This window comes from Lineus longissimus, chromosome 1 (genome assembly GCF_910592395.1).
Source record: "Lineus longissimus chromosome 1, tnLinLong1.2, whole genome shotgun sequence".
In the NCBI taxonomy this organism is placed as follows: Eukaryota; Metazoa; Nemertea; class Pilidiophora; order Heteronemertea; family Lineidae; genus Lineus; species Lineus longissimus.
Genome location: NC_088308.1, coordinates 26,039,674 through 26,174,494, shown reverse-complemented (window position 1 = coordinate 26,174,494; position 134,821 = coordinate 26,039,674). Strand labels below are relative to the sequence as shown.

The window sequence follows — 134,821 nt, the reverse complement described above, 5'->3', positions numbered from 1 at the left end:
GAGACACATTGTTGCTGTCCTCGTGCATGGTGCTTGTATGTCACACCAAACTCTCATGATGGAGAAAACATCCTGAGAGGATTAGATGGTGGATCCTTGTATTGATCGAGATCATCCCGTGTCCACTTGGACACTCATACCTATCTCTACAGCCCATGTACATCCCTTGTTCGTCAGCACCAACAGTAGAAGCGAGGTGTGTTGGCAAGGAAAGAAGGTCGTATCTCTGTCATAGATGGCATTTTCTTTTCGATTGTGACCAAGCTGTTGAGCCCCAGTTTGAGTTGGTGTTGGTCCACTGCGGAAAAAAATGGACTCATAGAATGCCTGGGTGGTCATCATCATCATCTCATTCTTGCCTGCAGTTGATTTTGATGATTTGCCATTTGGTTAACAGTTGCTTCCAATTGGGTTCCATCTGCCAGCCTGTCTTGTCAAGATCTAAGCTCAACTACACTGCTTGTTCCTTCTGAAGTTGTTCCCTTTCCATTTGACATTTACAGATAGCGATTGGCATAATTGAAAATCTCTGAACTACTGGCATTCACCTGCTTTTAATCCCTGAATCGATTAGATGGCAGTTGAAGCAGAAAATGATCTTTTTCAATTTGCGTTCAAGGATTCTCAAGACAGATGTTGCTTGAAAAGAGCCATTCGTTTTATGTTCTTTACCAAAAGAGATATTGTCAAATCTACTGAAGTTAAGTGACTGTTTGAGTATCTTCTAAAATACTGGTATCCTGGTTTGAATTTCAGTCGACCTATTCTTGTTGAAGTTGTCCTTGTTCCATCTCTGAAGTAACTGGAGCAATGGTTTCACTCCAAGACACATTGAAGAGACTGCCATCCTTTCCATGAGGACAAGAAACGTGATTAGAATATTGATTTATCTGTCGTTGATTATGATGATATGAAATGCCGTACACTGAACTGTATGGCGTCAATTTAGAGTCCTACCCTGCGGCTGTTATCGCTCCAATCAGCTTCATGCGTGCTTGGATTTGTCAATCTTGCATCTTTGCTGTCTGTGTAGCTGTGGTGATGCGGGTCTGGTCTTTGTCTTTATCTGTCAAGTAGAAAACCGAAGAGTCGGTCTGGAGTGGACCATTTGAATGGGTGGTGGTGCTACTATCGGTCATGAGTTTGAATCCAAGCAAATTTCTTTCCTTTGCATGCTTTTTGGCTAGAAGACCGTTAGCAATTAGCAAGTCAACATTTGCTGTGGTTGACTTGTCTTTTTATTTCTGAGTCCACGGCAATAGCTTCATCTATAGGTTTACAAGCTACAGCGATAAATCACACTGCTTGTGTACATGTAAATTGTATGTAACTCAAAAGTTTGTGCTGATATTTGTACCAACTGTGTATTTAAAGCTGCTGCAGTCAGATATAAATCAATCTTCTTTGAAATCTACACATTTATTTCATAGTGCAGGGCTTAGTGTTTGGTTTGTGAATTTGAAAATCAATGGTACAGATTGATTGCACCTGCTATAAACTATAGATCCTGACATAGTTTACCAGACATACAGTACATGTACACAAATATGGTCATTAATAGATTACATCGATTCAGTTTGAAACACAATACATGCATTTCAAAATAAATCTGCATTTCTCAGGCAAGAAGCTGCTCTTCAAAAATCATTTGCCAATCATGTTTTCTGAGTATTATTTGCTCAGTTATTGTATTGGAATGCAGTCCACTATGGCGCTAGTTACAATTATTGCCTTTTCTTGCTGTATTGATTACGAGGTAAGGAATTCATCGGAATTCATCACCCAATTCAAAGATATCATGCTTTCCCTATTGTTGGTGTTATGTTCACTTTATCATGAAATCGCTAAATGTCAGTTGTCCAATTATATAATCATAAAAACGTTACTCTGACAACAGTAAGGCTACGTGCTTGTGTTGTGAGTGTAAAATGGTAATCTCAGTCCATCCATCACTCATTTATGGATTTTCATTGATTCATTTGTTTCCTGTGCATTTGATTTGAAGCAAATGGGTGATTTCCTCATGGTGATTGCTTGCCTGTAGCTTGGGTAGGTGAAATCATAAACCCGGGTTCCCAGCTACAAGAACTGGCCCATTCGTAGTTCCCAGTTCTTCGGTTCGTTGCAAAACGGCACTTTAATTATTTGAAAAAACCTGCTTTCCAAAGAGGCAATTGCCTCTGTCACCTCCATGACTTTCTAGCCCTGGTAATGCATTAGCATGTATCACAGCAATTTGAAGGTGGTCCAGTTCTAAACCCCAGGAATTATCTGAAACTTGTGTAACATATGTTTTGTCCGCAATGCAACGACACCCGTCCTTGACAATATCAGCAATTCTCGCTGCCAATACCATCCAGCAGTGGTCGTACATTCGCGCTGTAATGTAAGCAGAAGCTAGTGTAGATTGACTATGATCTTGTACATGTAGCAAATCACCACCGGATCAATATGATTTATATGTAGGAATAAGATCACAAAGAATGCAATCCATTCATAGATTTCTTCTATCACGCGTTGGTACTGGTGAAAATTCCACCATAGAGCAGCATGCCACAAAGCTTTGGTTGACTTTGGCACTTTGACTAAATATCTGAGTTCAGCCATGTCTTGTAGTTGTTGGCTTCCATTGCTGGTTGAGACGAGCATGGCTGTTGGTCAAACCGAGGAGGCTACGTTTCTAGCATTGGCGAAACTTTGGTTCCCTGTACCTTCTCTGACATCCAAAACCCTTGACTCAACTATCTGCTGTCACTGTGCTAGTGTCATGTTTCTTGTCTTGCTACCACAACGATTGAAACGAATCATCATAAAGAAGTAATGTTTATGTATGATAAGCTCATCTTGCTCAGGGCCCATCTTTTTCTCGTTCCAATGATGAGATATAAGGCATTCATAACGCTGCTGGTTCATCATGCAAGCGAATGTCACCACTTTGGTCACTGACAGACATCAAAATAATGTCTTTATATAGATTCTCGTTGCCATGGTTATTCGAGAGGATTTGCTGGCTGAGTGAGAACCTTGAGTGTAAAAGGTGAAATGGCGACCAGGGTAGGTTCGGTGCGATGATGTGGGTGACATATCTGCACATACTGTTTTCTAACATTGCCATTTATATTCATCTCCTGCTCAAGTCGAACATCTTATGTAAATAATGAATTTTGTGTACATGTACGATTTCAATCAAATGTCTCTGATGCCAATGTCGGTATCTTCATATATACTACATGCTAGCTTGATTTTAGAATCCCAAGGCTGAACTTGACATGATGAAGGCAAGATATGAGCTCTCTTGGCAATGCATCCAGTTCCTTCCTCCCTCATCCGGAGTTCTTTAGTCAAGCATTCCTCCCATTGTGACTCAATGTGTTGGTTTATTATAATTAGTCAATACTTGACGGTTGATTTCAACATGGTGGCCTTGAAATCTGCCAGTGTCAATATACTTGGCACACATAGCGTGATGGAATCATCACTTGGGGCTGTCGTTGTAGAACAAGATAGTCGCGCTTGTGTGGAGCTAATATTCATCTCCGCTCATCACATCCTAAACCAAAGCAGTTACAATGCTCATTTGGTGGTCATGATGGTCATTAACTGCGGAAGTGATATTGGACTCTGCTGGAGTGTGGGAACGATATTGTTTCCTATCATCATGCTAGACTTATTGGAGTGTGCCGTTCTCTAGCCTGTAGTGTGGTGATATGATATCTTAGCAATAATGTCGTTTAGTTTGGTTTATAGCTGAATCTGATATACAGCAGCTCACAATCATAAAGGTTGAGCCATTATTGCACAGTCAGGAATATACACCTGTTTCTATCTTATATGGCATCTAATAGCTATTGGATTTATCTTTATGAGGCCTCTCTGATCTTTTCTCATTAGCTTCCATGGCCTGATGCCAAACCTCTCCAAACAGCATCTCCAATACGGCGTATGTTGTGACATCATGCAGAGGACATGAAAATTAGTTTTAGTTAGAACAAGAGACTCGTTTGTTATTTTCTCTTGGAAACGATACACCATCAGGCGGGCTTTACTTACCCAATATTGATAAAATAATTGGAGAAATCTTGTCGACACTACTGAGGTTTCCAGCAAAGGATTTTCTACGCTTTGACGTCATGGGTGGTTATTTTTGATCAACAGTTCCAATGATATCTTGTTGCGACGAATATCACTTAAGTCCCTGTACCTGTATTCCACCTCTTGGGGTTCATTCTTAATGCGAGAAGATGGTGTTTCATTGATTTTGCCTGTGTCGTCTCGTGTTGCAGATGGTGGTATCAGATAAAGTGCCGTGTTTGGCTTCTTTGTGTTGATGCAGGAGAGACATTCAGATGAGAAGGAATACTTTTGGAGCGCTTTGATGATAATCAGAGTTGCATTGGTGGGGTATTGAACCAGGTTCTGTTGTAGAGAAAAGAATGTGTTTAGCTGGTTGGATGTGATGTTGGGTGGCACTCTATCTTTCATCTCAACAGTAGTTTATTAGAACTGCTGATATCCATTATAGTCCAGCTACAGTGATGACGTATGAAATTGCTCAATAAGATAATGAATTCAACTTGTTTCTAACCAACTCTTATGTCTTATCTTTTCAGGCTGGTTTGACTGTCCTTGCCGTCATGCGATATAGACAAGGATCAGCTGCCGCATTTGCCCCCAGCTACGAGCCTGACCCAAATGCTCAGCAGTCAGCCCCCTACTCCTCCTACCCAGGGCCTGACAGTTCTGACCCCTACCAGCAACCACCATTTTCACAGCCTGCCCCGCAGCAAGGAGGGCCGGAATATCAGCCACCTACTTACTAACTGACACCTGATTAGAAATTATTGTCTGATAAATAAATGATGTGTAAGTATACAATGATGTATCAGTAGAAAAAGCCAATTTTGAATATGTCGAAAAAGTTACATTTCACAAGCTTCATTGATGTACAAGATCTCAGGTCCACGATATGTAACTCTAAACCGCCATGGATTGTTTTTTCATTTGATTGGAATCGTACAGATAACCAAAAAAACATAACCTTGTGTTGTACTTCAAAGTTGTCTTTTTGTCCCTTGGTTTTAAAAGCGGGAGTTGGTGCTGAACAAAAGGTTTGACCCTTTGGCAGCACGGCGCTCTTTAGGATATTTTATTAATTAGGAATGACAATACTTTATTCTCATCTTTCAGCCTGAATCAAGTCTGGATAAAACGAACTATGAATGCAACGTGTGGGTCAAATAAGAACAAGAACAAACTGAATGAGGCAACATCTCGTTCAGGGATACAGCGCCGCCTGGTGGCCAGTGACATTTAGCATCACTGGTTAGGACTTGGAAAGACACATTCTTACGGCTTTGCTGTTACAATGAACTGATTGGCTAAATGATGATATCTTTATGGTGTTGTAAATCACTTGGTTTTGCATCAGTTTTATTCTCTGGAAAACTTGCAGAAATGGAACATTTGCCGGTACACTCACCTAGAAAATTGCCGTAATTTAGAGGAGGCAGTCTGACAATGAGGTGGTGAAATAAAAATGATGCATAATGAAGTGATGATGCAGTGCTTTGTTGTAAATAATGATATGCATGGCTAACATCAGGTGTATGATATGCGCAGAACAATTTCATCAAAGAAAACCACTATTGAATCTTTAGGACATCATAGCCAATCGACTTGAGATAATTTATTTTCATTTGTTTCATTTATTGATTGATTTTATCAGTGAAAATAGCAGAAGCTATTTTGAATATTTGACGATGATAAAAAACAGTTCATCTATGCGTTATTTCACCCCAAATGAGTTGTTACACTACGCCACCCTGCCGTTGAACTTGTTGAAGAACCAGTATATGCAAATCAATGCTCATGTCGTTTAAACATGGTGAAGACACTCAGTTATTGAGTCTAACCAAGAAGGCGAGGACAACATTTCAGTTGCCATATTCGTTAATTGGCCTTGTAATGTCTGTGGCTTATTTTTTTGCAACTTGTGATGCTAAGTGCAAGACCTTGGAACGTCTTACAAACTATTCCCCAAAGCTTCACTAACCATAAGTGGTGGGAATAACATTTAGACATAGCATTAGTTCATAAAGTAATATAATTTGCTTCATATATTCTGGGCAGATTTGCTGAATTGAAACAGGGGGATGATGTGTTGGGACTGAGAATAATGGTTTGGTCAGGTCCAATGGTTAGATGACATGAATGCTCGAATGCTTTGTTGAACGTGGACAGAAAGTCAAGCCAAATCTGGATAAATCGCAACTTCCATTATGCATGCTACAGTTAGTGCTTTTGATCATTCTATGGTACTGATTGAGCTTTGGATAAAAGGGCAGCCCATGTTCGCTACTTTCCAAGTGGTGGTTTCTGAATTTGTCCATCATCTGTTTCAGTGAATCAGAAATATGTTGCCATTGCTGTAGCAGCTGTGTCCAAGCTTCAAGTGACGTGAAGTCACTTAGAATATATGGTCACAGTGATACAATCACTCAGACACTTCATCATTACAAATCAACCACCTGTTCTGATGAGGTGGATTTAGCATGTCGGGTGAAATGACTTGTAGGCCTACTGGTACGTTGATAAGTGTTGTTATGATATACAGCTAGACCAGTGATGCATTCAGTTGCCTCTCTGTCTCCAGCAGATATATATTATTCTTGCTGTCTACTTAATGACTTGATCTATTTCTAAAGTTCATCATTCACATTGCCAACCTATGTCAACATTAATTGCAAGATTTTCTGGGTGACTTTAAGTGTAGGAGCTTCTTCTCAAGTTTATCATTGAAACTTGCATTTCAAGAAATGTTATCATCTACTTCACTCTGAACAGAAGATCAGTGATGAGTTCAGCTTTTCGTGATGGGTTCATATTAGCTTGATTACGTTATAGAGTCCTTTTAACAAATCGACCTGTTAACTTGCAACCTGATTGACAACACCAGGTTGAATAATTGGTTTGAGTTACAAGCCACAGTATCACTCTAAGCAACCATATAATAGATGCACGTGTTGAGACAACACGTTAGATGTAGACCTCTCTCTTTTCATTCCTTCCCTCATAAATAAGCTCACAAGCGTATTTTTGAAGAAATCCCAAAGAGCATGGACTCGAGGGAGTCTGAAAAGAGCCTGAATGTCAAAGAGATTACCACGCTCCTTCTGCTTGAGGAACAATGGAAGGGTCAGATTAAGTTCTCTCGCAGAGGTGCTTTGTCCTTTGGAAAATGTTTGTTAGAACTACGTACTAGTATTGTGGCTGTTCAACTTCTTGGCATTCTAAATACATGTAAGAACTGCATGTATTTGTATCACCAGCTGCACCCGCCAGTTAAAGGTTTGGTCATACACCCTCAGCAAGTTAGGACCTTTGGTTTGCGATTCTTTGAATTGTGTAATTTTTGATGATTTCTGTAAGCAAGCTGTTATGAACCCACTTGTTAGATCATGAGTATAGTGTTGACGTTGTATTGTTTGGTCCATTAGTTAACCTATAGTACTCTTTGACATGCTGTTATTTCTTGTTTCTTTTATAACTAAACAATTATTTAAATAAATTATGTTAAGATGATCTGTAGGTGTATGATGCTAGTTTAATTTATGAGCTATTGTCATCCCCTAAAGCACTGTTAAGGCCCAAAATACCAGTGTGCTATAAAATAAACTATTATTTTCCTGGTAAGTTTGAACGTCCAAGACTTGTTGGTCAGAATATTTTGACATTGATTGTCTCAGGTTGCGTGTTTTAGGGTTGACCTTAGCTCTCTTGATGATAGGCATTGTAGCCATTATATTGAAACATAGTAATCATTTTGTGCTAATATTTTTTGAAAACATTCCATAGCAGTGTCCATGCTAAAATACCCTCCGGAGTATGGCAGAACAGAGCTAACATGGTATCTTTAGTCTGTTTCCAGAATTGATTGATAATCAAATGTAAGCTTCAATCCTCTAACCAACACCAAAATTGTCTGAAAGTTAAAATATTTTGAACCGTTTTAGATATCATGTTGTTACATTCGTCGTGTTGTCTGCTGAGCCATTGGAGACAGACATTTACCCTAATTCATCGCAAAAGTAAAGTTACAAATTCGCAAAACTGTGAAATAAAATGGCTGCGACTATTTCCTGGTTTACAGTGTCTGCCTGTGCAGGTTAGTGATTCTTCCCATTAGACTATTGTGGGATTCCATCTTTTGTTTCATTCAGATCTCTTCTTTATCGGGCCTGGTGGGAGGCAAGAAATGAGGATTAGATACCTAGGGGTACTTTTAACAGTGTTCCCTTATCGCCACACAGCCTTCCACTTGTTCCCATCATTAACAAGTAGCTTCATTCTGTATCCGTCTATGTACTACTTAAGTCTTAACTCTATAACCTATCAGAAACGATCCAAATCTCTAGTCTTAGTATCTGTCCCGTACTAAGTTGGTAATGGATCATGTAAACATTACTGGACAGACTTGTATTGTAATGTGTATCATTGACAACTTGGCAGAACCGTCTGGACAGCTCATAGCGTTACCAAAACAGACTTTACTGTCCAGTGGGTAATTCTGAATGCAGAAAGAGAGGGGCTTGGTCACAGATCACACACATTACTTTACAGACATGAAAAGTAATGTACATAACCTTTACCAGCTTGGATGGGACATAGAAATAGCCAACTGAAATGTCTTTAGGCAATATAGTGTGTCATTGTTGGGTGTCATTTTCAACTACCAGTAGTTGGTTCATGTTTTAGAAAGACGAGTGACTCATGCAATACGTGTAGTTGTGGAGAAAGTGTTTCTCATGGTTTGATATAGCTATTGTAGAGTATTTGTACAACTGGCTTGCTTCTTTAGGCCAAGTCTTGCACCAGAACATGGCAATGCAATCTTGAACTTTATAGGGTTATTCAATAACAACTGCAGGGAGAACCTTCTGATAGGTTGCCAATAATGAAAATCAGACAACATCTTAACATTGCTAACCACAGTGTTACGGTCGTGCACAATGTGTCACGAGATTCTCCCTGTCTTTTCAAAGTGAAGAGAGTAAATTCAAGAATATGCCAGTATCCTAGTCAAGGTTTAAGCCTGGATGAGAAGTCTCAACAAGTCAGAGATACTGTAAAGACAGGAGCTCTTGGGGATCGTTCGTTTGTTTGGCAGGATGAGGACAGACGTAGCCTGTGTGTGTAGAGATTGTGTACACTTGAAAGGCATCGAGCCGTTTCATCTCTAGAATATATGTTTGAAGTAAAGCGAAGGGTTCAAGATCTTTGAATTAGGCTATGGAGAACCCAGATCTTCCCATCTGTAGCAATTCATTTTTCGCTGATAGATTCAACGCACTCTTGTATAACGCTGACGAGCTTGATCAAATTAGGGATTTGAGAATTCATTAACCTAAAATGTGTGTTCATTTGCAGATGGCGAATGATTGAAATGCTGTAGGTTTGGGCTATTCATGTGTGTGGTAGGTTCACTTTGGGAGGTGGTCACTGTGAATATCATCACCCTTGGCCCTTCCGTTGTGATGTTGTCTTGCTTTTCTCTCCCATGACATGCACAAGACTACTGCTCAGATATACTGCACGCTGCATGTATATTTTTGTAGCCGTGCTTGTTAAATAATCATGAATTTCTGCAGGTGTTTTGTATTGTTAAGATAATTCCATATGGTATAAGATGACGCCAGCCTAATCCTGCTACTTAAAGGTGTACTTCAATGCACATGGATGTGTGCTATTCTAAGCTTGAAACCAACTCTGTTTCACCATATGGTTCATGTAACTGCTCAAAATATTTTGACATAGGGTGTTAGTGCTGCCATCTTTTTCTGTATTACATAACCATTGACCTTTACTGGTCCCTGAGGCAGCGATCAATAACTCACAATGAAAGCATGTTTTCTTCTTGATCACACTAATAGGATTCAGACAACTGCTGCACTCTATATCTGATGGCTGAACTACAAGTACAGTCTTCTGGGCTGCTACAAGTATGCTGTGATTGATCAGTTCAAAAACACTCAGTCTGGTTCAACCAATCGAATCTCCCGTTACAATGTCAATCCCGTTCCTCAGACTTGCCCTGTCTTTTCCAATCCATCTGCCACATGTGAACGTGTCCATCAGACTCCCTAACGGCTATGCAGAAACTCTCCTGCAACAGATTTCTGGCTATGTACACCCTTCCTTTATAAGGGGGAGTCTTTTGTAACAAAAATGAAGGTGTACATGCATTTGCTGGCCAATTTTCACTGAGGGTATCGGAAGAAATGTTGGAAGCTGAAAACCTGTTGTATGAGTATTTCTAAACAGCCAGGAGCTATATTTAGATGTACATATATATCAATGTTGCTTGCATATTTGTGTATGATATTTGTGAGGTCAGTTAAAGAGAACTTTAAAAAAACTGTAGTAGACATGTTTTGCTAGAAACAGTGTGTGTAAATATACATAAATGTGTGTGGTTGTGTGTAATTTAGTCATCACCAGAGTTGCCAAACCACGTCGCTGTACATTTTTGGTTGAGGTTGTATAATATATAAGACATTGTTAAGATTGAAGTGTTATCATTTGTTTACGACATTAATAGTCAATTTAGTTATGATGCAAAGTTGTCCTGCATCTAGTTGGACCACAGAATGGTGTGCCTGGATTAGGCTCAAAGATGCTACGAACATAGTCATGAAAATGACTGAAACAATACATTGATACCTCCTGCAGTGCAACACTTTGAAACCTGTTTTGCCATCAAGCTGTAATACTTTCACCATCCAGCCTAATTCTTTCAACTGTCCTGTGGTCCCTGGAGAAAGATGCCCGCCTCTCTAGCCTGTAATATATGCAGTTGTAGATAAATGATTTTTAATAGCAAAGCTTTATTAACAGCAACAATGGCTAGCTACTGTGTGGAGTAGTATTTTGGTTGAGCCCTTGTACATTTGATACCACTAGGCTATAGTAAAATTATTAAATTAGATATTGGAGTAATTTGTGTTACAAAATGGAATAAAGAGACATAGATATGTTATTGTTAACACTGGAAAGTCATCTTTTGCTTTATTTCATAGCTTCTGTATGGTTGGTGAACAAAGCTCTTGTCTCTGGCCATTTCACTCTTCCAGCTGGTTATCCATTCCAAATTTGTAACTCGTCCATCTCCTGGCATACTCTTCTCCCCACTAGTTAGTTTTCAAGTCCTCACATCATGTAATTTGACATGTGACTCTTCCAGTTGGTTATCAGTTGTCAGCCATAAGACTCATTTAGCTGGTTATCGATTGAAGCCATTTCAGCTTGCTGTAGTATCAGTAGAAAAAACAAAACTTTAAGAGAAGTAAGTATTTATTTTAAAACAATCTTCTTGTCATTGGTGACTGGATGAATATCCTTTTGAGATGCATTTGGATTGTGTCTGATACCCTCAGCTGAGGATGCTGATCAAACAGACTACAGAAGACCATGAGCAGATACTGAATTCATCACCCAGATCAAATGCAAAAACTGATTGAGACACGTTTCCGGTCTTTGTCTTCAAGTCACAACTGAGGACCAAAAAGTTACGAATGAGACACTTGTCTCATTTGCATCACAACCTGGTTGTTCCGAGAGATTGTCATATTTCTACTTGTTTTTGTCCCTAATGTTTCTACCTCCCACATCAATCAAATAAGTCTGTTTGTGTTGCAACCTTGTTGTCTTGGCCCCAATTGATGGAAACGAGTCCCAACTGTCATGATTGTTTGTATATCTGCTACTATGGTGACCAGATGTCACGAACGCTGGCCTCGGTTTGATAAATACTTCACTAGTGTGGTGACCACGTGGTGATTTTGGAAGAGTCTGTCTTGATCCAATGGGTGCAACACATTCCTGCGGTGTTTGACTGGGAGTCTTGTGTCCATCCTCCACAGACCAGCGTTTGCTTTCAAAAGGATAACTCCCATTCACCATCACAGGTTTGGCATAGTCTGCACCATTTTGATCTTGTTCTCTGAGCATTATCTTTCGTTTTGAGTCCCGTTTCCTGTACATGTCCGTTCTGGTGCCCCCAATCCGAGCAAATCCTGCACTTTTGACTCTGCTCTGCACCGTGGCAGCGCTAAACGGTGATCGCTTGCCATACACCCCATCATCAGTGCAAGCCCCTCTGCTGTGACACGGCAGTAGGTCATTGTCACCAGACGCTTGTGCATTCGTATCGTCTGCTCCTTCCTCTTTCACGGTCTTCAATGCCACGAGACTACCTTCCTCACCTTCCACTACAACTTTCGGGGCAGGTCGATGTCTCAGCGAATCTGTTGATATCTTCCGATGAGCCCTGTCCTCCCCTGGGTCTCCCAGAACGTCTCCACTAACATTAGGGAGGCTGGGTCGATTCCTGTCCCCCACAGACATCCGAATTCCCGTCTCACCAGGTTGGACATCCATCATAACTCGAGTGTCCACAACTAAGCCTTTCTCTGACACAAGGGAAGCTGTCTTGTCCGATGGCGTCTGCGGTCTCTCCCGAGGTGAGTTGACAGTACTGTTTGTAACCTCCGTGTCTGCCATAGCTCCGTCATCCTCCCATAGTAAATCCACAGCCGTGATGGATGAGAGGTCCGAGAGCACCTCATGAGTCGCTCGAAGCTTCTCAAAATCTCGCACCTCCTTTGGCTTCCACAACTTCTTTGTCCTCTCTGTCACCGTGTGCATCACATCCTCTCCTGATTCTAAGTCGATAGCGTCCACCACGTCTTGGAGATTGTTGTCGTATGCTATCTGACGACAGGAGACGGTATACACACGCAGCACTACCTTCTTTGGGTCGTTGGGGTCTTCATACTTTTGCTGAAAGCAAATATTGGCAAAGTCATACAGTCTTGGAGACATAAGATTTCGCCTGTAAATAACGCCCATAGCCGGACGAGGAGTGGTACCTATCTCTAAAGACCAACACAGAAGGTTGACCAACAGCTTCCTTCAGCCATTTGTTACTTTCCTCAGGATACAGTTGCCATTGTTTACAAGGAGGTGGCTTTCGAAATTCCGGCCATCTCAATACTTCTGCTAAAATATCTTAACCCAAACCTCATTCAACTTTGGAAAGCAGGCGCTGAACTTGGATGTGCCAAGATGGAACTTACCAGTCTTGTTGTTTCAAACAGCACATTCACACCATTGTCAATGAGGTACATGGCCATCTCCTCCCGCTTCCATCGAACTGCGGTCATCAGAAGGTTTTCACTAAACTGTAATGGAGACAGATATTGTATGACATCGGGCTTTATAATAAGACCATAAGCTGTCCTTGTCTCCTCCGACCAGGAATTGTGACGAACAGCGACAAATCTGTCCTCTCGGTCATTGTCTCCTCCAACCAAGAGTTGATATGAAGAACAGCAACAAATCTGGCCATGAAGACGGAAGAATGGGCATCCTACTACAGATTTGTTCTTCGAGCACGAATGCAACGAGATCGACCCGAAAACTGTCAGTGGATGGGGCTGGTCATCTGTCGTCAACCTCAGGAGTGTTACTGTTAGCAAGTGATGCTTATCCCCATTTAGTGTGAAGGCATACTTACCCAGACCATGTTGATTTCCGCGCCTGGGATGTCCAGGAGTTCCTCAAACTCTTCGATGTCCCCCCGCCGGACACAGTCGACCATTGCCTGAATTGGAAAAGGACTGATATTGTGACCAACATGTTCGGGTTCAAAACATGGAACACACATTGCGTCTTCAACTCAAACTAGTGGGATGTGCTTCACCTTCTTTCCTTCCAACGCAGACGACAAGGTGTTTTGATTAATATTGGTTGTAATAGGACCTCCGAGTGTTTCCAAGACAGATGATAGAATGTCACAACCACATTAACTCTAGGCAAGACGGCGACGAAAGCGACATGGACAGTAAGAAATGAGATATTTCCGAAACCCACCTGTTTTTCTTCTGGAGTCATCTCTGGTGGCGGGAGATCTTCTGAATCTAGATCATCCTGCAAAGCGAACAAGCGACTAATGTTGATCCAAGTTAGAAACACAAGCATTTAGCCTGCTGATAGTGTCCTCTTGACATCATAGCCTATTTCCACCCAACGAATCAGTTACCAACTTTTTTGATACGAAAATCCATTTGGGTGTTACTTTCGAATTGGGCACTTATGTCAGGAGCACACCGAACGATCGATGCCTCCAGTCGGCACCAATAGTTATACATAGTACGACAGGCCGACATATATTACTTAGTGCGCCTTCCCATTCGCCTTCTGAGGCGGTCTATTCTTCATCTTAAACTAGTCTTCGCCTTCTGAGGCGGTCTATTCTTCATCTTAAACTAGTCTTCCTACCCACATGTATGAGGAAGGGACGAGGCCGGTCCACTAGGCTACATCGGGGTTATGCTTGTCACTAGCTTCCAATATGTACGCATAGGATCGGCCTCGTCCCTCCCCATATGAAGTCTAGTTTAGATCAACGAATGGCCTGTCTCTGGAAACTACCAGTATTAGAATGTCCAACGAAGACCGTTCTTCGTACCAAGGCTTGATTAGCAGACGTCATCTCGAGGAATGTCCGCGTCCCAGTGTCTCGGCACAACCTCGCAATCCTGAATGTTCACAGTAGTCCCAGCAACTAGATTCGTGTGCTTGCTGCTAGTCTTTTTATGCCATTATCACAATGTAATATATCACTGGGAACAATTGCAGAGTCACTTCCCAATAAATCAACCACGATTACGAAAGTTCACTCTACCGAAACGCTCACATAACCTATCCATCTATTAAGGGGACGCACAACACCCGCACTAAGAACGAGACCGGGGTGCGACATCGGTCTGCCTTCCTAATGTCACATCCATGTGATCGATGAGCACTCTATATTAGAGGTATCGATCCGTGATTGACTTCCCTGACCCCGCTGTGAGACTCGACCATTAATTAGAAGTAAAGTCAAGCCCGAGGTGTGGTTATATCAAAGTATTGTTGCTACATTTTGGCTTAGATGAATTATTTGGTTGTATTAATGTGTTTCCTTTGCGATAGGCAAATATGAAGTAATACGTCAATAGGCTGGTAGGGTTGGCAAATTGACTGTATTTGCTCAATGTATTTTCGCAACCGGGGGCGAATATAAAATTCATTGGGAATATATCATGTAGGCCTAATACTTAAGTTAAAGGCCATGGTGCGTCGAGTTATATTGGAGAAACATTCACTGATTGTTCATGTCATTGAGTACATGTCGTCATAAAGAATGGGTAACACTCGATATCAAATTCTTCAAAAAACAAGTAAGTCAACGAAGTTGCCTTTAAGCTGGAGTACTATCGCTTTCGGTCAACGCCTTCCGTGATATTGGAAATGCAACCTGGAATGCTGACGTCGACTGTCTGGAAGAAATCCACATACGAATAGTTGCGGGATGATTTGCCTCATATACGTATATCGAACACTTGATCGGACCCGCGACAAAGTCCCCTGATTATCAAAACACACCGATTTAATAACCAGAACTCGTATGTCACGTTGGCGTCATGGGCATCCCAGTCACCTGGGCAACCGAAGTCAACAGTGAGAATGATGTCAATAAACCGCTCTCTTGGGTCCTCAGGATGGGGTTTGATTTATGACATTGTGGTATTGATCGTTCAGTTAAAGCTGCCGTAAATTTTGAGCAAACATATCGAGTCACCGACAATAAAAATTGATTTTTTACAATTTATGGGCAATGGTGGGTATAGCTGGACTCGAAGGACTCAGTGAATGATATTTGCAGAGGTCTACTCCGAGAACTGTCGCAGTGCTGCGCGCAAAATGGTCGTGTGAGCGGTCCCAACTGTACACTTTCCATGCAAGCTAAACAAATTCGGGTGTGATTTTCCAACAACATTTCAGTGATCAAATATCCATGAAGTTTTACTTACAAGTCGTATGGTGCTACCACCATCAATGGACCCAGACCCCGCAATCCTCCTCGCAGCATCATCGATTTCTCCCCGCGTCACGAATTCATGCCCCAGGCCATTCTCCTTTCCCTCATCCAGAGTATCCAAGTCAAGCTTAAGTTCCTCAGCGGTGTGATTTGGCTTGGTGTCCTTGGAGGTGGCTGGTTGGTCCGTATCCATGCTATCGCGTCTTGGACCTCCTGGATCCACTTGCTCGCCCTGGGCCATCATCAACTCAAAGGGGACCCATCTCTGAAAATACAAAATGAAGCACTCCTAGCTACGACGTGTAAATAGACGGGTGTGGTGGTTATGAGGACACAACCGTAGTAAGCATTTTGTCTTCACTTCTGCGCGATGGTGGTACAGTTCACTTAGCATGGGCAGCTACGATGGCCAAGCGCAACACTGTTTCGCGAATCAAAATTCGCAATTCATCTCGATGTCTTCGATATGATGAACCATGAAGTTATGAAATTATGAATCACTCACGCGAAAGGCCGGCTCACAGAATACTATCCTCGGCATTAAATATTTCATTGCGTTTCGTTGATCCTTGGTATTTATGAGACCTTCTTGAAATTACTACTCCATGAGCCTAGGCCTACTGATTCGAAAACTGTGACCACAACCATAATATAAGAACTTATAAGATTTCGGGTGCAGTTTATTGTGATCTTTTAGCAAACATTTGAATGAAAAACACTCACACTTCTCGATGCAATTTCTTTACTTTAGATGTTTTAAGACAACCGCTGCTCTAAAACCTGAACAACACAGACATTTTCATATGGGCCATTTATGCATTAATAACATAGAGACGATGAAAATCCAATAAACAGTCTGCTTACACAGGCCGTGGCTTCTATAGATCTGACGTCAAAAGAAGGTAAATGTTTGATTTTGCCACCAAACAACAAATTATACTTCGCTAAGGAGAGCTGCAGTATAGGGGGAGAGCGACTTTCGAAACAGGCGTGACTGGTTCAATAAGGGGAATAAGTAAATCTCAAGGCTGGAAACGAGAGTGATAAAAGTGTACATTTCCGAGGCGAGAAGCAAAGATTATTGGCAAAATTCGGGTTTGGACACACTGTCTTTGAAGGTGGTTGTGACTATGTCCTCGAAGTGGTCGTCAACTTTGATGTTAACACAACCGCTCTGAACTCACCGTCTTCTTTCTCGACGGTGCCTGGCATACCTTACATACACGAAGTCCCACCGTGTCTTCAGTGACAACTTCGTGGTTTTACTACATTATTGCACCATTACCGGAAAGACATGTTGTAAAGTGTCACAGTTTTTGTTTTTGGTTTTGGTTTCATAGAAGCAACCAATAGAACATGTCCTTTGCAACATATGACAGTAAACCTTTGTATCTTACGTACGCTTTATTCAGAGTCCAAACCCGTCCTAAAATCATGTCAATGAATTTACATATTTCTTATTCCTTGCACTTAGAGATGATCTTTTCCAAAAGAAAACACTTTCATAATATTGATATTCCGATGAAACACCTCTGATATTATGATGGATTATCAAAACTTGGCCTCGGGCAGCTTTATTTGGATTTTGTACAAACCATGAATTGGACTCTTAGACATAACATCAGCCGCCTGTTCGGCCGTCTGCCCCCCACATCGCTCATTAGCGGTCCAAACGACAACTTTTGCAAACTAACAGATTATCCGCTTTATCCAGTTTTAATCCCATGGCTTACTAAGCCATTAATGACATATCGATATCCAGTGATTATGATAATGACAATCAATCTGCACGTTGCTGTTGGCCCTGGCTCAACCAACTAAATAGGGTGGACGTGGATGCGACATTGTCGTCCTCATTATGTTGTCACGTACTACAGCATCACCATTGTACACAATCCACGCCCCAGAAAGAAGACGAACAGAATTATGTCATACCAAAAACAATACAAAACTTTGAAACTAACTTAGGGAAGGAAAAAGAACATTTAGATGAGACCACGTAGACGTAGACGCAATAACGTATGAGGTCGTCTTTGACCAATGCGTTCGGGCATCGGCATCTATTTGGACATTTACTAACAAACTGACGAATAGGCAATGATAATACACTTACCTCCGACCGGGCTATATTTCTCCCTTAATAGTCCACCCCGTCCGCAATGGACAGGAGACAATGCTGTGAAGGAGGAGACACCGGACAGGGTTGCTAAGTGTCCTTCACCACAGAATCAATTCGTGTTGTTAAATGGGCGTCCAGTATAAACATTGAATTTATCAGCTCGTCTGTCACAGCTAACTAGGCTTATGGATTACCAAGCGGTAGGCCTTTAAAACGTCCTGGTTGTGACTATAAATCCCTTGATTATATACAAACTTAATATAGCCTACATAACCATTGTACCTTACAATATCAAACGACAAATCGCTCTCACTGTATATATTTAAAAGTGATATGCCATTTTTCAATTTGAATAACCTGGTTATCACCTGTCAATCTCTGATTCTCTTCTATTCAATTTGACAAATACAGTTTTGATAAGTTCGCGAATCCAATTGAGGACCAAAGACGGTTCAATATCATCGAATAGTGCAATGAGGAGGTCATCAAATCACTAGCAGACGACAGATGCTCGTAGCCATGGAGTCCCTGCATCGATTTCAGATTATCAAATGGGGACCACTGCATAACTGCTTTACTACAGTAATACCATTATGATATTCATATACATTGTTTAAATGACAGCAACATTCGAAATTGAAACATCAATGAGAAGACAAATAGCCTTTCTGAACTGACTTTTACAATTTAGCCGAAGACATTTTGTCGCTTGCCAAGGCAGTGACTGGGAAAGGATATCTGATATCTAATTTTTTATAATTATGAGAACTATTGAAATGACCAAATCTGTTACAAGGTTTATTATAACAACTTACCTATAATAACTTGAAACACACTGGGGTTAATCCACACTCCTGCCAGTACCACCACTAGCCATATTACACATGCGCTTCACGCAATGTGTCAACATTAGCATTGATTTTATGAAAAAAAGTTGATACATTAGTATATCGATTTGGTATCACGATACTGCATTAGACCCAGAATGTCATTGTATAGGTTGGAAAGGATGCCAGGAGATTTATTTAGTGGTGATATGGGAAAGACAATCTATCCGACAGCCTTCACTATAGTTATGCCACTTTCACGTATAGTAGGTTGTGACAGTGGAAACCGTGGCTGTGACACACAATTGAACTCTTGATCGACGGACAATCTGCCCCGAAGACAATTCGCCCATGGATCATGACGGACATCTTGTCTTCGGACAATGTGATTGTGTCACAAGGACCATTTCTTCTCATGCATTTCGTCTTAAGGACATTTCTCTTCACAGATACGTTGCCTTTGGGAGTCTTTTTCTGACAAGATAATTTGTCACAGGGAGATTTTTAACCCGGGTGATCAATCCCAAAGGTAATGTCTTTGTGGTCCACCCGCCCTTTCCAGAGACAATTCATCTGCAATGTTGTCTTCAAGGCAAGCCATTTCTCGGTTATTGTCTTCCCAGTTGTCTTATCTCTTGGGCAATATCTGCCAAGAGATACGATCTTGAGGACGATGTAGCGTCTACCTTTCCAGTTCATATCTTGTAAAACGTCTTCCTTGGCGATCCATTTCCCAGAAGACCATCTGCCAGGTAATTTCTCTTCAGGACGGTGTCACCATTCATGCCTCGGACAGTGTCTTATATGCCATTTCCCCCTTAAAAACGTCTTCTCAGGCAATTTTCGCCCAGGACACAGTCTTCCCAATTCCTTCCGGGGACAATGTCAGAACTGTATTCTGGTTGTGACATTAGTGAGGTTTCGCAACCGCCCGGTTAGGCCCTTCGATGACGTTTATCTATTGTTCAGGTGAACTCACACAATAGATGAACGTCGTCGTAGGGCCTAAACGGGTGGTTGCGAAACCTCACTATTGTCCTATATTCCGACTAAGACATTTTAGAGTTCCACGCCATTTCTTATTTAAACAGTTTATCTGCTCAAAAATAGATTATTAGTATACTGCTTAGGCAAGTACCGCTAAATTACCAACAAAAATAGAATTAAACTCTTATAAGGCCAAATTCACTAATTACTTATGGAAATACTGAGATCCTGGCTACAATAACAAGAATGTTAGAAGGGCTCAGCAGTCTCATGATCTGAATATTTGTACTGATACACCAATATCATATACCACAGGTTAGCACAGAGATTCTGACACTGTATTCGTAGGCTACTGGGATTTACCTCACCCACCCTGATCATTAAGGACTCATGCTGGCTACGATTGCTCAAGCTCATCTGTAATCAGACAACGCTCTGCATTAATAGCGATTGTAACCTTTAGCGTGGAAGGCTTCAGGGTTCATTAAGTCCAACGGTTTAAATGAAACTTTGTCCTAATAATATGAGCAATTTAAGGGGAATAAACCTCATACACTTAGTGAAGAATTGGCCAAATACTGCTCTAAGCGGCTCAAGTGGAGAAAAACTTGAGAAACTCGACGCGTAAACATTTATTGAGCAGGGGGTCAAATAGAGGAAACAATTACACAAAACTTCTGATTCAATGTCAAAACAAGACAGTTTTCCCTGTTTTTTTGTGTGGCTGTCAAAAATAAATGGCTGCTGTTGGAACTTTTTCATTCGAATTAGGGTATGCATCACATTTTGAAACAGGGCCTACACGATTCAACAACAGAATACATCTTACTTTTCGATACTTTATTGATGCAACAATAAATAACAACAACAACAATGCTACGCAGTGCAGCATCAGCGAAATGGAGGATAAAACCCTACGCAATCTCAGGATGACCCTTCCTTACAATCAAGGTCGCTCTGTAAACATCGATGCCAAAAACAGTAACATGGTCATGGTGTTCTTCTTCGATATTCAAACTGGTCCATACATTGTTATGATAACTGCAACCTCGGTCTATCAATTAAAACTATTTAAGGGTGACAAGTAATTGGAGCTATGGGGGTCAAATTGGTAATCTTACAGGTGAATAGTACACACAGTTGGGGCCTGAATTGTGTTTGATTCAGCAATAAATGTAATACAGCGTGAATAGTTTTGATGTACTGTGATATAGGTGAGACCCCTACAGGCGACTCTGTGTAACCATATTCTGACCTTCTTGGCTCCTGTCCATAGTCTCTTTTTGTAAGGAAGTGGAAATATTTGCCAATATTGTATCCATGATAGTAAATAGCACCATGGTATGCTATGATTACCTGTCCAAGACCAGAATCATCTATCAGTAAAAATTTTTCTTCACAGCCTTTTCATAATTACAAAGCATCGAAGCAACACCAATGTGTGATTTCCCCTTTACCTATAAAGCGTGTAGACTATATTACAATGTCAGGAAAACAACCAGTCAACTGTACAAGCGCAAGAAGTACATCAAACTGTTCATAAGAATGCATGAAACTATGATAGCTTACACGGAAGTTGTCCATGATTACCTACTCAGGTCCATTAAGACAGTTTTTCACTGAAGTGTCCCCGCTCGAAACACGGATTTCTGACTAAACTATAGTACCACATGGGAAACTGTATACCTTTCTCATATCTTCATGCAATCTTAGCGTTTTTACAGATACATCACAAACACATAACTGTGTAAAATTGTATTGAAATTTAGACACACAGATGCTTACAACTCTATCCTAGCACAGCTGCACAACAATGTTCTCAAATGCTCAAAATAATGTTTGATTCTAATTGTTATCTGTCAAAGTGAAACAAATTATTTTTAGCTGAGTAATATTTCATACCCCTGGAGTATTACATCACATAGAAATGTACAAACAACAAAGATATAGTGAAAGTACGTGCAGTGCAGGATTGATAAAAGTCGAGCAAGCATTTCATAATCAGATGTTTGTTTACATCAATTCTACAGACACAACAAGCCAAACAATACTAACATGGTTTTTCAATAATAATACATCTCTTTTGCATTAATCATAAACCTGGTGTATGCATTTCAAGTAAATACAAATACTGTGAATCCAACACAAAAAACATACCATAGCTAAACCCTTGGCAAACTGATGATGCTGTGACAACGAAAATTTCGTTTCATACAAAACATTTTTATAAATTTTGATCGAAAGGCTCAAGTTAAAACCCTCAGACCCAGTAGTTTAAAATTAACATTGCGAAAGCGCTCTATACATGTACTGCACTGGTACTCATATTTTAGTCCATTTGCAAATATTGCCTTATTTCATATGCTTTCAATTCATCTATTATCATGAATATCAGACATCATTGGTTGCTATTAGAGACAAACTGTAATATATATTCAATGAAGGAAAACTTATACATGAATTTGTGCTTTAAATTTATCTATCATTTCATACAAACAATATCATGAACAAGACCTCTGCTAAAAGTTTGTCTCAACTTTGAAGTCTGTCCCACACTAGAACTCACATAAAGACATTCTGATTGAAAAAAAGTATAAATCACTCATAAAAACTGATTTCCATAAAAAAATAGGCAATACAAAGTGCTGTTTTATTTCAGCATAAAGTTGAAGGAGTTTTACCCAAAAAGAAAGAAAGCTCACATTTACCAGTATTATTAGGTCATGGTAGCCAATTCCGCTTGCCTTACTTCACTGCCTTACCATTTATAATTCAATGACTAGCTCTCAAGCACACAATATTTCTTATCACCAAAAGGATACTTTATAATACTGATTATTGATTACATTTGCTCAATAACCAGCATCCATTACGGCGGTTACCCATTCCTCAGACCAATTCGGAATGTTACATGTATTTCACCATCACATTGGTCCATGTTCCACAAATGCAATATCTGGCAAAAAATCAAGATAGATTCAGATGATAAATAACTCGCTTTAAGAACTGAAGGTGTTGTCTATAACTTTTAAATTGTTGGGTCAAAAAGGAGAATTTTGTTTACCTAGCCCCTAATTACTAGAAGAGTTCACGTTAGACATATACTTCCAAGTTGTTCTCCAAACATAATCATATCTGTAACACTTTTTTAGCATCTCTTCAACCCCTCAGTCCTTTTGAGACAAGCAAAACCTATCTAAGTTTAAGCCGTGTTTCCATTCTCATCCTGGGCTCGTTGATTATCCTCAAACATTCCCGTCGATTCAGTACTCGTTAAATTAATCTTCTGCGGCTCACGGTGCATGTCCTTTGTCTCGTTTGCATCATCTGCGTCAGCAATCTCAACCTGTACCAACCCACTCATAAATGCATAACCGACCATGGCGGACATGGCCACCATGCCAGAGACGAGCATATTACGCTTTTTGTTTGGGTATTCTACAGCTTCTTCATGTGTCTTTTCTTCTGCGTCCCTTTTCTTCTGATCAGATTCTGAACAAGAAACACACCAGTGCAAATAAATCAAAAGACGATTGTAGCATGTTGGTTTATGGTCTGATATTAGTGAGCTTTTTCTCTAGCAATAGCTCTGTTCTTGTAACCTTGAGCAAGTCACTTGATAGTCACTGCAGATTTATAAGATTCACAATGGACATGTTTCCTCCCAAGACAAGGTGGTGAAATTGTTAAGGTTTGCAGTCATCTCAAATGTTTTAAAGTAAACGGTTTACTAAACCTCTGATTACCAGAGGTTGCACATTAGTAAGTATGTGCTTCCACCTATTGGTCTTACCTTGGACTTCAGTAGGGAAGTATCTGAGTAAGATCGTTGAACAGAGGGAGGCGAGGTTGTCACATGCCTTCAGATGGTTCACCAAAGCATTATTGGGCAGTGGCGCCTTCAAGAGGGGAGCAATGTAACCAAACACTACTGCATCTAATGAGCTCGGCCTGCAACAGAAATGAACATCTATTGAATTCGATAGAAATTCATCCCTTTGACACACTGGTCTTAATTACACTTTTGGATGGAGCCCAAAGCCATTGTGTAGGAGCGTCATCTAGCATTGTGTGTGTCCCTTATATACCTTGCAAATGCAAGAGATTAATGTGTTGCAACACCGTTCTTAGAGATTAACTCATTAACACAAAGATTGTCTATCCCTAAATTATCTCTCTACAAGTAGACTTACATATTCCCAAAGAAGAATTCACTCTTCCCAAGTTTTGTTGAGAGCACATTAATGCATTCTTTCCCATCTTTGTAAATCTGAAATACAGAGGAAAATCCTTTGGATTATCCATCCGAATATCATGGTTAATCAGGTCTGAAACAGTGAAACATTACCTCATTTCAGATTTTATTGTGAGTACCGTAAACTGAAACCTTGCCCAGAGCAGCTCTGAAATCATGATTCTGAAAGGTGACTTGACAAATACCTTTGCCTCGATTTCCTCCTCGGAGAGATTTTGGTTTGAGGAATGGTAGACTCTCTGTAGATATTCACTCTGTTTCTTGCCGGGGTAGTAGAAGTTGAGGGGGAAGGGCACCGCCTTGGCAAACCATGGTCTGGTGAGGTCAATGTAGGTCTTGTTATCGGCCCACCACAAGTGAAGCTGCAATAGAAACACGACACTTGGAACAGGATCAGAACTAGAGTTTGTGTGTTCAGAAATTTGCAAGTGTCCACCCATCAACAGTTCCCCCTTCAGTTGATTTTGAAGCATTTTAATTGTTAAAACTTGCATTTCATGAAAATGCTCCCTTGTCCACAAGGCACCTGGAAGTTAAAAGGCATCTTCTGATAGTGATATGAGTCATGGAAATCAACCTCGTTCAATCCACTCAATTCAACACTGTTGTCTGTAGTGCGTGAGTGACTTACCACAGCTGGTACTAACTTTTCCTCAATCATTGTAAGATAGGCAAGCATATCACCACTCTGCTTTACTGACAAGTCAAAATCTGTGCCCCATTTCTGAAATGATGTAAGTATAGACAAGTGACTGAAAGAGAATGACAAATAATAACAGATGACAAAAGATCTATACGCACTATAGAACTTGCCTGGGGAAAATCGGCCCAGTAGTTATTGCCCATCGGCCCAAAAGAATGTGTCATTTACTTCTGAAGAAGACTAGGCTTTAGCTTCATTTGAGCACTTCTTACCTGTTCCCTGAGATAACTCAAGATACTAGAGACTCTGGCCTTTGAATGATCATCATGTCGAAGGACTGGGAGATTGCCTGCAAGGATGAAACAAAAATACATTCCGATTTTGCCGAGACGAAGTACAAACTACTAGTAGTAGTTAGTAGTAAGTGTAAACTCCTCTGCTTAAAAACTGATGTAGACTACCTTTTAAATTTGGCATAGCCTTGAAATGAAAACCAAGAAAAACATCTTGATCTTATGCAGATCAGTGACACTACATCTAAAGGTTGACCTAACAAAAAATGTAACAATGATGAAAATGTCAATGCAAAGGGAGTGGAAAGTTTGTCATCAACATACTGTATTTGTACATTTTCAATCTCTGGGAAAAACTTGAGATGCAGTTATCATAGAAACTAACCAGTAGGAGATTTCCAAGGATTGTTGGTTGCCTTGACATCCACTGGAACACTGCCAAATTTACAGTAGGCCTGGAAAGAGAAAACACATTAGTGTGCCTTTTTATGAAGAGACATTTTGTGTTGATGTGTGTGTACTGGTAATGACGATGACGACTGACGCTGTAATAACACCAAGACAATGTTTGCTCTGCAGTCTACTGCCAGTGTAGAACAGTTCATCTGATCCAGCCTCCAGGCCACTACCAGTAGCCGATTAAGGCACTTCAGGATGAACTGATGTCATGAGCTACTCAGCTACTGTTTTCTTTACCTCCTTTAACTAAGTGACCCGGCCCCGCGGTCGTAGGCCTAGTATGTCATTATGTATAGGCTATCTTGAAAACCTGGTAATAGAAATCCGGCGGTAAAGTCTATCCATAGGAAGGAAATAACACTCCTCCAGGGGGACACTGGTTACTGTTACACCGGCTTCATACATGTCATGTGTAATGTATGTGGTACATACATAACAGTGCATTGTTGTATGGATCGGATACACACACACACGACACTGCTGGGAACTTGACAGGTTACTCATTTTACATAATAAATGGGGCTTACCATCACTGCTAAACAGTTTGGTTCGACGGAGGGTAAACCCCAGTCCCCTTTCCATACTTCTAACTCCATGATGGCGAATGGTTATGTTGACTTTAGAGTAAATTTAGGAGGACAAGATGTGGAAAACGTTTTCCGCCATCTACTTCCGGTGGAAGTTTTGGAGCATCCAACATCAGTGCTGACAGAGTCTCACGCAATTCACTTAAAATTTCTTGCATCAATGTACACGTCGGAAATAATTATGTGCGCTCGACTGAAATACCGCAATGTCGGAAATTTTAAAGTTGTATGATGCCACCAAGTCAAACTAAATACCAATGAAAAAGTCGTGAATTTGAAGCTATCAAATTAGTTATGATTTCGAAAACTCTTTTTATTGGTGTAGCAGTCATTGCTCTTGCCTATATTTACAACATCTGTTTTCAACAGTCTGCAGGATCGGTGGAAACTGCCATCATCCAGGCCTGGGAAGATCAGCTGAAAAAACCGGTCAAAACCTTCAGCAAGATTGTCATTGGGTAGCTACAACAACATTTTATTCAGTAAATTCTTATGCATCTACTGTTTCGTGCATCATGTTTTTATCTTCTACAATGAACGAGAAATACCCAAAGGCTGGTTTAGCTTGAAGGATTTTGGAAGGGCATGCCGCCCTGTCTTCATGCACTGATCAGAACAGAGTGCCGGTCAGCCTCGCCCCTCCCCCCAACGGCATCGTTTTGAAAAACTTCTATTCTATTTCTAAAAAATGCACGTCTAAATCAAAGTTCTGGTGCTGTCGATGTTGGATACAGCATCATTCATTCATTCAGTTCATCAAGTGCCCACTATACTAAAATATTTTATCTTTTTTCAGCCTCAACTCCAATGTTGATCTCATAGTGAATGGGCGAGAACTTCTTGAGGCACTTGAAGCCAAGAGCAATGGTGTCTACAATGATCATGAAACCTTAACTTCAATCCAAGATATCCAAGAAACATTTGCCAACTATTTCCGGAAAGGTGCTGCAGTAGAAAGGCCTTTCGTGGATGGCAAAGTTTACCAGCATATTGTGGAAAAGGCTGGCAAGTTGGATGATCACCAGGTGAACATCACTATCCATTCCAATGCCCAAGTTTAATTGTTGCCCATTTCTAAAAGGCCTTTATCCTAATCCTGGTGTTGGACTACAATGCTAAAAGTACTTTCAGCGATGAGGTCAGAAAGCAAAGCATTCCTTTATCAAGAATCTTTGGTAAACTCATGTCTTGGCATCAGGATAGCAACAACTTGCCTTGAATGATAGGCCCTACAAATAAAAGTAATAATAGGCTCTCTTTGAGAACTCCCGTATATTAATTTTGTGTTGTACCATATTATTTCAGTGGTACATAGGTGGCAATGCTGCTTTAATGGCAGAGACGGTCGCCTCCAGTTTCCCATTAACCAAAGTGCAACTGATTGGCCCAGTAGGCCAACGTTTACACAAGTTGCTGAATCCCTCCATAACCGTTCCAAAAGTGAGTCTGACGGAGAGCGATGAGGTCCACCTGATCATGGAGTATCAAATTGGCGAGAAATGGGGCAATGATACAGCAACTGTGGCAAATCGCTTCATCACTTCGTATGACGAGGCAAATGGGAAGATGACAATGCTGGATACCTTTTTTAAAAGTATTCAAGAAGACAACCCAGATCTAGTTGTACTTTCTGGTAAGTTGGTTTGCAGTATCAATGCATCGAGTTGCTTCCTTCTCACTAGTTTCTAAAATGTTCTTAAAAAGTTGAAATGTCGAAGCAATTCATATTTAAATGCTTTACCCATGCATTGGCAAATGGTGTTCAAAAGTAGTTGAAGTTCATAAGCCAATCTTATCATTCTACTGTTAACCTTTGAGTTTTCTAATCGCATTAAAGGTCTTCATATGATGGAAGGACAGAAAGAAGAAGTTTGGAAGAGCAGGGTGGATTATTTAGCTAAGAATCTGCAGGGCTTACCAAGGGACCTTCCTGTCCACCTAGAACTAGCTAGCATGGCTAATGGAAAGTTTATCAAGTACTTGGCTGAAACGGTACGTCTTCATTATCAGCCTTACTATTAAATTGTTAATTGTTGGGTTTCAATACTTGCAGCAGACACAAAACACAATTATATGGTGTCTTTGATGTTCCCATTGATAATTTGCCTGTGTGAGCAAATCATACATGTAAGTGTGAAACCTTTTTTTGGGCACTGTTTTACCATGTTTAGTTTCATTCTGGGAGAAATAGGCATCAAGCAACCTAGTTTCAATTTGACTTGCCTAACATTTCATGCCTCAATTTCAGCTTCTACGTCATGTGACGTCGCTGGGACTCAATGAACAAGAAATAACCTTTGTATTGGAGGTAACAGGAAGTCCAGTTAGGAACATCTTGGACGAAAATGAGAGACCACGTATTGACAAAGTAGGAGATTCTGTACACTTCCTTTTGGAACAATTTGGACATTCAAAGAGTAGAAAGTCATCGAGGTTAACCAGAGTACATCTCCATTCCCTTCAATTCCATGTAGCTGGTGTGATAGGAGATTCTTGGCGAAATATAGAATCGGCGGTTGGTGCAGGCACAAGAATGGCCAGTTTGAGAGCTTGTGATCTTAAATCACTCACAGCTGATAAATTGAATCTAAAATTACCTAGAAATTTTTCTCTTCATGAACAAGATACAGTTCGCCAGCTGAATTCTTCACAGCCGATAATGTCCTGGTCTAAAGGTGACAAGCATTTTGTATTCAGTCCAGTACTAGTGTGTAAAAAACCTTTAAAAACTGTTGGTTTAGGGGATGCTATATCTGCTACAGGGTTATTTTACTCTGAATTCAATCCCTTGTATTATTCTTAATGGTTGCGATGTAAGAGGGTATATTGTATTTGAAAACAATCATGTGTGACGTCTGTCTCTTGACAAGATTGTCGTGTATGCTTCTCAAATTGTTGCTGTTTTGGTCTGCAATGGCTTTACTTAAGTTGATAATTGAACTTATAGGTTAAATTTGCTTAATTTTCTGGTGCAGGAAATGAAACGGGCACGTATTACACTATCATTGGTATTAGATTTACATTATTATTATTCATTTGCCAGATTTCAGCTCTTTGAAAGTTCGTATGAAAAACATTTCCTCAGTGTTACAAATGAATGTAATATTTACATGCTTTGAGACACGTACGCATCCAGACCTCCTTCCTTTTCTTATACACCCATTGATAATTAATAGTATTGGATACGATTGAGTTTGTTGAATTTTAGGAATGACATCAGCATTTTAGTTCTCATGAATCATTTTATTCAGTTTGTTAAGTTCTCTAAACGTTAGCTTGTTTAGCTCTTATCTTGTGTCAACATGTAATGCTTATTTTGTTGAGTTACATGTACTGTTGTATCTATTTTTGAGGTTGTACTGATTTGGCCACATTGAAACAGATGTTAAACTGTAATGTGTGTTTATTTCAGGAAGACTGCTTACATTTAAAATGCATTGTTCATGAGATTAATAAATGGGCTGTGTTTTCTAGAAGAAGAGAGGGAAGAAAATGTGGTGCTATTGTTTATGAAATAAGTATCAGATACTTATTTTCACTGAGAGAACTTTTTAACCATTCTGTCAACCTATATTTAAATCATGTCATTGTTTCTATTGATATTTTGAAATGTTCAGGGCAAAGAGAAAATAGAGTTCCTCTCACTTAAAAGGGATGGTGATGTCCATATTTCAATGTTTTCTAGCTCAATGTGCTTTGAAACAGCTGATTTCAGAAAGTGCACTTCTGTTGTTTAGGTTTTGAAATGATGCAAAATTTACATACATGCAGGGTAGATTGTACTACCAAGTCAGTAAATGTCAGGTTGCCTAAGAAATCTGTCTCATTGCTTTATTCTGGAATAAATGACTTTTTGAAATATGTCTGATTTCTCTTTGATTCACAACTTGAACCAATGTGATATGATGATTGTACAGCCAGCAGCCTCAAGCATTTCTTTTCCTTGTCTTGGAGATGAGACTGAACCCAAGCTAAAATGATGCACTATTGTATTCCAAGACTGGCCGGACTAGAACTGTGACTTAATTATTCCAAAGGACACTAATCATCAACCTAGAACTGCTATTCAAGAAAGCTTTGTCCCCTTGATTGGACTGTTCAAGGAAAACTACACGAAGGAACATCTGTCCTCAAGATTTTGGACTAGTCCTGTCTCAACAAACCATCCCAAGTCTATTCCTGTTCGAGGGCATTGCAGCAAATGAATGTCCCGAAGCTGTTTTCTTGGAATTGTCCTGTCAAAGGACAATATGATTATCCTCAAGGTAGACAGATCATCCTCATGGAAGATTAGTCTGACAGCCAGTCTCAAAGACCAGTCCATGTGGACAATCTTATCAGTTGCCCTGTTGCTCAAGATCAATATTGGTAACAGGAATATCAAGTGGTGTGTTGACACAGTAGTGGTTTAAAGGGTCCTAATCCCTCCTTCAAATATTCCACAGCAGTACGTCTTGGTAGGCTGTGAAAATCTACCCAACTACTTCCTGTTCCTCCAGAAACAGGCTTAGTTGAGCACAGTGATCGTTATTGTAATGAATGAATGAATGAATGAATGAATGTTACACTTATAGGGCGCCTTTCCGTGGTAGCACCACGCTCAAAGCGCCACCTCCCCGAAGAATCGATTAAAAAGCAGAGTTTTTAATGGAAAGTTATGAGAAATCATCTTGATCCACAGGCCTTGTGCTGCGTAGTCATAATCACTATTCATCCCAAATTGGTCTTTTGAAGACAAAGTCACAACCTGAATGCTGGGATTCGCCAAACAATTGTCATGTTTTTTTCATCGCCACAATCTCGGAGACGATCAGAACACCAAGAAGGAAAGTCATTGTATCATTATCATTAGATCATTTATTTACCTCCGTGAAACCACTGGTAGATTGAATTTCTTCAGCGTTGCAAAACAGGAAAGTTCAGATTATCCTCTGCAGAGTCAGAGGAATTTAGGATGGAACAACCAAAAGCACAACCTGTACATTTTAGTTATCATGACACTGTGGTCTCATCTTTATCTTGCATACTGTCTTCAGCTAATTGTTCAGCCTTCGTGGAAGCAACAACTTTTTGATAGAACAAAATACTAAGCAGCAAAGCACGGGATAAACTTTCCTGATTTTGATGTTCGAGTCCAAGAAAATAATCCGCATGTTCATTATTGACGGTCACTTGACCAGCTAAAGTAGATGATCTATTGATAATGTCTCTGACAATATGCTGGCCACTGACTCTTTCACCGCCAATGTTCAAGTTGAAGTGACCTGCTATTGAATGTGGTTTCATCATGTGTACGTTGTGATTCTCAGTCTCTTGGTAATCCTTATTTAATAACGTAATGACAATAGATTCGATAATCCTCAATGCCGTTATGAAGGGGACAACACGTAAACTTGGATATCTGTAGATTCTGTTCTCCAAAAGGTAGATATCAGCTTCAGGCAGCCTGCTCACAGCACTGCTGATCTGAAAAACAAATCAAACAATGATAGAGTTGTGCAAGCAATAATCTCTGAGACTACAATTTTGGATCGATATATAGAGTTGCAGATACTCAAACTTCCGTGGACTGAATTGAAGATGTAAGCAAACAGCTGTAACTTATCATAAGGACACCAAAAGCTTTTTTGGGTTGGAATAAGTCACTGTCACTGGCCAATTGGGGTGATATAAATGTTTCAATGAGACTCTCTCAAGTCTCTGGTGGCCTCTGCCAGTCTGTGGCCACTATGAAGTACTACTCCAAGATTGGTCTCCAGAAAAAACGCTCACTGAAGTAGTCAAACTCACTAAAAGATTGAGCACACAGTGTCATTTACAGTACCAACCTTTTGATGCCAGAGAGCATGATCATACCGAGTAGGGGGATGATCAAATATGACCGTCTGATGCCAGTCCAGTACACACATGTGCTTGTCCATATGCACCCAGGATATCTGGTCTTGCTGGAGGTCCAGCGCCATCACATTAGAAATGCCCTACAAGACAAAGAAATCATCAGCGACCATGGCCACTTATCAAAACAATCCCCTCATGGAGAAAATCCTCATGTTAACAGATTTGTCAACCCACATTTAGTCTCAACATAAATATGACCAAAGTACAGTTTTTTCAGACATCTCTTCAAATGGTGAAGACAATCTCCTCCAAAATGCCAACTCATTTGGACATCCTGGTCTTCGGGGAACTGGAAGACCGTCTTCCTTTCTGAAGAATGAGGGTACGACACAAATTCATCCTTCTAGAGATAGGTACTCACCAGACATTTACTGGCAGGAATTCTAGGATGGCAAATGGAGTTAACTGTAGACTTTGGTCCCGACTTTCTGGTTATTTTTTTCACCTTCATTTCATTAGCAAGGATAGCTTTGCATAGCTTCTTCAAACCAAGGACACCAAATCCAGGGACAGACTGTACATCAGAAATCTTCTCAAACAGACCAAATTGTTCTCTATATCTGAAAGAAAATCCTCTGTTTATTCCAGTTCTCAAATTCTCCAAGAGTAGGAGTCAAGATTTATACAAGCTGAAGGACAAGCATTGAGACATGGAAGTAATAAGTTTGGTTGTGAACACATCTCTCCAGGTAAAAAAGAAGGGGTAAGCCAACTCATCTTACATGAGACAGTGACAAGCTATACCTTATTTATACTTACTCAACCAAAGTGTCGGCTTTGAGTTGACTGAAATATTTGAGATTGCTCAAGCTGTCAGCTGGCCAGATGTTGAAACATTCAAGGATCTTGTCGCTTTGTTCTGGAGTAAAACTGGGGTTGGAAGTGTACTCAAATTCATCAGAGCTGTCATCAGGCATGTTGCAGAATGATCTCTGGCACAATATCTGTGGTAGAGACAAGAGTGAAGATTTTTTATGGGACAACCTGTACAAAAGACGTGAAAGATAAACATAATTTCTTATTAATATGTAACTTAACAGTCAGCAATCAGTTGAAATGTACCTTTAGTTGAACATGTTTATCAGGCATACCAGGAACACATATACTTGAAACCATGTGCCTAAAGGGCCTGGAAAACAAGCGAAAAGGGGCAAAAATTGCACGAGCAGTCGCCGAGGAAGCCATGCCCGCTTATTCCCCGACACTGAGCTTCTCGTAATCGACCTGGCATGCACGGTACTCTCAGAGCTTCGTTGCCGGCGAGTGGTTTTATCTCGGGAATTCCCATCTCGAGCCTCGATTTGAAAGTAAGCAAAAGGGGTTTTCCCAAGTGACAAGTGGGCGGATTTCTATGCTTTTGTTGATTAATTTTCGTGTATTAATGTGGTCTAAGGATGGTTGATCGGGTCAAGTTAGAAGGACATGACATATATCCTGCAAAGGTTGAGGGGAGTCAGGATGTCTTTGGTGTCAGGCGGGTCACTTTTCAGAAATCGAGGTAAAACCTGAGAGAACTTTTCACTTCAGCCTTCAGGGTCAGCATCATAATCGGCATCTCCACTCTAGTCTAATAGAATGAGGGGAGGCTATCCACTCCAGTGACAGACCATCCAGCTCCATTCATCACTTGCAAACTGGCATCACCATGATTACCAAACGATGCATCTGTTGATAAGTGTATGTGTTCAGAAGTTCAGGAATTGGCAATGCAAACAATGGTATCTCTGCGGTACTCTATGGTTAGATCAGTGAGTGGACATACAGCCCAACTGGAACCGGGTCAACTCCATTCAGTCTAGACCATCCAAGTCCTACTGAAACGTTTCAGTATGGACCGGGGTTAGATGGTAAAGTCAGAACTTTCACTTCAAAACTTGAACTTGATAGAGAATGTTCCTCTTCTTCTAACTTTCAGATGGATGCTAGATGATGAAGCCATCATGTGCCCTATGTGTAGAAACAAATTCAACCAACTGCGACGCAAGCATCACTGTCGGCAGTGTGGTAAAATCCTGTGTAGCAAATGCTGCAAGGAAAAAGTGCCTTTACCACAACTAGGATTGGAGGAACCGGAGAGAATTTGTGAAATATGCCGTCCCGTCACAGAAATGGTCACCAAATCATACTCGCCTCTCAAGGTAAACTTCAAGTGATTGTCTTGAATCAGGACAAAGTGTGGTCACTCACACTACCAGGTGAACTGCAGGACAATGAGTATGAGGACAATTTCAGGGAGCAATTGAAAACATGGCCCTCATTAAGCATAAGCAGAAGTCTGTGGTGTCCAAAATGTCAATGAAACATGTTAGAAACAGCAACACTCTTGAAGGATTGCTGTCAACGGTGGGACATGGTACTTTATTGTCTAAAAGTCAAGAATTCCTGAAAACTACTGACATGACCTTACCTTGAAAAGCCCTCACTGAGCACTTTCTGATGGTAAGATGAGTTAATACATTATAATCTCATTTTTACACTGCAGGAATTTCTCCAGGACTCGGCAAAATGTTTATCAGCGGCTGTGAGTGATTCTTTATCTATCAAGGAGGTTGTTGAATTGGGTGGTCTTCATACATTGATATACTTGGCAAAAGAAGAGGACCAAACAATTAGGGTAGGTATGCAGAGTCAATCTAAGTCTAAGCTCTCACAGGTATCATTGGGTCAGTGACTTGAAATAGAACATATCAATAGGGAATGGAGCTGGTTGCTAGAATGTTATGATGCCTCTGTGATCGTACAGTAAGCTTATGTGGTCACAGCTACACTGATTCATAGAATTCTTGAACTCACTCCATTTTCATTTCAGCACCATGTGGTATCAGGATTGCATGTGTTATCAATGCATGAACCATTACATCCTATTTTAGCCGAGGCCGGAGCAATTAAGGCATTATGTAGGTATGTGGAAAACCATTCAATTATTAGTCTTTAACTTTTAAATCAAAGTGGAATCCAGTTTGTGTTCATTCAACATTCAACTGTTCATTCTCAGCTGTGTGATAAACTGAGACAACCACCACCACCTGATGGCATCAAGTTCTAATGGTCCCTGGCAGATTTTAAGGTAAACTCATGTATAAAATGGCTAAAACTAATGAAAATGAGTGAACAGATTTGTACTTTCTAACCAATTTCAGCATTTTGTCATCTGTAACCCCAGCACAACTACAGACTACCATTGATGGAACAAGTGCCTTGATGTTATTTTGTAAATCTGCTGATCTCAAAAAGAAAGGTAAGACCAAGAGGAGGAAAAAATCATGAAGAAAATTGCCTTCAATTAGGAGTGGGTTAACAATTGGTAGAACACTTCCGATTTCAGAATCTCAAGATGAATATGATGCTTAGATGATTCAGATGTTAATTCTTAGTATTAGTTTTCTCACGTTTTAGCCATAGAAGATGGTGCCTTGCAAGTTGTACTGTCCCTGTGTGAATATGAAATGCCCGTCTCACTCCTGTCTGTCAGGATACTCGGTCTCATTGTGGAGCACCCAGGCACACATCAGACAGTCGCCGAAAACAACAGAAATACAATCCCACGAATACTCCAGCTGATAGCATCGGAGGACGAACAGGTAAAAGTCATGACACTGGTACCGGTACTTTTGGCTTTTCCAGAGATAAATGAGGAATTGCGGCTCATTGCCACTCTTGTTAATCTCCCATTGACTTGACTTGACAATTATAGGTTGGTATAGTCATTGAAGACCAGTTCAGTGAGAGCTGTGCAAGACAAAGTTTGATCAACTTTTATTGGTTGCAACTTTCAGATGCAGGAAGTTGCATTAAAAACTCTTGTCCATCTTTCCTCGGGGAAGACCTTACATCGACATAAAATTGTACAGGTAAGTTTTACAGATCCTTTCTCTAATTTGTCTTGATATCTTCGTCTTACCCTCAGTTACAGTGGAGGTTTGCAGCCAATTATTATTTTTGAACAGACTGAAGAATTCAATTAATCTAAAGCCAAGCAGATTATCGTGTTCTACGTGTAGGTTGTACAGAAGTTTTAACTGCCATGTTCTATTTTAGGATGAACTGAGCGCAGGGTGTGTGATCTTGAAAGCAATCAGAAACCAACCTCGTAATCTACAGGTACTCAACAATGCTGTCTGCCTGATTGCAAATCTGGCAATAGGGGAGGAGGACCAAGTAAGTTGCCATGGAGACAAAACTGGAGCCTTTATACATTGTACATGACCAAACTAAAACATTATAACCATCAAAAGAAACATCATTTGTTGGCGTCAATTCTGAATTCCCCTTATTCATCTCTAGTCGGACATAGAAGGAAGATATTGGGAAATTAGGTAGAAAGATTGTATGGCTCTGGTGAACAAGAGGCCAGACGTTAACCAACCATGTTTACATGGACAAGAAAGGTATTTTTAGCTCTTGTTTTTCAGAATGCTCTCCGGGACCACTTAGATTGTGTTTGTGACCTGATAAATTCACAGTCGGCCAACAGAGACCTAATCACTCATGCTACAAGGGCCATAGGAAACTTCGCAAAGTTCAAGCTGAATGCAAACCAAATAGTAGGTGAAAAACTAGAGAAAACATGTCTACTTACCGAGTCCTGGACATCATGGCTTGTCATTTTCTTTGTCATTAGTAGCTGTCTCAATTGAAGATCAGAGTACCTCCATCGGGAATTGATTTGTTAGTCGTTCTGTGTGATATCCATTTTGTGCAAATATTACAACAACTGTATTGCCACTTTCACTTTTTCTCGTACTGATTACCTTGTAGATTTTGTACTTGAGGGGTTGTTGCACCTATTGTTGTGTTTAAAATTTATGATGAAGTGTTGACACATTTTCAGCCTAATCTTATGATAATTTATTTACAACTATTCACAGTGCCCATGCAAGAAGCCCACCACCGAAATATAACACTTTTTTCTTCTTTTGCCATTCACATACGATACCCACAGTGGGTCACAATTTCTGTCACTTCCTTAGCACCAATCAGTTTCTCAAGCAAAAATTAGTCGAGCTTATTACTTTTTGTATTGGTAATTTGGAAGGCCTACCCCAAATCCCATTGCCTGAAGTTCACCCATAACAATGTTTTAGTTATCCGATTACTGTGGTTGCCAGTTGCCTGAAAGAGCCTCTATGCAACAAGAATAACATGTACATCATCAATCTGGATAATATTCTCCATACATTCACTATTTATTTCAGGTTCCACACATCCCTGATATAATCCTTCATTGTCTTAAGTCGAGGTATGATTCTGTCCAATATCAGAGTTTAAGAATCATCATTTACTTATTGGCACATTCCACACAGAAAATGAAGCAGGCACTAGCAAGGTAAGGAGAACTTATAGTGGAGCTCCAACCACCAGCCATGCACAGTTTGGGAATAACTTAACTGAAATACTTGTAATCCTTTTTCAGTCAATCAGTCAAGAGAAAGTATTTGATTGCCCTAATTCAAACCTTTTGGGGGCTGGGGAATTGTTTCTTTTCAACATTGGTCTCAAAAAGTACTCCTAAGTGATAAACAAGTTCATTGTTCATGTCATTCATTTTTCCCCTCCTCACTTTCAGTAAAGATGGCTCCCTGGACGTATTGGAAGGGCTGGTAAACGTCCCTGGTATGATAGACTCCATCCAAACCGCATTACTTCAGAACATCCCGGAGGTGTCGGCCATGCCGTGAGCTATTCAGACCTGCAAGACATTTAAAAACGCTGTGATAAATGACTGTTCATTCAAGTGCAATCAGCAAATAAGATCCAAGTGTTCCCGTAACGATACTGTAGCTGTCATCTGCTTCATTGTGTTGAGACCACCAAATCAACAGAAGTGCTAGTTTTTGTTTTCAGTAAAGACACCCGAGTGCTTCTCTTTACATCTGAAGTCAGTGGATGGATTTCCTGAGGTCAAACATGGCCATCTCCAGGATATCATTGACGGGTTAACAGGAACGATTGAACATGGAAACACTCAAATGGACACTGTACAAAACATCCAGTTATGGCATTGAATACGCAAGTTATCAAACTTTCAAATATGCAAATGTATACAATAGGCAATATTTGTTTAAGTTTTCACACTTCTCATTCTAAAGGCAGCAAGCCATAGAGCTTTTAGCTAAACACTTGGTCAGAGGGATATTGATTTCAACTTACGTGTTTCGATTAATCGTTCCACTTGATCATTAGCATTTTTGAGTTTCTTTGCAGCAGATAAACTAGTTATCGTTTCCTTCAGAAGCGCTGGCAGGTTTTCTCTTGTATTATAATTCTGCAACAAAATAACAAAAAAAACAATTATTGATTGAAGCTTTGAATATCAGTGAATTTGAAGAGTAAGCTTCAAAGTCTTAAAACGAAGAGGTCAGTTCAATCCTTACCTCCTTCACTTGTTTATCAGCTACACTCTCCTTGTACCTGGCCTGCAAGTCTTCCAGTTTGAACAACCACTCGCTTACATCCCTCATAGCTGCCTGCTTCTCCACTGCTTTCTTCTCTCTCTCCAGAGAGGCTTCCTGCTCCAACAAACTGGAAAGAGAGTGGAAGTTTGAAGCTAAACCCAATACATGCATTTACAGTGGTATCTAATAGCACTACTGTAAGATTTAGTGCTTTCATCCTTGTTATTGGCTGTGGGATTCAGGACTCACGAGGCAGTCATTTTTGTATGTACATACATTGAATACGTGAACAATCACATGATAGGTGCTTTGACATTTCTTTAATATGGTGCTTAAAGGAATATATGTTCTATGAAAAAAGGGGCTAAAATTTATACATAAAGATGTCTTTTACAATATAAGGTTACAAAATGAACATAAGAGTATTTGTAAGGTTTAGCTTAAGGTACAAATCTACATTATTGTTCATAGTTAGATAATGTATAGGGGCATGGTGTTACTTATTCTGTGGATATCTACATTGAATGAATAAAAATTTGTATTTCATTATTTAGTTTCTTTATTTCTAGTTCAATGAGCGAAGTTCTGGTCATTAGCAGGATGAGGAATGACAACCATGAAAGACACAACAGCTCCTGAGTGACTTTACAGTATGGCAATTTTATCTGTCTTGGGAAAATAGACCAAAACAGGAGAACTTGACAAGCAAGCTGTCTGTCATCGGTGGAAATTGAACTTTACTCACTTGAAGTATTTGTTTTGTTTTTGGACCAGTTCTTGGTACGCCATCTTCAGTGAATGAGTTGTCTAAAAGAAAGATGGAATATCACAAAGACAACATGAATGAATAGTCTGGCAGACAAGGGCCAGTATGAATAACTTGAGAGCTGTGAGTGGCTCTTAAAGTTTTCAGATTTGAGCCATCTGTTGATCCATCATCGTCACCATAACAGCAGGGACAATATCGTATCTTTTTATTCACTCGCAGTTCAGTGGTTCCAGGTTACGGATAAGATACTTGAAGGGACAGAATTGATAAAGACTATCTGGTTAGATACAAGGCTGTGGAGGAAGGTAACGAATACTTGCCCTGGTCAGTGCAGATTGTGAAGATTTTAATTCCTGAACTGAGTCAATCTAAAAGAGAAAAGTTATTTAGAGTTGTATAGATGTATGAGCTGCCCAGTCAGGTAAGTGTAAGTCAAAAGATGCAGGACGCTCACCACACCATAATGTACATGCATGGAATGAAATCAGTATGTTAATCCAATTACCCTTCATATAAATTTTGTGATAACCATTCTCAAATAAGCTTAAGTCGAATATACATTTTGTACTCACAACATCTGTCACCTCCTTCCTGACTTTTAAGACAAAACCATTCACTGTCTTCTTTTTCATCGGATTGGGGTTCTTCTGCCTGAAATTAGTTGAAAGATTAAGAATATGTTCCTGGTTACAGCTTGTCTGAAATCAATCATGAAGAGCAATCTATCTTGCTGTGGTGTTGGCTCAGCATCAGTTCCTGATTGTGAGATCTTGTAATCGAGTGGGGTGTTGGCCTGGCACCAGAACCTGACTGTGACTTGTAACTGACTGTAGTGAAGGCTGTCCACCAGAACTCCATTGTGACACTGTCTCTGACAGTAGTGTTGGCCATCCAGCAGTTGTCAGCTTCAAAGAAATCAGAGCATTTGGATAAGAATAGGAGAATAACTCACTTGAATTCATAGCTGATATCCTCCACTGCTGTCAAAAGCACATCCAATTCTGTTGTGTCAGAAACCCTGCGCAAGGGACCTGCTCCAACCCACAGCTGCACCTCAGGCACTTGAAATAAACAATGTCAGTGAAAGAAAATGAGTTGAGTAAATAATAAACTAACTTATGTGTCTTCAGTGTTGTTGCAACATCATTTGTAAATGAAATTGGAAAGCTGCACTGATATTACTTGTCATCAGCCTATATCTCTATAGTTCACAAAGACAGCAGTTTGCAAGCAATTGTACAGTTCATAACTTCCTTATGATTTGACATCACACCCATCTCAATGAGTTAGAAAGATACATACTGACATGCTGTTCATTGTCTGAAGCCTGTGATCCTGACTGTTCTTGAGTTGAGACTGGTTTGGAAATAGTTGGTCTCTTACGAGCCGGTACAAAGGTATTGGCAGGCTGTTTCAGTCTCTTGGCAGTGTCGATCACTTCAAAACCTGGTGTCTGTTTAGGGCTTTCTTTCTGTAGATGTGCTGGTGTTGATGTCATCCTACTACTTGGCCTAAAGTGAGAGAAAATGAAGTACAATTATGTACAATATCAGCATGTATTTCAGACTTTTTCATGGCGTTGTTGCATTAGGCCAGTGCATAGTCATGCTGAAAAAGACTAAACTGCCAATAATTGTTATCGCTAGACATACAGTTATTGTTCTATCCTAATGAAATAGCTGACGAAGGCACAACCTGGTTTCTAGTGGGAGGTCGTCCTTGACAACTTTCTGCAGCCCATTGCTGGGAAAGTAGCCCTACTAACAACATTGATACAAGAGTTTCTAGCAACAAAGCTAGATGATTGAGAGATGATACGATTTGATTAGAAATGAAACTGGTGTTTAACTTACCGCTTGATTCCAGCAGATGCTGGAGTTTTATATGCTACAACTCCTACAGCAGCTGGGATAGGCGAAACATCTGGTAGTTCATCTGTGTTGTTCACTGTCGGAGCAGGGGGTGGAGGCATAAGATGAGAAGCAGGCACATTCCTGTCTGATGACTTATCAGATTGGGCTTGACCACCAGAACTGACCTCCATCATTTCTCCTTCTCCACCCTCCTTATTTGCTGCCGCTCCATTGGCAGATTGTTGTGAATGTACCTCTTCCTCATCATCTGCTCTTCCACCATCATCATCTTCATCTTCTTCATCTTCACTAACGTCATCCCCAGCATCATCACCCCTCTCATCATCAGCCCCCCTGTTATCACCACTATGGCCTTTCTCTTGTTCTTCTTCGACCATTTCCTCCTCATTGTCATCATTGTCTGCTGAAATATAAAAAGAACTCTAAAAGCAAAGCATAATCTTTGAAAATTAACCAGTAGGGACACTTTGAGAATCTGTGGACCACTGACTGCTTCAATGTTGAGAACACTGGCTAGCTTATCCAAAAAGCTCCAATTTTATTACAGTTGGTACAAAAGAGCAACACCACAGCTTATCTGAATTCTTTAACTTTGAGAAACGAAGGACGTAGCCTAAAAGCTCCACTCAAAGCAAGAGAGAGCTTATCCCAAGTGTTCGTGAAATGTGAAACAATTGATGCCTACCTTCAGACTGATTAGATGTGGTATGTGAAATGATCACTGGAGTTGGGCTGTTTTCAGCGATTGATGAAAAGCTCGAGTTGTGGCTGATGTGTGGTCTGGGCGATATCAAAACACCAGAGGTAACCACCTGCTCCTGAAAGCAAGTCTCAAGTAATAAGTGGCCCACTAAGATTAATTGGTAGAGAGAACTGTTTTTGAAAATAGGTAACTATTGGTGCCGTTGGCCATTCCACTTTTTCAGCCCAAAATGACCTTAAACTTCTGGTTATCCTATGGTACTACTTTAGAAAGGTCGTATCATCATACAAACTGCCATAACTTCTTCTTATATAAGTAAAAAAGTCTGATCAGATAGAAGTATCTTTGTTTGTAAAATGTAGTACCGGGTGCTTGGTTCAGTGAACCAATGAAGACCAACCTTGCCATTAGTGACTTGTGCTGGAGGTGAAACTACTGTTTCCCAGTTTCTGACAAATGTGAAATTTGGTTTAATGCGATTGCCTGCAACTCTCCTGAAAAAAAAAAGCAGAAAGAATGTCAAAAGAAAATAAGCTACATATACATGAGTTTTACGATGCGCTCTCTAAGTCGTGGTAATTTGTCAAGGCTCAAGCTAATCTGGGCATGCAGGCTCAGTCAAAATGGCTCAGTGCCTGGTTGGTTGGAAGGATGCGTTTATTCAATGCATTTCAAGGTTTTTTAGGCAATTAGTTTAACCTGATGGAACTCGCCCATTGATAAAGCCATCCGAATTCATTAGCCACAGGCTACTAAAAATGAAACAATAAGGAAACCAAATGAATGTCTTTTGTCTTGGCCGGAAACCCGCGAGACATGCATGAATCCGACAATAGAGTTCAACACCATTAACACATGGATTGCAGTGTGTGTAGTTTCTGTGCTCGGACAGCTTACATTCACAACAGTATTAACTTACGAACAAGGCCTAGCTGCGACATTGAATAGGTTATTGATACTCATTTTTCTCTTGAAACTCTTTTAAATCTATTTATCTCGCTATCAAGTATCGAATTCCGACGAAAAAGCGTGTTTTTCAACGTTTGTTATTATTTTTCATATCAAAATTCCCGCGAATGACTAATGTGCGGTCGATGTCATTCTCCAAGCGTCGTCAATGCTGATCATTGCCGTCAAGCCTCTCTCGACCTACTGTCTCTGCCGCAGTTGGCTCGCCACATTCTCCAAGCTTCGCAATGATCACGCGACCTACTATCTCTGCCACAGTTGGCTCGCAACATTCTCCAAGCGTTGGCAATGGACTATGTGACCATTTCAGCGGGTGCCCGGGAGATTGTATTGTGAGAACTTCAGCGGATGCATGTGGCCTGCCTGCCTGAAGCTGATGAGGAAACTCACTAAACTCTACAGGGTGGCCCAGAAAGGTTTTTCCTTGCACAATAGAATTCTATTGTGTATTCAGTGGTTTGGTCTTTCAGTTCCTCCCTTGCCCTGAAGATGGCGATGGCGTATTTCATGAGACTCCGATAACCAGCTCAAAGAGGGGGGGGGAATTAGGGCCACGGTGGTTCGGCGCTGAAGGTGTTAAGATACGGCTGATCTGGGGACTACACTCCGTTACTATGTAACGACCGTCCTTGTGAATGGAATTGTCGTTAATGAGTTCCCGTCAACCCCTGGCAAAATGAATGAACCTTCACCAGCGTTGACGAGAACCAGAGTTTGTGGGGGTGTGCATTGACCGATAAATTATAAGCGCTAGAATATACCCAAAATATGTTTATTATGAACAAACTAGATTCCAGATTTCACTTCACATTCATCCAACCCAATAAACTGCATGGCCAACCAGATATGACCCCAGGTTACCCAAATTCCTTCTCACCACACTTGTTCTACCAACAACCCAGAAGCCTAAATTCCCCTGTCAAAACGACATCTAATTGGAGGAGAAATCACCTATTAATCAAAGTACCAGTCAGATGAACCAAAGCCAATGTAAATCTATACAGGGTGGCCCAAAACAGTTCACCAACCAAGACATGGAACACTCCGAACTAAGATTCCCCAGAACTTGTATCACCTGGAATCACTTTCTGATTATGTAACTCAAAACCTATGCCAAGCAGGGAAGTCAGAACAAGATTAAACACTATCAAAATCCAGTATAAAACAAGTGACATGATCATGACATGTCGGACAGGAATTGTGGGCAACTTTGCCCAGCTTCTTCACACAAAGTTCCAACTCAAACAAACTAAAAGAAACCTCAGGAAAACCCGGTCAGTCTGGCCATAACAGGATATTGACAAACCCAGCCCTAGAGGCACACGAAGGGGGTAAAATTATAGGTCACATGGCAGAAATACGGAACTCGGAATTTGAGGGTTTATACTCACAAGAAAAGCCAAAAGTCAGCAAACGTTCCCATGTACATGACATACATGGTGAAGATTGGGCGTGTCACACCATGCAGCGGTTCAGAGAGATGAGACAAAAATGTAGGCTCTACTCAGCCATAGGAACCAAGCAAAATCACAGAAAGAAAAGGTCTACCCGTCTGGTAGCAAGCGCGCTAGGTATGGACACTGATCAAAGCTAGGGCCCAGTTTTATACAGAAAGATTACCTCATCTCAACGAACCAATGCCTGCCGTAACAGCCAGAATTCACCAACCCTATTACAAAGTAAGCCACACAAAAGAAGCTAAAATCATTAGCCCAGAACACAAAGGAGACCAACGATCATCACTTGAAAATACCTCAGGAGATTACCAAATTATAGGCCCAAGCAACCCAGGTCAAAATTATGACATAACCATTAACCATGCAAGGCCCATAACGACTTCCGTTACAACTACCCCCCTCCCTCTAAAAATGTCATGCCCTCATGACATCAAAAATGCACAAAATATCAAAACATGTTCAAATACAAAGTCACCAAACATCACGACACATCTGGAAAACAAGCAGAAAAATTACTATATGCTCTTCAGTTTCCCATCTCATCTCCTAAACCTGGAAAATGACAGAAATTATCTAAATTACTATGATTCCATCACGTCCCTTCAAGGTTGACCCTGGAAAGGCTGAAATTTCTGCATCTCATTACAAAATCATTTCGAAATCGAAATGGCAGTTCTATTTTCCGACCCCTCCTAGTACGGATTGGCGAGACCGCAGGCACAACAACCACAGGCTCGGTTTCCACTTCCACATCCTCCGGGTCAAAGTCTATCGCATCATCCTGCCACTCCACTTCTCCTGGTACATCTCTCCCAGATTCTGGAACAGTCACAGTCACATCACGCGGTTCAACAGCAGCAGCCGCTTGCTCAGTATTTGACTGAGACAACTGCTCAGGCGCCACTTGATCTGAGTAACACGGTTTTAGCCTATTGAAATGCACTACGTACGATTTGCGTCCGCCCTCCAGCTGAATCTTAAAATTCACGTCTGATAGCACTTTCACTATCACGAATGGTCCAGTCCACGGCTTATGCAACTTCCGACTCAATCCACGCTTGACCGCCGGCGAATGCAACCAAACACGATCTCCTAACTCGAACTTTTTCCCATGCTTCCTCGAATCGTACACCACTTTCTGTCTCTTGTGTGCGGCACCCAAACTCTCCTCAACCATGTCAAAAGCCGACCTCATTCTCTGCTCAACATCCTCTGCGTAAGTACCAACGTCATCACACGGCTCACCAGGTGGTCTACCAGCAACGAACGACAACGGCGTCACCATCTCTCGTCCCAACATCAACCGTGCAGGCGTGAAACCAGTGGACTCCTGGACGCTAGAATTGTAAGCATATTGAATCATTGGCAAGTATTCCACCCAGTCTCTCTGATGATCATCAACAAACTTCGACAAAGCCGTGCAAAGTGTTCTCATATATCGTTCTGCCAAACCATCACCTTGTGGGTGGTAACTCGTAGTTCGGGTTTTCAAGATTCCTAAAATCTTAGCAAGCTCAGACATAAGATTCGACTCAAAATTAGGCCCTTTATCAGAATGCCAGCTCCATGGGATTCCGAACCTAGTGATGAAATTGTCAACTAAAACTCTGGCTACCACAGCAGCCTCCTGACAAGGTAAAGGATACAATTCTACCCACTTTGTCAGATAGTCCTGGACGACCAAAATCACGCGATTGTAATCTTTACCAGCCGGAAACGGTCCAACGATGTCCATTCCAATCCTATCAAGCGGTCTGCAAACCAACATGTCCTGAAGAGGTGCTCGCCTATGAGGTATCGGACTACGACGCCGCTCACATGTCCTGCACTTCTTGATCTGCTCCTTCACAAACGCATCCAAGCCTGTAAAATAGAAAGTCTGACGTATACGCCTTAGGGTTTTATGCACCCCAAGATGACCAGCTGTGTTATCAGAGTGTCCCAATCGGAAAATTTCTAATTTCATACTATCAGGAACCACTACACGAAGTTCACTACTGTTCTCTCTCATTGACTCCCATCTGTAGTAAACCAAATCATTCTTCAGTTCTAACTGACCAAACACCGACCACCAACGACGAAGGGCGAATGAGAACTGGAGCAACTTCGATTTCGGCGGACGTTCTCCAGCTTCCAACCACTTCCGAACAGTCTTTAGGTCACCATCAGCTTTCTGCGCCTCCACTATACCTGCAGGAGCATCAACATCTATTCTCAAAACACGACAAAACTCAGACTCAGGGCTAGCTAAACTACATGTACGAGTGCATTCCTCAGCTTCCACCTGGGTACTCAGATCCTCTATAATTGATTCTTGAATGTCACTTATTGGTTCACTAATGGAATGTTCATGCTCTTCACCCTCCTCCAGGGGATATCTACTTAAACTGTCCGCATTTACATGCTTCTCACCTGGCCTATGCATAATCTTAAACCGGAATGAAGCCAAATACTCCAACCAGCGAGCAACCTGACCTTCTGGGTCTTTAAAATTAAACAGCCAGCGTAAGGAACCATGATCTGTTCTCAGTACGAACTCCTTCCCCACCAGGTAATGTCGGAATTGCTTGATGAAATAAACTACCGCCAGCAGTTCACGGCGTGTGACAGAGTAGTTTCTCTCAGCTTTCGACAAAACCCGGCTGCCATAAGCCACAACTTGTTCACCCCCAGACTCATTCACCTGTCCTAAGATTCCAGAGATACTATGACCACTAGCATCCGTATCCAAAATAACTCTTTCCTTGGATCAGGATAGGCTAACACCGGAGCGGTACACAACTTTTCCTTCAACAATTCAAATGCACGTTCACACTCAGCTGTCCATACCCAATCCACCTGTTTCTTTGTCAATTTATATAACGGGGTAGCAATCTCCCCAAACCGTAGCACAAAACGACGATAATACGCACAAAGGCCCAAGAAACTCTTCAGCTGGGTGACAGTTTTAGGCCTCGGCCATTCTTTTACCTTCTGTATCTTGGACCAAGATGTCTTTACTCCATCCCTACCAACCACATGACCAAGGTACTCCACTTCACGTCTACACAGCAAACACTTCTTACACTTCAGTTTCAACCCGGCAGCTCCCAAACGGTCAAACACCTTCTGGATATCTGCAAGATGCTGAGAATATGTTGACGAAAAAATGACCACATCATCCAAATAAATTATGGCAATCTCCCACTGCAACCCAGCCAAAACCAACTCCATTAAACGCTCAAAAGTACTTGGGGCCCCACAAAGTCCAAATGGCATCCTAGTAAACTGATATAGCCCATGGCGTCCCACTGAGAAGGCAGTCTTAGCAGCCGAATCAGGATCCATTTCACATTGCCAATAAGCGGAAGCTAAATCTAGAGTTGAAAACCACTTGGCCCCTCTCAAAGCGTCTAAGTTATCAGTAATATTGGGCAAAGGGTAACTGTCAAACTTGGTGACCGAATTCAGTTTCTTGTAATTAATACAAAACCTAGTGCTGCCATCTTTTTTCTTCACCAATACTACCCCACTTCTCCAAGGAGAGCTTGAAGGCTCAATCACCCCCTGCTTCAACATATCCTGTACACATTTCTCAGCCTCAGCATACTTATGAATAGGTAACCGGCGCACTGGTTCTCGCAAAGGAGGAGAATCCCCAGTATCTATACTATGTCTGACTACATCTGTACGACCCAAGTCCATGTCACCCTTAGAAAACACATGTTCATTCTTCAGCAACAGCTTGTACAAATCAGCGGCCTGTGCCTCATCAAGTTCACCAAGACTCTCTTCATACAACTTCTGCAAAGGTTCTGACAACTTATCTTCAGTTTCACCAACCTTGAGATCAGTCTCCTGCTGCGACTCAAAAGGTTGTAATATAGCAATACACTGACCTTTTTGCAAAATGTATGGTTCCTTGTGAACATTCATCAGTCGTACTGGTACAGCGTTCTTGTCGACGGAGACCACCGACCTGGCCACCAATGGTCTGTTTCCGGACAACGAAAAACCATGATGCACACCTTCCATCATTCCCTCCTGCAACCGCAGCGCGCCCCTTCTTCTAATTCTCCCAGTCAACACAACTTCCGACGATGGTGGTATGGTGGTAGTCTCCCCGACAAAAACCCTGTAACAAGAAAATGCCAAGTCAGGTTGGTTATAATGAATGGGCACACACCCACAAAACAATCGCAACAATCTATGTCCTAAATCCAGGGAAGCTTTCATTGGTGAAAGAAAATCCATCCCCAAGACACACAACCCAGGCACAGCGGCAACTACCACTGGCCCTACAAAAGTATGCTGTCTACCAGGACGAGGACTTGGCAAATCTGGAAACTCCAACTTAGCATTAATTTCTCCTAAGACTGGCAAGGTACCCCCAGATGCATTCAAAATTTCCATATCATATGGCATCAAAGGCGCCCCACCAGACACATTCATTTTCTGATGTAAATCTTCTGAAATAATTGTACAAGTTGAACCTGTATCCAGCAAAGCCATGAACTCTACCCCATGCATCAAAATTCTAACATGTGCAGATTGCCCCCGCACATAATCAAAAGCCTCAGGCTGACCCCTCTCAGGGTTCAGTTCAGAAGAGCCAGCCCCATCTAAAAATGTGGATTTCCCGTACCAGGTCCAGGATTAGGTCCAGGATTAGGACCAGGATGAAAACCAGGGCCCAGAGGCCCCTGAGAAGGTCCTGACTGAGGATTTGTGTTACCTTGGGTGGGCAGTCCCTGCTGTTGCTGAGCTTCAAGTTCTTGGTCACGTCTCCTTTTAAAACAGAAACCCATCTCATGACCATCACAACCACAATACGTACAATGCCGAGCCCTCCTACCAGGGGCTGTACTAATCTGACCGAGAGCAACCAGCGCGTCATTTAGCTTTTTCGAAAGCGCGTCTATCTGCTTCTGCATACCAGGTCCCGACGGTCCGTCTGCGACACCCGGCCTCGTCATGTTCACCTTCTGGGGACCCTTCCTAGCCTCTCCAGGTTTCTCGGCCCTTTGGAAACTTTCCTCAGCCAGCGCCCTAGACAAAGCATCGTCCAAGGTGTCGCAGTCGGCCCGCCTGACCTGGAGCCGAACTTCCCTATCGGTTAGTGCCTGAGTAAAGTAGTCCACCGCCATCTCTTCCCGTATCGCCACTCCTGCCGATGGAAAGGCCTTCAAGACCAGACGACGGATGTCTGCGGCCAATTGGACGTAAGTCTCTGTTTCAAGCTTACGCCGCGCCGCCAGTCTGGCCTTGAATACCTTCACATCAGCAGGGCAACCCCGCAGCCTGAAAGTTTCACAAAAGGTATCGAAATTACATTTCTCAAAATCATGCATGTCTTTGTAAACACGAAAAGCATCGTCCTTAAGTCGCAAGGGCACAAAACTCATTAGCTGCTCCTCTGACCAATGGTTCACCCTCTGCACAATTCGCACTCTTTCCACCCAATCTTCGAAATCTGTCTTACCATCGTTATTATACCAATCCGGTAACACCACCGGTTTCTTATGGAACAGCTCGTCATCGGACTCAGCTGTTGCCCCATAAGGAGTCGAATAACGCATCCGACCAGAAGAACCCGGAGTTGCGGGCGGTGGTGGCCCAACCATCACATTCGTCATCTCCTCCTGCATCCCCTGCAGGGCTGTGCCAATCTGCGACAGGAATTCGTCTACCCGTCCAGATGGGTCCATGTTCAAGCTAACACAAATATCAAAATAAAAATAAAAAATTGGCCACTCACCGAGCTTTCCTGATGATCCACACCTAGCGTGCAATAAACTAAATCTAAACTTCAAATGAATAACATTGTCTCATCCACTCATCTCCACCGCATAGCATGACACACCAGACTGACCAGAAATTCCAAAAAGTTTCCCATGATACATTTAAACCAGCAATATTACCTTGACAAAAAAAAAACACACGTCAGCCAAAAACAGGCTACCTCCCCCCTCCAACAAGTGTCACGACCCAGTGACAACTCACAGGAAGCAGAAAAAGTGAAATATAGATAGCAATTAGTAAGTATTACCGGCCAATGAAAACCACGCGGGTGCCAATTGTAACGACCGTCCTTGTGAATGGAATTGTCGTTAATGAGTTCCCGTCAACCCCTGGCAAAATGAATGAACCTTCACCAGCGTTGACGAGAACCAGAGTTTGTGGGGGTGTGCATTGACCGATAAATTATAAGCGCTAGAATATACCCAAAATATGTTTATTATGAACAAACTAGATTCCAGATTTCACTTCACATTCATCCAACCCAATAAACTGCATGGCCAACCAGATATGACCCCAGGTTACCCAAATTCCTTCTCACCACACTTGTTCTACCAACAACCCAGAAGCCTAAATTCCCCTGTCAAAACGACATCTAATTGGAGGAGAAATCACCTATTAATCAAAGTACCAGTCAGATGAACCAAAGCCAATGTAAATCTATACAGGGTGGCCCAAAACAGTTCACCAACCAAGACATGGAACACTCCGAACTAAGATTCCCCAGAACTTGTATCACCTGGAATCACTTTCTGATTATGTAACTCAAAACCTATGCCAAGCAGGGAAGTCAGAACAAGATTAAACACTATCAAAATCCAGTATAAAACAAGTGACATGATCATGACATGTCGGACAGGAATTGTGGGCAACTTTGCCCAGCTTCTTCACACAAAGTTCCAACTCAAACAAACTAAAAGAAACCTCAGGAAAACCCGGTCAGTCTGGCCATAACAGGATATTGACAAACCCAGCCCTAGAGGCACACGAAGGGGGTAAAATTATAGGTCACATGGCAGAAATACGGAACTCGGAATTTGAGGGTTTATACTCACAAGAAAAGCCAAAAGTCAGCAAACGTTCCCATGTACATGACATACATGGTGAAGATTGGGCGTGTCACACCATGCAGCGGTTCAGAGAGATGAGACAAAAATGTAGGCTCTACTCAGCCATAGGAACCAAGCAAAATCACAGAAAGAAAAGGTCTACCCGTCTGGTAGCAAGCGCGCTAGGTATGGACACTGATCAAAGCTAGGGCCCAGTTTTATACAGAAAGATTACCTCATCTCAACGAACCAATGCCTGCCGTAACAGCCAGAATTCACCAACCCTATTACAAAGTAAGCCACACAAAAGAAGCTAAAATCATTAGCCCAGAACACAAAGGAGACCAACGATCATCACTTGAAAATACCTCAGGAGATTACCAAATTATAGGCCCAAGCAACCCAGGTCAAAATTATGACATAACCATTAACCATGCAAGGCCCATAACGACTTCCGTTACACTATATTTCATTTTTTGGTTGAAAAATGCCCAAAATGCCCAAAATGACTCGCTTTTCCAACACCCCTAAAAATTCCTGGTGTCGGAAGAGCTTTATTTTGTTATTCAGTGGTTTGGTCTTTTCAGTTCCTCCCTTGCCCTGAAGATGGCGATGGCGTTGTTCTTTCATGAGACTCCGATAACAAGCTCAAAGAGGGGGGATTTGGGCCACGGTGGTTCGGCGCTGAAGGTGTTAAGATACGGCTGATCTTGGGACTACACTCCTTTACTATATTTTATTTTTTAGTTGAAAAATGCCCAAAATGCCCCCCTTTTCCAACACCCCGACCCCCTAAAAATTCCCGGTGTCAGAACAGCTTTATTTTGTTATTCAGTGGTTTGGTCTTTTCAGTTCCTCCCTTGCCCTGAAGATGGCGATGGCGTAGTTCTTTCATGAGACTCCGATAACCAGCTCTTTTCAGTCCCTACCTTGCCCTGAAGATGGCGATGGCGTTGTTCTTTCGTGAGACTCCGATAACCAGCTCAAAGAGGGGGGATTTGGGCCACGGTGGTTCGACGCTGAAGGTGTTAAGATATGGCTGATCTGGGGACGAGACAAAGCCGATTGTCCTGGCTGGGGCACATGTCACTGTTCTGCTAGTTGCTTCTATGTACATGTAACATCTCATTTCTACTCAACTACACTTTGATAATAAGGGATTGCGACAATTCAGGCTCATGTGACGTCTTACATGTATTCAATCTGCCCAGACTTCCAAGAAGCCAGACAGCACCACCCTCCATGGAGAGGGGGGGAGGGGGGGACTGGAAAACCTTGAGCATGACTTCTCAGCTAGGCCAAGCTCTCCAGAGTGTAACCGGGGAAGACTGACGCATCACCAAATTAGGGAGAGGGGGAGAATAAGTTGAATATGTGGCTTATTCGGCCCCCAAGTTCTTCAATACTTGGGTTGCCTGTAGCAATTTTACCAGCAAGAAATAACTGAAAAAATCCTATTTAACCAATATATATAATATATTTTCTTCTGATAACAAATATTACAATGCTTTTTACACTTATGTGGACTAACAAACATTTACACATACTCCATGAATCCTCAACTACAAAACTCGACTAAACGTTATTTCTTCTTTGTTACTGCATGAAAGAGGATTCACAATTGACACCTTGTAATTTCACTGAGATCATCATGAAAACATGTAACAAAAGAATTTAAAGAAGAGTTTTTGAAAATATTATGTCATATTTAGGGGGAGGGGGCAAGACATGCCAGTAGCAAACAACATTTAAGATGGATGAAAATAAGTGGAGAATCAAATGATCAATTTAAAACCTAAGTAAAATCATCTGGAAAATTTCTTCGTTTCAATGTATTTCTAGGTCTGTACAGTAACGAAATTGACATTTCAAAGGTTTTAAATGTTGACAACAAATTGTGTAAGTTCAGTATGAACAATCTTTACACTGCTATTATCCTAATTGATTAGTTAAGTAGTCAATCTCAACCCTATTAGCACGGATGACAGTACATTTGAGATTTTTATGGACATTTGTTCACCAAAACACAACATTTTCCAAGGTATAATATTTGACTCTTATTTTAGATACAGACTTTTGTGCTATTGTACCAGTAATGCATTCGATAAATTTGAAAAATATGTGAGAAAATTTACAACATTAGGAACCCAGTGCAAATTCATATACATAAAACACAGTAGGGTGATAGTATCATAGTCATGTTTGTAACAGAAGTGCATCAATGATTAGGAGGATACTTATTAAAACTTTCCAACAACACCCATTTGATAATTCCATTATTGTCTCCTTTGCATTTTTTTAACTTCAGCAAGCACTTTTGTGATATGGCATTATTGCATCAAGCTATTGTGAATCTATACAGCTAAAAGTCATATTTGTGATTCCACAAGGGATCTTACTATTTGGAGTAAAATACTTCACAAATTTTCAATAAAAAGTGTAAACAAAACACCAGTAATCTAAACCCGGTCAACATTAAAACAGAACAAGGAAGAAAATAACTGAATACTACTTGAAACTGTACAGGACTTCGTCCGAAAAAAAGAAGAAAAATTTGAAGGTACACTGGCAGCGCCAAATCAAGTCCATTCACTCTTATAAACAAAATCAGGAGCAGTGTGACATTCAAGGCAGCAGTACCTGCCTTGTCGGACTCGTTACATCCAGAAAGACAGTACTGTACAGAAAGCCAACTTTACAGTAGCACTCACTGACAACAACAAATACCATTTGCAACCTTAAGTACAATACCGTTGTAACTAAAACATCACCTTTTGACTATCATATTATTTACATTAACTCACTGTCACAATATTGAGTGATCTAACATACACAAGGAAAATTCAATGGAACGCTGAAGTTTCTGTTCTACTTCACTTTAGCCAACCAAAACTGGGTCAACCAGGAACTGTCTAGGACAGCCAAAAACTGCATCATTCATCAAACTTGTATACACAAGTACATGTAGTAACTATTACTATACTGCCACAGTCTTCCCTGCCAAAACAGCTTATCAGACAAAACCTAAAACAAAATACCCAACTAATTAACCATCGTCCTGAGAGCTAAAATCTAATAAGAATCACAAATAATCAACAAAATAATACAAATGTGAACTGAGGGATCATGATAAAAGAAAACATGTTGATATTTCAGAAGACATCTGATCAGGAATTGGGACGAAAATCAGAAATATTTGATTTTTTTTCTTCACAAAACTAGTTAACTTTTCGAATGTAACCTATAATACTTCTGATTATGGTCCCGATAGAATGATAAAGACTATAGTGCTGTTTTTGAAGGGGGTGGGGGTCTTATGACTTTCAGACATTTCTGATATTTTTTTCCGTATTTTTTGCATATGACCCCAAAAGACAATCATTTACAAGGGACATGACCACCGTTGATCTATTCTAAATCTCATCTTTTCATTAAGGCTAATCAGATATTGAACATCTCCATGGTACCTAAGTTCATACTCAATGTTGAATGGAGCAGTATAAAAATCTCTTTTCTTTACATGACTGTCAGTTGTGCAGTAAGACAAAGGCGATTAGAATTAATATGGAATACATAAAGGACTGAATATATTCACACCAGAGTGAAATGTTCAACAATAATGACACAAATATCTACGTTCATAAAAACCTATCAACTACATGTATTTACACAACATTCTGTCAACTCTCGGCGAAAAGTAAATGAACACCAGTTAATCCTTTCCTACTCTTTAAGTAAGGAATTTTGTATTTATATACTTTTTTTCATCTGGACAGTTGAATGAGATGTTGGAGGATGACTTACTGAAATTTAAGCTATTATCAAAGCATACTTTAAAAGGAGCAAGGATTTACAGGTGTTCATTTACTTCTGACTCAGACTGTACAACAATAAAATATTATGATGATACATCTTTCTTGAGATCAGACTTATGGCTATTTATATTGTCACCAAAACGGTCAATTCTATGCTAAATTTCCATTCAATGGTGGGCAATAATTTCAGTTTTCCAGTATAAAAATATAAATGATGTGTTATGACTTTTTGCAAGTTGAAAATTCATCAGCCTTCAAACTGGTCACAATATATTATTTTTATAGCCTATTGTAAACAGCTCACATCTTCTTCCAAAGGTTTTGACTTGATGGTCTGATGTTCGCATCGCCATAACTGTGACTAGACAACAGTTATATTACTAACATTCCTGCAAAACATTGGTTATTGCACAACCAGTCGATTAAGTAGAAAATATATGAAGGTTAGCAAAATCTTTACAGAGTACTTACAGGTCATACCATTATTGTCTGAACTATCACCACCAACTTTTGCTACAGTACACTCAGGATTAGTACAATACAGCATGTACATTAGCAAGACTCAAGCGGTACATTTACAATTTACTTGAGAAAAAATTGTATTTTTCTTGCATTACACGGGATTGATTTTGTTATTGCATTTTATGGACCTAATTTCCTGTGACTAACCCTGGTTATGAGAGGGCAGCTCTAATACCGGTACTTTATAACAATCAAGCTTGTCTTATTTGATCTGTAGAAATCAAAAAACAAACTGACATTAATTTGTAATGTACGGTAGACTGAATTCCAAAGGGAACTAAGTTCTCAATAAGACACATTGAAAAAATAAACTGTTATTGAGTAAACAATAAGATGGAATAATCGCAGCCGATTCAAGCATGAGCTATTTGATAGCTCTGGCAGTCCAATTAGTTATGATTTATAAATACAAACTTTGAAAATAAGTCTTAGAGAAAGAGCGAATACAATACTGAATGAAAACAATGACATGAAGACGTTGAAACATGTAGCTCATTGAGATTGGAGCACTGCGGAAGTTATGAAGAGAGTTTATAGGTGAAACTTGGAGGAGATGACATAAGTTTGATACAGTGGCCTATCAGCAGACAATTCGTATCAATCAAGGAAACACAAATACTGCATTTCATCAGGCCACGAACAATAGGGCCTGGCTTGAGCCTAGCTGTCCTCACCGTAAAATTTTTGTTATCTGGACTCCAAGCATAACCTGAGCTAAAAATACATCGGCATGCAATACATGAACTGGATCTGAACATGTCAAACTTGATTAACAAACGAGTTCAGCTGATTATTCATATAATCATGGAGGTCAGAATCAAAAGATTTTGCCTCAGTAAAGCCGGCTGATTATATCAAAGCTGATACCACAAAGTTCGTCACTAACGAAGAACTGATAAGGAAAATGATAGAGAAACAAACCAATTGATGATAAACATTAACAATGCAAATTCATTGGAAGTGCCAAGGCATGACATAATGATAGTGTGAAACAAAAAAAGATCATTTTAGATTCAACAAGATATCTGGTTTTCCAGAAGTCAGTGAACAAATTGCTGCCCATTTTTCTTTTGCCAATGCATCAGTTCATAATAAAAACATACAAACTGTAACGGAAAACAAACAGAAGGTGAGTTCAGTGAGAGGAGCAGTGAGGAGCACAGCCTCTTCATTGCAATGCAGTCATTATAAGCCATCTGGGTACAGAAGTTTAGTTTTCCTACTTGGCAATACACAGCTAATGATACAATACAGAAACCATCTATTATTATGCCTTAAAAATTATCAAACACTGGTAAATTTCCAAGATGCCAGTGGTCAGATTTCATCTTAAGTCATTTTAAATTGCATTATGAGTTGAATATCATTTTATCGAAAATATAACTTTAGGATTCGTTCTTGAATTCTTTTACATATCAAAAAATGGATAATGATAATCCCCAAGGACTAGTTTTGGCATAGAATTTGCCTTGAGAAGATAAATATGGGCATCAATCAGTAAATCTAATTGTTGGTAAGTATCGAAATGCTCTCTTCTGTAAATCCCATCCCTATCTAGTCCTTGAAGAGATGAACAAAATTACAATTGCATCAACCCTTTTAACTTGCATGACCGGTTCTTAACAAATTCAACAACCAATACCACCTAACTTGCATGATCTCCCATTCCCTCTGTATGCTGTGCAATACCATTGCGACATCCCAAGCCATCTATTTTGTCCAACTTCTCCTTGAAACTTGGATCAACCGAACATCCTTCTTTCTCATTGTGTTCTTCCAAACTCGTTGAAGACACTCCGTTATCTGCATGTGAACTGTGAAAACTCTCGTTATCGGATTCATCATTGCCCTCATCATCAGAGTAAACCTCAGCTCCAGGAAAGACATAGCGACTCGGACGTACACAGAGGAATGACCGTTCTGGAAAAGACAACAAATTCAGAACGTAAGTCTTCAGTCAAAGAATGGCATGAGAAGATGATGCAAAACTGAGAAGAGCAAAAACAAACATGTTAATTCAACCTTTTCATGGTGTAAATCAAGTGTCAGGTGGTGGGATGTAAAAACTTAAGGAGCTCAGAAGGAGGCTGAAAATTCTTGATTTTTAAAGAAAGAGAATTAAGCCACTGTTAACACTAGTACAAGAACAAGTCAAGGTACTATCAAGGATACCAATGGAGACAAACCACGTTTCTCACCTGGTAAGCTGCTTGCAATGTTGTGTTTACGAGACTGCCACATTGATCGGATCACCTCAATGCTATCATCACTAGCATGTGCACTGTTACTATCGTCCACTGGCTTGGGACTAGAGGAACTGGCGATATCAGAATGATTATCAGTGTCGGCACCTGTCGACATGTCATAGGTGCCACTGTCTCGACTACAAGTACCATTATCCTCTATTATCTTCGTTGGAGAAGGCATCTCCAGAGATCTTCCACTTTCAAATTCCTCATCTTCGGTTAGTTTTCCCAGGGACCACGACACTTTAGAGTTTGCTCTGTCACTATCAGAGAGATTGCTATTGTTACTATTGTTGTCCTCCTGCTGAAGATGAACACTTTCAAGCTCTGTTCTCATACACGCAGTGTCACTGATATTTGACAGATTACTCATATTTCGTCGGAATTGTGGGGAAGACGGGCCAACAGGTGGTGGTGTCAACAACTGGCCCTTCGAGACCTCCTCTAGTGGTTCTTTTACACACATATTGTTCCAACCCTCTCCAAGCCGATGGCACAGTTCATTCACAATAACGTCACAATCTCCTAACAGTTCAACATCAAAGTTCAAATGGCGCAGTGGCTCCCTGTTAATGAGGATCTGTGGCACATTTGCAGGCAAGGAATCTGAAAAAGTTGTGAAAAATTGCAGAAAAGGGGATACAGATTTTGAGCTTTACAAGGGAAATAGCACATCTCTGCCTCTATTTAAGTCTATTTCCACTTTCAACATGGTCTTCATCTTTAGAATTATCTATATACTTCAAAGATGAGCAATATCTTCAATCAAGAACTTACTCGGTATCAGTGCGACAGGTCTGACTTTGAGCGACGAGCCAATGACAATCAGGAGGTCACATTCATCTTTGTCTTCTTCCATCTTCTGGTGGAACTCGTCAGGGAGGCCCTCGCCAAAGAACACTATGTCTGGCTTCATCACCGGGAATGGTGAGTCAGCACTACACTTTGGACAGCGTGGTATAACCTGGTTCATGATGTCAGTACGGATGTCATCTGCGTCTACTTTGTACTTGCAGGTTACACAAGTTGCTGTTGCAAATGAACCTGTCAAAAGAAGAGACATCTTAATCATCGCATTATCCAACGTGCAAGGGAATTTCTTTAGAATATCAGCAGAAAAATAACTAAAATGTTGAAGAACAAGGGATTTGAAAGTTCTGGAAGATAGGTCCCTTGTTTTAACTTGCATAGTGGACAAGTTTGACATGTAACTGGTAAAATACCCAAGATGATTGTGCTACCATATTTCACTGACTTACCATGACACTGAATCACATTCTCAATGTCAGCCACTTGTTCCAAAGTGTCTATATTCTGAGTGTAGTTCCGCAACAATCTACCATTTTCTTCTATTTTTCTGATAAATCGGTGAGATCTTGATGGTTCAAACTGTCCTGGATAAATTTCCTGAAAAAGAAGTCACCACAGACTATCACTTTGTTGCATAAAGTACACAGAGATTTCACCATCAGTAACTGGCACAAGTTAAAACCTAAATGCCACTTATTTCTTTCAGATATTTGCCCCCCGGCCCCCCCAAAAAATTAATTTTTTCCCAAAATTCCATATCTGAACTCACTGGGTCTTACATCATCTAATCTGTGAACTGCCTTTTAAAACAAACACCAGTATATGGTGCAGTGTCCACTAACACAATGTTTTCAGTAACACATATTCTAAATAGAACCAAAGCAATCTAAACCTGAGGTTTCAGACATACTTTGGCAAATTTGAAGAATGGTCTTGGATTTCGCATGAAGAATCTGATGTCAAACATGTCCTGTGGTTCATGAAGGTCAGGCCAGTCCACAGCAAGTCGGGCATAGATACCATCCCGGGAACGAAAATCTGGGATGCCACAAGGAACAGATACCTAGAAAGGAAATAAACTTGAGGTGGAAAACTCATGATACACATTGAAAGTAGCTGAAAGGTATGTTACAATCAGGTGACAGATTCTAAGGATTTCATGAGCTAGAACATGGTACCACCCTTCCTTCAAAAGTTGATTGAAAAAAGTCACAGAAACAACTGCATCAATCAATTCCATTGTGGGCAAATCTCAATCTTGAATCCACACCAAAACTAACAGAAAAGTGTGCTCAACGAACTTACCCCTGCTCCAGTAAGAACAAGAATTTTCTTGCAGGTGCTCATCAGATGGATGACATCATTGAGTGTGTTGATGTGACTTAGTTTAGAGCGCTTGGCAGGTTCAGAAAGGATATTGACGATGATCCTCCACATTAACATATCATTCAAATCATCTGGGATTGATGTGTTATTTGAGATGAGATCCTTCAGCACTTCTCTTGGATTCACCCCCATCATGATCTGCTTCTGAACCCATGCTATGGGACCTGGAATATGAATAGTGACACTCAGTTTACGAGATGTCCCCACTAGTTGACTGGAAATCTGCCATCCTACCAATTTCACTGCACCACAACTTCAGCTGTAGTGTATTCTACTAGGCCTCCAAATGAAATCATTTATCGGCTCATTGAGATGGCGAGTATTGGTGAGTTTGTATAAAATGTTCACAGCACAGCTTTAGAAAATGCTAGTTGAACAGAAATGCTCCACAAACAATGTCTGATCAACTAGTAAATTGTCACCTTGTTTTCATATGCATTGCATTAGTCTTTTAAAACCATTCATAATAAATCTTCCTCTTACCTGCAATAGGTCTCCATCCGGCTTCACTCAAACCAGACAAGTCACTAATTTCACTGACATTGTCACTGTCACTATCATCTTCTCCCTCTCCATTCTCTCCAGATTGAGAGCCGGATCTTTCATCAGCTCCATCTTCTGTCACAACAGGCTCTTCAAACATTGGTTTAGTCTCAGAGGTGGGGATGGCTGCAATTAGATTACAATGTACATGGAACAGTACATCTTCTGGCCATAAATGATTAAAAGATGCTTGGCTTGGCACCATTACGTAAGTTTCAGCACTATTAACACTTGACTTTTCATGGAATTTGCAGCGGCACAGATACTTGACTTGTAGATGATTGATTGAACTCTTGATTGTACACGAACTTGTATTTTACTCACTATGAATAATAAGCATAGACCAAGGCCAAGTGACTCTGTCCGTGTCACTGCCAATGCCACTAGCATGCACTAGATGCCTATGCCTATGTAGACAAACTTGACAAAACCCAATTCCAACGGCCAACATATATGCTAGGTAACTTTGTACCAGTCGAAGGAGACGCATTCCACTGCCACAACCAGTTTTGATTGCAGTTTTAAAAAGACTCGGGTATTCAGCCAGGGTGACAAAAGTTTGGTATTCATCTCGAAAGTGCATCATGCTATTCACGCATGTGCATTGCGCATTTGTTATTATATATTACCTGCTTACCGAAATATGAATTAACGAATGTCAAAAATGTGTCTCAACTGTCTTGTCTACTCTAGTATAGTCATAGTGCCTCAACCTCAAGGCCAGCAACTGTTCCTATTTTTATTTTATTTTTGTATGTTCGGGGATCAACTCGTGAGATTATATTTGCAAATATCCTGGTAGATAGACACAGGTATACCATTGATAGAGCATATGTACATGTCAAACGCATGTGGAAATGTGATCTGTCAATCAAGGATTGTTTATGTTGTACTACGCATGCGCAACTGTATCAAATCCGGGAAGAAAAGGGAGTGTCATTTCAACTGCGGTGGAAGAGTATGGGACTGACCTTGATCTCCTTGTATCCCTTCTACATCTTGAGTGGTAGTTGGAGAACTACTAGAATCGTAGTTTTGACCACTAGAAGGCTCGATTCTCGGTCTTTTTGCGGGTGCCGCAAAATTTGTGACGTGTGACTCGTCGGCCATTTTGGTATTTTACTGCGCAGAGTCATTACGCAGCTTTTCGATCTCCAGTCAGGCGGAGGCGACGAAGTACAGTTAATGAAAACACAGATTTTGCACCAAATACGCTCTACAAATTCACTGTTTCCAGCTTTCCTTGTGATGGAATCGTTATTCACGTACAAGAAAACACAAGATGATGACTACTACATCATTTTGGGATGTGGTGAACATTCATCTGTATGTTTTAAATGACAGTAAATTGCATATAAAAAATATGATTTTGAGACTGAAGTGACTGAGTTTGACACTCACAGTCACACTGCACTGACTGGTCACTCTCTCTCTCAGTCAAACTGCACTGCTCAATCAATGATTTAGTTAATGTCAATGTCGACAGTGAATGTTACTCACTGCCACTGTCGGTCACTCTGACGGTATGCACTGACTGGGCAGGGTGGACGCACGCTATATTATGAAATGTGGAGTGGCTTCACCAGTTGGGCCTACTTGACCCGATATCTATCCTCCGACATCTTGATCACATCTGAGCTAGTAGTTGTCGTTTTCAGAGCTGGGCGATCAGAGCTGGAAATCTGATCTGACCGGAAAACAGCTGATCTTATTAACAGATCCCTGCTAAAACAAACTCAACTAATTTTTCAGGAGGAGCAGATCTTGACAGAGTACAAGCTTCGAGCTCTTGAATGTCATCCAGACAAAAATCCTGATGATCCGGATGCAGGTTAGTATTTCCAAAGTTATATAAGACAAGCAAGCTAGACTTTTGGTATTACATTCACATGATACAGAACAGATGATGAGAAAATTGTTACATATCATTACCTTTCAATATTGAGCAGGAAGTGCAAATATTGTTATTAAAAGTACAATACAGGTATTTTATGAATAAAATGTAGTGTGATCTTTTTCCGCTTGTCGCTAGCTGAAGTGTTTGCCAAGCTGAATAGAGCCAAAGAAGTTCTGACAGATGCCAAGATGAGGGAAGCATATGATAAATGGAGACACAGTGAAATACCAATGCCTTTTGAGAGGTGGATGAACATGAAGGACAGCATGCAAACTGTAAGCATCTGATCATTGCCTGGACCTTATTTTGTGATCTGAGACTAATCTGGCTAGTTTAGCGTTAGGATCACTTAATTGACCTTTTTCATGATAAGCACCTCTTGGGGAGGAGAAGCCGAACCTTGTTCAGTTATGGAGTCAGTCTCTGTTGTTATCTCATCCTGGCCATTTCTGTGTTGGTGATGAACACCGTCATCCTGGCAGTGATTCGATGTTGGTGACATCACTCTATCATTTCTTTGTTTCAGACCATGCACTGGGTGATGAAGACCAAGTCAGATCCGATGATTGAATCTAGTCAGCAATCACAAATGGCTTCCAGTGCAGCAGGTAAATATCAGTATAATAATGGTATATGCTCTCCACATCCAAACTGGCTGAGTAGTTGACCTATAGTTGTGCACATCCATTTTCGCTGCTCTGGACTTTGCATCCATTTATTTCTGTGTATGGATGAATTTTCCTTCCAAAGATAAAACCATGAAGTAAAAGAATCCCCCCTCTCTCATGAGAATAACGAAAATATAAGGCTTGCAAAAGTGAAGGTATTTGTCTAGATATTGTCAGTATTGTATACTTTTTTCATTACAGGGAATCCAAAAATGCATAGTGGCTTCCAGTGGGAAAGAGATTCTGCATCTGAGGCTTTGAGGAAGTTCCGGAACTATGAGATATGAAGTATGTCCATGTTTGTCTGACTGTCTAAGTGTTAGGATGCCATGTCAATAATGGACTAGGACATTACATGTTCTCATTAAGAAACATTATCTCTGGACTGGGAGTTTTACAATGATCTTGGAGGAGAAAAGAATCACCATGATACATTCCTTGATTTTGATCATTACAAAATGATATTTAAATCACATATCATATTGCTGTGTGTGATAGAGGTTCAATCTGTGTAAATGATGCACGATTGAATTCGAAGAGGATTCTATTTACGACTATAGCTGAGCCATTAATCCTCTCGCAATACTCTTTTGGGGACTTTGAATCAACACAGCGTTCAGTTGCAGTTCAAAGAATATTTTCAGTTTTTATGCATGCGCATGACTTACCTTGGTTACAGCTCGAGTACCTTGGTTACTTATCAATGCGCATGCATAACTGACGACTGCGCTGTTGATATGAAGGCCTCAAATGAGTTTAGCCAACATGTAATCCAAGTCATAGGAACTAGTCAAATGTTTTTAATTTTCGAGATTAGTATTTTTGTTATCAAGAAATAAAGTACATGTATGTTAATGACATAATGAATAAGTTGATAGAGCTGTTATCTTATTGTCACTCAGTGAATATTGAAGAACAGACTACCTCGATGGGAACTGCCCCTTCATGTCTCAGCAAAGTAGTTGAAGGGAAGATCATGCAGCTCCAAAAACAAAACCGAGGTTTCTTGTACCAAATGACTGCCAATTTGAGCTGAACATGCCTTCCAACTGGAGAGTAGCTTGTGATGATGAACTCTATCACTGGGCACCAAACCTCACTGGTGACCATGCGCAGCAACAAATGTTCATATTGGCAAATGGAGAGGGCTGGTTCAGACAACATGCAGCTTGCTGTTGGATGTAACTTTGTCGACATTGGTACAACAATGGTGTAAGTATGGGGACGTCCCCGTCTTACACTTGAGCAGATGGAGGGAATGACAATGACAAGATGTCACCAGAGGTGTGAGAGAGGTCAACTTGCCTGAACTTTCCTTGATTGCCCTGTCCTCACACAGCCAATTCCTCAAAGGAAAGTGCATCATGTTCCATAACCAAGAAGGGGTGCATGCAAAAACAGCCCAAGTCTGACTTTGGCTGTTTTTGCATGGTGGCATTGCTGTAATCCTCATACCGTCCCCTATCCACCAATAATATGGTTTGCCTACAGGTGCTGCCCTCTTCTGCCAAAAAATGAAGGCAAAGATGGTGATCTGGTGCAAAAATGACCTACGTCTGACTTTTTTTTTGGCTCTCCTGGAAAATGGTAAAAAGTGACTTAGGCTGTTTTTGCATGCACCCCTTCAAATAGAATAACAACCCAAAGACAATGAAATACATGGTAAATGTAAGGGCGTTTATTATTCTCAACATTTTGCATAAAAATTACATTCTGAATTTGTTATTTCCTTAGCTAACCTGCAATGCTGGGCTCCTGTGCCATTGTCATCTTCACAAAGCACTGCATCTTCAACTGAAGGAAATGAACACGATTTCTTGCTTGAAATACATACTGGAAACCTGTTATATCAATTCCTACCAAACATTTTACAGTGTCTTTATATAAGTATGATAAGGTCAATAGTGACTTGAATGGGTTTAAACGATTGCAGTCGTCTTTTTCTTATGAATACCAGTAGGCCTTTACCATTGAAAGGAGAAATATTACAGCAAATGCAGAAAAAAAAGTCCAAATGATTAAAATTTAGTTGCAATAAGTAAATGATAGCTTTGTTTGATAGAATCCAATTTGCAATCTTTTCTCGTGTAAAATTAAAATCTTTATGTTATCAAGACATGGTGATCATTATCAGCATTTTGAAAGCATGAGAAAGCATTGTCCTAACAATTTATTTATTTTATATACCTGTGTATTAATGCACTGATAACAAAATTCTCAGTGGTCCCTTTGGTTGTTCCACACCCAACAGATAGAGTTGATATTCTTGTTTCAATATTTCATCAAATTCTGTCGTATCAATATTTCTCAAAGCAAAATATGTCTAGCAAGTGATTTTACCTAGTGCAACCATTCCACGACAAAGAGACAGGATCTATATTGTTAATGCACAGACTTTCTATTTACAAATGGGAGGTACATTGGACAGGCTGTCGATTACCAAAACCTTGCGGAGAATATTCAGTTCAGACTGCGGAAAGATTACCGTACTAAAAAGATTAGGAAAACAGTTCTAGTTTAGTTAAATTTTGACGAGATTGGAGTAGATGGAGGGGAACAATAAGGTTAATTGTGTTTTATAACGACTGACCAGTTGACAGTCTGTACATCTTGTGGAATAAATAACAGATGACATGTCACCGAGCCCACTTGTACCAAGATGTCAAGGTTCAACCAGAATGGCTATTACATTAGCCAAATACAAAATACGTAACAAACTGAATGACCGAGTCTGATGTATAATGTATATGATATTTTATGAACAACACAAAATAAGACAACAAAGATCTGTTCTCAGGACATCCATTATTAGCACAAGAATTTGCTTGGTATACAGTGACACGTTTTCTGGTCTTGGAAAAAATAAATGCACGAGATCCATGTTAATAAAAGATTCACTGCAAACAGACACAACTGTGTGCTAAATTGACCAACATCTAAAGAAAGTGTCCCAGATAGCGATAGGGCCAAGATGGAAAAAGAATCACTTTTCATTACAAGTGCAAGATAGTTTAATCCTTCACATCATAAGTCATTTGAAAGGGCATTGATAATGAACGTCCCAGATTTGAAACTAAAATGTTGTTACATACTATTAAGAAATTGTCCAGTTTCTGAAATTCAATTTCAAATTCAGACCACTATGTTACAGACAATATAGATTACATCATATTTTGTAGTGACAATACAGTGATGTTTATAGAGTGCCCTGGTATGATCAAAGTGTCCACAAAAATGGTGAACAGGACGAAATCGATACACAAAGGTTCAAGCAAATTATAGCAGAAGGACTGAAATTAACAAGAGGTGATGTAACTAACTGCAAAATATAGCAGCATTTTGGCAAATGACAAACACCACATTGTGATAAAGATGATTGACAGAAATTTGTTCTTTGAAATTAGTGAATGCAAAGCCGTCTCTGAATTTATACAGCCCTGGGCTTTAAAAAAATCGAAGCCGGTCCCATTCACTCAATTACACAAGATTCTAGAAATAACTTGAATCATCAATTCTGTCATGCTTGCAGAAGGTGTCTTTTGAGGGAGGTTGAAGACCAAACCAAGGATTACATGCGGCTAGAAGGTGAAACACAAATCAAATCTGACCAAATTAAACAGCTGTGACACACAACACGGATTTAGTACACCATGTATCAAATGTCACGTCCAAATATCTACACATAGACTCCGACAGCTGTTGAGTAATGCTGGTACATGGACACAACTAAAAGATACTAAACTCAACTACCAACCCAAAAAGTAAGTTGTACAAAGTCTGCGCAAATTGAATTCGGTTGATCTACTTAACAGACAGGCTGTCCGAATTTAGATTGCAAGAACCTATCTAATGACAAATGAACATTAAACCAAAACCGAACATAAACATACAGGTAACAGTATATGTCGTGCAGAGAATCAAACTTCCTGACAACTGACACATAGTTGCACGGCGTTGTTACAATCAGTTGCTCTAAGGATGCGTTAGCTAACTGTTTTGAAAGGGATATCTAACTAAAGTGAAATACAAACACAGTTAAGAGTTCTGTACAAATAACATAGACACAATGTCATTTCTACACTTCTTCGGCACTTATCTATAATTACAACTTATGTACCTAAGTACAGATGTTTGATTATGCGTATATAGTCAGGGCAGACTGTTGCGTCGATGAAATGAAAAGTTCAACACAATCCAATCAACTCTAACTATTGCTTACATAATGGTTCATCTAACCTCCATGGATACAATTATTTGTTCACTGCATGTCCTTTTAATCAACATTCAAACATTGACAGCATGATGGTTCGCATTATTAAATGGTCTCCATCTTGTGTCATTCGTTGCATATTGATTAATTTACAAGAAGTAATCAGGCGTTCGTCTGGTAACATGGGGCTCTCCTCTCCTTGGTGCTGGGTCAAACTGCAAGCTGAAAGAAAATAATTTTTGATTTAGTCAAAACTTAAACTTGTAATCATTCAGGATATTATGAAGCATTTTCAGCATGGTAGACACCATCCAAACATGTTTCTAGAGACTATCTACGCTCTCAAGATTAATTATGCTTCCAACCAAGCATTAAAGAGCGGCCACTCAAAAGAGATCTCTTCAAAAGTAGACAGCTATTTTAAGACACAAATGGAGACTTACAAGGAGTACTTGAGAGCGTCGTCTAATTCCATGATGGCAGCTTGATTGCCACAGCGGTAACAGTAATTGGGTGCACTAAATATAGTGACCACGTTTCTGTCATGACACCAGTTATAGCCCTAAAGAGCAAGAATGATATGATATAGCGTACAGTAATGAAATACGTGTCACATGAAAAAATTTAAAATCAGACCGTTTAATCTAGTGTCAGATTGTAAATTACCCAAATGTCTAGTACGAGTACCAGGAAACAAAGACTCTACAACTTTAATCGGAGTTTTTAACAGTAAACTCCTTTCAGTCCCATGGTGGTTTACTTTGGACACTAGTTCACAGACATCAATTTTTCCCAGTGAAATACCTAGGCAAAAATGACTTTCCAGGATCAATTTTTCACCCTTCCCAGGAAACGACGCAGATAGTGCTTTGATAGAGATTGCAACTTACTTCCATCACCAGCTGATGGGCCCTTGACACCAGTGTCAAGCCGTTAGTGTGATTAAACGTTTCAGATATATCCTGCCCAAAGGTGTAGCCAGCACCTCGAGGAGAAATACCCCAGCCGCCTCGGTCATCCGGATCTGACCACAGCAAATCACACATTGGACCCTGAAAAGAAAATAGAAATACAATTGGTTTAACAAGTCAAAGAAATAGAATGGGGCTGAAAACAAATACAATATGGCCATTTCAACTCGGCACCTGAACTGGGTATTACTGTAATGGCCTTTGGATAACATTATGACACAATCATTTGGCGAGACAACGACATCTGACAGAGTGGTTGCTAAAGTGGTAACTTTAGTCCATTGGTGAGCTGGTTTCGCAAAAATCAAGGCTTTGTAGTGAAATGCCAATTAGGTCAAAATAAAGGTACATGTACTTACTTCATGCGGTACTTCTTGTATACGGTCTAATGCTCTTATATGATCTAATGTATCTATGGATGGGGACAAACCACCATGTAAACAGAAAATCTGGAAGATAAAGGATTGTGTTGGTAGTGATTTTTTTTACTATTTCCTTTTCGGGAGGGGGGAGGGGGGGGTTCAGGTTGATATTATATTGTGGGAAGTTTCAAGTCAGTTACAAATATTCAGTTTTACAGACATGACAGTAGATTTATACCCAGAACATCAATTTTCACCAAGGAATGCTTCTTGTAGGTGTTTTAAAACCTCCAGTAGGACGTGGTGCTTGCGCTGTATGTGTAGAGAGGAAACATTAATCTGCTCACCTGTCCATCTACTAAAGCTGTCAATGGTAGATAATCAAACAGATCGGTGAAATATTTCCATACATTCGCATTCCCATACTTTCTTAAACATTCATCATAAAAACCATATACTTGAGTGATTTGTCTACTTTCATGGTTTCCACGTAGGATTGTTATTCTCTGTGGGTATCGAACCTGAAAGAATGAAGAGAAAATATGAGTAAATACAAAAAAACCTGTCTTCAACAGCCTGCGGTATGAAATTGTCAACAAGGTCACTATAATCTGCCACACTATAACTATCCTGAAAAGGTCAAGAGAATCAGATATCATTTACCAGTACTCACCTTTAATGCTACTAAAAGTGTTACAGTTTCTACAGAATAATAGCCTCTGTCAACATAGTCTCCCATGAAAAGGTAATTTGTGTCTGGAGAACGTCCTCCTATACGGAACAGTTCCATCAGGTCGTGGAACTGACCATGGACATCCCCACATACCGTCACTGGACATTTCACGTCTTGCACATTTGATTCTTTTGAAAGGATTTCTTTTGCCTGCAAGTGCAAGGGAATCAAAGATAAAGAATCAAGTAAGTCAAGTGACGTGTGCACGTCACATCAATTACGCAAAAGGTGTAGGCTATATTCATATGAAGTCAGGGAAGGACACACCTTTTGATTTGGTTGCTGCGTTTGAAATCACACCCACACAACCCAGCCTCAGATCAAGGTCCGTCAGTGTCCGAGACAGAGTCCACGAGTCGAGTCAAGGATGCGACTGTGGGGGAGCATGTTATACAACGTCAACGATTGGCTTGCAAATCACTTTACCAAAAAAATAACATAGATACAACTGTATATAAACAAGTGCAGAACGAAATTATACAGAAGGGTGTAACGCACGAACGCGGGGTGCTACCTTTTCACAAAGTGTTTTGACTTGGTTTTCTGAAAGTTGTTTGCATCCGTTCAGTTGCTCAATCCATTGATCGAGTTCCTTTGCTTCGACTTTTTCCACCATTGTCGATGGACCACTGCCCTTTTTTGTTGTTGAGGCCTTTCCTCGTGATACCAGTTATCGACTCCTTTTGTGAAAAGGGAACTTAGCGGCCAAATTTGGTGTAATTTGTGGTTTATTTTAGAGATGACAACCGATGTTCCACCCGCACCACAAAAATGGCCGCTTTCTGAAGACCAATGACGTCACCGCCATTCTTAAACTATATGTAAAAATTTTGTTGGAGAAATAGATACCATTGATTGCTTTTATATTCCGTACATTTGCTGATGAATGGAATATTTTATAAAACAATTTGAAAACAATTTTAATATTTTTAACTGACAGCTACTCCGGTCAATATGCATAATGTAGAAAATACACTGGAGGTCCTGACTGAAGAACCAGTCAACGACCTTTTCCGGTCGGTCCGATTCTGTGTTTTTGGGCCGATTTTATCCCCTGCTAAATCCATCAACATCTGGTGGTAAAAAGCACAAAAAAATAAATATGTCGGAGCAAATGACTCTTCGTGGAACCTTAAAGGGCCACACGAAAGATGTCACTCAGATTGCGGCTAATTCCCGTTATCCAGAGTTGTTACTTTCGAGCTCCAGAGGCAAGTGTTTGTGAACAGTATATCTATGTGTTCTACTGCATGTTCATGTATGTCCAATGCACTAATGTCAATTTATGCAGTCCTACTCTGTAAGAACTGTGCAGAAAACACAACTTGGGGCAGTTAGATTTGTTCGTGGGCTCGAAATTTATCTTGACAAAGTGACCAACCGTCCTACTCTACTTAGGCTACTACTACTTGGGCTTCTCGGCCACCACTATGAGTATCAGTATGAGCATGAGCAAAGGACAAGTGCCTCACTGACAGACACTGGTGCATGGCATGGACGGTCGGAAAGGAATGTCTGGGAGTTTATCAGTATTGTAGGCCTTCTCTCACTCTGTATGGTCTCGTGAAAATGTTCATTAGTTGAAGAGCCCATGTACCAACCGTTAACAAGGCAAAGTGGTGACGCCCTGTTTTGATATTCCAGACAAGAGTTTGATCGTGTGGCAGCTCAAGAAGGAAGATGGAGACTATGGCACGGCCAAGAAGAAAATGACAGGACATGGACACTTCATCAGTGATGTTGTCATCTCCTCTGATGGCATGTTTGCCCTCTCAGGATCTTGGGACAAAACGCTCAGACTCTGGGACTTGGCCACGTAAGCATATGTTAAGAAAGGCAACCCTTAAAAAATTGTTTATTTGTTGTACTTCCCTACCATCTTCTTGCGAAGTCAGAAACTAAATTTTTTTCTTGTAATTCTTTCTTTTTTCCCGTTAGCCTGGATTTTCCACATTTTCCAGGTCTGAAATGAGCTTGAGTCGACAACACAGAGTCCCCCTTGTGTCAAAAGTTGTGAACAATGGTGATGATATAAACATGACCCTTACATGTTGGGACTGAGTAAGCAGATGCATTGTTATACAATGTACCATTCAAAATCTGTTCATCATTGCGGATCTTCCACTTTATTTTTTCCAGGCAAAAGACGACAAGACACTTCACTGGACACACCAATGATGTGTTGAGTGTTGCTTTCTCGCCAGACAACAGGCAGATCGTTTCTGGCTCTCGAGACAAGACCGTGAAGCTGTGGAATACCCTTGGTGTATGCAAGTATACCATCCAGGATGAAGGTCACAGTGGCTGGGTGTCGTGTGTTCGCTTCTCCCCCAACACAGCCGTTCCGATCATTGTGTCCAGTGGCTGGGACAAGATCGTCAAGGTAATTTGGCATGAGTCAAGACTGCGTCGACCAACTTTAAAGAAGACGCTGTGCAGGCTACTTTTGAAACAATTGGACAGATCCTGCACCAACTTTAAATCAGAAAAATGCGTTGGAAAAAAGTGCAAGTTTTGATAAGAACAGTCAAAAGTTATCAACACTGTTTAGCGTTTGCCTGCAACTTTCTTGTGGCGTTAAGATTTTAAGATATTTGGGTACTTTACCTTGTTAGCACATGTATTTCTATTTCAGGTGTGGAACTTGACCAACTGCAAGCTGAAAACCAACCACTATGGTCACTCTGGCAACTTGAACTGTGTGACTGTCTCTCCTGATGGCTCCCTCTGTGCCTCTGGTGGAAAGGTATGCGTCTGTTGAAATATACTCTCCCCAGTTCAGTTCTTGCCAATTGTGCTACTATAATTTCTTCCCTAGAAATAAATCTGCTAATGTCTAGTTCTCTCTGTGTAATAGTGGTGTATATGTTTTAAAACTCGACTCCCATTTGCTGTCAGATCGTAGTTTTCGCAGTACATCCACAGAGAAACATGCTGCTAGTTAAAGTGTCTTGCCTAAATTTACCAATAAGTATTCGTTTTCCTTCAGGACAAGCAAGCGATGCTGTGGGACTTGAATGAAGGCAAGCACTTGTACACATTGGAGGGTGGAGACCAGATCAATGCCCTGACGTTCAGTCCAAACAGGTACTGGCTCTGTGCCGCTACCGGACCATCCATCAAAATCTGGGTAAGTTTGCAGGTGGTCTGTTACTAGTCTAAACCCTTTCAGGAAGTTCACCTGTGTGTACCTTTGTATATTAACCTGAGATCAACTCGGAGCTGCCTTTTATGTACAGAGTTTCCGTTTGTTCTGTTATTGTCTCCCAACAAGAGTGACAGTAACAAGTCACCAGTAAATTGTGTAGATTTCCCGACGACATAACCCTTTGATGAATTGTATTCTATGGAGGGGTCGATGTTCAGATCGGCTCCAGGGTATTTTATTGTCCTGCATAAGTATTGACAACAGTTGAGATTTACTCCATTTTGCTTTTCAGGACTTGGAAGGCAAGTCCGTTGTTGACGAACTCCGTCAAGAAACTTTGACGTCAGGCCGATCACCAACCTGTACTGCCTTGGCTTGGTCAACCGATGGACAGACTCTCTTCGCTGGATATTCAGACAGCTACATCAGAGTATGGCAAGTCTCTGTCAACCAGTCCACTGGCAAAGGATATTAAAGACTTTATGAAGATGTGAAGAAATAAAAAAATTGTGATAAATGAATCCTTTTGTTGAATTCTTTTTTCCCCATTGGAATCCTTTGTCTTGTGAGGGACTGAATGAATGTATTTTGAATCTCTGGACAATTCACTATCTCCAGTGCGGCATTGCAATTAACATAGCAATGTGTTGGAACGCAATAACTGGGCCGAGTGTATTCATCATGATAGAAAATCAATGTTGGGACCAACCTTACTGTTGTGATGCCCTTGTTCTACATTTGTGGCCAAGATAAATTCCTGATTCTCAATGTAAGGGCTCATGTCCACTCTGGAGAATCAGTTCCCCAGATTGCCATTGATGCAAGTCCTGCCTGGAGGAGCCATATTCCCAGATGAACGACTACATTTGTATATTTCACTGAAAGGCTCCCAACAATGCAGTTTTCTTAACTTTACTGAATAACTTGTCATTTCCCAGGAGAGACCTGCTTGGCAAGTTGGATGCCCTGCCTTATTTGCAGTTATCTTGCGAATTGATTCACTAAGGTGATGTCAGTTACGAGTGGGAATGGAGAGCTTTGTAAACATCAATATTCTGATCTCTTGAATATTGTTGTCAAGGGCCTAGAGATGGCTCTACTGTTCAGGACAAAGAAAGTTGGGAATCCCAGCTTCGGGAATTCGAGGTGAGAAGTGGTGTGATAAAGCAAATAGTAAACACCATTGACCTGAGCCCAAGATACCCACGATGATTCATCTTTCACTTTTATTAAGCCACGGCCACAGGACATGGTAAGAAGTGTAGGCACAGTCCCTTTTGAGGGGTCTCTATAGTCATGCTCACTGAAAAAAACGGCGCATCTGGAATTTGATTTTACTCAAAGCAGGGTTTGTACGGTCAATACAATGTTGGAAAGTTTTGGAAATGAGGAGGTGCTTATTTCATGCATTGGGTGTCTTGGTAATTTGAGAAGTTAATTGATTTCTCAATATGATCACGGAAATCAATGGATTTTGTCTGTGTTGTTCATGAGTCCACAAGCCAATTCCTAAATAAACCTTATTCCCAAGCTGAGCTTGATTTTACCAAGGTTTTGGCTTTATTAGGTGTATAGACGCTGTCCAGGGATTTTTTCACTGAACATGGCCATGGAGACCAATCACTTGAAAGGAAAATACATGCCATTCCTGTAGGAACTGACTGCGGTTGTTGATAAAATCAGATATTGTTTTGCTGTAGAAATGTTTGTGACCTTGAGCATGGTGCCTGTAAAAGTAATATAAGAAAACTGGGTTGGGGAGGCAAGCTTACAAGACAGGTGTGCCTGTGATGCCATGGGGCTTCATGGGTTGGGGAGGCAAGCTTACAAGACAGGTGTGCCTGTGATGCCATGGGGCTTCATGCAAATTTCACCTTTTCAGATGGAAAGACCCGGAGGTTCAAATTCACGCGATAATGGTGGGAATGTATATCAAAGAATGTTCAACTCTCAACAAAATTCTGTCATCCCAGGCTTGGTGTGTCTTATGGTGGCGATAGCACTTGAGAGGATCACTTTCTACATTGTGACAGGCAACATGACCAACTTCTTTGTAAAGGTGGTGAAAGTGAATGAAAGCGATGTGGATGTAACTGCATATTTGGTGTTCAGTGGTAAGTACATGTTTGAGTTCACTTCATGTGATCAGGAGATTAGTGGCGAAAGTGGGCAGAGCATTGGCCTCATGATCATGATCAGGAGGTTGTAGATTTGACTCTCTGGACCACTATGACTATCTTTTAATCTCTAGGTCCTTGGGCTAGGCCTCTTGACCTGATTGGGTTTCCACCCAAGAGCAGCACCTAGCTCGGCAGAGATGTTAAAAGAAGAACAAATATATGAGTGTTGTGCAGTTGCAGCTCGGGCCTGTAATTTTTTGAATGTGGTGTACTGTGATTCAGGTGATTGAATACAACTCCTCTTCTCCAGGTTCAAGCTATTTTTTCCCGTTACTTGGTGGCATGCTGGGTGACCTCATGATCAGCAGATACGTCTGTACACTGATAGGATTTCTCATAGAGGCTGTAGGTAAGAGTGCTGATTTATGAAAAGCATTTTCTTTGTAATACTTTTGTATAGTAATTGTAAAACCTTTCTTATGAGTAGCACTGTAATGTGTAATTCTTGGAATTAAGTGTGCGGGATTATTGGATTTGGGTTTAGATAAGATACCGGTGGATAATCGTGGAAAATTCCCACGGTCTACTTTTAATCCTCCATTCTCCCCAGCGTGATCAATTACGTCAGCATTGATGCGGCTCCTCATTGGATGGAGACGCATCAACGTTGCCCCCTGATTGGTGCAGACAAAGCTGCACGTGGATACAAAACAGCTGTCCGCACGCTCTCGGCAGAGAGAGAGAGAGATAGAGAGAGTCCCGAGTATTTCTAATCACGAATCGTCATCCCGACGAACTATTTTATCAATTATGACTTTGGTGTGTATAATTTTGTGAAGCAGTGTTAGAATAAAGGATCCGGACGTTAGAAGGCAAATTCAGCTTCTTACTTTTATAACCTGTGGAAATACGACAATACCGGACATGACAGTGAATGCATTGAAATGAATTGTTAAGTCTGTAATTTTGGCCAGGTTTTCATACGTGTATTGTATACCAGGGCTTATTGATATTCGAGAGGGTTGTTTCTATCATATGATTTTGTGTTTTTAATTTGCAGGATCAATTTTTCTACTTGTATTGTCGATAATAATTGATGATACTACAAAATTGGTTAGTACCATATCCTATCATGAACAAAAAAAATTTCACTTTAAATCAATTTAGTCCTTGTTGACGTAAAAAGGAATATTGTTTGTTCTCTATTGCAAGCAAGACATGATTTGTACAGATCTTTGAATCGTTCAGTAAAAATATCATTGAATCTCGCAAGAGAAATGACAAAATCTATATGTCTTTGATATTTCAGACCACCAGAGAACTTGAATATGGTATGGTGTCCGCTGGATTGACCCTGATGGCCATCGGCCAAGGCTTCCATCGAACGAACATCCTCGCTCTTGGTTGCAAGCAACTAGGCAAGCAAACAGATCAGACAAAAAATTTGAAAGCTGTAGAAAAATTCTTTAGAGGGTAAGAATAACGTTCACTTTAGATGCCTTTTATGTCATGAATCTAATGCGAGCGTTGGTTGTAAGCATTCGTTATTCTTGTCAAGGGGGGACCCTTGTAAGTAGTCAAATTTGTATCTTGATCGATAGACCAAAGGTTTTTGATACTTGCTAAAACTGAGAACTGTTGGCTTCTATATTCTATACATGTATTTGTGATGTCTATTGCCAAGAGTTTTCAGACCCCTTATCCATCCCAACGCTTGGTTAAACCCTTCCGATGCATGACTGCCGAAATTTGGTGGTTTCAGACCCTCCCCGAATTATGATTGATGGCCGGTTTCCAGCGGTCCCATGTTTATAAAGCTTTAACAGTGGACTGATCGCTCTGCCATCTAATGCTACGATAATAATCTGCTTGAACAGAGCTAACAGAAAGTATAGGTTATCAGGGTTTCCCGCCTGGTGGATGATGTCATAGCAGACGATGGCTCAGCCTAGGGGGGGGGGGGGGGGGGGTGTAATTATGCCCAGCAGGGAAAGGATTAAGCAAACATGCTATACATTTTTAGTTCAATATATCTTTTAGGTATTATTGGGTGACGAATGTTGGGGCCTTGATAGCACAAATCATCCTTTCTGTGACAGAAATCAGCCAAAAAGAATCCAAACAAGAGCCAGTATACTACCTTCAATATCTCGCTATTGTCCAGACAGTTACTGTTTTCCTTGGGGCCTTTTTCATAATTGTGGGGAAGAGATGGTTCATCAGAACAACACCCAATGGTAAGTGACAATTTTGGCTTTCGTCATTAGTATATAATATATTGGCTTCTTCATGGTCCGAACAAAGGCCCTTGCCGTCTGTAAATTCAAATTACGTGTAGCTACCTAAAGCCACGATGCCATGATTTATGAATTTTTTTTCCAGTCGAAAATCTGAGGAAACTCAGTCGATCATTCTTCAGAAAAATCAGGTTCATGTGTAGATGCTTTCGGCAGAATCGTGCCAATTTCAGCCTGTCAAGTCAGCTGTCAGAACGGAAGGATGAAGATGAAGTGTCGACTCATGTATTCAAAAACCTGTTAGTGACGTCAGGTCTGATCATGTTCGGGATCATTTACTTCGTAAGTGTTAATTTTGCAACCTGCCCTGCTTCCTTAATTTTCCTTCAACAGGTGGCACTTTTGCCCTTTGATGTTGACACATGAAATACAGATCAGCCGTTCAAGGGACGAGCGTCTTGGCCCCAAAAATTTACGTCGGCTGTTTTGGCAAAATGACGTCATATCATGTAAAATCCTTGAAAGACATCATGGTGTTACCAACGGTCGGGCAATTGTGAAAATGACGCACCTCACCACAACAGATGTCATTATTATATTATGTAATATGCCATCTACAAGATTTTATGCTTCACATATTATCATCGGTTGGCCATTGTCAATCCAAAAGTGATCCGTGCATTTTTAAGAAACCATTGTTCTTGTTTATTTTGCAGTTGGAAACCGGAGACATATTTTTCAACCAGGGCAAAAAAATGGATTATACAATTAAGAATGAAACCATCCCGCTTCAACTCCTATTGGGTTTCGAAGCTTTCACAATCGTTTTGGTTCTGCCAGTAATCCACTTCCTGATAACACCGTTCCTGGCTATTCCTTTGCTGAAGCAAATGGGTAAGTGGATGTGGATGTTTCTTTACAGTTTAGGGTTTTGAAATAGAGCTCAAATTTAAATGTCCTGTAGTGCAGGTGTCTTACTAGTTGTCCTATATCGTGTACTCAAACCCAATCAACAGGTCTAGAGTAATTAAGCCTATTGCACACAGAGATAGGCAAAAGTCATTCAAGATGTGTGACATTTGTGTTTATTAGGTATTACATATGCTGGCTAATCAACTGCCTCTTGGCTGAGAATGACAAAGGCCTAGCTGGATGCAATGCCTTCGTGAAAACATGGCAACAATGACATTGAAATCAAGATATGTTCGAGGCAGAACATTTTCTCTAGCATTACCTACATGCTTATTTGCGAAAATATCTTAAAAAGAGGGTTTGACTGTGAAAGACCCGTCTTTAATAATATGACCTTGAAGACCATTATTCGCATTTCAGGCCTTGGCTTGCTGTTCGGATTGGCATCAGCCTTGACATGTGGTATCGTAGAGGCTGTCCGCGTTAATCAGTCCTGTAGCCAACCATGCTTCTCAATCTTCTTGCAAGTTCCACAGTTTGTCTTTCTAAGTCTGGCTGAAATATTTGCCAGAATTGCAAGTAAGTGAGGGTCTGTACTTCCCCCATTTGATGGTATGCAGTTGCACTCCATTACGTGTGACATAATTTAATTGTAAATCCTGCTGAGGTTGGTCGGATTATCTATACTGTTACAATTGTTGTGACATATCTTATCAAGGCGAGAAAGGTATATGAAAACTTCCCACAATTTCCTTTTTAAGTCGGATATATATGTTCGAACTTGGTCATCAGGTACACTGGCTTTGACAAGTCTATTTCTGTTCGGTTAGTTCTGTTTCAGTTTTGGATGTTCTTGTCAGTTTCTTTTCAGTATGTTGACTTCTTTCTAGATTTTGTGTTTAGTTACTGTGAGAGCCCGCCAGATATGGAAGGCCTTTTCCTGGGGATGGCGTTCTGTCTGTTTGGTTTCGGATCATATATGGCCAGAATCATAGTTTTGATAGTAGATGCTGTGCAGGGTAAGTGAATTTTATAATCTGTCAGTGGTTAATTGTCTTCACAGAATGACTAGGGTGAGTGGTTTTAATCTCGGCTTAACAAATGAACAAGGGGGATCAAGCTCTCAACCTTGTCATGAAGCTTCCTTGTCCCTTTTGACCTGTTTAGCTGGAAAGTTTTAGTGACCCCAGCCTGCATTAGTAGTTTTTGAAAGGTTTTTTGAGAGGTATGGATAAAGAATCTATTAACATATTTGAATTATTTCAGAATCCTGGTATCCAAGTGACTTTGATGAAGGAGAGGTTTGGAAGTTCCTCTTCCTTTTGGCTGGATTGCAGCTGCTCTTCTTCTTTATATTCGCTTGGTATGCATACCACTATCCCTACAAGTACTTGTACAAGGAAACTGAGGAAAGTTCAGTTCGTTCACCACTTCTAAGGGGAGCAGTGCAGTCTGAGATGTACGATACGTTCACATCAATTGAGTCGGCATCAGTCAACTCCATTGACTCATCAGCTGCGTCAGAATCATAAGAGCATTAAAGATGGATCATCAACATAGCAATTCATGGACATTCAGGCTGCAGATTGGATCCTTTACTTGAGTGTGACCTGGTTTTAGCATTTAGGGCCGCGGCATATCAACGAGACAGTATTATATAATGAAAAGCAACGGACAATTTTATGATGTGGTCTCCGGTGTTGCCATTGGATTAATTATGGCTCTGACAGAAGAAAATTAGTTCTTTGACATGCTTCATCAAACAGTCAATGGCAGGACAATTTAGCTTGATGATTGAAATTCAGAAAGTAAAATGTATTATTTTTCTTAATAACAAACTGGTGCTATTGATGTATGTGTATTGTAATCATCTTGCTTTAAAAAAGTGAATCATCAAAACAATAAATGTATCATATGATTGCAGATGCTATTGTTCACTGACTGATATTATCAAATTAGTGTACAAAAATTTCAAGAGATGGCACCTCTGTCTGCACTTTGACTTCCTGGTTGGGAATTCCCACTCACTTGACTTCTTTTCTTGATATACATATGGTCATGTGAGATGCTTGGAAATCAACTGTGTTGATTACTTTCCTTATGTATGATGCAATAATGGTTGGATTGTAGATCATGAAAAGTGGTAAGTCCATATCCTTGATATCGGGCCAAACATATTGCGGAGCCTACTCGGTCTTTGCTGGTGTTCTACAGCCAGCTTTGGCTCACCAGACCTAACTCGTAACCAATGAGTTATATTCATATGTAAAGTTAAGGCGTGCGCGTTTAGAACCTCATCACATGGCTGTTCATTTTACCTAGAAATCAAATTGTGGGACAAGAGAGTTACTAAGCAGCATCTTTCTAGACTAATTTCCATTATTTTTTAAGGTATTCGAAGATGGTATCCCTCGGCGCACATCTTTGTTTCAGCTGAACGTGATATTGAAAATTTCAGATGGACAGATCAGCAGTCTCAAGTTCGCCCGAGAGAGGGCATCTCCTTTATCGGAGGTCCAACTCTTATCAACAGAAAAATGTTTCCCCGGGTTTGGTGTGTCTCATGCTGGCCATAGCGCTCGAGAGAATCACATTCTACATTGTGACATCAAATATGGCTGACTTCTTTGCGAATGTGGTTGCCGTCAATGATACTCAGACTTCTGTAAAGACATACTTGGTCTTCACTGGTAAGTATTTGAGTGGAGGGGTGGGTAATCCTTTATCAAATACATTGTATTATAACAACCAGTGAAAGTTTTAGAGGTTTTTAGTACCAGGAATCAAAATAATTGAATATCCGATCACAGGACAACATCTAAGTATTGGAACCAAAAGAAGAATTGGTAATTCATTTCAAAGTTTCAGCAGCAGTAGCTACATGTAAATGGTATAAATGGTAAATGGTATAAAAGGAGAGAAGTGCTCCTATTTGACTTGTGGAATGGAAGTGAAAACCACCCTTCTGTGCCTAGTCCATTGCGCCCAACTCTGTCTTGCAGGGATCTGATGATCCCAGGAAGGGACTCAGCAGCACATATCTGATCTGACCAGTCTGAAGACATTCATTGATTAGTATGTCCAATGTGGTATTTCCATTCTAATAGCTGAATTAATGGGAATGATTTGTTTTCCAGGGACCGCCGACTTCCTTCCATTAATTGGTGGTATGATTGGTGACTCCATGATCAGTAGATACGTCTGCACACTTATAGGATTTCTCATAGAGGCTGTTGGTAAGCAGAATGTGTTGGCTGTCTTCTACTGTAGAACCCCACTCTTAAGATAGATGGCTGTCCTTATTGCCAAGGTTATAAACTAAAGGTTAATTTGAGATTAAAATTGGTGTCCTAAATGGAGATGTGTCTGGTATGGATAGTTTCATTGGCACTCCACTAACTTTTAGGAGGTGTGTCTTCATGCTGTCACTTGGTGCATTGTGATACAATTTGATATTCACTCTTCCCTCATAGTTGTGACCCATCAGACCAAATTGGGTAGAAAGTCGCCAGGCCTAGTAGTTTGAGCAATTGCTGACAATATGAAATTTCTCAATTTTGATCCAATTACCGATTATGACTTTATAAGCCTCATCAACACCATACGTTGAATTGATCTCTTTACAGTTTGGTGTGAAAATGTAACAACTGGTTATTTTATTTAGGGTCTGTTTTCCTCCTTATTTTGATGGCCATTAATGACGAACTCCCCAAGGTGCTCTTGGTAAGTAAAGTTGTATTCTCTTTCACATTGTGGAGAGATTCCAGTACACTCTCGTCAGGTACCTGGCATTTGAGATAGGAGTTTGGAAGTAAAGAGTGTCTCATCAGCCAAAACCTGGCTGGTCCTTTCATTAGGAGTGACACTATGATAAACAAACTTTACTTCCAGTTGACTTTACTTTTGCTTGTTGATGTTGAAAACTAGGTGAGATGGTACTTCACGTATGTCATAGAAGTGATTATCAGTTGACATACAGTGTACTGTATATGAGTACTGAACAGTAGAATTCTGCCTTGATCTGTGGAAAAATCATTGTGGACTTTCCAATCTATTGCATCTCAAGACTTAATGAAAAAGTGTCATGAAGCGATCGGGAAGATGGGAAGGCCTGCAAGAATCCCATCAGATGGACAATGGGTGAATTCTCCAGGTCCTTAACATCGTGTTTTTGATTTAGATTCCCTACAGAAAAACTAGATTTAGGTAACTGTCTCACCATTTTCACTCAAAGCGATACCAATATATATCCATTTGAACTAGTTTTAAAATACATTGTGCCTTCATTTCAGACGGCGGGTGACTATGGCCTAATATTCACTGGTTTGACCCTAATGGCCATCGGTCTTGGTTTCCATCGAGTCAATGCTTTGACTGTCGGCTGTCGGCAAGTTTGCCAGCATACCGACCAGAAAGACAATGTGAAGGCTGTTGAAAGGTTTTTCAGGGGGTAAGGCAACTGGAAATTTCCCAAATTTCACTGGGTGATTCAGTCTTGAATTAGAGTTGGATGAAGTCAACATTTGAGAGGCATCGTCTTCATGATATATCAGTTCTTGAGTTTGATGTTCAGTGTTTGTTGAAGTAATATAAAATATTGTTTAAAAAACACTATGGAATCACATGTTTCATCACATATCATTGATGCAAACAGTCCTGTGATACATCAGAAAATTAAATGGATGCTAACATTTGCCAGTATGATTTTGAAGGTTATCTGATGCATTAGGTATTGTCATCTATACAGGAACTATACAACTATACTTTGGTGACAGCCATGAGTAATTCCTTCATACTATTTCAGGTATTACTGGGTTACGAACATCGGCAGCTTGATTGCATTCATCATTACTGCTATAGCGGAAAGCACACAAAAGGACTCCAAAAAGCACGGACGCCACAAGCCAGCTTACTACCTTGGCATCATTCAGACTGTAACCCTTTTCCTTGGTGTCTTCTTTATTATCGTAGGGAAGAGATGGTACATCAGGACTACTCCAGATGGTAGGGCGCTTGAGAACCATGAAATTATCACAGTTGTATACCTAGTTCCTGGAATTAATTACATCTTGACTTGAAATGTTACACAATTTCCACCTTCTTAATGATTTGTGGGCCAATGTTCATTGTACCTTTACCCTGAAATGTCACACACAGGCAATTCATAAACATACCTTGTACAGGCATGTTCTTTGACAATCAGTGTTGAAATATCACAAAAGATGTGGCAGTGTTGATCTTGACATGTTGAGCTTAAAGTAGATTTAAAAGATGAAACTATCCATGTTGCCTATCTAAGGCACCTATTCCATAGAGCTATACCCTATACTATACTATACTATACTATACGCGAACAATAGTTTCATGGTCATGCACCCTTTGTGAAGCCATTGTTCGCGTATAGTGTAGTATAGGGTATAGCTCTATGGAGAAGGTGCCTAAGGAACACCAGAACTCTTTCAAACACCAAAAGTCAGACAAGCTATTGTTTGGAGGCCATGCAGACCAAAGGTGACAATGTCCTCTGAGAAAGAGTATAACCATGTTTCTTAAGATTGGCAAAATGAGGCACTAAGATGTGCTTTCATCTTTCAGGCGGAAATCTGAGAAATCTTAGTCACTCCTTCTTCCGAAAATGCACCTTTTTCATCAGATATATTCGACGTAAAAGTACGGCGATGTTCACGAATACTGGGTCCAGCCAGCAGCACCAACAAAATACTGAGGATGAAATACTGGCACATATTTTCAGAATAATATTAGTGACATCAAGTCTGATCATGTTCCAGATTATATATTCGGTAGGTTGCGAGTATGAAGAAGAAATTAACAAATCTCTAAAAGTATCGAGCATTGAATATTCTTTAAACCCCTTTGTTGCATATAATCAGATAAAAAATTCGCACACATTGGTAAAGGCTACTTCTAAAACTTGTGTTCCATCCATTTCTTCTTTAGCTGGAACTTGGAAGCATATTCTTCCTTCAAGGACAGGTGATGAATTACCACATTGAGAGTGCCACGATTCCTATACAAATCACGAGGAGTTTTGATCCTATTACGATTATCATGGTCCTGCCACTCATCCACTTCCTGATTACCCCTTGTCTCGCCAGCAGGGCTAGAAATGTGCCCTTATTGAAAAGAATGGGTACGTATCACATTGAAACAAAGTCTTCAGAATATGGCACAGTATGACTGAGTGATCTTGAGAAAACATGTCCTTGCAGGCCTGTAATATTGCCACTCATATGTACGGCACAGGTGATTTGGTCACATCTGATCAATAATGACTGTTTGAACCCCCTACTTAAAGGCTTTTCCCCAATGACCATTCTACCTTCTAATAATCCTCTGGTAATACATGTAACAAGAGCAATTTTTGAATGAAACGTTTTCACTTGCCGTGCCACACCAGCAACTGTTGTCACTGAAGTCTCATTTCATCTTCCAGGGGCTGGTTTGCTGTTTGGATGTGCATCGGCCGTTGCGTGTGGTGTTGTAGAAACTGTCCGTCATCATTACTTTGCACACTGTAGCAGTACATGTTTCTCAATCTTCTGGCAAGTTCCACAGTTTGTGTTCCTGAGTTTGGGCGAAATATTCGTTATTATCACAAGTAAGTTATCGTTATCATGTCCATATTCTGTTATTGAGCGAAATCGTTGAGTGCATGTTATAATTAATGGTCACCCTTGGGACATTTGTTGCAACCAGTCGAGTGGAGACAGTCATATGTACTGTCCCTCCCAATGAATTGTCCCCCGGCTGCAATCCTCGGGTACCGGCAACGAGAGTCTGCCTCCTCTTTGCTCATTACCATTTACTATTACCTTGTTCCTTGGTCTGCCTTGCAGTTGCCCTGGTCTGACATCCTTTTTTTTAACTAAAATCTTGGGCTGGTGGATTATTGAGGACATCCTTGTAGATAAATCGTGCCAATTCATTCCATTTATTCTATTTCTAGGTTACCAGTTTATGTACTTGGAGAGCCCACCAAATCTACAAGGATTAGTGATTGGACTCGGGTTCTGTTTACGAGCTTTAGGTGGCTACCTGGCTCAAGTTTTACTTGTCATAATAAATGCTGCAGGTGAGTCGAAACCCAAACCTAATTTGGTAGTTTAAAACATAGCTTAGTGTTTCCTCCCTTGGAGTTTCGTCGATTACACTGTCATGTATTTGGGAGTTGCAGGAGGTTGTTTCTCCACACACGAGTATTAATGGGAAACGCATTCTGACAAGTGAACCAGTCCTGCGCTTAGCAAGCATTCCATCTTGTTGGAGTAGAACTCCCACTCACTGAATACTAAAGGGAATATAATCTTTAGTCATTCCAAAAGTAAGATGAGATTTTCTTACTATGGATGTTTTCTTCTTCAGCACCGAAATGGTATCCCGATCACTTTGATGACAGCCAACAACATGTGGAGTACTTCCTCTATCTCCTGGCTGGATTACAGCTGTTGTTCTTCCTGATCTTCACTTGGCATGCACATGTATATCATTACAAATATCTTTACAAGGAGACAGAGGGGAATGCCACGAGTACACCAACATGCCGATCTCCGATTCAGTCTGGATTTCACAACTCGTATTCGTCCTTGGGATCTTTGTCAATGAACTCACAAGACTCATTAGACTCGTTGCTGCCCAGAGGGCATTGATGGTCAGTATCCAGTGCTAATTGTGGACTCTTGTTTACGATTTGTGTGCCAAAGTTGCCAGTGGTTTGACAGTTATGTTTGCATGTGATCCTATGCGTTCAGACTTGGTTGTAGAGACTGTGATCTAAACACCAGATTCCAGTGCAGGGCTTGTCAGAAATTTACTGCCAAGTCTCCTCTTAAATTAAAAATAAAAGAATAGATTTCCTTTGTATACCACAGTTGTGGAATGTGACGGCCTGTGGGCCTTCATGCACATTTGTTAGTCACGTGGTCTACTGAGTGCTACTATTTTTGTGCAGAAATCCAGCTCTCAACGACCTGCGATCTGCTTTTACGGGCTTATTGTTGCATCATTTATTACCAGGTTAGGCTTTATTTGTTCTTTGATACACATAGTTTTGTCTCACATTGTGGCCGTTGACTGACTTTGAGCAGTTTTGTTGGCATTGATTTTAAAAGGCCAAATTTGGGGCTATTTTGGACGTTTCCGTGTGTTTTGCAAACAATTTCGCCAAAATGCTGTTAATCCCGAAAGTGATAGGCTAATTTGGTAGTGTTATGCCTTAACAGTCGCCGTGTCGTGTTTCGCCGAAATTGATTGTGTCCAAGGTATAAACAATAGGTCGTAAAGTGGCCCTATCAACTTGTACGAAACTAACTGAACTTATAACATGAGAATCGGCGCTAGCTTACGGTATCTCGATCTAGGCTCGTTTGTAGCCTTTCTACACTCTGATGCCTGCGTTTGCTTTGATGTCTAGAACGATTAGGGACGAGTTTATAAGGTATCGGTCCCATGTACTATTACTTATAGATTCTTATATGCTGGTGCCATCGGTTAGTGTGCAGTACTAACATATAAGCCCATTACAAGCTGACAATAGTGTTCATGTCAACAGGTGAGCACAATGGCCTTGGCCGTTTCATTAACGTCAGTAAAACAATGACCACGTGACTTTCAACGGCGCCAGCCTTGTTTGAAGTTTGTTTGTTATAACTTAAATTGCATCAGCTCCTCTTGGAACCAAAACCAACTGAAACATAGTGTAAACAACGATATTCTGACAGCTGCCAGGACTGACAATACAAATTCACTCGCCTATTCTCCCTTTTAATATGTATAAATTCCGGGATAAAATCGTATGTGTATGTTGGTAGTCATTTTGTCTACTGTGATAAAATGGTGCTATTACAGACAATAGTCTATGTCTAGCCTGCTTTTGTAGTGTAATATAGAAATAAAATGATTTCCACAGTTATATTCTTGTTTTGTGTTATATGATTTGCCCGTGATGTGGGTAATGATCTGACCAGACGTGTCCAGGCGGGGACAGTATGTGCATGTTCTCGGGGAGAGACAGTTCCACCGAGGTTGAGGGTCCCTGGTGGTGTTTGTAGCTGCACTGGGTTGGACTAATTTAGCTCTTTTACCTTCCCATATGGGTATGTTTGTGTAGAGGGATGTAACATCCAATGTCACCAGCAGAGTGCCCAGTGGGATTTGTCCTAGGGCTGTCATAGATTGTAGGAAATTGGTTGTGTCCTTAATGTATGGGGTGTGTTCTTAACCAATGGTTGCAGGAAATGGTCCGCTAATTGAGAGATGCGTTCTGTGGGGCAGTCGTTAGCGGACATGATTGGTCTACCTGATGGTGGTAGTGTCCCTTTATGGATTGTTGGCAGAAGGTAGAACTCCGGGGTTTTGGGTTCCGTTGGGGAGAGGTAATCATACATTTTTTGTGTGATTTCACCCGTAAGCAGCATGTCCTTGAGGAAGGATGTGACATTGTCCACATGTGTTTGGGTCATGTTGATGGGGGTCGGGTGGGAGTGTGTCATTGATGTTGGTGTGTCACATGGTATATGTTTGAGAGGCCACTGATGAAAACATAAGCCATGTATAAGGACTCAAGAGTTTTGCGATCCAACTATGACGATGGCAGGAGTGTGAAGGTGGAATGTTCCTCACAACCGATTACTAAAATAACTTGCTTCAATCCAAGTCTAATCAAACATGGTATTTATTTGCTATGATCATTTACATCTTAATGGTTTTGTATAAATTCCATTTGATTGAAGCAGTGATAAATGCATGATCGATTTCACAATCTTAGTAAACAAATCAAAATGAAAACAGATTACACAATTGAAATAACACACTAAAACCTATACACGTACATGTGGACTGATATGACCTTAAGATGTACAACTACATATTGTCCAACATTCACTGTGACCTTTGTGATATTGGATGTTACACGTGTACACATCGGACACTAGTAAAACACACACTAGGATTTTGAAGAATTTGAAACATTGCTACATCCATCCATTAAGCTACAGGTCCTTTAGAAAGTACATTACGACCAAAGTTCAAATGGCAAGCGAAAGCTTGGGAGTCTTTGCGTTGGAAACTTCTATGAGCTGCAAGATGTAGCACAGCAAGGTGCATCAAAATAGGTTGTGAAAAATGTTCTGATTTCATCTTAGAGAAGTGCAAAACCTAGTTAAACAGGCTTCTCCTTGAGTCTGAGTTAACAGATATTAGATAACCGAGGTCATGATTCTCAGTACCATCATACCACTGTCTTGGCACCTATCCGGTAATGTGGCAACAGACCTGATTAGATGATAAAACTTCAGTTGCAATGGCTTCATCAGCATTTGGTTCCATACATTAACCTCCCCCATAAAAGCCAAACTTATTGCAGAGTAACGAAAGTATAGCAGGAAGATATTGCCACGCCACAAGTTATAATGATAAATAAAATCAATGCTCAAATCCTATAGCATCACAGACACACATAATCTTTATTTCAACTTTATAATCAAGTTGCGAACCTCACCGAAATCAACTGCAAATCTGAAGCAAAACTTGGAAAAAAAACCTAAACCAAAATTTCTAACACAGAAGAAAATCAACCAATCTAAGATGGTAGCACTGCATCCTTACAGAACTGATAATACCAAAAACAAGCTGGAATCATGGAATGCATTGTGCAGGAGCAATACATCTCTGCTGTCCAATTTGGGTCGCTGGTACCAAGAATTCTAGCTGGTACGGATATAGAATTAAGCTTTTGCTTTAGATAAATATGGCACAAATATACGGTATGAGAAAAAAACAACAGCATTTGTGATCCACCAAAGAAATATTTGGTGAACCCATTGTTTTCAATACTTCAATGTTATAATACTTTGTCTTAAAATGTCACAATAGCTACATATCAAACAGTTTAATCCATGAAAACTGTGATTAAGGAATATTTTTAGACATAACAACTTAAAATAAGTAGAGATTACAATCACGTTCAGCACAAAAGAGTGAAGTGAAGATTGCAAAAATTTACTTTACAAAAATTCATAAACTTACTGTCAACTGGCAGCTCCGAGTTGAATATTAGTTAATTTTGGCCAATTGAAATAACACCCTGCTGAACGGAATGTATTTTAATCAGCATCAAAGATGATATAAGTTATTTGGTTTGGTCCCATGTTTTGCTGTGCCTATTCTTTCTTGTGATGATAATGTGTCTTTGCTGGATGCCCAATTTTAGGGAAGTTGCCAGAATTGGCCAACATTTGCCAATATACAAAGAAACCTAGACAACAGAATGCCATAACAACTATCACATACTCTTCATAGTTTGGGTACGAGTTTCCGCAGATTGTATACCAGTCTAATCCGTTGGCAGGCGGCGCTTTCAAACATTTGAAATCAAAGTAGCCCTCATCGTAATTTTCGGTGCACAGATACTTCTTCTTTGAGAGGACCTGGAAAGGGAAGAGGAGATTATTGTATTTTGAAGGCACATAACATGAGTGCAGAATAAGAGGTAATCTTCTTTCTCTTTCAATATATAACCGAGGATCTGCATGCTACAATGCCAGGATGTGTGTATAGTACATGAGGTATCATGTACTATATACTATTACTTACGAAAACTTCACAATTTACAGTCTTTGTTCATATGCAGGCCTACATTGTAATTCTGTGAGCTCACCTGTCCGAAGGCTGTCCTAACTGACTCAGTTTCACCACATGGTCCCGTCATCTCATGGAGGCCAACAGACTGGATCTTCTCAGGCATACCAAAGGAAACGAGGAGGATGTAAAACGAATAGTGGAGGAATACAACCCAACCAATCTCATCCAACCAGTTGCCTGCAATCAGATGTAAACATTCATGGAATTTGTCACTATTTCAATCACTACCACAAGCCTGTGAAGCTGAAGTCATTTTTCAGCCAATACCAACCTCTGTTAGTCCTGGCACTGCTATCAGGGCTACGATCACCTGACCAGACCATGACGATGTAGATGCCAATGAGCAGGAGAACACAGACTTCTGTGTGGAGTTTGAGCATGTCGTGGAGAGGGTGGTAGAGGGGGAGAAACTGGAGGACACCCATCGGCATTGAGAACACACCAGTGATAATGTTACAGGTCATCTCCACTGGGAAACTGCAAGAGAATTAGAAATAAACTTTCAATATACATGCTAATCATGGACAATTATCTTTTTGATACATAACTGACTGAATTTCCTATCTCTGCACCACAGTTTCTTTGGTGATACACCTGAAAGCTTCCAACGATTCCAAAGTACAGAAAATTCAAAACCATGCCCATCATTATTACCTCGATGCTTCAAATTTCTCCCTCTTCGTTAGCAGCCACCTCGTCCCGTGGAAGAGGATAGTGAAGCTACAGGCAAATGAGGCATGGAAGTAGTAGCTTGTCCAAGGCACCCAGTAATGTCTGTCAAAGATGTTTGGATCGGTGTCATGCCATGTCCACCACAGATGCTTGATGCCAATGATATCGAATGGAACATCCAACAGCACCACACTGAGACCAACTGTAAATAGAATGTTTATTTCATGATATTTAGAAACAACCAACACCAAAACTTGGTGCATATTACTGCAGAGCTGACATAAATTGGTATGCCATAGAAGTTTTGGTAAATACGTCTAACGCATAAGGAAAATGTGTCTGGAAGGGACGTTGATTCTGTCCTGTAGTACATGGGGGACAACTGTTACGGCTGGGGGTTTTACTTCAACAACCCATATAGCTCACCTGCAAAGGGTTCGGACCAAGACGGAAGTCTCAACTTGGAAACTGCAACCGAGGCTGTGTAGATGAATACAGGATCTGGAAAATGAGAACATTGCACAAGTATTAATCCAAAGAACAGACATTTTTTGAAGCAGTGGTGAAAAGTACGTTCTAAGATTTGATGACCTTTTGGTGTGCTGGGGACAACAGCAAGAATCATGAAGTTTTTCAACAACATTTTACATCTGTCACTTGCTGAAGCCTGGTCACTTATGTAGTCAAACATGATGAGAGGTTCTCCACACAAGTTGTTTCAGATCCCAACGCATCCTTATTCAATAATCTTCCATGGAGAGTTCCGACAACATAATCAATTACTTACATGCACAGACAACATAAAGAGGTAGCCTCTTCCCCAGGAACATGATCATTGTCTGTGCATGCCAGAAGTTATCGATGTCTGGTACCCAGTAGCTAACCATCTCGACTGTAAGACCGTGCATCACAACGGCAAGCCAGAGGTAGGCAAAACGACCTCCATGACGCAGAGCTGAAATGAAGAATTAGTCATCTTTTATAGAACATTCAGGTGTAGAAAAACACACTGGCATTGTACGTTGTCTGAACACAACAGTATCACTTTCTTCTCAGCCTGTCCTTTTCCTATTAGTATCAGATGTTGACATGCCCTGACCTGACCTGGGATTTGCATTTTAGAAATTTATCAGATTTTGATGTGAGACATATTTAATGGGATTGACACCTCACAGTTCTCAGCAGAATCAATGTGTCTTATCCAAAAATACGTCCTGAATAAACCCAACTTCAATTTGAACTTACCATGAACTAAAGTGAGCAAAGCCAAGAGGTAGAACATGCACTCTCCTAGAAGGAAGGTGGGATGTTTTTCCCATATCTCACGAGGGTCGCGGAAGGCCACAAACCAATCCAGAAACTGAAAGGAATAACAAATTAATGCTTTTTAGTCAGGAAAAGCGCCATCATGAACGTCCCTACAAAGACAAGTCATCGCAGAGACAAGTCCCCGCACAGACAAGTCACTACAGAGACAAGTCACTACAGAGACAAGTCACTACAGAGACAAGTCCCCGCACAGACAAGTCACTACAGAGACAAATCACTACAGAGACAAGTCACTACAGAGACAAGTCACTACAGAGACAAGTCACTACAGAGACAAGTCACTACAGAGACAAATCACTACAGAGACAAGTCACTACAGAGACAAGTCACTACAGAGACAAGTCACTACAGAGACAAGTCACTACAGAGACAAGTCACTAGAGTACAGAGACATAAGTCACTACGCAGACAACAGTCAGTACAGAGTACAGAGACAACAATCAGTCCGTCATAGCACCTTGGATAGTAGTAACGCTGTGATCATCTCCATTTACAATTTTAAGTTTATCATGATCATGACATCCAGAACTGCACAAAAATACATACTATCAATAAGTAGCATATGCAATGCATCAGCATGCACATGTATGATGATAGTGTATGAAATGGCCACCTATTAAGCTAGAGCAATCTAAAAGGCAGATCCGCATCTATCAGGCATCTGTTGACGACCCGCAATTATCATTACTTTAACTCACTTTCTTAGCATCAAATGCAGTTGTCATTTTGATGACTGCAAGTATAAATCAGGTATATAAAACGTTTGAAAAAGAGAAAGCAGGTTGCCAGCTGGTATTGTACCAATCACGCCTCCAGTACCAGTCAATTAACGTGCACAAAGTATAAAACATAGAAATCCAATACTCCTAGATCCAAGGTTGCAGGGGCGAGTCTGGATCAAGAGTGCTTCAAGGATGTGTCGTGGCGGCTGGTTAATAATCTATAAATAGCTTCGGGAACACCATTATGACGTTATGACATCATCAATGGAATTCCGAGAGGTAAAATTATATAAAAACACGTGTAGATGTCTTTTTAGTGGCACGTTCTGCATGAGAGAAAGTCCTGGCTGCTCCACCGCGGGTTGCCAACATGCTGAGAGAGAGATGAGACGTACAGTCACAGCCAGGCCGAATCTGTTCGTGCTGCTCCACCGTGTTGCCAACATGCTGAGAGAGAGATGAGACAGTCACAGCCAGGCCGAATCTGTTCATGCTGCTCCACCGTGTTGCCAACATGCTGAGAGAGAGATGAGACAGTCACAGCCAGGCCTAATCTGTTCATGCTGCTCCACCGTGTTGCCAACATGATGAGAGAGAGATGAGACAGTCACAGCCAGGCCGAATCTGTTCATCCACCGTGTTGCCAACATGATGAGAGAGATGAGACAGAGCCAGGCCGAATCAGCCCTTTCTGCTCCACCGTGTTGCCAACATAGAGATGAGACGGTCACAATCAGTCCTGGCTGCTCCACCGTGTTGACAACATGATGAGAGAGATGAGACAGCCACAGCCAGGCCAAATCAGTCCTTGCTGCTCCACCGTGTTGACAAATATAACAGCTTGAACACATCAGCATCTCATACTTCATTGCACGAGAAAATGGCAATGCATGGGAAAAAGACAACACATATAAGTGAGGCACGTTGTTATAATGTTCGAAGGTAAAGAAAAGAACTGTCTTCGTAGAGCAGATAATGGTAATGAACGAAGAAAACAAAGTGTACAAAATAGCGGCTTTAATTTTATTAATTGTTGAAAATACAGGTATTGCTATATATTTCATGGAGTCAAGACGACAGCAATAAACTCTTAGATACAAAGGGATTATCCATACCACAAAGGCCAATCATTAGCACTTGAATAGAGCTCTGAAACTCTAAGAAAGTGCCAAAAATGAGGCAACTGCGTGAAGCACCAATTATAAAATTAATATCGTCCAGTATATACATGTATGTATGAACAACTCAACAATTTTTTCAACAAAGTTTCCTAGTTGTTTTTATTTTCTCATAGCCTAAGTATCACTATCTATTGACACTAAGGAATCTCTGAAGTCTCTCGTGATTGAAGGCAAGTTTTTCCATTTTGGTTCCTTTGGCACCTGTGCGAGAGATACGGTGTATCTTTTGACTAGAAGAATGTACGGTCCGAGGAAGAGCACCATGAGACCACCGAGAGTGTAGAAAAGGGCTTCCAACGTGTTGTTATGGGCTTGATACTGAGACACAGCTGAAAAAGGAGATGTATCAGACGTAAATCTATCATCAAGAATAAAGCACCGGCGAAATTTGTCCCCATCAAATGATAAAGACAGACGCCTTTTCAGTGGTCTTTGTGTGACTTTCGTCATGATGAGACTTGGACTCGGAAACTCCCGAGGACAGAGCGCGACATCCTGAATTTTGTCAGGGCTGGTGGGCTTTTAGTCTTAAAATGAAATGCAAACGGACAGCATCGATGTTTCCAAATACAAACGTGTGCCACGTTATTTGATACCTACAAGCAGTTCCAAGTGGTATGAATGCCAAATAAAGGATGAAGCCGAAGAAAGAGCCCACTCCTAGGAACATCCCCGTGGTGAAACCGGCAAGACCTCTTGGCGCGTGAGTGAAGGAGAATTCGAAACCTGAAAATACGTTAAGACAAATGAGAAGTGTCGAATCAGGCAAATGACATACTGGACACATTGTCATGGTGTGCACCGACCGGTTGTCAAATTACCATTGCCATGATAGGGAATTCGAACATGACATTGGTGAAAACTTTGAATGCCTCGACTTTGTATAATCGTACCTGATGCGAAGTAGATAACCTCAGAGAACCCCAGAATGATATACTGAGGTACCTGCCAATAGATGGGGATGCTGGCTGTGACGGGAAGGAGACGCACACACGTGGAGATGATTCCAGCAGCAAGGGCAGAGACAGCAGCACAGAGAAGACCAAACCCTGAAAATGTAAGATGAAAAAGGGTTATTCTGGTCATGTATATCTTCGTGAACGAATTCCATTTTGATTAAAATATCAATTCCCCTTTTGCACTTTAAAGGGGGACTATAGGCAGGAGCAGAGAGGCTAATTTGGCCATATTCAGGTGTCATATATAAACCGTAAGGGCCCTGGGTCATGTCAGATTCAGCACTAAATGTATTCCTCGTACAAGCATGAATCATTTAGATGTACTGTGAGATGTTAGAGGCCCCTATTGGCGACTTCGTGTAACTTTATCTTGCCTGCCTAGCTGCTGCCTATATTGTCCCTTTAACTAGTAGAATTGGCGCCAAGGCAATGTGAAACCAAGACGTACCATTCGCGTTTCTAATGAAAGACATGTCAAAATTCGTCATTTGGTTGGCTATGAAAGACGACAAGTTGTTACTGGGCGAATAAAAGACACGTCGCATTTCGTGATTGTGCCAATGAAAGACGTGTCACTATTTGTCACAAAGTGCACAGTGCCAATGAAAGACACTGTCACAATTCGTGGCTGTGCCAATGAAGGACAGTCGCATTTCGTGATTGTGCCAATGAAAGGCGTGTCACTATTTGTCACAAAGTGCACAGTGTCAATGAAAGACACTGTCAAAATTCGTGGCTGTGCCAATGAAGGACATAACAAGTCGCCTTACCTATTCTTTTTAACGGGTTTATTTCGATATGTCGACGATTAGCTCTTTTTGCGCAGTAGAAATAGATCTCAATGGCGGGGACAATCACCATGACGGGCAGAGGGTCCAAACTAGTCATGAAGTTAGCAGGAAGTTGGACCCCCAAATCAGTCAGATTTTGTGCTTGGATTGGGTATGTTGCAAACATCTGCAAAGTAAGAACACTTTTATGCTGCGTTAGAGAACCTTGGCGACTGATGAAAGAGCTTTGACCAAATCCGAATAACTATTGACTATGTGATGCCTAGGCTACAGAATATGAAATCGATGTATGTATACGATTCGAGAACATGACCTGAACGTTCGAAGGATTTGACAGGGATCAAATCTTGGTCCGCCCTTATTCGTTCTGTAAAATCATTTACATGTATATTGTTTTTTAATGAGCTACCAAGTATCACTCACTTGAAAATAAATTGCCTCGTACACTCCGCCAATAGAGAATATAGCGGTGATGAAGATGATGGGTCTGATCATGTAAGCCGCGTACCACCTCTCCCAATCCCTTCTGTCGGCATCATCGGTAGGCCGGGACATCCGTGGACGCAGCAGAGCACACTGCTTTATGGCCACGAGGATGAGCTTGAAATTTTGGGCGCCTTTAGATTACAAGGAAAAGGGGTAACAATATATATAAGTACACGTGTCTGTTGCATGGGGTCTAACAGACCGCGACCGCTACTCATGGTAATCCAAAATAATAGTCTCCCTGTGTAACTTACGCGACATGCAGAGGTCTGTGCCTTATAGAGGGTGTAGCCAAATCAATTCTGGTCATATCTGTCGTTCAAGTCCAGGAAGTTGGGACGGCTCCTGGTCGAATTGACAACAATTAAAAGAATGTTCGAGCAATCAGCTGGTCAAGGACCACCGCAGAAGAAAATATACGAACGTCGATTCGCTCGTGGAATTTCAATTTGCGTACTTCCACTTTACTTCTGCGTTGGTCGTTCATTTGATAATATCACTGCTACATTTGCTGATTACACCTACCCTCTGCTGGTTTCAACATGTACCATCTCTTGCCCACAATGAAGATGCATGTCGCCAGGCACATGGCTCCGAGCTGTAGAGTGCACGGTGCCCAGGTGTCCTCTTCGTTGGCCTTTTGTAGTATGAACGGAAGTGGGAGGTAGGCTAACAACTTGCCAAGGTTGAATGAAAACGTACACCTATAAGACAAACACTTCCAATTATAACCAAGTTAACGAATTTTCCCGAGGCAGTCCATTCGTCATCATATTGGAGGAGGCTGATCCACTGCGTCCGGAGTGTAAAAATAACCTGATCGACCACCCAAATATCGCACAAGAGTTGCAGGGAGGCGCGTGGTTTTACCAGGCTGTTCATCAGGTTACCTGGAATACTGCATCTTCCGTCGTTCGTCTTTCTACAGACTTCTCATGAAGACGGAATAAATATGGAGACGTCAATCCGATAGTAAGCTATAGCACGGCCTGAAGTGAGACCCGATAAACTCTTAATGAACTTCAATCCCTTACCATCTGTAATATGTCTGTATGGTGGCGACTCCTCTATCTGCGATTTGTTCTGCTCCCAGTGGTAATATCTGAACCGTGATAAACCCCTGGCCTACTGCAACCAGCACCAGACCAATCAAATACAGGATTATCTTGGCTTCATCCTGCGATGACAAGAGGCACGTGAAAATATTTTATATCAGCAAGACCCAGAGACAGGATTATCGCACGTCGCTTGTGTGCAGGACCGGAGAAGCGAACATGAACCCCTGATTTTCTCAGGATGTATTGGTTCGTGAAGCCAATCACATCAGCCCAGATAACTTTGACGTTTCCTAAGTTGTGACGATATCTGAACCCCTCTTATAACTCACCTGAAGGAACACCTTTCCTTGTGTGACGCCTGTGATGACCATCAAGAATACCATACCTGTCACGAGAGGAAAAAAGCAAAGAGGGGGATTAAGGAGACGGTCAAGAGCCTAATTGCACTCCCGCTCCCGACGACGCTCAATAATATAGGACTCACGCGACGGAAATATATTATGACAGGTCATTCGGCCTGCCGTTTTAAAAGCGCTGTACGTATGATTAATTTGAATAGAACGTGTTAGCATGGTTAGTACCCAAGCAATGATGCATGTCATCACCATCCAAACCCTCACCAAGCCCATATTTTTGCTATACCAGTCGTCGGAACCCTCCTTTGACATTTTCCGCTGCCTCGGGAGTGTAATATCACCATACCTGCTAAATAAAGAGAGTTTCCAGCAAATATTGTCCAGTATCGGGTCAGTTTGATGTCACCAACAAGACCTCCGACAATGGGCATTGTGTAGCCAACACCTGGAAGACAAAAGATAGAGTGAATAAACCATAAATTCCAGTCGTATTGTCTTTTCGTCAGCTTATCAATTGAATGGCAATGCTGATGGTGCGACATCATTTTGCACTGCGGATGCTGTTGGTTTGCCGAAGAGGTGATCAGGATAACAACGAAATAAACTCACCCAAAAGTCTACTGACATCCTTTTGAACATACGGACTGAATTAACAGATTGACCGCTTCCCTCAAATCACCACTGATCACAAGGTCAAAGAAGGACAAAGAAGACGCCCTACTTGAAACCTGCTAAATAAACCAGTTTTACTCCAGGAGCTCTTGATAACATCATATGCAGTAATTTGGAAATATCGAGCGGCGGAATGTATTTAAAACCTCTGGTTATACGAGGATGAGTACCAGGAACAGATTTTATTGTCTCAAACATTTGCAGGAGACAAGAGGTTCAAGACTGTTCCTCTTTTGCTCTGCGATCTTACGTACCCGAGAAGACTAGACTGATGATGAGTGTGGTTGAGGAGTCCAGGCCTAGATGGTCGGTGGCGTAAGGGACAACATCGGCCGCAAGAGAGGAAAAGGCGAAACCGTTGATCACTTCATACAGCATGACAATCATGACAGCAGTGTTGGCCCTGGGATTCTTTCCCAGAATAGCTTGGCAGGACGACCGTCTTGGTTCCATTTCCATCTGCAGAAATTGAATGAAAAAAAAATAACAGAAAGCTACTGCACACTCAGCCAGGAGCCGTCGCAATGTACCACCTGAGCCAGGGATATGATACAATAATGCATGATGAAAATATTACTGTCATCGGCAGCCGCAACGGCCCCTACGATTTTACAGTTGGTGAAATACATGGCATGTTATTTCCTCACGTTTGGCAAAGACACTTATAGATCCTTCTATTGACTTTGATTGGCCAAATATACTTAGGGCCGTCCGGTCGGGGGGGGGGGGGGGGATCTGAAACCGGGGTCCGTAGAATACGATGCGTACGTCTGTTCTAAATCTCCTCGTGCCGGAGCTTCAGCGGAGTTTCGATCGATGCAGATCAGATGTAGAACAACATAAGACGACATCGTCGCTGTCTGAAATTGGGATGCGGCCTTCATCTTACCGTATAGTTCTTAGTTACTTTCCAGACGATTCTCTTACAATCGAGGACATGATGAATGCGGCCTCATGGTTGAAAACAAAATATACTGCATGGATAAATATCATGTGAATTCATATCAGAAGTTTACATCCTGAATTGATGGGATGTGGGTCACAACCTACTTTTGAATAAGTCGACAGATTTGTTATCATTTTTCACGGTGATGCAATAGATAGGCCCCTCCAGCATGCAATGTAATTGTACGGGGGGGGGGGGGGTCAAGATGATTCGTAGAAATGGCAAAACGCTTGGAGGTCAAGATGAATGGCAATTTAATGGCAAATACTCTTCTAAACATATGACTTTTAGCATGAATGAGTAAACTCCTATGCCATTTCGTCATCCTCCTGAACGTCTTTCTTTCCGAGTGACAGGACGAGGCCAGTCCACTGCATCCGGAGTGTAGCCAATGTGCAGCCGAGTGCTGGGTATATGAGCCTCTAGTAGTTGAGGTTCTTCTTTGACCTACCAAGGATGCGAAGTAAGCGTCGATATGTGTAATTCACAAGGTTAGCACACCTGTAGTATCATTTAAATGCTCTCTGGTAAGCGTCGAACGGCAATGATAACATTGCAACAATGTATTTCCTTATTTTTTATATTTTTGTTGTGTTTCTTTGCAAGGGCTAGCAGACAGCTGGAAAGTAAAAAAGCCGGAATGAATCTGATCAATCTCAACGACGAAAACAAGTGCAATTCAAGTCGATCTCGCCCACATAGACTCCGAACCCACTCGGTTCTCTACTTGGGTCGAAACTTTCTGCAATATGGCGGACAGCACGAGCGAATTTGAGAGTGACACTAGCTCTATTGATGGAGGTCCTGTGCTCAAACTCCCCACTGCTGGGGATGTTGATGCCCTCCAGAAGCGAGTTGAGTCATTACAGCAGGAGAACAGAGTTCTTAAAATGGAATTGGAGACATTTAAGATGAAATGCAAGGCTTTGCAAGAAGAGAATCGTGAGCTGCGGCGGGCTAGTGTCACCATTGTAAGCACTACGAATGTGTACAAAATGTACACAAACAGCAAACACATAACTGCATGACTAACACGCTACATTGTTTACAATAATACATTGTACATAAAATTATGAATATTGTCATTGCAACGCATGTATTTGTAGTTGGCCTACTGCCTCTTTCGGCTCCAGTATGCCATGTACTTGTATTATTCTATTCTGTCTGATTTACTATTCTTTAACCGTTTATTATTATTAGTATCAAAAAATGCTTGCAAATGTCACAAATTCAATACCCCTTTTTATTGCCATGTCCGATGTCGTTGTTGTTACCATTGAAACATTGTGCGTAATATCACCGCTCTTTTATTGAATTCATGTAGTGTTCTTTTGTTTGGAGCTGGCATTCAGTGAGCAACCAACGCCCACTGACTGCTGTACCAGCCATCCCGCCTATTCCCAAGCTTCAGTTCTCATTTTCCCACCATTCTCTGATGTCATATCTCTTTTTGTTCCAGCAAGCACGAGCTGAACAAGAGGAAGAGTTCATCAGTAACACACTGCTAAAGAAGATCCACAAACTCAAGAAGGAGAAGGAGACACTTGCTATGAATTACGAACAAGAAGAAGAATATCTCACGAATGATCTCTCAAGAAAGTTGTCGCAGGTAAATTGTCTGTTTAGTGTTACATGTACTCATCATCTTCCCTAAAAGGTTTGTTTTTGAAGCAGATTAATAAAATCCAATGATACTGATAGTCGCCCTGAGATTTTTTATACTTTGATGTCATTGTTATGGTCTCTAGTCTAAGACAGTGACGCTTCTCTATCTAACACCGAGTTCAATAGTAAACAATTAGTTGACACAGCCACCTCATTTGGTGGATTACATGTGCTTCCAATTGCTGTGCTTTCTTGTTCTTCCAGCTCCGGCAAGAGAAGGTGGAGCTAGAACAGAGTCTGGAGAAGGAGCAGGAGTACCAAATTAACAAGTTGATGAGGAAAATTGAGAAACTGGAGGCAGAAATCATGTCGAAACAGTCGACTCTTGAACAGGTTTGTGAAAGCTTTTTGTCGTGTTTATCATGATTGTAAGGTAAGGCAGTTGGAGTGTAATTCAGTGACAGTGTTTACAAATTCGTCACTGTGTGTTTTGATCATGAAGTCTGGCTTCAGTTCAATTAATCATGAACTCATTCTTTAATATTTATTGATATCATTATCAATAGGCTTATGGTATTCTTCAAATACCATTTACTAAATGACCTAATTTCCTTCTATATGTTTATCAATTTCCCAACTTGGTTTTGTGTAATCACTGTCAACAGGGCTTGAAGCCAAAGACATCTAGACTTAGCCTATTTAGTCAACATATTGGTTTGAAGTCTATAGAAGGCCTCAAGGTCATTGTCAATAGTTGATCTATAAGCCATTAACCCTGTTGGTCAGAAAATTTCAACCATGATTCATGGGTTGAGAAGGGGTACAAGCCAATAAATCTCCTATCTCCCGAGTTTACGACCAACTGAAAAGGGATTCTGCATTTTGAGTAAAACATGTATCGCACACATGTAGCTTGACCATATTCTTCTAAGGAGGGCAGTTGATCTATTGAACACTTGAACATAATCTCTCCGTGGATGACGTAATGGTAGAAAGTGAATGTAGGTTCAGTCAATATCAGTGCATCCACCTACTCCAGAAGGTCTAAATAATCAAACTCCCTTTGTTTCAGTTGAGACGGGAAAAGGTCGAGTTGGAAAATGCTCTCGAACAAGAACAAGAGGCACTGGTCAATAGACTTTGGAAAAAGATGGAAAAGCTGGAGGCTGAAAAGAGGTAAGCAGCATTCCTTGTGTTGCCGTTTTGCCTTGCTCACCAGATAAGTATGGTGCTGGCTGACATAGCCCTCATATTCATAGTAGTGTACATTTCGTACATTGCTGACGTTAGCTCATACTCTTTTAACTTCATTTGAGTCTGTGGTATTTCGTTTCCCTCTTTAATAAGACCTTGGTTGCTTTTACTTCCAGAATGCTGCAAGAGAAGCTAGACCAACCCGTATCTTCTCCACCTTCCCCCAGAGAAATCAACAATGGGGACCGGGCTGATAACCTGACAGCCCACATTCAAAACCTGAGAGCGGAGGTGTCTCAACTGAAACATCAGTTATCTTCAGCCCAGATGGAAAGTAAGTATATTTCTAATGCTGCCACTGAAGGTTGCTCCTTGCAGGCCCATGCCCACCAATGACTTGGCCTCTGAATACCTTGCTGAAGTGACTTGCTGAAAATTATGTATCATATGGCCCCTGGCCCAGATTTAGGCTTTGGCTGTCGGCCTTGTTCATACCCATCATGTATGAGATGTTGAGTAAAATTTGTTGTCTGTATCATTTTTGTCCTCTTTGAAAGTGTAACTCTCACTGCTGCTCTTCATAGATGCTGAGAAGATGGCCAACTTGATGCAAGAGGAGAGACACATTCGTGAAGAGAACATGCGACTACAGAGGAAGCTACAGATGGAGATTGATAGACGTGAAGCTCTCTGTCGTCATCTCTCAGAGTCCGAGTCCAGTCTCGAGATGGATGATGAGAGGTGAGCTAAAACTCATTAGACACCGGTTGAGTAATTACTGTGTTGAATGAACGTTAAGACTTGGAGCCTTTCTCCAGTCGTTGGAATGAGGTGATTTTCTTGGACAAACTGTTACAAAGTACATAGCTAAATTGTAACGTCCTGAATGATAACACTGAATATAACCTCTCATTCCACAGACACTTCAACGAGATGACGAAGGACACCTCCACCCAAAGTAATGTGGTCCGTCCACGAACTGTCTCCAGTCCTATCCCTTATCAAACACCAACTGCTGGCCCAGCACGACCTCTATCACCAGGTAAGCAATAGTTTTCCCAGCCCCTGGAGTAGTATTCTGTCTGATATCTTTTTGTGGGCTTTTATCATAAAGGCTAACGATTACACCCTCATTGTTAAAAAGGTAAAATAGAGTTGCAGCATTTTCTGGGTTTTATCTTCAATTTTACATGAAAGAAGCTACTGGCCTGATGTCCTTTACCCACTTCATCATTCTGTTGTTAGGTCTCAACTATGGTTCAGCATTCAGCCCTCCCAGTCCTGTAAGATGTACTTGTTGTGGTCAGACCGTCTACCACCCACCTCCTTCCCAGTTCTTACCAAGTTCGAGTCCACCAGTGCACTCAAGCATGAACACAGGCAACATGCCTGGCCCACACACAGTTAATGTAAGTAGATTTAGTTTCCTGGGACTGGTAGTGGTATTTTCACAGGTTTTGGATCTTTTTGTTACAGAAGGTCCTGTCCTGTATTTGCAAACGAATAGAAAGAAAGGGCTTTGTTTCAGTGACGAACAACCAAGCAGGGGATACATAACGTCATAGGGATACAACCTAAGTACATGTTTTAGATGGGTGCAGATTCACCGTTCATCTTTGTTGTGTCTTGAAGAACACTTACTGTAAACTCGATTCACATAAATAAATGATCTTTTCGATACATAAAAGATATGTGTTATAAACCTTCCATCTCCTTTACATATTGCAGAGGCCAAGGGCTGCCATGTCTGGGCCCCCAGAAAAGTTTGTGAAACCAGCTGCACCCGGAGATAGACAGATGAAAACTTAAGAGTATGTGGACTCGTCTCTCACTTACTGTGCATCTGTGAGGTGGCAGCACTGTGCATCCAACAGGAATATCCATTGGTTGTGTGCAAGAGCTGGTACACCATCTGTTCCTGCTGCTCAGGGTCTAACCCGCTTTGATGGTGCATGCTCAACATCGCTAGGATAGCTTTCAGTCATCATTAACAAAATCATTGGCTTAACCATGTTGTACTTAAAGAAACCATATGGTCATATTCTGTTGAAAACAACAAAGCTTCAACCTTCGCGGAATATTGCAAACCTGTAATTTTTGCTGATGTGCTGCAAAAAGTGAGTATTTCAGCCAATACAGGTGAAAGTGAAATCTGATGGACTTATTTTTGGACAGATTATCAATCACAAACAGTATTGAGGAAGAAATCAAACCATTGTAAGTGTAAATGAATCAAGCGACATGTACTGCCTTAATGCTGCTTAAAAGCTTGAAAATTATTGAGTAACACTTTAGTTGCAAGATATCTTATTTATGGCTCACAATGTTGATCTGCTTGCTTGGGTAAATATTATGTTACTACAATGATTGTTAAGGTTGGCTTGCATTAGATCAAAACTTTTGGGGAGCTGCTGTTTTTCTAAAACGACCCTAATGATCAGGTTTAAATCTGGATTTTATGTACATGTAGTTTGTTCCAGATATATGACTTTTCTGTGGCTCTCTCTGTTCACTGCATATAAACGTACACTTTTTTGTTGGGGCATCTGAGAGTACCTACTTGAACATTTAGTATATAAATCAATTTGGGTGTTGCAGGTCAGTTTATTGTGATTACGTGTATGCTTATCAATGTGTTAGGTGCATCATTTTGACTGGACATCTTGTGTATCAAGTAGAATACTTATTTTCATTTGTAAATCATATCTTTTTTAATGGAATAATCTCTACTTTCTGATTAATTTCTGGTTAATTCTTCCATCAAAGTCTTATTTTGTCACCACAGTGTGTCAATTCATGAAGGCTGTATTCTGATCCTGTATGGCAATGGCTGTTGATTGCGGATCAACTAGTATTCTACATTACCTTATGAAACACGTTGTGGTTGAAATGATTAGGCTTTATCAGTCAAATATTCATGGCCAGATTCAGAAAGGGTGGGCTTGCTTTGATGTGATGCACAGCTCAAATAAATGCATTGGTTGGCAAATTATGCATGTGGAGACAACTTTGGGCAACACAGTATTTCAGACTACCAGGTAAATATTTGTTGCAAACTTACATGATCAGTGGGTGTTAGCTCTAGTAGGATAAATAGTAGTATGGGTGTGAGATGTTAGCTGTTTTAGCTGATGTTGGTTGTATGGCATGGTAGACTATTTCAATACTGTAGCTTTTACCGTTTTAATTTCCACATACAATGGTTAGACTTGTTGTCTGCTCTTGAGTTCAGTTCTGTCACATGAGTTTCATTTTAATTTCTATATTAGTAGAATCGCCAAGACCCGTCTGTGGAACAGTGTTATCATAGTGTTGGAGTAAAGAACCATAGAATGAGGACACCACTGTCAGTGTCTGAAAACACCTAGTCTACATCTGTCAACTTCAGATGCTATCTTGGCTATCTAACTGAACTTGTTTGCTGGGCTATCATTACGATTACAAAGCTAACTCAAAGTGTTTTACAAGTTAGAATCATTGATGGTGATGATCACTTGCACGACAACAGCGTAGAGTGATTGTTCCAATTAACATGATATGAAAGAGTGTTATAGTTGGGTGGAAACATTGCATTCGCTTGCAAGAACTTTGAAACAATGAGAAGGGAATACATTTTACTTGGTAGGATGTGGCATTTGGCATGTTTTCATGAGAAAGTTTGTTGGTTCAGATTAAAGGTGATATATTAGCCGATAGCAATAGCTGCCCAATTATGTACAGATGCATAAAATGTTAGGTAGATCGAAACAACTTTCTTTTAAAAACATGGGCGTCTGTCGAAAGGGCATGTGTTGCTGTCGTTGCTATGGTGATAGGGGTTGTTATTGCTCTGTTAAAGTTGATGGTACGAGTTGAGTACTTTGTACATATGTAGTTTGAATTCTGCACTCGCAACAAGAACCTGATTTCGGGCAACTTAGCCTGCATACCTCGCTGCAGTATAGTGTACTGTGGATCCTTCTTGGTGGGACCTTATTTACTTAGTCACCTCTTCTAGAACTGTAAAGACAGCTTTTGTCAGTCAAAAGGATGAGGAGTTACTGGTCACAAGCTGCTCACTGTCAGAAAAAAGTCATAGTTTGCCCTGAAGTGGGTTCTTGCCTCGAGTCAGAATAGAGTCATTCAAATTTCTGTAAATTACGACAGCATTGATGTGATAAAGATGAAAAGATTACAAAAATACTGGTGTGTACATATTAGAGCTTGATTATCTTGATCAATTAGGATATTTCTGAGGAAATTTGTAAAGAGGTACATGTAGTTTGCAAATTGATTGACAGTGGGATTCGTTGCTCTGTAAAATTGTGTTAACGAAAATGGATACATGTAGTTTTCTTGGGGTGACTGAGGTCAGATGCACCCCTAAGTTGACCATCTTTGAATATTGTGGAGATGATTTCATGGGGTGGAGTCATGTGGTAATGTACTACAGTCAGTGTGATTGTTCAAAATTGCATGATGAACCCTTGCATGGTTAACATGCAGGTGACCACTTTGAAGGTTGTGAATTTAGAACCCTCAACCCACTACCCACTCCCACCCCCAGCTAGGTTTGTTGTAACTTTAGATAACTTATGAGGTTAGTGGTCATATTGAGTTTTGTCTGTAATTCCTGAAGAGTTGTTATAATTAATGTTTTCAATACTGGCTGTCCCATAGATGTACCTAGAGGCGGGCTGTTTATATAGTTCATGTTATTTTCTATTTATAAATAGCACTGATTAGTGCATAATGTGCTTCTATGCTTGCATTCAGTTTGGCATGTCCCATTTTGAAAATCAATGGTGAAATACTTAAAATGCCTGATTCTGATTGTGTTTTTCAAGAGAACATGTTTTAATTAATGCAGGTATTTACGATGAGATTTTGGATCAGTGTTTCTTTGCCTGTGAATAACTGCAGTAACTTAGTAACTTTTTGCCAGAACACTGGGAAAGGAATGAAAGGTGGGCAACAGACTGTGAAAGCAACACGAACAGTAAATCTTATCCTATTTCATTCAGTTTCATGAACATAGTCTAGTGCATCATTTGCTTCAAGTTAGAATCGTTGTTTTCAAAAGTCTTGAGGAGGTACTCCTCATTGTTGATACTATTTTTGATATGCTCTCTTGATTGGTAGAAATCAGTTTGTTACATGTATTGGCAGCATTTGTTGGGCTTTCTTTGTTCATCATACATTTTAATTGTAAACAATTTGAGTGGCAGTACATGTACGAAGCATTTGTTTTGCACATAGTGCCTTTGTTTTGGGTTACCAAATGGAGGATATGTTGAAGAAAGCAACGTGACTGGTTCATTATCTACCTAACGACAGTCAATGTCATTGATTGGTTGAGTGAAGATGAATCTTGCTGTTGGCAATTATGTACCTCCCTAGGACATCATGGGTTCTTGGGTCATATTCCCTCTGTCACTGATCAAAATGTGCAGTGACAGGGTGCTACAAACTCCTGACATCCCCAAGGCGCTTTTGGCGGCTACATCCACCTGACCAGTGGACAGATGAGCTTGCCTGCTTTGTGACTAGTGCCCTTAGCAAAGGGAGGTCCTGTTGCCAAGTGGTATCTATTCCTTTGCATGTATATCTCGCTGAATTTCTAAACTATGAGCTGATGCTCCAATACAAGAGAGTAGTGTAATTGAATACCTTTGTTTGACATAAGCTTTCATCTGTCCTAGTGCTCATGTCTGCAACAGGGACCTGGTTGTTGTTTATGTATATTGATATATTGGTGCTTTCGGGTGAGTCATGAATATGTACAATATAAAGATAAGACATCATCACCATTAATGGAGGTGTTTGGAAATTGGGGGGGGGGGGTAAAAACCTGTCTCTGTAATATATGGAACGATAGAGGGCTTGGACAATTGCTGTGGCTTTTAATTTAAATTGGTTGCAGGAGGGGTTGTTGTCATCATGATGTTTGCAGACGTCCTTTTGACCACGACTGTGTTTGGGGTAGGGGTATTACCGGTACTTGATTTTGGGATGAGCACGACTGTGGTGTTAAGAAAACAGGTGACATTGCCCATTGGGAACTAATAGCCCATCTGGTTTGTCCACTGATATCATGCATCGATGTTATCTGATCACATCCTATTGAGTTGCTTTTAATAAGATGGGGCTAGATAAGGTTGAAAGTGTTACTCAGTGTCGGGGCTCATTAGATGGATAGATGGCTCATCAGTAGTAACTCATTTTTGATTCGTTATTGATTGTCACCAATTGTATATGTAGCTAGTGTGTGCAGATGATTTGCTGGTTAAACCAGGTCCTTAATGTGTGCTTTATATCTTTGGCGAGCCAAGGAGATTAGTGATAAGTGTAAATGTAAGTCGCATAGTGTTAATATAGTTCATTTTGACACCAACCAGTGTCAAGTAGAATGAAATATTGCTATGGAAAGTATCCAATAAAATTTCTCAATGTTGATTTTTATTTCATATCAAATCCTCATGTGTTAGTTTGTTTCTCTCAAGACATCGTCTATTCTTGTCTTGTGGAGCGGGAGGTGACCCTGCTGATGTGGCACCTTCCTTCCATTGCAAGTACTTGCACATAGGAAGTCAGATTTCCTGTGTGGTGCACAGTTAAGATGGAAACTACATGAAACCATAATCTGGATTAAATTCCTGTTGAGACTAGTCTTAACAAAACCGAATTGTACCTGGGAACTCTACTGTCTTGCCAACACAGTCAGAGAAACTCTGGTGATGAGACAGTCGAAACCAGATTGGATGGGGCCTGGCAGCTCGACCATTCCCTTTCAACATGAGAGAGATGAAACAGCCGTACAAGCAGATCAAATTGCAGAAGAACCTGGGCCTGGCAGCTCCATCGACTTGCATACACAGTGAGAGATGGAACCTGGAAGCTCCATCATGTTGATGTTGCGGTGGGACAATCACAACCAGACAGAATCACACCTGGCAGCTCCATCATCTACCAAATATGGTGAGCGTGATGAGACAGTCACAACCAGACCCGAATCTGACATAGCAGTTCACCGTGTTGCAAAACACAGTGAAAGAGGTGAGACAGTCGCAACTACACTGAATGAGACAGGCACCTCCACCATTCCGACCCTGGTTGTTGACATGGTGAGAGAGATGAAACAGCCACGAGCAGATAGACTTAGTGCTGCTGTCTTCAGTGTCTTCAGTGATGTGCTAGGAAATGCCAAGAATGACACTCTCCTGAATCATCACATTGATGATTCCAACACTAACTGGACCTGGACCTGGCAGCTTCATCATCTTTCCAACACAGTGAGAGAGATGTGACAGTCACAACCACCCCGACTTGAACCTGGCAGCTCCACATGAAGCCAACACAGTGAGACAGTAACAACAAGGCCAAATTGCACTTGGCAGCCCAGTCATCTTGCTGACCCGTTGAGAGAGTTGAGACAGTCACAACCAGACCGAATCGGACCCAGCAGCTCCATAGTGTTTAAAACACGGTGGGTTGAGACAGGGTGTAACATGTCTCCTCCGGATTGCCTTCTCGCCACCGCACTAAACGGGATGGGCAGCTGCACCATCCCACCAAATCGACATGGTTAGAGATACTTAACAGCCAGGAGCAGGTCGAATTGGAGCTGGGACAGCCAGGCCGAATTCGATATGGAGTTGACAGTTAGATCTCTCTCACCTCAATGGCAATACATTGGAGTCATATAAGACAGCCACAGCCTACACGGCCAAAACGGTGAGAGAGAGAGATGATACAGTCACAGCCAGACCATGCACATGGAACCTGGCAGCTCAATCATCTTGCCAACACGGTAAGAGAGTAGTGCAACAGTCACAACAAGACGGAATCGGACCGTTGCAAACAAGGTGAGAGAGATGAGACAGTTACAACCATATGGACCGAATGGAACCTGGTAGCTCCATCATCTTGCCGACACGTTGAGAGAGATGAGACAGTCACAACCAGACTGAATCACACCAGGCAGCTCCATCATTTTGCCGACACAGTGAGAGAGTTGAGACAGTCACATATACTGAATTTCCAGCGGTATTGCCTCCGTGCCTTGTCTGGAAGCTGAGCAATGTCAATACATTGAGGGTCAGGATGAGACAGCTATGACTGCAGACTTCGCAGCTCGTCCATTCTGCTGACAAGTTTAGAGTTGAGTATAATGTCACACTGAAACACACCTAGCAGCTCCATCACTTGCTGACACAGTGGGAGTAATGAGACAGTCACAACCACACCGAATCAGTCCTCAGCTCCACTGTACGTCCTCTTGACGGGGAGAGAAATGTGCGAGTGTTGTATCTTGTCTGATTACGACTTTCTTAACTTCCCTAGGTTATTATTTTTGCTTGTCCAAATTACATCAGCCATTTCACCCTCATCAGTACTATATCTTTATACCATGACAGTCACAGTTGCATTGAATGGAACCTGGTCGCTCCACCTTGTTGCCAAAACAGTGAGACAGCTAGTCACAACCCACCCAAATATTGTCTTGCCAACAGAATGACAGTCCCACCATATATGTGGAAGACAGTGGAACTCTCAAGAGGATGGAGGAAACAGGTCCGCTGGTTGTGACCGTCTAAATGGCAGAATGGTCTGATTGTGACTGTCTCAACTCTCACTGTGTTAGAAAGACTGGACCTGCCTCCAGAGTTGGCAAGACTTTAAACCAGGTGTAGGGTCCAAATCAGTGTTGTTGTGACCGTCTCACTCTACTGCGTCACCCATCGAATAGGACAGCCAAGTCCCCTGCAATCCCACCATGAGAAAGTCACATGCCACAGCCAGATGAATTGGACTTGGCTGTGACACAGCATGACTTTTGTTAACAAGGATTTGGTCATTAGATTCAGCAGGCAGACTTGGAGTTGTATGAGCAGGGGGCGACTTGAGCCGCCCAAAATCTACAAACACCAGTTGCAAGAAACAACATAAGAGAATAGTTTCAACCCCATTAATTTATTAGAAGTAATAAGCAATCCACTAGCTTCTACTACAACTTGGTTTATGTGCTTTACATCATAACCGATATGGTATCGGAAAATAGGCACAGAATGGACCATACAGCACAAACAGTGATAAACTAGAGTTAGAATGGCGGACAAAACTGACCCGGAAAGATTCAGAGGTGGAGCAAAATATTTCATGATCAGAATTTCTTGCATGATACATGATCTATCAAGATAGGTTCATTAACAGTTCTTGGTATTGTTTAGAAATGAAATACTTGATCAGGGGATTTCTGTTCAATATGCAATTAGTTTGATTAAGCAGTCTAAATTCAAGACTTAGCAGAAATAATACCACAGCAAGGGTAGATTTATGGGTTATACAACAGTGCGAGTGTAGCATGCAAAAAGACAATACAAAGTATACGCTGACCTAACTTGTTTACACACAGAAAAACTAACTGACGGTAATATACTTTTACCTCTAATGATAATAGATTATAATGTACCAGTTCAAACGATATCAGATCACAACTGACACCACAAACCGTTGAATTCAACCAACGCCAGTAGCAAACAGGCCAATTCTTAGCAGGCAGACGACTCAGGAGTTAATTCAAGATGGCGAACAGGCTCTTGATACAATACGTGGGATTCTTCTGGCGTCTACTCGAGAACGGTTTCCTCGACTTTGACCAAAAATTCAATGGTTTCCTCCTCGAAGTTTTCAACGTGACTCTCCAGTTCGTCAGTATCGATGCCATCCCTCATCTCCAAACGGATGTCCTTCTCATTGTAGTAATCTTCAAGGGCACCTTCCTTGTACGCACGGAACTCCTCAACCAACGCCTGTCGCTTCTCAACAATTTCCTGAAAGGATAGATATAAGAATGAGGCCTAATGTTGTTGGGCAGACACTAGCAAGAAACAGCTCCAATGTAGGAAGTGTGCACACAGAAGTGTCAGTATCAGTAGTTTTAAGACAGACACAGGCATAGGTAGCCAAGACGCGGCACCACTTAAAGAGAATGCAACGTAATAATCCAGCCACCTTTTTTCCCAGCCATGGGACTTCAAATTGGTGGTGAAGTTGAGCATGTACTCTAATTACACTGAAGTCGACAGGAGTATTGCTTAGAGGAGAAATAGATAAAAAGACATTGCGCATACCTTGGATGCCTTGGACTGGAACATACGATCCTTCAGCTCGAACTTGGCTGCATACTTCTTCATGTTCCTCTTGATGTCCTTGATCATTTCATTGGTCAGCAAAGTCGGTGGGCGTGGACGCCATAGCAATTGACAGAAACGCTCAATGGGCTTCTTTTGTAAGATACGACCTTGGAAGGTCCACATCCAGTAGGCATTATCCACCTGGAACAAAATGGCTTGATTTAATTTTCAACTTAACTAAAGCTGGCCTTCAGGCCGGATAGAACACTCGAGTCAATGTTGACACTATATGAACACAATCTTTTCAAATTGGTCTCATGAGGACCAAGTCACAACAGGACATCCAGGCAGGATCATTTGACAGGATCAAAAGAGGCAACCATGTAACAGAAAAACTGAGGCTGTTTTGGAGGTTAAAGAGTAATGTCCTTAGACACACCATAGCAATGATGTTTGAAGCATCGAGACATGAAAGTCAAGGCATGATGCATGACTACAAGTACATGCTCCTTGGTCTCCATATGCCAGGGACGACTTCTACTGCTTACCTTGTGCCCCCACCAACTGACAGCCGTGGCCACGTATCTTCCTGTTGGATCCCATTCCACATCAGTCGCCATGAAGTGTTCTGTCTGGTTCATCACGGTACAATCATTGGCATCAATGAATTCCAGGACACCACTCATACTGAAACAACACGTCAGAACAAATGTCAGGACAAGTACACACAAAGCTGAAATTTGTACAATTCCAATATCAACGTAGTAATGAATTCAATTTATAACATAATTCCCTTCCTGACACAAGTAAGAATATTGTACCATTATAATCAAACATTCCCACAGAAAAGGATCAATCAATAATGGGAATCCGCATTCCCTCAGTCCCAGCAAGTCTTACCTTCTAAGACCAGCGACCACGACGAACTGACCAGTAGGAGACCAGAAGAGATGGTTGGCTTGCCTCTTCTCCAGAGTTTCTGCAAAGATGATGTTATATAGGAGTGGAGGTAAAAAATATTACAAATCAGATTCCTTATGAGAGGAAGTTGCAATCCAGCTGGACAAAGATAGATTCCTATTCACCACCTTCTCTCTGCAAATCAGGGTCTAAGCAACAAAAGATGCACTAAATGAATCTGGAGTCTACCTGGGATAAAACCGTGTGCACTGCACTACCTCAAATGAAGACCATAACTTACTGATTAGTTCTACTTTTCCTGCTGGTGCTGGTTTGATGTTATAGAAACTAACAGATATCCTTGTGCTTTCTCCATGGATAAAGGCAAACCGACTGCCAACAGGTTCCCATGCAAATGCAATCACAGGGTCCTTCGTTTCAACCTTATCAACGGGAATCTGCTTTTCTCGGATACGGAACAGTTCGAAGTTATGGTACATTCCCTGGAAACAAAATGGTGGAAAGATTGAAATAGAAGCTAGGATAACATATTGTTCCACCTTAGGACAGCTCAAGAGCCATGGAAAGAATGGGAAGGGAAGATGAAATGCCATTTGTAAATTCGTACTCCAAATATTTTGAATTCACTCTCGTCTCGACACAATATAGCTAGACAAGCATTTCCTCTTTAGTCCACCACGGGTGCTGTTTTTGACATTATGTTTGAGTACTGACAAGGGCAAACATATGTTCCAATGAAAGGAATATGAAACCTCATGGCCATGTTCAACCTATAATAAGAACTTGACTTACACTGTACTTGACGTTATCCTTCTCCTTCTTCATCTTACTGTACCTATCAACCTTGACGCACAGGTAGTCTCCATTCTTCTGCCAGTGCATCTTACAGTCAGCAACATTGAACAAGTTCTTCACACAGAGCTCACGGCGACTGGGGATCTCGAGCAGTGTCACTCGAGCGGGCACATTGTTGTCTTCAGGCACGTAATGAGCTATCATGTTATCACTGGGAGACCAGGTAAAATCTCTGCAAAGGTGAACAGAAGGTTGTTACAGAAGAACGGAGCAATATTTTGCATGATATCGAAGCCAATACAACTTCATGTACAATTCTGATAGTGTATTTCAGTGACAATCAGCTTCTTTGCATTGTTATTCTTGAAGTTTTTCATTGGTTTGAAACAAAAACAGTTCACCGGACTATGTGTACATCTTTGTCATATTCAAGGGACCCGAGTTATCAAAGGACAGGAGGGTGCGTGATACTTACTTGATTCCTTGAACCTTTAAACTTCTCTTGTCTAACATACCAAATGACTGAAACATAGAATAGAAACAGTGAATGAAGAAGAAACATCTGGTCAATTCCTCATCCGCAACATGTTGGCACCAAAACTTGGCAAAAGACATTTCGGTGAACAACTGGAAGTGGTTTGAGAACTGGATGTGACATATGACTGTATGGTTGAGAAAAGATTACTTACAGGAGTCTCATAGATACTAATACAATCTTCTCCAGTCCTGGCAAAGTAACAACCATCTGGACTCCACCTGAAATTAACAGTTTCACTTTAGTGCCTTGATTGACTTCATCATGGTTAGATCGCATCATCCGACCAAGAGGTCTCTGGTTTTTGACCTCCGCTCCCCCAGTCGGTGTGAGACTCCACAAGTCTCTCTGTCTAACTTATCTGTCCAATCTTGGTATCTCAATGGGAACTAGTCAGAAATGCTGAGGTTGTAGCACTGATCGAGCAGCTCATCCGAGTTCTACTGAATGGTTTCAGGATAGACGAGGGTTAAAGGGTGAATGAAGTTGGGTGATAACCCTTACCATAGCTTCACTCTTGAAATGTATGGTTGGAAGATGAATACTCATCAAATAAGAGCAGGCCTGGAAAAAATATACTAACTTGAATATAGGCCATACTGAGGCATTCTCACAGTGAAACCCTCGTTTCTTCTGACCAGTCCTAATATCCCAGATAATGATAGCCTGTGGGTCTTCCCGGTTGTCAGGGAGAGGACTGAATGTCACCAGGTACCTGAAAAACAAGTAATATTTTAAATTTTCTCATGTTTCCTGGTTATTTCTCAAAATGCCTCCAAGAAACTCAGTTTTACTATCTTTTACCGACTCATTTAGTACAGCATATGGTAAGGTCTGTTCTGTCCACTGGATAAACAGATCTGAAAACCTAAAATTTTACATATTACATGTTATGTCTTACCTTTCACATGGTGAGAAGTCAATCAGTTGAACCCCATTGTGACTAAACCTCATGATCTGCTTGAATTTGTCGCCACCCCACAAGGCAATACCCTTAGAATGGAACGTAGCCAGGTAGTTACCCTGTGGAGACCACTTCACATAGGTTTCAGTCCAACGCTGAAAAATATACGACATTCAAAATGTTAATGCATGTATTGGACACAGATCAAACGCACAGTGTTGTCAAACACAGATGAAGCTTCAATCAAGAAATCAATGTCAAGAACAGGAGGACTTTTCGCAATCAGCTCCCTTGAATGACATTTTTATCAGCTATGTTTGAACAAACATGGTGGGGGATGACTATTGAAAGGAACTTTCGTTTTCTACCTGACCCCATAATGCAATTGATGACACAAAGGTAAGCAAGTTCGATCAACTTACTGCCCGTTCCTCAACTGGGATAGGTTCATTTGAAGAGTTGTAGTATATAGATGTACGCTCGCCACCATCATAGATGACACTGTACTGATCCTGACAATCTTCATTCAACAACCATGACTTGAGATTGCCATGATCCTTGAAAGGCTGGGCAGTTGGGGGCTCCCATTCATCGGGAACATTGGCATACCTGCAAACAGACACATCAAATCAGCCATTTCACTAAATAGCAATACTTCCTGATAATACACCATCAGTAGTGTTCATTCTATCCTTATATCCAAGACTTATCATTCCGCACTTTGAAATCTTACTATCTTAATTCCCACACTCAAAATTGCATTTTATCTTTGTGGCAGAAGCTATAGAATCGGACAGCAACCACAAGATGTCTCTTAAGAGTGATACAGGGATCCAAAGAAAACCACATTTTATGAATTGCATCAGGTCGGTGGTTTTAAGGATGACTGGTGTTTAATGTTTCAGGACAGCCATACTGTGTGAATACTTACTTATCAAAATCAGAGAAGAGATTGACAGAGAATGTATGCTGTTTGTCCAACTTGTAGCCATCAGTCATTTTCACAGCCTCCTGGGCGTTGGCAGGAGAGGAGTACTCCAGGAAGATGTAGCTGGAATGAAGGTCCATACAATCAATGAACATTGCAGATCAGACTTTCAAACAAAATCTCCTGGTACTTCTGATAGATGTCAAACTTTTAAGTTATAACTGAACATCATCATAGGGAGACAAGAAGATCCACATAACATACCCTTTAGTTTGTTTATCTTCCTCTGGAAAGTACTCTGTGACAATTTTCCCAAACTTGGAGAAAATTTTACGGATGACATTTCTGAGTTTATCCACTCGTTCTTGCCCCACTTTTGGCACATTGTCTACAACAATCACAGCATCAATGCCATCAGTTTCTTTTGGTTTCTGGCGAAGAAGGTCTCCGAGCAACTCTGGAAATGGAAAGGGAAAAGAAATTAAGATAGGATAGGGGGCCTACATAGTTGTCGTAGGCCTTGGCTTAGATCATGTAAAAAAAACATTCACATTTTTTGAAGAGCGGCCAACATGATGAAACAATCGGCATGATTTAGTAGTAGTATCACGTTATTCGGCTGGAAGTACATGCGGGAGCTTTACGCGATAGGTGTACCATGCCGTATGCATGGAATTGGTATGCATTGCTGCGGCGGCATAAGAGAGAAAACATATGTTATTTTCTGGATGAAAAAAATGGGTATTCACCTTCATCAGTTACATCATCAACAAATCCCTCTGGATCACTGAAGTCATCATCACTTTCTACACCATTTTCATAAGCATTTTCAGCCTCTCGATTGGCTCGTCGGTGAGATTTTTTGCTCCCACCCTGCTCCCATTCCGCCGAATCCCAGTCGTCCTCCATCTTGAAATGCACTCCCTCGTGGCGGTCGCAGCAGGTGCCCGAAGTTTTGTCGCGGTTTTTCGTAGCGATTTTGTAGTTTTCCACCTGAAATTATGCGTCAAAATTTCGGCAAATTTGTCTGCCGATTAAAGACACTTTGTGTCACAATTTTGGTGACCCACCGACGTGGAAATCGGAGAATTTACCGAAAATATGCCTGGTCGCATATAAAATGCAGACCAAAAATCTCCGAAGAACTGGATTAGCGAAGCACTAAAATTAGTGTTACTTCCTTATGATTCTTAAAAATTGTATTTTGAAACATGAAACATTATCATTGGACACTTACAAACAATGATATTAAGTGTAAATGAAGACTTTCTGCAACATAACCAATTTCTTGTATCGATATTTCGTCACTACTTCCACCTTTTTTCAGAACCAGATGATTGACCTGACCGATTGACCTTGCCTGCAGTGTGACCTTCACCCTGTGACCTTTGGTACAGAATTAGGTGTCAGCTGCACTACATTTCATCATCACACATACATGACATAGGCCTATGTGATATGTGATTATTTATGATACGTTGTGTACACATACTACTAGTCTACTACTAGACCACTTTCAAATATTTTGGTAAGCCTGACAAAGTTGCACCGACCAATTTAATTTATAATTATTAAGTTCACACTGTCTATCTTTTTACAGGCTAGCCAGGCCAAGCTGAGTTAGTGAGTAGGTCCTAGCTCTCAGTATCTCAAGTTCAACACTCTCAAGATTCGATCTAGTCTCATTTCTTTCTCTGTCTCAACAAGCTGAGAGTGAGTGAAACTCAAACCAAATGGGAAATTATATTTTACTTATCAGACTTGGCTTTGGCGAAGTGCCTTTCACTATCGACTAGATGCACAGCCCTTTGGCCTGCCCACACTGCCCTTGCCCTTGGTGTCCTGGCGGGCTGGGCTGAAATTGTCAGATAGGCTGCTATTAATTCTAGGAGTTTTGTTGCTGACTAGGGCACACATGTAACTGATCATATTTTGTCGTTTTAGGTAATGATTGATTCCAGTTAACCCCTTGCCAAGATGGTAGGATTTGATCCCAGTGATGCTGAGCCACTGACGGACTATGAATATGTGACTGCTGGTGCTGTGAGTGGGGTCATGACAAGGGCCGTATGTCAACCCCTGGATGTTGTCAAAGTTCGCTTTCAAGTATGTTGCAATTAGATTCATACCAAGTGATTTTCTATTTGAGTCTTTAATTTCTGATTCCAGACTGGGCATGCACACTGTGGTTGGTTCCCATCGGTTACCCATTGCTACAGGCTAAAAAGCCTATTGTAGTATACAGTATATAAAGAATAAATCTCTGTGTCATTTGCTGTGTTAAGAATTATGAGGACTAGTCAGAATGAATCGATCTACAAATTTTTTACCCTGGCCAAGAATTTTTATGTTTATCATTTAGCTCCAAGTGGAACCAATAAAGAAGACGAGTGTCTCCAAGTATTACAGCATTCGACAAGCATTTATGTCCATAGTTCATGAGGAAAGAGCCCAGGCATTGTGGAAGGGCCATATTCCTGCTCAAGCATTATCTGTGGTGTTCGGTTTCGTTCAGGTAAGACCTGGTGATTGTGATTCCCCATGTAGAGTGAATTCTTTCCTGCCTTCTCAGCTGGATCTTTGTTGTAAAAGCCATCTTCTTAAAGTGCTGATTGTCTAGGGTGAGCACACTGTTTTAATTTCACTTTCACTCTTGGGTAAAAGTGATGAAGCAAATCATGTAAGTATGTATTCGACTGTCCAGAGAAGGCGAGTCAGTCCATGGATGCACTGTGGGATCAGCTTACATGTATATCTGGAAGTTAACATTGCAAGAAACAATGTGATACTGCCTGTTCATATTTTCTACAGTTATGTAACATTCTCACTCTTCTCTTCAGTTTGGGTCATTTGAGGTGCTAACCAAAAAGGTGTGGGTGCATCTTCCTGACCAGATTAGTTTACGCTACCAACCTGCCTCTCATTTCATCTGCGGTGGCCTGTCTGGTTGCATTGCTTCACTTGCCTCTCAACCTTTAGATGTACTCAGGACAAGACTAGTTGCTCAGGGAGAACCAAAGGCAAGCAGTTTTTCTTGGCAAAATAGTGGGTGTCACTGGACTGTCACTGTACATGTAACTGGTAGTTTGTAACTGTTCTCTACTGTCCAGCAATGGAATAGAAAAGTCAAGACGGAGATTTGGACACTTTTTTGGTCCTAACAGACTTCCGTTAATAACACTGTATTTAGGGCTCACTTCCTTTCTTTTTCAGGTTTATACCTCCTTACACAATGCCTGTTTGTCAATGTACAATAGGGAAGGTGCCAGGAGCTTCTTCAAAGGTCTCACCCCTACTCTGTTCCAAGTGGCTCCTCAGACTGGTCTCCAATTTGCCTTTTATGCCTTTTTCACAAAAGGATGGAAAGTTATATTCAAGCATGACGACAGTAAAAAGAAAAGAATAGGTATGTCCGGACTGAGAGTAGTTAAAAAATCATAATTTCTTGGTAATTTTTCTGCAAGAATTTGGCCTGACACAAGTGAAACATGTTACTATTGATAAAATGAACTACATGTAATTCAATTTACCAGTTACATCCAAGTGCTTCATTCTCGTGCAAACCTGTTCAGTTTTCATATTCTGAATGATCATTTGATTTCATATCTACGTTTTGCTGTATCACATAATGACTTTTCTGTTGAAAATGATTCAAAACATGGCTCTCTTTTTTTCAGGTGGCTTTCAAAGCCTTATCTGTGGTTCAGTGGCTGGTATATGTTCCAAAGCAGTGGTGTACCCATTGGATTTGACAAAAAAACGGCTTCAGGTGCAAGGATTTGAGGAAGCAAGGAAACAATTTGGAGAGGTGCCCATTTATCGTGGACTGTTTAACTGTCTAGTGATGATTGTCAAAGACGAGGGTGCCAGGGGACTATACAAAGGCATCTGGCCAAGCATTCTTAAAGCTGCGTTATCAGTGGGCATTACTTTTTATACGTATGAACAGTGCTGTAACATTTTACGAAACATTCGTATATAATAAGGCCGTCCATGTGGTGCATCCGAAAATAGCTATTCCTGCAGATAATTTTTGTCACCACGTGAATTGCCTAAAAAAATTGGTGACAAAACTAAGGTAACAATACTTGATTGGATTGCTTAGTACTCAGCATGGTGCCAATTGTATCAAGCACATAATCTTGTACGATTGTGTGATATTTGTGTATGCAGCTGCAATATTGTTTGTTTCTTTGCTAATACTTCCAAACAGTTTTAGGTGTATTATTCTGCTTCAGATTTTTTACCTGGATCTGTAGTTGCATTTTAATAGTACACCGTCAATGTGCAATGTTTTCGAATGCCTTGAATTGAGCAATGTTTGATATGAAAAAACAAAAACTCTTCTACCTTTTTGGGCAAATTTTTTTAAAGGAGCCTATTTTAGGTTGATTAGCAGATGCTAATGAAGAGTTCTCAATGTGTTCATAGTGTTAGTGTAATCTTTAAATTCCATGGCTAAGTCTTGACTTTGTAGGCATATGTTGCCGTTGGCTGTTTGATCAACTTGGTATACAGGGTTACGATGTGCTCATTTTCCAGCTTTGAAGGTAAGTTATAACAGTACTGGGGGGGTAGCAATTGAGTGGTACATTTAAAGGCTAATTTCAGAAAAACATTGGCCTCAGGAGCCCCATGCTGACTGTCAGTGTTCTTGGTCGTTTCGGGATAACACCATTTAACTTTTATCTTAGGGAATACATGTATCTATTTATTCAAGTACTGGATACTTCTCCAGCTGAAATACATTCCAAGACTTGTGCGAATTCGTACCATGTGATAATACAATGTTTTGCTGAAAGGGAGACTATAAGTAGGAGCTAGGTAGGCCAGGTTTACACGACAAAGTAGCCAGTTGGGATCACCTATCTCACACTACACTGAAACTATTCACGCTTGTATGAGGAATATCTATTAATCACTAAATCAAACACAACCCCCTAAATGTTCATATTTGTCACCTAAAGAGCTCCCCATGGACCCCCTAGTTCATATCTTTAGTCACCCTTATAAGTGGTATATGCAATCTGATTGTTATCATGGAGACCAAAAGTACAGTCTGTTTTGAAAAAACTTGTGATTTTTGGGAACTACATGTATCATCATGATGGTTGTCAAGGGTAATTATATTGCTTTTATATTTCACTATGACTAGAATGTTGTAAATAAGATTGTATAAAACTTGTAATAAAGTGATGTACAGCTCATTTCTCAGTGTTGTCTTGTTTCGTGGACAGTCTCGGACATGGGAGACAAAAGACTGGTTTTGATGTCACCTTTCGTATGGATCCAGAGACTTGCATGCAGGCTATTCTGTCTCCAAAATGGATACTGGTCTTGATTTGTCTGTCTCTATCTGTCTCGGGAGACTGGTCTTGATGTCTATAGACTTGGAGGGACTTGGAGCTCTCCATATCTAATGTAGACTGGTCTTGTCCGAAAGTTCAGTGATGTCTTGATGGAGAAGCTTCAACTGAGTTGTCTTTGACTCCGACCGTAGAGTAGGTCACTCAACCTTGCCACGTTGATCAGAAAGAAGAGACGCACCATCGAGAAGATCCCGTTACTGAATGGGTTAATTCAGTGTTTGGCAACTACACAGATGAGGTAGCTCAATTCGGATCCTCATTGCTGTCCTCGCCTCCGACTTTGAGGTAAAATGTTTAAGATGGCCATGTGAATTTTGAGGTCTACTGGTACTCAGACAGTGAGGACAGAATTCAGAGTGCAGCTGGTCAAGAACCACTGGCCTAGCCCATTGAAATAGCTAGGCTCCGTTTAATACAACATGGGGCCACGGTATATAAATCCGTATGACACCAGCCACATCTTTACGAGTCCGTCATCTAGAGCACAGTGAAATGTTAGGTCAGTCCAAGACAGCAGGCCCAGATGACTGCTGAGGGAAAGACAAGGCTGTGAATGTCTTCCAGAAAAATGTGAGATGCTAGCTTAGACCAAGTCAGATTATAATGCATGTACTGAAATAACGTCCAGCTTATGCGTGTCAGAGAAGTTAGCTCAATCCAAGGAAAAGGGTCAGGGCATTTCTAAAGAATACACAGACATCCCTAGCAGATATACAACATAGGGCCATGGTATATGAATCCGTAGGACATTTGAGTTTGGGAATGGTCCATGTGTCATGATCATTTTTTTCTAGGTACACATTTTTGCCCCAGCTATGGTCCAAGCTGCGGTAGTGTCATTGATAATAAACCATGTCTTTGAGGATAGGTCTCAGGACATAGTCAATTGAGACAGTAAGTATGGGCCAGGCTGGTCGACCACTGGCCATGCTAAATGAAGTAAGGACTAACCAGAAGTGAGAATTACTAGGATGACTTCTGTAGAAGATTAACTATCCAATAGAAAAACCTCATTCAAAAGCTTTGACGAATCCTGGTCTGGCTAAAATCAGCAACAAACAATATCAATGTCATTATTGATAATCTTTATTATGAATATCTGCAACCAAATAAGCTGCACTTACATTACAAGACAATATTTACACCAATGGTGATTCCAAAACACCCTACAAAGGCATTCCCTGGAATTAGAAACTGCATCCGCAACACATCTGATTTCAATACAGTCTTTTGCTTACAAAAGACAATTAACAATTTCACAAACAGCCATCCTGAAAAGCAGAGTCTATTTTGAAATACCTGCTCTGTAAAACATGCCTACTTTGCCCAAATGGTTCTAACTTTGCGGCCCCTGATGAAATTTATCCCCAAAGACAGATAAGGACGGAGTATTATCAGAGGCATTTTGTCCAAGTGAATAGCGCTTTTTGATTATACCCTTTTATATTTCATATTTTTTGTTTATATTTTAAGGAGTGCAACCTCTCAGGTGGCAAAGTTGGCATGTTTCAGGGGACATGAGTGTGATCATCAGAGATACAGCTCATAAATAGCTTACATAGAGTATACACAGATATTATGGCAAGAATACTTTAGTACTCTTTTTGAATAAATACAAATAGTGTACCTGGCAGAACAACAATTGGAATGGGTGTGTGGTTCTGCCAGATATTGATAATGTCATTAGATATTTACAATCCATATGTAAAGAAACATTGTCCAAACATTCTGGATTAATTCTGTGAATTTCCCGTATCCGTTTTGTTTCTGTTCATTGAAGAAAACATCTGAAAGAGAAAAATGGAAGAATTATACTAATGTATAAATAGATAAAGAAATTCATTAGTTGTCTGCTTTAGAAGCATCGACTAGCTTTTAACTAAACAAAAATCAACCAGAAAATGTTAACATGGTTTTAAAGTGAAATTCAGCACCTCACAGACGATGCTATGTAGCTTAAGTATGAACCTGCCCTGACACCTAAAGAAAGCTCCACCACTCTTTACTACCTGCCCCGACACCTAAAGAAAGCTTCACCACTCTTTACTACCCCACTACAACCAGGCAAACATGAATGACACCGCCATAAGTCACAATCAAAGTGAAGAAAAGGAACTGAACAGGAAGTGAATACAATCAAATGTCGCAATGAAAATAACTCAAAAGCTGGTTTATGAAAATATTTCAAAGCAGCAATTAAACCAAAAGTCATCACAGAAACACTGTTGAAAGATGTTTTAGCCTGTTTGGAAGATGACATGCTTCTTGACTGGTGATAACATATGCCATGCTAGAACAGTATGCTTTTTGTACCACTGTTGTTACTAGGACTAGAAGCAGTTCATACATGTGACATCATGCACAACAGTTAACAACACATCCACAAAAAAAACTGTCTCTGGGTGAAAAGTAAGATACTGATCAAATATTTTTAAGCTATTGATACTCACAAAACCCTGAGTTTGCAAGAATAAGGGGACAGAGGTTAAACCAAATCACCATAGGTCAGAATGCCAGAACCATAACAAAGGATATGATGACAATTGTGCTGGACATGGACCTTACCTACCTCCTACTTGGCATTCATTAACTAGAGGAAGGAGAATAAGACTTAAGAACAAACGACAGGACAATGGCCATCAGTTCAGACAGTTCTGAACATCAATGCAGAAGATCTAGCCACAATTTACAGCTACTGGTATTAAAACGAAAAATTTATATTTCATAAAACTACCACTCCCTTTTGACTGACATACCAGACAAAACAACCAAGCTTAGTTTGTTTTTAATTTCTGAGTACTGCCCATCCAGATTAGGACTACCCATCCACAGTAAAGATTTTTTAAAGCCATAAAACCCAATACTTACAGATCTTAAGACTTGTTGTCCAAGGAAACTAGAAGCTGCACCTGATAACTGCTTTTTGGCACCAATTTTACACCGGATGTAACCATATAGATTGGCTCCATTAAGTAAGATCCCTACGACTACAACCATCTGCAATACAAAACACTATTTAATTATGGAAGAACACTTTTGATCAAAACAGACCTCCTAATACAGGATGATGTTTATTCTACTGATGTAAACCATTTTAAAATACCCCAATGCTCAGTACATGTGGAAGTCATAACACTCAGTATTTGTCAGAGTGATTCAAGATCCACCAGGAATTGCACCTTACTAATTACATGTACTTAAATTCAATCATTAGATAATTAACTACATTTTGTACCCTTGTCGTTGGATTAAGTTGTTCAGGTCACACACTAGTTTAAGCAACTTTACATGCTTGTGCCAAAACAAAGACATGAAGAATGAGGCCGAGGATGATTATTCACAGCACAAAAACCAAAGACGCTGGGGAAAATATTATACTTACAAACCACTTGAAATTGAGGGTAAAAACTGTTCCGAAGAAAAACACAACCCAGACAACTTCACAGACGACTAGAGACAACCAGAATATTCTTGATTCTGTATTTGTGATAAGACTCTTTGCAGCACCCTGAAAGGAGAATGATGTTATGTTGCTAAAGAGGGAACATTCTATGGTACTGCTTTAGGAATGCCAGTGAGCACTGTGGCTTCAAATTGCCCGCGTTAACAATTAAGTTCCACAGAAAATTTTAGTATGGTTTCTATTTAGTACCCATTACTAGTATGCTGAGAAGGTTCAGTATAATGTCAGAAGATATTGTTGCAATCAATATTTTCTCTAATTGGCTTTTTAAAATGACTCCAACTGAACTTCAGGCAAAGCAAAGCCACATTTTCATGTTACAAAATGAGGGTGTACCTTGTCTTACCTTATGAGATTCAAATATCCATTGACTTTTTCCGTCTTCATCAACATGATTCCACCATCGTAAGCCAACAAGAAGTCGTCCTACAAAAAAAGTTTGCACATTTTAAAGTGATTACCTCTCTCCAATTGACTGATTAATCTAGCTCACTTATTGTAAATCCTTCAACAATGATTACCTGAACAATGCCGATGCCTAATTTCAGCCTTGTTTGGACAAAAACCGATGTACTTTATGCACGGAAAGATTTTTTTCCACAGAACAACATAGAAAGAATCAAGACCCTATGGTATTGCCAGGGTCTTGAAGATCATAACTAGTGTCTCAAGTCGCACCTGAAATGTTTTTCACAGTCCAGAAATCCATGGACAGAAAGAGAACAATCACGACAAAGTTGACAATGAAACTGCCACTGAACCAACCACAGAACAGGTATGCGAGTATGGCTCCTATCCTGAATGCGAGATGGCACACAACTGCAATGGGATGTCTGGAAAAAAAAGAAGTAGAAGAGCGGAGTTATTTTCAATTGCTATATCTCTCTTATGTAACTTTCATATCTCACTCTCTCTAATCTAAAGTATCTGAAAGAGGTTTTGTATAACTATAGGTACAGCTAGCCTGGCCCTGGCCCGGCTCCTTATCAAAGCCGAGTGACTTTATGTACCCAGCCCCTTGCGGCCAGATGTCCCAGCCTTCCATGCCACAGAAGGGCAAGAGATAAGTGATTTTCAAGCAACTCTGATCGTGATCGATGACTGAGTTTAGGTCATGTAAAAACTATTGGTCTTGCACAGCTCTGGTTCGGGACCTGGCGAAAACCGGTTGCTCAACAAATGCTAACCTGACTGTTTTCGGTCGAGCAGCGTCATCCTCGTCACCAAAATTTAAAGCAACGTCCTCAGTATCGTCCATCATCAACTGAAATAAAATGAAATTACAAAGATGTAAAAATATGTGTAGTTATCGGACGTTTTTTGAAGAAAATTGGTGAAATTTCGCAAAACTTACTCCAGTGGAAGCCATTTTGATACGTCACCAAATTTTGAAATGAGCATGCGCAGTTCAAAAATTATCCGGGCTTTTTCAAGATGTCAGCGCCCATGAGAAATTTTTGACGAGACAAGACCACTAATGAATATTCATAGGTTGGAGGGTCCAGGCCTATCTATTAGACGAGTGCATGTTTTTTACTCTCAAGTACATATTTGGAGAGGTATTGAAAAAATATTTGTTGTGGCAAGTCTACAGATATAAAGAAATTATTTGATGAAAAAATTAATTTCGAATTTTGCTAATTGGGTAATAGGGGGCGTGTTTTGAGTTTTTTCTGCCAGTTGGCTGAAAAGAGTGGAAATATCAAAGTCTGTCTAATTTGTCGATTAAAAAAAAATTTCCGTGGTCAATCACCATTTTATTTTTCACCATTTACTTGCCCGACTGTCCGGAATAACATAATCTAAATTTCAGATTCACAACACCACGCGTTCTTTGATGCGTCGCGGTCAAACATTGACAATTTAACTGCTAAAAGGCTTAAAAAATCAATTGTGGTCTTGTCTCTGACCTACTACAAACTTGTGAAATACACAGCAAATAAAGCTGAGACAATGTCCAAAAAGCTGTTTCTAGCTTGTGCTATACTTGGTAGTTTGGCAGCAGAGGCCATGATTTACGTTTATTCGTGGTACAGAAAGAGAAAGCAGGGAAAGAAGAGACTAGGGGATGATGTTCTTCAAATTTTGTTTTTTCCTGATCAAAGAATCCGATGCAGTGCCCATTTCAATGAAAGGAGAGGCTGCAGGAAACTGAACTGTCCATACTCACATGAAACAAGTTCCTTGAGTGAATTGACTCGATATCTTAATGGTGCTCGTGTGTCCATAGACTTGTGTGTTTTCACAATAACTTGTCACGAACTTGGTGATCATATCGTCGACCTCCACCGAAGTGGTCTAAAAGTTCGAGTGATTACAGATATTGCACAGATAGATGCCTCTGGTTCGCAAATTGGAAAGTTTCGAGAAGAAGGTGTGCTATTGATGATTCTTTCTTTACAGCCTATCTTGCGAGATACATCAAATGAAATGAGGAAGAGTGTCGCTAGTCGCTACCTGCTGTCACTCGATTGTGTGACATCTCAATTATTTTACAATCTTGTTCTCTAATCAATTCCATTTATTTACAGGTATAAATGTAAGACACAACCATAACTCGTACTTCATGCATCACAAGTTTGCCATCATTGACAACAAGCTGCTGCTGAGTGGTTCCTTCAACTGGACAAGACAGGCAATTACTGGAAATCATGAAAATGTGCTGATAACCAACAATTCGAACACTTTGTCTCCTTATGTAGAAGAATTCAAGAGACTATGGAGACTCTTTGATCCGACTGATAATCTGTAGATGGACGCTACTATGGTACTTAATGAGGCACTTCAAGACTTGTGTTCAGCCATAGACATCCTTTAGAACATATATTTATTTCTATTCACAATATTGTGCTGATTCTATTCAAACTATTGAACTAGACTGACCTGAAGTTTTTTATGCAAGTCTTCATTCATTATTTTGTTGCTGTTTTACTGTTAGAAGGCAATTTTTTTACTACTTGCAGCTAATTGGATGTTTGCATCTTGTGTAATCATTGGCATCTACTCAAAGGCTTGAATGTTTATAAGCATTCAAAACTGCCATGATGTAATGTTTCAAATACAGACCTTTGTTGAATTCAAGTATGGCTGAAGGTTGACATCTGGGTTCACCTGTAAAGACAGCTGGAACAGCCAACTCTGACTGCTGTCACTAATCAGTGATTTAAAATGTAATATTACCTGCTGTAATTAGAATAATTTTCTTATAATAAAAATAAAAATAAATGAAAATTTTGTTTTGGCATGATCTTATTCCTCCCAAGACCATAATGTCCTTTCTGGAAACTGAGATTCTTTTCAGTACTGGACACACTACAGATGTCACACACTGTTACAAAATTTCGAGACTCCTTCAGCATCGGAGAAGCTACTACAGCTACAACCTAAATTCAAGCATCATACAATTCTGGATAACAATAGTTACCCCTTCAGTTCGCAACTCTGGCTCATGTCTCGATGAACAACTACCCCTCCAGTGTTGAAGACACTCGCCTCCACAAAAAAGTTTCCCATAACAGTCTGCATGCCTCTCAACTGGAGACTTGCCAACTGTCATAAGCTTTGCTCATGTCCTAATGAACAGGTATGTACACCGAACTCCCTGAGGCTTGCTGTCCCAGTGAACAACTAACAATCAGCACATGAGAGGCTCTGCGGTATTTTTTACAAAGTCGGGACGGCTCCTGGCTGAATTACAGTATTGAGCGTGCGCCATAAATTCTGCCCTCTGTCGGCCGTCGCCTGCTAACCAACATGACTGTTAGACTTAAGATATACGTGATTTCCGAATGTTTTTCTATTGTCTAAATTAGTCTTGTCAGATATTCAATGTCTTATGGCAGGTCCTTGGGTGTCTGATCCGAGACACCCAGAAGAAAGCCTATTTGTGTTGATCTGCGGTCGAAGTTCCACTCTTCTATTTTCAATTAACTCGTGGACCTGAAAACCCTGGCATATCAGTCACAAACCTCCATTTGCCACTTTGTCGTATGCTCAATACTAAGAATTGAATAGATAATGAACATTCCGTGATTATTGACAACGTGCTATTGTTAATCTGCAGGTCGCTTCAACTGCTCTTCGAAGCAGATTCCTGCGGCTCGACACACGAAACATTGAATGACCATTTATACGTATAGACGTGATACGAAGTCCAGTCCTACAATTATCTTTGTCTGAGTCTAATGCCCTTTTTTACTTTTAACAGTCTTACAGTTTCCATGGAATAATCGATGTATTTGAATGTCAACCTGCACCTGCAACACGAAAACAACATGCGGCGCGGAGGACCAAGCTTGCATCAGGCGCCAAATAAGTGGCGGGACCAATGTTAAAGCGGTTCGTTGTATCTATCAATTTATGTTGGCCTTTAATGCAATCCTGCTGGTTATGAAATGGATGTAATGTTGCAATTTGTGGCCGGAATCGTCATTGTTCAAGCATCTCAATGATTGATTGCAATCTCCATCCCGTGGCTCACTAACTGTGTGCGGATTACAAAAACCCTGTCAGACAATGTCATGTATCATATCCCTCATATCACAAAAATTACTACCTTCTATTTGTATTATCACTTCAAAATTGGACTTTTCTTATTTGATTATCAGTACTATGCAGATTCATCTGTCCAGTTAACACAAATCCAGAGTTACAAACTGTCCAAGGCACGACCCCCTTGGATCTCGTTTTTTTCTGCCAAATTTTATTGTCATTTTAAAACGAACGAAAATGGAAAATGGGGTGGATTTCGGGTGAGGCTGGAACTAAAAATTCGAGTTGTTTATTGTAGCGACTGGTATGGCATGTTAGTCCAGGATGCCCCCTATCACCTCACACCAACCCGAATAACGTTTGTTACGTATAAGCGTATATTTCTGTGCATGAATTTTGCAATAAATATATTGTTTCATCTGTATTTCAATTTTTGTCGTCATTCTGATCCGGACTCATTAATGTTCCTGGACTGGAACACGTTTATGACTTCTATAACTGAATCTATCAATGGACAATAACATTGATTGGAAGTGATTTGTTGCGGAGAAGCACAGATGCAAATGACTGTCATTGTATGGTACCTGGTAGAATACCATCATGACTGTATTGTGGTATACCAGTGGCACGGCAATATTCATCAAATATCCTAAGTTCATCTTCACCGTGTTGTGTCCGAGAGGTATCCCTCCTTGCCTTAGAGAAAGAGGTTCCGCGTTGTGAGTCCTTGCTCATCGCATCAAGAGCTTTGGCCACCAGATGAGTTGGTATGTCGCAATACTGGAAAAGCGTCTTAACGGCTCCTTCGGGATCCTTGATAATGTCACCATACCTTATTGCCTTGATCTTGTACTTGAGAATGATCCAACATTGGTGCATGTTCCAGTATTCATAAGGTTCGTAGGATTTCCTAGAATCGCGCATCCACGCAGTCTCTTCGTCGTCTCCAAACAGACTATATTCCAAGAAGTCAGCCAGGCGCGCTATCATTGGCCGAAGCGACGGTGTGGTGGCCATGGAATGAACGACATAGAAAGCTGGTCTAGTGACAACACTGTAGCTCCAAGAACGCATGGTTTCCAGAGGATCGCGGTACATAAACAGGAAAGACATATCAGGGAAAAGCTTCGCCATGTCCATACAATGCATGATGCCCATACTCCGTAACTTGATCACAATCTTGGTGACCACCTTTTGCCGTGGCTTGCAGAGGAGTCTGATTGTGCTCTGGACAGGTTTCAGGAACTGTTCCCGAGGCATTGACCTCTTGATCCCAGTTAGAGAAAGCGTCACGTCGGGTTCGCTGTCCGACTGTACGTTACATGCTTCAAACATCTGGGAGACCAAGGTGGAACCACAACGTCCGGTATTGGGGAACATTATAACAGGAACTTTCGAGTCACCCACTTCCTGTGAGAGTTTGTTGAAAGCTTCATGGGGTAAAGTGAGAGTTCGCACAGCATGGCGATATTGGACCATGTATGTAAACACACCAGCATTGGAATCAAATATATCAATATTAGGGGGGGGGGGGGGTTTCAACAAAGATGGCGTCCTTTGGAGTCAAAGCATAGAGTGTAACATTGTCCTGCAAAATGTAACTTGGGTGAACAAAGCTGTGGTGGATGGCGAAAAAGTCATGTTCTCTTGCAAAGAACCTTTCCTCTCCCTTCGCGCGAAGGAAGATAGTTTTGACATGAGCAGACCGTCTATTCCCGTTAGCTGTTCCATTAAAAATCCACCACGCCCACTGCAGGCCGCACAGCAATCTTCTTACCAATGTGTATATAAGGAACCAGGCGAAGGAGGTGTAGAGAGATATCGTATGGGTAATAAGGTTGACGTCCACCGTGAAGATTGCAAACAGCGAGCTATAGTTGCTTCGAACTAAATTGTCTGGATATTGCCTGAAAAAAGTGAGCGTCGTGATTATGGCATGTACTTGTCCAAACGTCAATAAATAATGGCACTTGGGTGAAGAAGTCCAAATGGCATGGAATGATAGTACTATACCATGAGGATGTATAGAAGTGCAAATGTCAGTATAATGATGGCAAGCAAAGGTGGTTCGTACCGACGAATCGTTGACGCTGATCTTCCAATGGTTCAGACAAGCATTCCTACCGTTTCCTGTTGTTTAAGTATCATAGACAGGTCTTGTATACGAGATGTTATAAATCTAGTGTGCCCGTCATTATGTAAAGTAGTGGCCTAGTGACATCGATCCAAGAAGGAGTGACATCTGGGCCATATTATATCACCCGAAAGTGAACAATAGATGAGGTAGGCCTACCGGTATCGTGTTATTTTCATTTGCAATACTATGTGCAGAGCAAACAAAATGTGACCCACCACGGCAAAGTGAGTCGCATGTCGCACAGAAGACGAGCCTAAAATGACACCAGGACATAATAGAAGAAATTGATACACTCAGATTTCACAAAAGGTGCATGCTTTATTCATACCGTTATTGTACATGAGGCGTAACGTTGTGATTTGCTGCGGTTGCTGCTGATGGTAGTCCGATGAACGGCAACCGTCGCGCGTATGGCGAACGATAATTTCCAGGCGATGATAGGCCTGTCACAGTGTGCAGGTGTGACGTTTTTGAGTGTGCTAGACACGTTGAAAGGCAGCTTTACGCTTTCTTCTATTTCCCCTAACAAAAAGACTGGTCTCTCTTGCTTTCGATAGTATGGAAACACTGAAATGTAGGGAACATCTGTATACCCCTTTGAACTGGCTAAACAGCTGTTCACCAGGGCTATGAATTAGGTCTCCTGTTGTTGGATGCTGGATGAGAGAAGAAGGAAATCGTCATATTTGAGACGAATGTCACATGTCCAGAAGCATCTGCTCTCGCTTATTGAGAAGCTAATAGAAATGGATATTAGCTCTCCGGGAACCTCTCTTCAAGCATAAGGCTATAGAATGAATACATACGCATACCGTGGAGGTAAAACTGGCATCCTTATGAGGAGAATGTCTCTTTCGTACCAAACTAACGTATGTGCATGAATTTCTTGTTCAATCATTTAAACTGCTTTTTTACTGGGATTCAGCTTATAGATTAACCAACAAGAATGCTATGCAGTTACATAATAAAACACGATTTCAAGGATTGAAAATGCTATTTTCCGATAGGCTACATCATATATTTTATTCATAAGAAGAAAATAGAAAATATCATGACGAACACCAAATGTACCCCAAGTAATTTGTACTCAGAATTTTCTGCAAGAATTCGATGTCCTACTCATTCATCCAAGTTGTTACTTATTGGCGGTGAATATCAGTCCTAATGTCATGGATATACGCACAACGACGGTGGATCGGCATACGCGTATGTTACGCAAATAGACGTCAAGCTTGGCGTGTTGTTTTATGAGATTTAAGCTCTAAGTGGTCTCTCTCGAAATATACAAACCTTGTCGATGTCATAAAAAAACCCACTCTACCTGACCGACTACTACTACATCTTTTGATATCACAACACAATTCAACTTTTTACATGTACATTTTAATATGATTAGGATATCCTACTGGAATGACGTAACCGGGTCCAAACACCGAGCAATGATGGTTTGATACGCCTGCCCACCCCGCGAACACCAATCCCGGGACACCAATGCGCCCGCCTGTCCACACACCAATCACCGGAGCGCCTCTCCATCCAGCAATCACCAAGGTTTATCTCGTAACATGTTTGGTACCTCGTATGCTCCGATGGATGGTGCAATCACCAAACACGAAAAGGTAAAAGCCGTACTCACAAAAAAATAAACCAAGATAAAACACCTATCAATCACTTTCGCTGCTGCTTTCCACTCCCTCCGCATTCTTTCTGAACTGTCCCTCTCCTCAATACGTTTATAGAACTTGCACATATCCTTATACATGAGTTCTAATACTCGGAAAATGCCATCTAATTTTCCTGAACGTTCTTCAGCGATCTCGTAAATGCCTCCATTCTCGCGGGTTTTGTGCAGGATGCAGTTGTGGTAATCCGTGCGGTTTATGCCGTCCTGTTCACAATGAACCACATTCTCCGGCATGAAATCAGAGAAATCGCGTCTCCGACAGATCATTTTTGTCAAATAGCAAAAGACGAATCGTCTGAACCAGGTGGGCATGGCTGTGTCGCCGTCCATGTGGTGGATGTTTAAGACAAATACGGCTTGAGCAGTAGAAATGGTAGCCATCCCCATCAGGGTGCTGAGATAGATGACTGAAAGAGAAAGGATGTGCTCATTTTAAAAACATGTGAAACTATAGTTTACAACAGAAACTATAGTTGGAACACTCATTTGATTTCATATAGCTCTATCACCGAATTGCTTCTTTCTATTATGGGTCACGGTAAACTACAACCCGAGATTCTGTTTTGTTTTATTTATCAATTCCAAAGAAAGAGTTAACACTTGAACAGTGTCAATCCTTTGACTGAATTCCGTTTCGATACCTTCAGGTGGTTGGCAACATTTAAACCGGAAGTAAGAATAAATCATCGATTATTTTCAAATGTTTAATGTTGTCATTCTATCTTCCTCAAAATCGATTGAAACTTGATCTCATCTCTTATGGCTCCTGACATTTGTATCAGGAGAGGAGCCCTCGAGTTTATCTGGGAGTTAAGGGTAACATCATTTTGTGTGATGACAGTTTGATTAAAGATTGCTCAAGGCTGTCACTGATGGATGCTCGGATTCCTTTTTAAGCTGTGGCGATGTTGCAAAGCATCACCAATCGCAACGTCCGTCAAAATACATTTTCGTCTCGTAATACTTTTCCCGACAGGCGATATGAAATTGACAAACTGACCTTTAGCGTTGCCATTGGTCATGGGGTATCCATGACTAACATAATCACCACTGAAGTCAACCATGAGTGCGTTACTATACTTTCAATTGTCTAACTTTAATTTGAAATAGCTGATTTGTTTAAACCATAGCTCTGTCTCATTATATCGTTTACAAGACTAATGACAACCGACATGTGTGAGTTGTAGACGAAATATGAGACAGATTTGCTGATCAAACTGGTTATATTAGAAAGTGTTACAAGGTTTGTCACACTATCATAGGAACGATATCGCAATTGCTTTGTCAACGTTTTTTTCAGGCATTGCCGGTGTGCAAGGGATAGTAGTCCTAGGGCTGATAGTCCGTGTAACAATAGCCCGCATTGCTAAATGTTTTGGTTAGGGTTAGCGGTACAATAGATCATGCTGCTTAATTGATCAAATACAATGCTACCGGACTATGACTCCAGGGGGACTATATCCGCTGTCACACCGGTTTTGTTTCTCAACGACTTGATTGTTGTTAAGACCTGCACTACACAATACTTACGAATGACTGGTGTCGAATGGAAGGCCCTTGGCATGGTATCAGCTACGGCCAGCTGGAAGACGGAGAAGGCCAACAGTACCGTGATACCCAGGGAGACCTTCTCACCAGAATCACATGGAAGGTAAAACAGAGTCAGCACAAGAAAGGAGATGGAGATACATGGTAGGATCACGTTCATGATATAGAAGCCTGGTTTCCTGCGCATTTGAATGTGGACGAAGAGGTGTGACACCATGGTGGTGGGATCAGATTCATTTCCGATCGTGCTGATGATCCGATCGGTGACTTCCGTCTGCTCCAGCTCCCACTGGCCGTTAGGGACGTACAGGGCCGTGATGGCTTCCTCCGTCATGGTCTTTGCCCGGATCAGCTGGGCGTTATGCAGCCAGAAGGAGAATGTGAGTTTGCAGCGGTGCCGGTCAAAGGGGAAGTAAGTCATGTAAAGGGAGCATCCCACCCTGTAGATACCGCCTGGAGACCAGAGCGTGCCGCCCTCGTGAGTGATCTGAACCCGCCGTGAATTGTCCCGAGAGAAGTCAAAGTCGCCATCAACGCTGAAAACAGAATTAAAGACCATGAGATACTAGCGTGTGAGGAGATGGTGCAAAAAGATTGCACTGGATAATCAACATAGAAATGACATCGTTCTTTAGTGAACAAACATCCCCTTTCTAATTTACGACTGAACTATAGATTTTGGCGAAGTTGTTGGAAATTGCATGTTTAGTAGCCAAATTATGGAGTTTGATTTACGTG

The 134,821-nt window shown here is 40.9% G+C and overlaps 22 protein-coding genes across 37 annotated transcripts in view; 9 read left to right on the top strand and 13 right to left on the bottom strand.

Annotated features, from left to right (window-relative positions):
• LOC135494641 (synaptogyrin-2-like) overlaps positions 1-11,051 on the top strand; it is a 16,425-nt gene extending 5,374 nt beyond the window's left edge. Inside the window, exons 4-5 of the mRNA XM_064782797.1 lie at positions 4,611-4,863; positions 5,188-11,051. Coding sequence (XP_064638867.1) covers positions 4,611-4,820 — 210 coding nt within the window. The 3' untranslated portion in view covers positions 4,821-4,863; positions 5,188-11,051. The remainder of the gene's footprint in view (positions 1-4,610; positions 4,864-5,187) is intronic.
• Positions 11,052-11,331: 280 nt separating this feature from the next.
• LOC135494626 (uncharacterized) lies at positions 11,332-18,875 on the bottom strand. Of its 3 annotated transcripts, none has more exons than XM_064782776.1 (6): positions 18,857-18,875; positions 15,915-16,187; positions 13,930-13,986; positions 13,574-13,660; positions 13,134-13,238; positions 11,332-12,837 (listed from the first exon to the last, which is right to left on the bottom strand). In XM_064782776.1, exons 2-6 carry the CDS (start codon positions 16,164-16,166, stop codon positions 11,629-11,631), a joined length of 1,710 nt encoding a protein of 569 aa, XP_064638846.1. In that variant the 5' UTR covers positions 16,167-16,187; positions 18,857-18,875; the 3' UTR covers positions 11,332-11,628. The 3 variants fall into 3 exon arrangements, with proteins under 3 accessions (XP_064638846.1, XP_064638837.1, XP_064638855.1); XM_064782767.1 differs by lacking the exon at positions 18,857-18,875 and adding an exon at positions 16,428-16,478; XM_064782785.1 differs by lacking the exons at positions 15,915-16,187; positions 18,857-18,875 and adding an exon at positions 14,528-14,887.
• Positions 18,876-20,680: 1,805 nt separating this feature from the next.
• LOC135494609 (metaxin-1-like) lies at positions 20,681-26,176 on the bottom strand. Its single transcript, XM_064782742.1, has 8 exons — positions 26,033-26,176; positions 25,432-25,501; positions 25,026-25,102; positions 24,742-24,834; positions 24,296-24,472; positions 24,049-24,125; positions 23,649-23,806; positions 20,681-23,347 (listed from the first exon to the last, which is right to left on the bottom strand). The coding sequence occupies exons 1-8, from the start codon at positions 26,099-26,101 to the stop codon at positions 23,058-23,060; spliced, it is 1,011 nt and encodes a 336-aa protein (XP_064638812.1). The 5' UTR covers positions 26,102-26,176; the 3' UTR covers positions 20,681-23,057.
• A 124-nt stretch (positions 26,177-26,300) lies between these two features.
• LOC135503362 (ADP-dependent glucokinase-like) lies at positions 26,301-30,046 on the top strand. Its single transcript, XM_064796951.1, has 5 exons — positions 26,301-26,550; positions 26,889-27,117; positions 27,398-27,725; positions 27,930-28,084; positions 28,341-30,046. The coding sequence occupies exons 1-5, from the start codon at positions 26,387-26,389 to the stop codon at positions 28,893-28,895; spliced, it is 1,431 nt and encodes a 476-aa protein (XP_064653021.1). The 5' UTR covers positions 26,301-26,386; the 3' UTR covers positions 28,896-30,046.
• Positions 30,047-30,740: 694 nt separating this feature from the next.
• On the bottom strand, positions 30,741-36,742 carry LOC135494598 (transcription elongation factor, mitochondrial-like). 2 transcript variants are annotated; one of them, XM_064782731.1, is made up of 5 exons: positions 36,570-36,742; positions 32,750-32,934; positions 32,352-32,550; positions 31,921-32,070; positions 30,741-31,558 (listed from the first exon to the last, which is right to left on the bottom strand). In XM_064782731.1, exons 1-5 carry the CDS (start codon positions 36,606-36,608, stop codon positions 31,085-31,087), a joined length of 1,047 nt encoding a protein of 348 aa, XP_064638801.1. In that variant the 5' UTR covers positions 36,609-36,742; the 3' UTR covers positions 30,741-31,084. The 2 variants fall into 2 exon arrangements, with proteins under 2 accessions (XP_064638801.1, XP_064638796.1); XM_064782726.1 differs by lacking the exon at positions 36,570-36,742 and adding an exon at positions 33,053-33,352.
• LOC135494590 (uncharacterized) lies at positions 33,323-38,931 on the top strand. 2 transcript variants are annotated; one of them, XM_064782703.1, is made up of 11 exons: positions 33,323-33,488; positions 33,906-34,128; positions 34,473-34,604; positions 34,800-34,891; positions 35,131-35,228; positions 35,387-35,571; positions 35,767-35,841; positions 36,029-36,148; positions 36,403-36,534; positions 37,186-37,316; positions 37,557-38,931. In XM_064782703.1, exons 1-11 carry the CDS (start codon positions 33,385-33,387, stop codon positions 37,666-37,668), a joined length of 1,404 nt encoding a protein of 467 aa, XP_064638773.1. In that variant the 5' UTR covers positions 33,323-33,384; the 3' UTR covers positions 37,669-38,931. The 2 variants fall into 2 exon arrangements, with proteins under 2 accessions (XP_064638773.1, XP_064638782.1); XM_064782712.1 differs by having other exon boundaries at positions 33,325-33,432.
• LOC135494580 (nucleolar and coiled-body phosphoprotein 1-like) lies at positions 36,815-42,806 on the bottom strand. Of its 2 annotated transcripts, none has more exons than XM_064782682.1 (12): positions 42,651-42,806; positions 42,132-42,225; positions 41,714-41,846; positions 41,008-41,431; positions 40,457-40,665; positions 40,107-40,215; positions 39,727-39,805; positions 39,475-39,522; positions 39,131-39,192; positions 38,365-38,512; positions 38,141-38,255; positions 36,815-37,679 (listed from the first exon to the last, which is right to left on the bottom strand). In XM_064782682.1, the coding sequence occupies exons 1-12, from the start codon at positions 42,692-42,694 to the stop codon at positions 37,630-37,632; spliced, it is 1,515 nt and encodes a 504-aa protein (XP_064638752.1). In that variant the 5' UTR covers positions 42,695-42,806; the 3' UTR covers positions 36,815-37,629. The 2 variants fall into 2 exon arrangements, with proteins under 2 accessions (XP_064638752.1, XP_064638759.1); XM_064782689.1 differs by having other exon boundaries at positions 41,008-41,428.
• A 4,077-nt stretch (positions 42,807-46,883) lies between these two features.
• Positions 46,884-51,377, bottom strand: LOC135494571 (uncharacterized). Its single transcript, XM_064782668.1, has 2 exons — positions 48,974-51,377; positions 46,884-48,271 (listed from the first exon to the last, which is right to left on the bottom strand). The coding sequence occupies exons 1-2, from the start codon at positions 49,842-49,844 to the stop codon at positions 48,219-48,221; spliced, it is 924 nt and encodes a 307-aa protein (XP_064638738.1). The 5' UTR covers positions 49,845-51,377; the 3' UTR covers positions 46,884-48,218.
• A 1,080-nt stretch (positions 51,378-52,457) lies between these two features.
• On the bottom strand, positions 52,458-61,408 carry LOC135494549 (NAD-dependent protein deacetylase sirtuin-1-like). The gene is made up of 8 exons (XM_064782638.1): positions 61,278-61,408; positions 60,247-60,432; positions 59,683-59,927; positions 59,288-59,440; positions 58,827-58,974; positions 58,345-58,611; positions 57,520-58,173; positions 52,458-57,241 (listed from the first exon to the last, which is right to left on the bottom strand). Exons 2-8 carry the CDS (start codon positions 60,404-60,406, stop codon positions 56,967-56,969), a joined length of 1,902 nt encoding a protein of 633 aa, XP_064638708.1. The 5' UTR covers positions 60,407-60,432; positions 61,278-61,408; the 3' UTR covers positions 52,458-56,966.
• Positions 61,294-63,750, top strand: LOC135494556 (dnaJ homolog subfamily C member 12-like). Of its 2 annotated transcripts, none has more exons than XM_064782658.1 (5): positions 61,294-61,632; positions 62,059-62,137; positions 62,339-62,478; positions 62,730-62,808; positions 63,073-63,750. In XM_064782658.1, exons 1-5 carry the CDS (start codon positions 61,492-61,494, stop codon positions 63,156-63,158), a joined length of 525 nt encoding a protein of 174 aa, XP_064638728.1. In that variant the 5' UTR covers positions 61,294-61,491; the 3' UTR covers positions 63,159-63,750. The 2 variants fall into 2 exon arrangements, with proteins under 2 accessions (XP_064638728.1, XP_064638719.1); XM_064782649.1 differs by having other exon boundaries at positions 62,730-62,811.
• A 777-nt stretch (positions 63,751-64,527) lies between these two features.
• Positions 64,528-69,921, bottom strand: LOC135494544 (serine/threonine-protein phosphatase 2A catalytic subunit beta isoform). Its single transcript, XM_064782627.1, has 7 exons — positions 69,662-69,921; positions 69,088-69,297; positions 68,762-68,935; positions 68,412-68,501; positions 67,972-68,133; positions 67,525-67,643; positions 64,528-67,303 (listed from the first exon to the last, which is right to left on the bottom strand). The coding sequence occupies exons 1-7, from the start codon at positions 69,761-69,763 to the stop codon at positions 67,231-67,233; spliced, it is 930 nt and encodes a 309-aa protein (XP_064638697.1). The 5' UTR covers positions 69,764-69,921; the 3' UTR covers positions 64,528-67,230.
• Positions 69,922-70,151: 230 nt separating this feature from the next.
• LOC135494539 (small ribosomal subunit protein RACK1-like) lies at positions 70,152-72,816 on the top strand. Its single transcript, XM_064782611.1, has 6 exons — positions 70,152-70,358; positions 70,792-70,963; positions 71,287-71,530; positions 71,783-71,893; positions 72,137-72,277; positions 72,588-72,816. Exons 1-6 carry the CDS (start codon positions 70,250-70,252, stop codon positions 72,768-72,770), a joined length of 960 nt encoding a protein of 319 aa, XP_064638681.1. The 5' UTR covers positions 70,152-70,249; the 3' UTR covers positions 72,771-72,816.
• Positions 72,817-73,427: 611 nt separating this feature from the next.
• LOC135494516 (uncharacterized) lies at positions 73,428-86,482 on the top strand. 5 transcript variants are annotated; one of them, XM_064782581.1, is made up of 13 exons: positions 73,428-73,547; positions 74,178-74,409; positions 74,726-74,824; positions 75,476-75,528; positions 75,725-75,888; positions 76,456-76,652; positions 76,798-76,994; positions 77,369-77,546; positions 77,985-78,143; positions 78,455-78,583; positions 78,831-79,707; positions 79,956-80,254; positions 80,702-80,800. In XM_064782581.1, exons 1-11 carry the CDS (start codon positions 73,545-73,547, stop codon positions 79,094-79,096), a joined length of 1,677 nt encoding a protein of 558 aa, XP_064638651.1. In that variant the 5' UTR covers positions 73,428-73,544; the 3' UTR covers positions 79,097-79,707; positions 79,956-80,254; positions 80,702-80,800. The 5 variants fall into 5 exon arrangements, with proteins under 5 accessions (XP_064638651.1, XP_064638667.1, XP_064638658.1 ...); XM_064782597.1 differs by having other exon boundaries at positions 73,455-73,547; positions 74,269-74,409; XM_064782588.1 differs by lacking the exon at positions 73,428-73,547 and adding an exon at positions 73,565-73,643.
• A 757-nt stretch (positions 86,483-87,239) lies between these two features.
• LOC135503238 (uncharacterized) lies at positions 87,240-92,026 on the bottom strand. 2 transcript variants are annotated; one of them, XM_064796834.1, is made up of 8 exons: positions 91,922-92,026; positions 91,140-91,254; positions 90,682-90,849; positions 90,321-90,395; positions 89,877-90,096; positions 89,494-89,699; positions 89,239-89,399; positions 87,240-89,008 (listed from the first exon to the last, which is right to left on the bottom strand). In XM_064796834.1, exons 1-8 carry the CDS (start codon positions 91,946-91,948, stop codon positions 88,742-88,744), a joined length of 1,239 nt encoding a protein of 412 aa, XP_064652904.1. In that variant the 5' UTR covers positions 91,949-92,026; the 3' UTR covers positions 87,240-88,741. The 2 variants fall into 2 exon arrangements, with proteins under 2 accessions (XP_064652904.1, XP_064652823.1); XM_064796753.1 differs by lacking the exon at positions 91,922-92,026 and adding an exon at positions 91,681-91,774.
• A 921-nt stretch (positions 92,027-92,947) lies between these two features.
• On the bottom strand, positions 92,948-98,234 carry LOC135503171 (solute carrier family 15 member 4-like). The gene is made up of 11 exons (XM_064796625.1): positions 98,217-98,234; positions 97,703-97,907; positions 97,123-97,221; positions 96,750-96,805; positions 96,397-96,539; positions 95,888-96,066; positions 95,300-95,493; positions 94,856-95,042; positions 94,020-94,175; positions 93,727-93,852; positions 92,948-93,455 (listed from the first exon to the last, which is right to left on the bottom strand). Exons 2-11 carry the CDS (start codon positions 97,905-97,907, stop codon positions 93,241-93,243), a joined length of 1,560 nt encoding a protein of 519 aa, XP_064652695.1. The 5' UTR covers positions 98,217-98,234; the 3' UTR covers positions 92,948-93,240.
• A 909-nt stretch (positions 98,235-99,143) lies between these two features.
• Positions 99,144-106,098, top strand: LOC135494509 (coiled-coil domain-containing protein 6-like). Its single transcript, XM_064782553.1, has 9 exons — positions 99,144-99,365; positions 99,854-100,003; positions 100,264-100,392; positions 101,072-101,175; positions 101,370-101,527; positions 101,778-101,934; positions 102,114-102,235; positions 102,439-102,602; positions 102,922-106,098. Exons 1-9 carry the CDS (start codon positions 99,144-99,146, stop codon positions 103,000-103,002), a joined length of 1,287 nt encoding a protein of 428 aa, XP_064638623.1. The 3' UTR covers positions 103,003-106,098.
• A 4,031-nt stretch (positions 106,099-110,129) lies between these two features.
• On the bottom strand, positions 110,130-116,488 carry LOC135494487 (eukaryotic translation initiation factor 3 subunit B-like). Its single transcript, XM_064782523.1, has 14 exons — positions 116,141-116,488; positions 115,656-115,848; positions 115,395-115,514; positions 114,886-115,072; positions 114,461-114,618; positions 114,143-114,274; positions 113,714-113,780; positions 113,500-113,546; positions 113,022-113,256; positions 112,510-112,711; positions 112,209-112,287; positions 111,857-111,995; positions 111,306-111,509; positions 110,130-111,005 (listed from the first exon to the last, which is right to left on the bottom strand). The coding sequence occupies exons 1-14, from the start codon at positions 116,298-116,300 to the stop codon at positions 110,802-110,804; spliced, it is 2,127 nt and encodes a 708-aa protein (XP_064638593.1). The 5' UTR covers positions 116,301-116,488; the 3' UTR covers positions 110,130-110,801.
• LOC135494496 (mitochondrial thiamine pyrophosphate carrier-like) lies at positions 116,308-120,598 on the top strand. Of its 2 annotated transcripts, none has more exons than XM_064782532.1 (7): positions 116,308-116,334; positions 116,719-116,919; positions 117,336-117,497; positions 117,754-117,906; positions 118,232-118,411; positions 118,605-118,797; positions 119,069-120,598. In XM_064782532.1, the coding sequence occupies exons 3-7, from the start codon at positions 117,369-117,371 to the stop codon at positions 119,371-119,373; spliced, it is 960 nt and encodes a 319-aa protein (XP_064638602.1). In that variant the 5' UTR covers positions 116,308-116,334; positions 116,719-116,919; positions 117,336-117,368; the 3' UTR covers positions 119,374-120,598. The 2 variants fall into 2 exon arrangements, with proteins under 2 accessions (XP_064638602.1, XP_064638612.1); XM_064782542.1 differs by lacking the exon at positions 116,719-116,919 and adding an exon at positions 116,992-117,104 and having other exon boundaries at positions 116,320-116,334.
• Positions 120,599-121,830: 1,232 nt separating this feature from the next.
• LOC135503022 (Golgi apparatus membrane protein TVP23 homolog B-like) lies at positions 121,831-125,600 on the bottom strand. Of its 3 annotated transcripts, none has more exons than XM_064796497.1 (8): positions 125,578-125,600; positions 125,411-125,487; positions 124,902-125,056; positions 124,570-124,649; positions 124,143-124,268; positions 123,629-123,757; positions 123,326-123,350; positions 121,831-122,547 (listed from the first exon to the last, which is right to left on the bottom strand). In XM_064796497.1, exons 1-7 carry the CDS (start codon positions 125,590-125,592, stop codon positions 123,333-123,335), a joined length of 600 nt encoding a protein of 199 aa, XP_064652567.1. In that variant the 5' UTR covers positions 125,593-125,600; the 3' UTR covers positions 121,831-122,547; positions 123,326-123,332. The 3 variants fall into 3 exon arrangements, with proteins under 3 accessions (XP_064652567.1, XP_064652477.1, XP_064652391.1); XM_064796407.1 differs by having other exon boundaries at positions 123,330-123,350; XM_064796321.1 differs by lacking the exon at positions 123,326-123,350.
• A 312-nt stretch (positions 125,601-125,912) lies between these two features.
• Positions 125,913-127,401, top strand: LOC135494480 (uncharacterized). The gene is made up of 3 exons (XM_064782512.1): positions 125,913-125,930; positions 126,037-126,597; positions 126,755-127,401. The coding sequence occupies exons 2-3, from the start codon at positions 126,177-126,179 to the stop codon at positions 126,973-126,975; spliced, it is 642 nt and encodes a 213-aa protein (XP_064638582.1). The 5' UTR covers positions 125,913-125,930; positions 126,037-126,176; the 3' UTR covers positions 126,976-127,401.
• A 982-nt stretch (positions 127,402-128,383) lies between these two features.
• LOC135494470 (uncharacterized) lies at positions 128,384-130,905 on the bottom strand. Of its 2 annotated transcripts, none has more exons than XM_064782498.1 (2): positions 130,789-130,905; positions 128,384-130,621 (listed from the first exon to the last, which is right to left on the bottom strand). In XM_064782498.1, the coding sequence occupies exon 2, from the start codon at positions 130,191-130,193 to the stop codon at positions 129,285-129,287; it is 909 nt and encodes a 302-aa protein (XP_064638568.1). In that variant the 5' UTR covers positions 130,194-130,621; positions 130,789-130,905; the 3' UTR covers positions 128,384-129,284. The 2 variants fall into 2 exon arrangements, with proteins under 2 accessions (XP_064638568.1, XP_064638559.1); XM_064782489.1 differs by having other exon boundaries at positions 130,839-130,891.
• Positions 130,906-131,665: 760 nt separating this feature from the next.
• LOC135502940 (neuronal acetylcholine receptor subunit alpha-10-like) lies at positions 131,666-134,541 on the bottom strand. Its single transcript, XM_064796196.1, has 2 exons — positions 134,066-134,541; positions 131,666-132,942 (listed from the first exon to the last, which is right to left on the bottom strand). Exons 1-2 carry the CDS (start codon positions 134,502-134,504, stop codon positions 132,395-132,397), a joined length of 987 nt encoding a protein of 328 aa, XP_064652266.1. The 5' UTR covers positions 134,505-134,541; the 3' UTR covers positions 131,666-132,394.
• Between the last annotated feature and the right edge of the window lie 280 nt (positions 134,542-134,821).

Bases quoted from the DNA above. Each gene is read 5' to 3' on its own strand.
- LOC135494626 (XM_064782767.1), bottom strand. From the start codon at position 16,475: ATGAAATATTTAATGCCGAGGATAGTATTCTGTGAGCCGGCCTTTCGC. The intron at 16,188-16,427 runs GTGAGTGATTCA...TTGTATTTTCAG, and splicing joins TCTGTGAGCCGGCCTTTCGC to AGATGGGTCCCCTTTGAGTT. The intron at 13,661-13,929 runs GTGGGTTTCGGA...TTTCCAATTCAG, and splicing joins TGACTCCAGAAGAAAAACAG to GCAATGGTCGACTGTGTCCG.
- LOC135494609 (XM_064782742.1), bottom strand. From the start codon at position 26,101: ATGGAGTTAGAAGTATGGAAAGGGGACTGGGGTTTACCCTCCGTCGAA. The intron at 24,835-25,025 runs GTAAGAAGTGCT...ACATCATTTCAG, and splicing joins TGAGTTATCTCAGGGAACAG to AAATGGGGCACAGATTTTGA. The intron at 23,348-23,648 runs GTAAGACCAATA...TTTCTTGTTCAG, and splicing joins CTTCCCTACTGAAGTCCAAG to AATCTGATCAGAAGAAAAGG.
- LOC135503362 (XM_064796951.1), top strand. From the start codon at position 26,387: ATGATTTCGAAAACTCTTTTTATTGGTGTAGCAGTCATTGCTCTTGCC. The intron at 27,118-27,397 runs GTGAACATCACT...ATATTATTTCAG, and splicing joins GCAAGTTGGATGATCACCAG to TGGTACATAGGTGGCAATGC. The intron at 28,085-28,340 runs GTACGTCTTCAT...CCTCAATTTCAG, and splicing joins TCAAGTACTTGGCTGAAACG to CTTCTACGTCATGTGACGTC.
- LOC135494598 (XM_064782726.1), bottom strand. From the start codon at position 33,175: ATGGCTTCCTCGGCGACTGCTCGTGCAATTTTTGCCCCTTTTCGCTTG. The intron at 32,935-33,052 runs GTACATTTCAAC...TCTCTACCACAG, and splicing joins ATAAACATGTTCAACTAAAG to ATATTGTGCCAGAGATCATT. The intron at 32,551-32,749 runs GTAAGTATAAAT...ATTTTCTTTCAG, and splicing joins AAAGCCGACACTTTGGTTGA to ATATAGAGAACAATTTGGTC.
- LOC135494590 (XM_064782703.1), top strand. From the start codon at position 33,385: ATGGTTGATCGGGTCAAGTTAGAAGGACATGACATATATCCTGCAAAG. The intron at 34,892-35,130 runs GTATGTGGAAAA...AACCAATTTCAG, and splicing joins GCAATTAAGGCATTATGTAG to CATTTTGTCATCTGTAACCC. The intron at 37,317-37,556 runs GTAAGGAGAACT...CCTCACTTTCAG, and splicing joins ATGAAGCAGGCACTAGCAAG to TAAAGATGGCTCCCTGGACG.
- LOC135494580 (XM_064782682.1), bottom strand. From the start codon at position 42,694: ATGAGTATCAATAACCTATTCAATGTCGCAGCTAGGCCTTGTTC. The intron at 40,666-41,007 runs GTAAGTTAAACA...CTCTCACTTTAG, and splicing joins GCATCTGCTGGAATCAAGCG to GCCAAGTAGTAGGATGACAT. The intron at 38,513-39,130 runs GTGAGTAAAGTT...CTCTCTTTCCAG, and splicing joins AAACAAAACAAATACTTCAA to TTTGTTGGAGCAGGAAGCCT.
- LOC135494571 (XM_064782668.1), bottom strand. From the start codon at position 49,844: ATGGACCCATCTGGACGGGTAGACGAATTCCTGTCGCAGATTGGCACA. The intron at 48,272-48,973 runs GTACGTATTGTG...TTCTTGTTACAG, and splicing joins TGGTAGGAGGGCTCGGCATT to GGTTTTTGTCGGGGAGACTA.
- LOC135494549 (XM_064782638.1), bottom strand. From the start codon at position 60,406: ATGTTTGAAGAGCCTGTTGTGACAGAAGATGGAGCTGATGAAAGATCC. The intron at 59,441-59,682 runs GTAAGTTCGTTG...TTTCCTTTCTAG, and splicing joins TTGTTCTTACTGGAGCAGGG to GTATCTGTTCCTTGTGGCAT. The intron at 58,975-59,287 runs GTATGTCTGAAA...CTTCTTTTTCAG, and splicing joins CATTCTTCAAATTTGCCAAA to GAAATTTATCCAGGACAGTT.
- LOC135494556 (XM_064782649.1), top strand. From the start codon at position 61,492: ATGAAAACACAGATTTTGCACCAAATACGCTCTACAAATTCACTGTTT. The intron at 62,138-62,338 runs GTTAGTATTTCC...GCTTGTCGCTAG, and splicing joins TCCTGATGATCCGGATGCAG to CTGAAGTGTTTGCCAAGCTG. The intron at 62,479-62,729 runs GTAAGCATCTGA...TCTTTGTTTCAG, and splicing joins TGAAGGACAGCATGCAAACT to ACCATGCACTGGGTGATGAA.
- LOC135494544 (XM_064782627.1), bottom strand. From the start codon at position 69,763: ATGGTGGAAAAAGTCGAAGCAAAGGAACTCGATCAATGGATTGAGCAA. The intron at 68,936-69,087 runs GTGAGTACTGGT...TCATTCTTTCAG, and splicing joins CACTTTTAGTAGCATTAAAG to GTTCGATACCCACAGAGAAT. The intron at 67,644-67,971 runs GTAAGTTGCAAT...CTTGCTCTTTAG, and splicing joins CCCATCAGCTGGTGATGGAA to GGCTATAACTGGTGTCATGA.
- LOC135494539 (XM_064782611.1), top strand. From the start codon at position 70,250: ATGTCGGAGCAAATGACTCTTCGTGGAACCTTAAAGGGCCACACGAAA. The intron at 71,531-71,782 runs GTAATTTGGCAT...TTTCTATTTCAG, and splicing joins GCTGGGACAAGATCGTCAAG to GTGTGGAACTTGACCAACTG. The intron at 72,278-72,587 runs GTAAGTTTGCAG...TTTGCTTTTCAG, and splicing joins GACCATCCATCAAAATCTGG to GACTTGGAAGGCAAGTCCGT.
- LOC135494516 (XM_064782573.1), top strand. From the start codon at position 80,023: ATGGACAGATCAGCAGTCTCAAGTTCGCCCGAGAGAGGGCATCTCCTT. The intron at 83,716-84,018 runs GTACGTATCACA...TTCATCTTCCAG, and splicing joins GCCCTTATTGAAAAGAATGG to GGGCTGGTTTGCTGTTTGGA. The intron at 84,184-84,531 runs GTAAGTTATCGT...TTCTATTTCTAG, and splicing joins AATATTCGTTATTATCACAA to GTTACCAGTTTATGTACTTG.
- LOC135503238 (XM_064796753.1), bottom strand. From the start codon at position 91,713: ATGGAGATGATCACAGCGTTACTACTATCCAAG. The intron at 90,396-90,681 runs GTAAGTAATTGA...CTCATTTTCCAG, and splicing joins TCTTTATGTTGTCTGTGCAT to ATCCTGTATTCATCTACACA. The intron at 90,097-90,320 runs GTGAGCTATATG...TTCTATTTACAG, and splicing joins TTGGTCCGAACCCTTTGCAG to TTGGTCTCAGTGTGGTGCTG.
- LOC135503171 (XM_064796625.1), bottom strand. From the start codon at position 97,907: ATGGAAATGGAACCAAGACGGTCGTCCTGCCAAGCTATTCTGGGAAAG. The intron at 95,043-95,299 runs GTGAGTGATACT...CTTACTTTGCAG, and splicing joins ACGAGGCAATTTATTTTCAA to ATGTTTGCAACATACCCAAT. The intron at 94,176-94,855 runs GTAAGGCGACTT...TTACATTTTCAG, and splicing joins AAACCCGTTAAAAAGAATAG to GGTTTGGTCTTCTCTGTGCT.
- LOC135494509 (XM_064782553.1), top strand. From the start codon at position 99,144: ATGGCGGACAGCACGAGCGAATTTGAGAGTGACACTAGCTCTATTGAT. The intron at 100,004-100,263 runs GTAAATTGTCTG...TTGTTCTTCCAG, and splicing joins TCTCAAGAAAGTTGTCGCAG to CTCCGGCAAGAGAAGGTGGA. The intron at 101,528-101,777 runs GTAAGTATATTT...TGCTCTTCATAG, and splicing joins ATCTTCAGCCCAGATGGAAA to ATGCTGAGAAGATGGCCAAC.
- LOC135494487 (XM_064782523.1), bottom strand. From the start codon at position 116,300: ATGGAGGACGACTGGGATTCGGCGGAATGGGAGCAGGGTGGGAGCAAA. The intron at 115,515-115,655 runs GTATGTTATGTG...CCTTCATTCCAG, and splicing joins GAAGATAAACAAACTAAAGG to CTACATCTTCCTGGAGTACT. The intron at 114,619-114,885 runs GTAAGTTGATCG...TATATTTTTCAG, and splicing joins TCCCAGTTGAGGAACGGGCA to CGTTGGACTGAAACCTATGT.
- LOC135494496 (XM_064782532.1), top strand. From the start codon at position 117,369: ATGGTAGGATTTGATCCCAGTGATGCTGAGCCACTGACGGACTATGAA. The intron at 117,498-117,753 runs GTATGTTGCAAT...TTTATCATTTAG, and splicing joins TTGTCAAAGTTCGCTTTCAA to CTCCAAGTGGAACCAATAAA. The intron at 118,798-119,068 runs GTATGTCCGGAC...TCTTTTTTTCAG, and splicing joins CAGTAAAAAGAAAAGAATAG to GTGGCTTTCAAAGCCTTATC.
- LOC135503022 (XM_064796321.1), bottom strand. The intron at 123,758-124,142 runs GTAAGTATAATA...TTTGTATTGCAG, and splicing joins CCCTCAATTTCAAGTGGTTT to ATGGTTGTAGTCGTAGGGAT. The intron at 122,548-123,628 runs GTAAGTATTGGG...TTTCTCTTTCAG, and splicing joins GACAACAAGTCTTAAGATCT to ATGTTTTCTTCAATGAACAG.
- LOC135494480 (XM_064782512.1), top strand. From the start codon at position 126,177: ATGTCCAAAAAGCTGTTTCTAGCTTGTGCTATACTTGGTAGTTTGGCA. The intron at 126,598-126,754 runs GTGTGCTATTGA...ATTTATTTACAG, and splicing joins TGGAAAGTTTCGAGAAGAAG to GTATAAATGTAAGACACAAC.
- LOC135494470 (XM_064782498.1), bottom strand. From the start codon at position 130,193: ATGGTCCAATATCGCCATGCTGTGCGAACTCTCACTTTACCCCATGAA.
- LOC135502940 (XM_064796196.1), bottom strand. From the start codon at position 134,504: ATGACTTACTTCCCCTTTGACCGGCACCGCTGCAAACTCACATTCTCC. The intron at 132,943-134,065 runs GTAAGTATTGTG...TTTCTCTTTCAG, and splicing joins CCATTCGACACCAGTCATTC to TCATCTATCTCAGCACCCTG.